At 39.0% G+C, this 137479-nt stretch overlaps 2 protein-coding genes across 2 annotated transcripts; one reads left to right on the plus strand and one right to left on the minus strand.

Moving 5' to 3' along the window:
- The first annotated feature begins 19026 nt into the window (after positions 1-19026).
- On the plus strand, positions 19027-29340 carry LOC145767274 (uncharacterized). The gene is made up of 7 exons (XM_082579065.1): positions 19027-19618; positions 20177-20257; positions 20687-21196; positions 21927-22124; positions 24519-24593; positions 25055-25165; positions 27803-29340. The coding sequence occupies exons 1-7, from the start codon at positions 19145-19147 to the stop codon at positions 28076-28078; spliced, it is 1725 nt and encodes a 574-aa protein (XP_082435191.1). The 5' UTR covers positions 19027-19144; the 3' UTR covers positions 28079-29340.
- Positions 29341-66407: 37067 nt separating this feature from the next.
- LOC145766262 (conserved oligomeric Golgi complex subunit 6-like) lies at positions 66408-115340 on the minus strand. Its single transcript, XM_082577937.1, has 14 exons — positions 115166-115340; positions 102518-102661; positions 101807-101878; positions 85824-85994; positions 82549-82631; positions 81879-82043; positions 77740-78017; positions 77053-77209; positions 75267-75390; positions 74618-74749; positions 71116-71261; positions 70954-71011; positions 70446-70622; positions 66408-69577 (listed from the first exon to the last, which is right to left on the minus strand). Exons 1-14 carry the CDS (start codon positions 115271-115273, stop codon positions 69404-69406), a joined length of 1989 nt encoding a protein of 662 aa, XP_082434063.1. The 5' UTR covers positions 115274-115340; the 3' UTR covers positions 66408-69403.
- Between the last annotated feature and the right edge of the window lie 22139 nt (positions 115341-137479).

Consider the following 137479-nt stretch of genomic DNA (forward strand, 5'->3'; position numbering starts at 1 on the left):
CTAATAATTTTGTGTGTTTGTGTAACTTAATTTTTTTAATTGTTAATTTAGCCCCAACATTTAATATCTCTACACTCGGTGGCGACAAGGACTCGACCGCCGTAGACTCGACTGAGTTTAGGCCTGATGATGTTCTTTGCGGTCGGGCAGGCCATTCTGGGGAGGGACCCAGTAACGATGAGGCTAAGTCAGTTCGAGAGGCCCGGCATCTTAGAAGGGATATTTTGACTGAAGTTGGAGAACTTTCTGTAGCCCTAGGTTCTTTGAGTGATAAACAGGAACTGTTAATTTTTAGATCTAAGTTATCTACTTTAGAAGAGGAATTACGGCATTTCCATGCTTTTTTGACTAAAATCTTTAACTCTGCAATCTTGGCAGAACTTCGTGATAGGGTAGATCCCGAATTTAACTCATTAAAAAATAACTTCGAACAAAAAGAAAGGGAGTACTCCGAAATGTTGGATGCTGACATACATCCTGAGGATAGCGCCTCAAATGTAAGCACTAGGATGTCTAAGAGTTTGTCTCGGATAGTTGCACAAATTAACCTACAGCTAAGACGAGAGGAGCTCCAGATCCAAGCTGAGGCCGAAGCAAGAGCTGCTGAGGCCATCGCGAGAGCTGAGGCCATACGAGCTGAGGCTGCCGTGAGAGCTGCTGAGGCTGTACGAGCAGAGGCCGCCGCGAGAGCTGAGGCCGAAGCGAGAGCTGCTGAAGCCGCCGCGAAAGCCGAAGCGAGAGCTGCCGAGTTCGCACTCAAAGACGCACAGTTGAGGGCTGAACAACGTAAAGAGGTAGTTTTAGCTGAATATCGATCAGAGGCGGGCTCCCGGCGTAGCTCTAAGAAGAGCTCTTCTAGGCATTCCAGAAATGAACATCAATCGCAGTTTAATTTACATAACCTTTTCCAAACGCCCGTTCAACCTGTGAGTGGACCAGGGCAATCCACACGTTTTCCAGCTGTTTCAGGAAGTCTCGGGGCCGCGGCTAAGGGTCTTCCGAATGCTGTAGAGCCAAGGTCTGCGAATTACAACCGAACTCCTCCCCCAGAGCGTGCAGGTCACGGGGCCGCCATTAGTAGTAATGCTTTGCCCTCTTCACAGTTTTCTGCGCCGCTAGTTTTTGATCGCCCAGCTACACGTAATTTGGGTGGTTGTGAGAGGCGTATCGCGTCTCCTGATTTTAACGTGTGTGAGGATCGTGATCGGGCTGTGCACGTGACTGAGCCCACTCAGCCCCTTAAGGAATATAGCTTGTCTTCTCCCGCTAAATCGAGTTCTCAACAGCAGGATTGCTTTTTTGAATACCAAAATAGTAGGACGTTTTTCGATAAGGCGGCCTTGATTGGTTACGATGGTAATAATATGCCATTTATCTTCTTTAAAAATCGTGTTACGGCCTTAATGGCAGCTTCACCCTTTAAAGGAACTCGTTTGACTTTGTTGCAAGCAGCTTGTGTTAGAACAGCTGCGCAAACGATTGCTAATTTGGTTTCTGACACCCCTGGCTTGTCAGAGGAAGACAGGATAGAAATGTCGTTAGCTCGCTTGTCCCAGCGTTTTGGGGTTCGTGGAGGTCTTTTTGCAGAACCGGAAATTAGAAAGTATCGCTATGGTAGCAAATTGACTTCGACCTCTTCCAGTGATCTGAAAGAGTTTAAAGATGAATTATCGCAGTGTTTGCTTTACGCGCAAGCTTATGGTCAGCGTGACAACTTGGAAGCACGTTTTGTTTTGGATTTGGCTAAGCGACTCCCGTTTGACGCTAAGCAGCGTTATCTTGACTTTTTAGGTGATCAGTATGGTGGCACTGATGAGCCTACTTTTCAGAGTTTGTTTGAATTTGTAGTAGGCCTACGGGAGGAAACGCGCAAGTCGACTGATTTTAGCATTATGCTAATGGGCGATTGTGGTGAGTCGCAGCAATTTAAAAAGTTTGGCAAAAGAAAATTGCCTTCATGTCCGGTTAGGCAGACGTCGATAAAACCCCATGATGATGTGATGTCAGGGAGTTCGCAGTACTCGACTGTTGTTGGCGCACTGCGCGGTGGTGAAGCCAGACGTAAAAACCTACCGGCATGCATTTGTTGTTCGTCACGTGGTCAAGTTGAATATCATTTTTTGTCTAATTGTAAAGAATTTTTGCGCTTGACACCTAAAGATCGGAGAGATGTCATTGTGAAAGCTGGCAAATGCTTGAATTGTTTGCGCCAGCATATGGTTAGGGATTGCGTTCATGCAAACAACTGTCGTAAGTGTGGGCCTAACAACGATAGGAAACACTATTTTCTTCTGCATGATTTTTATGTGACGTCACATGATTCTCTGGATTCTGTTGGGAAAGATGATGCTCGTGCCAGAGTTCCTGTGCGTAATGTTAAGATTGGAAATGTTAAAGCAGCTTTTAACCGCGTTACTGCTGCTCGTGTTTTGAATCCAATGACTGGCAAATCGAAGTTGGTGTATTGTCAGCATGATCCTGGTTCGCAGTTGACGTTTGTTTCGAGTGATTTGGTGTGTGGACTTGATCTTAAACCGTACGATAAAGCGTCGTTTAAAATGGATACTCTGGCTGGTCAGAAACCTACTTGTGCTGACCTTGTCAAACTCAACATCCAGTCGTTAGAGACAGATGAACTGTTTTGTGATATAACTTCGGTGGTTAACCCAGCTTGGGCTGACGATGTTAAAACTTTACCGCATAAACAAGATTTAAATGGTTTCCGTCATTTTCATGACGTGAATATGTTTCATTTGAATGATTGTAGTACTGTAGATGTACTGATTGGCAACGACAACGCTTATTTGATGTGTGCAAAAAAAGAGCGTGTTGGTGAAAATCGTAGTGAACCACATGCTTTGCTCACTCCTCTCGGTTGGTTGGCTTGTGGTGGTAAGTCACCCTTAGATGAAAGCGTTGCTAAAGTGTGCAGAGTGCAGACGTCTTCAGAGTCGGATGTCATCTCTGGCTTTCAGCGTAAAATTGAGTCTCGTGATATGGAAATAGCAGACCTGAATAAAGTCATTCAGGATTTGACGTTGCAAAATGAAACCTGTGAATTGTCTCGCAATGATAAGTTGGCTAGAGAACTTGTTGAACCGAATATTGAGTTGAAAGATGGTCGATTTGAGATACCTGTTCCGTTGAAGGAAGATATTGATCTACCTAACAATTTTGTGTTGGCGTCAGATAGAGTTGCTGCTTTAAGAAAAAAGGCTTTAAAACAACCTGAACTTCGTGATTTCCTTACTGACACCATGAAAGATCTTAAATCAAATAGCTGTATTGAGCGTGCTGGTGAAGCAGGAAATGTCAAGGGATTTGAATGGTATTTACCATACTTTGTTACGTCACAATTAAAAAAGCGCATTGTTTACGATGGCAAGTCTGAATTTCGAGGAACTTGTGTTAATGATGTAATGTTTTCGGGTCCTGACTTGTTAAACCCTCTGGTAGATGTCTTGGCTAGATTTCGGCTTGGTAGATTTGGTCTCATGGCTGATGTGACTAAATGCTTCTTTCAAATAAATTTTCCGAGTTGATAGGATCAGCTGAATTTCACAACGCCCTGAGACAGAGAGAGATAAACTGGGAATTTATACCTCCGTATGCTCCGGCGCAAGGTGGCGCCTGGGAGGCAATGGCTAAACAATTGAAAATTGCATTTTTTCACATTTTGGACTCTTCAATTCGTAAGCCCAAATTTATTGAACTGCTTACGTACACAGGCAGTGCCGTTCGGATCGTGAACGAACGCCCTTTGGTACCTTTGAGTGACGACCCTAGGGATTCTACTGTCATCACCCCTGCCTCACTTTTGACCCCATACTTAGACCCATACTGTGCTGTTGGGAAACCACATGATCGTGACCAATTAAGAAGGGATTATCGGTTCAATTTGTCACTTTCTCAGCAGTTTTGGAGTAAATGGATCGATTTTTACTTGCCAGGTCTTCAGGGCCGGAAAAAATGGCTAAAAATGGCCGAGAATTTGGAGCCTGGTCAACTTGTAGTGGTAGGTTCTCTCCAGGACATTGGTAAACGTGGGAAGTATCAACTTGAGAGGGTGCATGAGGTAGTTCCACAAATTAGGAAAGGGAAGCCTGTGGTTCGTAGAGCTAAAGTTGCCGTCTGCAACTATGATGAGAGTACGGGGAAAGTGAAAGTAGACTATGTGTTGAGGGATATTTCGTGCCTCGCCCCCGTAAAGAACACCTAAGTGTTAGGGTTTGAGCCTGGTTTTGTCTGCGGTGGCCGACACTTGTCTGAGCCCAGAACAGTCGGATATTATCGCAACCATTGTATATAGCGTCATTTTTTGCGTGTACCTAATACCTATGGTACCAATTTCATGTATCGTCGTGTTTATTCTTATTGTTGTTCATTCTTTGCATGCCCTTTGTATTTGCGTATTAACTTAAACGTGAGTGATTCAAACAATTTGTGTATCATGTGTTTTTATTCATTGGCTCACAATTGTCGTCAATTTTTTTTTAGTTATGCCATGTCAGACTGTCATAACTAGGGGTCGCTATGTTCCAGACGGTTGTTCGCCTGGTCAAACGTCATATAAAAACCGTTCAAGTCTACTGAATATTACGTCATGGAAATTCCTAAAACATGTGCCAAAATTGCACCATCGTTCGTAAGACTGTGTCAAACCTGTTTAAACCTGTTTCAGATGAAACCTGTTTAAACATGAAATGTTGCGTCGCGCTAACTGCTGGCGTGCCTTTGAGTTATCACAAATTTTTCTGATTCATTCTCGAAGTTGTTTGTTGGAAGTCGGTCGCACATTTAACTGGTTTATTTGGTGCTTGCTAGCTGGACAAATTCTCCGTCTTTTATCCAAGTAATCTGTATCGTAGTGACAGTTTTAGAGGTGTACGGCTTTGCACCAGTCATTTCGATAGCTACGGGCTAATTTTACAGGAATACACTTTAAGAATAGACGTTTCGAGGAGTGTTTCTTTTTCGGTCACTACATGCAGACAAACGGATCCGGGAACTTTATGTTACAATTTTCCCACGAAGAAATTATGGTTTACCGCTGTGACCAGTGTTCACGAAATTATGGCCAAGTTATCTGTCTCCGTATTGTGACATGGATTGTCGCGCAATGGTGACGTCATCATTGCGATGCACTGTCACGCTTGAGCGACAATCTCTCGTCATTCTTTCTCTATTTTTCTAACTTGTGTTTTCCAAACGTGTTGCGTCTTTCTTTTACGATGTGTGAATCTAACGGACGGACGTAATAAGAGTGTGAAGTGACTATTCCACATCACAATTGAACCTGTCTCTTCTTAACAATATACCATCAATCTTCACTCAACACATGTGGAACTTGAGTCGAAAGTTAGGAAGAAGACAGGTTGGATAGCAGCTCATACATAGCGGTTATCAAAAAGAAAGACCAGTAAGTTTAAACAGTTTTGCGACCCACTGTGGATGGTCTCGCGACCCAAATTTGGGTCGCAACCCACTATTTGCGGACCCCTGAAGTAGACCATAACGGTTTTTATATGACGTTTGATTTGGTGAAAATTGTCCGTAACATAGCGGCCCCTAGTTATGACAGTCTGACATGGCATAACTAAAAAAAAAAAGAATTTAAGGACAATTTTGAGCCAATGAATAAAAACACACGATACACAAATTGTTTGAATCACTCACGTTTAAGTTAATACGTAAATACAAAGGGCATGCAAAGAATGAACAACAATAAGAATAATACACGACGATACATGAAATTGGTATCATAGGTACACGCTAAAATGACGCTATATACAATGGTTACGATAATAACCGACTGTTCTGGGCTCGGACAAGTGTCGGCCACCGCAGACAAAACCAGGCTCAAACCCTAACACTTAGGTGTTCTTTACGGGGGCGAGGCACGAAATATCTCTCAACACGTAGTCTACTTTCACTTTCCCCGTACTCTCATCATAGTTGCAGACGGCAACTTTAGCTCTACGAACCACAGGCTTCCCGTTCCTTATTTTGTGGAACTACCTCATGCACCCTCCCAAGTTGATACTTCCCACGTTTACCAATGTCTTGGAGAGAACCTACCACTACAAGTTGACCAGGCTCCAAATTCTCGGCCATTTTTAGCCATTTTTTCCGGCCCTGAAAACCTGGCAAGTAAAAATCGATCTATTTACTCCAAAACTGCTGAGAAAGTGACAAATTGAACCGATAATTCCTTCTTAATTGGTCACGATCATGTGGTTTCCCAACAGCACAGTATGGGTCTAAGTATGGGGTCAAAAGTGAGGCAGGGGTGATGACAGTAAAATCCCTAGGGTCGTCACTCAAAGGTACCAAAGGGCGTTCGTTCACGATCCGAACGGCACTGCCTGTGTACGTAAGCAGTTCAATAAAATTGGGCTTACGTATTGAAGAGTCCAAAATGTGAAAAAATGCAATTTTCAATTGTTTTATCATTGCCTCCCAGGCGCCACCTTGCGCCGGAGCATACGGGGGTATAAATTCCCAGTTTATCTCTCTCTGTCTCAGGGCGTTGTGAAATTCAGCTGATTCTATCAACTCGGGTAACTTCTTAGATGCCGCCCGAAAGGTGCTTCCATTATCGGAATAGATAGCATTAACCTGCCCACGTAAATCTGTAAACCTAATAAATGCAAGTAAAACATCACTCAGCAACAATGACGTAACCAGCTCAACATGAATAGCGCGAGATGCCATACATGTGAACAAGAGTCCCCAAGCTTTTTTGTGACTTCTACCTTCAACACAGGTTAAAGGTCCAAGATAGTCTAAGCCGCAATCAAAAAAGGGTTTCCTATGCGCAGTTGTGCGAGACAAAGGTAAATCAGATATCAGCTGCCTTATAGGCCTCGCTTTCTCAATCGCACATACACCACAGTCATTAATATACCTCTTCACGGAAGCATTACCATCTGCGATCCAAAACTTCTGTCGCGTAGACAACAAAGTGTGCTGTACTCTACAGTGCGCATTTCGATTATGATGCGACAGTACAACAAGCCCAGTGAAGGGGTGTTTCGAAGGCAAAACGATCGGATGCTTTGCTTCCAGAGAGATCTCGGGAGAATTACTTAAGCGCCCTTCAATGCGGATTACACCAGCATCATCTACACAAGGTCTCTACTTTTTAAGTGAACACAATTCTTTCAAGCGTTCCTTCTCACGTTGCGAAGCGCCAACACTACCCCGCTTTATCACTTCCTCAAGGGCATCCGGCGATCGCTTGGTCATTAAACGCACCACATCGCCATACACGCTTTTCTGAACAAACTTCACAGCCAACTCTAAAGCACTGTTAAGATAAGATGCATCCAGTTTTGGCTTCACAAAGCTACGCTTTCTCGTTTTACAGCACAAAAATTCAACAAAAGCAACCAAATAAGCTATTCTCTTTTTCATAACATACAGAGAAGGTCTGTGATATTCGATCAATCTGTGAAGACCACCCTGTCCAACGTCAAGCGACTCCTCTTCGTCACGAAGGTATAGGCTATGGACAGGTACTGGAGTGGCGTTTTCTACAGATGGAATTTCTTCACACTGATAGAGAAGACTAGAACCATTCAACCACAACTCTCGAAATTCTTTCTTTGTAATAAGATTTGGCCGTGTGCCAACATCAGCTGGGTTCATATCGGTAGGGCAAAAACGCCAATCCTGGGCTCCAGACAACAATAAAATATGTTCAACTCGACGCGTAATAAACTTATTCAAACGTAAATCAGGGTTTTTAACCCACTACAACACAGTCCGAGAATCACACCAAAAATACTTAAGGCAGTCGGGCATCTTCAATGCCTCGTAGGCCTGCTTCACGAGTCTTGCTGTATTCAAAGCGGCAACAAGCTCTTTCCTAGCTATCGGCCAAGAAAACTGATTTTTTACAACAATGGTAGATTTACCCATAATGAAAGACACACTAGGAACTCCATTAACCAGTCTACATAAGTAAACAACAGAAGAGAAAGCTTGATTTGAAGCATCACTAAACCCATGTAATTGATATGAAACAACATCATCCGGACTACACACACCAGAGTTTGCAAAATACCATCTCGGTAACGAAAAATCCTTAAGCAGGTCCAAAGAGCGAAGCCACGACTCCCACTCTTTAACAAAGCTATCAGGGACCTCGGTGTCCCAATCAAACTTGTCTATCGCCAATTGCTGAAGTATCAGACGTGCTTTTAGAAAAAATGGCGCTCCAAAGCCTAGCGGATCAAAATTTTGTCCAAACTGACTGAGCATACTTCTGCGCGTGTGTTTAGCTAAGGGCTTTAAGGAACATGCGATACGCATCTCGTCAGACTCGGTTTGCCACACACAACCCAATGTCTTCGCTGATGGCAAAGTCATATTTTCAGTCTGAAAGTCAATGTCACGAATCAAAGGTGAAAGCATATCATTATCCAAACTTGACAAGACAATCATAGCCTCCTTGTTAGCACTCCACTTAACAAGCTTAAACCCACGGCTATCAAACAAAGCAATTGATTCATGAGTGATTTTCTGATCTTCCTCTAAGCTTTCAGCCGAAAATACAAAATAATCCATGTACATATTATTTGCAATATTGCAGAGAGTTAGTTCACCAGCACCGCTGGGATTCTGCTCGATCATTTTCTTTATGGCCAAGCAAGCGATATATGGGCTACTCTTTATTCCCCAAGGGTGTACACAAAAACGAAAGGGTACCATTCTACCATTTTCAAGGTCATCATCTTCAAACCACAATATACGAAACAAATCCCTCTGCGACTCAGGTAACTTTATTTGAAAGAAGCATTTAGTCACATCAGCCATGAGACCAAATCTACCAAGCCGAAATCTAGCCAAGACATCTACCAGAAGGATTAACAAGTCAGGACCCGAAAACATTACATCATTAACACAAGTTCCTCGAAATTCAGACTTGCCATCGTAAACAATACGCTTTTTTAATTGTGACGTCACAAAGTATGGTAAATACCATTCAAATCCCTTTAGATTTTCTGCTTCACCAGCACGCTCAATATAGCCATTAGATTTAAGATCCTTCATGGTGTCAGTAAGGAAATCACGAAGTTCAGGTTGATTTAAAACCTTCTCCCTTAAAGCAGCAGCTCTATCTGACGCCAGCACAAAATTGTTAGGTAAATCAATATCTTCCTTCAACGGTACAGGTATCTCAAATCAACCATCTTTCAACTCAATATTCGGTTCAACAAGTTCTCTAGCCAAATTATCATTGCGAGACAATTCACAGGTTTCATTTTGCAACGTCAAATCCTGAATGACTTTATTCAGGTCTGCTATTTCCATATCACGAAACTCAATTTTACGTTGAAAGCCAGAGATGACATCCGACTCTGAAGACGTCTGTACTCTGCACACGTTAGCAACGCTTTCATCTAAGGGTGACTTACCACCACAAGCCAACCAACCGAGAGGAGTGAGCAAAGCATGTGGTTCACTACGATTTTCACCAACACGCTCTTCTTTTGCCCACATCAAATAAGCGTTGTCGTTGCCAATCAGTAGCCTACATCTACAGTACTACAATCATTCAAATGAAACATATTCACGTCATGAAAATGACGAAAACCACTTAAATCCTGCTTATGTGGTAAAGTTTTAACATCGTCAGCCCAAGCTGGGTTAACCACCGAAGTTATATCACAAAACAGTTCATTCGTCTCTAACGACTGAATGTTGAGTTTAACAAGGTCAGCACAAGTAGGTTTCTGACCAGCCAGAGTATCCATTTTATACGACGCTTTGTCATACGGTTTAACGCCAAGCTCGCACACCAAATCACTCGAAACAAAGGTCAACTGCGAACCAGGATCATGCTGACAATACACCAACTTCGATTTGCCAGTCATTGGATTCAAAACACGAGCAGCAGTAACGCGGTTAAAAGCTGCTTTAACATTTCCAATCTTAACATTACGCACAGGAACTCTGACACCAGCATCATCTTTACCGACCGAATCCAGAGAATCACGTGACATCACATAAAAATCATGCAGAAGAAAATAGTGTTTCCTATCGTTGTTAGGCCCACACTTACGACAGTTGTTTGCATGAACGCAATCCCTAACCATATGCTGGCGCAAACAATTCAAGCATTTGCCAGCTTTCACAATGACATCTCTCCGATCTTTAGGTGTCAAGCGCAAAAATTCTTTACAATTAGACAAAAAATGATATTCAACTTGACCGCGTGACGAACAACAAATACATGCTGGTATGTCTCTACGTCTGGCCACACCACCGCGCAATGCGCCAACAGCAGTCGAGTACTGCGAACTCCCTGAAATCACATTGTCATGGGGTTTTACCGACGTCTGCCTAACCGTACAAGAAGGCAATTTTCCTTTGCCAAACTTTTTAAAATGTGGCGACTCACCAGAATCGCCCATTAACATAACAGCAAAATCAGTCGACTTGCGCGTTTCCTCCCGTACTACAAATTCAAACAAACTCTGAAAAGTAGGCTCATCAGTACCACCATACTGATCACCTAAAAAGTCAAGTTAACGCTGCTTAGCGTCAAACGGGAGTCGCTTAGCCAAATCCAAAACAAAACGTCCTTCCAATTTGTCACGCTGACCATAAGCTTGCGCGTAAAGCAGACACTGCGACAATTCATCTTTAAACTCTTTCAAATCACTGGAAGAGGTCGAAATCAATTTGCTACCATAGCGATACTTTCTAATTTCCGGTTCTGCGAAAAGACCTCCACGAACCCCAAAACGCTGGGACAAGCGAGCTAACGACATTTCTATCCTGTCTTCTTCTGACAAGCCAGGAGTGTCGGAAACCAAATTAGCAATCGTTTGCGCAGCTGTTCTAACACAAGCTGCTTGCAACAAAGTCAAACGAGTTCCTTTAAAGGGTGAAGCTGCCATTAAGGCCGTAACACGATTTTTAAAGAAGATAAATGGCATATTATTACCATCGTAACCAATCAAGGCCGCCTTATCGAAAAACGTCCTACTATTTTGGTATTCAAAAAAGCAATCCTGTTGTTGAGAACTCGATTTAGCGGGAGAAGACAAGCTATATCCCTTAAGGGGCTAAAGGGGCTCAGTCACATACACAGCCCGATCACGATCCTCTCAAACGTTAAAATCAGGAGACGCGTTATGCCTCTCACAACCACCCAGATTACGTGTAGCTGGGCGATCAAAAACTAGCGGCGCAGAAAACTGTGAAGGGGCAAAACATTACTTCTGATAGCGGCCCCGTGACCTGCACGCTCTGGGGGAGGAGTTCTGTTATAATTCGCAGGCCTTGGCTCTACAGCCTTCGGAAGACCCTTAGCCGCGGCCCAGAGACCCCCTGAAACAGCTTGAAAACGTGTGGATTGCACTGGTCCACTTACAGATTGAACAGGCGTCTGGAAAAGGTTGTGTAAATTGAACTGTGATTGATGTTCATTTCTGGAATGCCTAGAAGATCCCTTCTTAGAGCTACGCCGGGAGCCCACCTCTGATCGATATTCAGCTAAACTTACCTCCTTACGTTGTTCAGCCCTCAACTGTGCGTCTTTGAGTGCGAACTCAGCAGCCCTTGCTTCAGCTTTCGCGGCAGCCTCAGCTCGTATGGCCTCAGCTCTCGTGGTGGCCTCAGCAGCTCTCGCTTCGGCCTCAACTCGTATGGTCTCAGCTCTCGCAGCGGCCTCAGCAGCTCTCGCTTCGGCCTCAACTCGTATGCCCTCAGCTCTCGCTTCGGCGTCAGCTTGTATCTGGAGCTCCTCTCGTCTTAGCTGCAGGTTAATTTGTGCAACTATCCGAGACGAGCTCTCAGACATCCTAGTGCTTACATTTGAGGCGCTATCCTCAGGATGTATGTCAGCATCCAACCTATCTGAGAACTCACTTTCTTTTTGTTCGAAGTTATTTTTCAACGAGTTAAATTCGGGATCTGCCCTATCACGAAGTTCTGCCAAAATTGCAGAGTTAAAAATTTTACTCAAAAGTGCATGGAAATGCCGTTATTCCTCTTCTAAAGTAGATAAGTTAGATCGAAAAATTAACAGTTCCTGCTTATCACTCAAAGAACCTAGGGCTACAGAAAGTTCCCCAATTTGAGTCAAAATATCCCTTCTAAGATGCCAGGCCTCTCGAACTGACTTAGCCTCATCGTTACTGGTCTTCAGGGCCGGAAAAAATGGATAAAAATGGCCGAGAATTTGGAGCCTGGTCAACTTGTAGTGGTAGGTTCTCTCCAAGACATTGGTAAACGTGAGAAGTATCAACTTGGGAGGGTGCATGAGGTAGTTCCACAAATTAGGAAAGGGAAGCCTAAGGTTCGTAGAGCTAAAGTTGCCGTCTGCAACTATGATGAGAGTACGGGGAAAGTGAAAGTAGACTATGTGTTGAGGGATATTTCGTGCCTCGCCCCCGTAAAGAACACCTAAGTGTTAGGGTTTGAGCCTGGTTTTGTCTGCGGTGGCCGACACTTGTCTGAGCCCAGAACGGTCGGTTATTATCGTAACCATTGTATATAGCGTCATTTTAGCGTGTACCTATGGTACCAATTTCATGTATCGTCGTGTATTATTCTTATTGTTGTTCATTCTTTGCATGCCCTTTGTATTTACGTATTAACTTAAACGTGAGTGATTCAAACAATTTGTGTATCGTGTGTTTTTATTCATTGGCTCAAAATTGTCCTTAAATTCTTTTTTTTTTAGTTATGCCATGTATGTCAGACTGTCATAACTAGGGGCCGCTATGTTACGGACAATTTTCACCAAATCAAACGTCATATAAAAACCGTTATGGTCTACTTAACCTAGCTGGCATCTTACGTCATGGAAATTGCTAGAAAATGTCCAAATATTGCACCATCGTTCGTAACACCTGATGAAAAATTGCATCATCGACTTTCAACACCTGTTTGAATTGCGTGACAATGTCTTTCATTATTGCGTCACAGTTACTGTCTACGTGAGTTTGAGATATCGCAAATTATTCTAGTCATTCGTAAAATGGTTGCTTGAAAGTTGGAGGCATATTTAACTGTTTGCTTAGTGCTTGCCAGCTGGATAAAATTTCCGTCTTTTATCTAAGTAACCTGTTCTGTAGTGACAAGTTTTACAAATTTGAATAGACGTTAAAAAAAAAAAAAAATTAACAGTTCCTGCTTATCACTCAAAGAACCTAGGGCTACAGAAAGTTCCCCAATTTGAGTCAAAATATCCCTTCTAAGATGCCGGGCCTCTCGAACTGACTTAGCCTCATCGTTACTGGGTCCCTCCCCAGAATGGCCTGCCCGACCGTAAAGAACATCATCAAGCTTAAACTCAGTCGAGTCTACGGCGGTCGAGTCCCTGTCACCACCGAGTGTAGACATATTAAATGTTGGGGCTAAGTTTAACAATTAAAAAATTAAGTTACACAAACACACAAATTATTATTAGGCTACAGTAGTTATAAAAAACTTAACTGCAAAAACCGTAAAAATACAAAAAAGAATTTAAATGCACAATACCGTAGTTGTACGGGTATATGAAGTCCTAAAGTTCCACAAAACTTGCTTGGATTCGTTCACTTGAATCTTCAAGCACAGATCGATTGTCTTTAATCTTTTATCTTGCCAATGAATGTCAATGTAGTTTTTTCTTCAGAACGAACAAAGAAACGCCTTTAATTTTTAGCTTGAAGTTCTTTAGTACCAACTGAGAAGAAAAGTCTTTAATTTTCTTTTGCTTCTGTAGACTACCATCCACCAAAATCTTTTTTTTATTATTTCTTTGTGCTTCTAAGTTCCAACTGACAACAACGTCTTTTATTTTTTATGGTCACAGCGGTAAACCATAATGTCTTCGTGGGAAAATTGTAACATAAGATTCCCGAATCCGTTCGTCTGTATGTAATGACCGAAAAAGAAACACTCCTTTGAAACGTCTATTCAAATTTGTATTTCTGTAAAATTAGCCACCTGGCTGTCGAAAATGGAATGCAACACGGTACACCACTAAAACTTGTCACTACAGAACAGATTACTTAGATAAAAGACGGAAATTTTATCCAGTTAGCAAGCTCTAAGCAAACAGTTAAATATGCCTCCAACTTTCAAGCAACCATTTTACGAATGACTAGAATAATTTGCGATATCTCAAACTCACGTAGACAGTAACTGTGACGCAATAATGAAAGACATTGTCACGCAATTCAAACAGGTGTTACGAACGATGGTGCAATATTTGGACATTTTCTAGCAATTTCCATGACGTAAGATGCCAGCTAGGTTAAGTAGACCATAACGGTTTTTATATGACGTTTGATTTGGTGAAAATTGTCCGTAACATATACTTTAGTAGGTTTTATATGGTTATTATGTAGGACGTGGCTATACTTGTTGGGCATTTGGTCATGAGTTTTGCCAGATAAAGAATTTTATTTCGATTTGAGAAAACGTTGAAGACAAAAACTTGTGATTTCGGAAATTTGAAGTCAGGGGAAGAGAGTAGCCTAAACCAAACCTGAGAATTATTCCAGACTTGAAACTTTCCAGATTTGAAAAATTTCTCCAAATTTGAGACAAGATTTGGTTACACTGCCACAAATCAAAGCTTAGACACTAGCCTACCGGTAGGCTACTGCATATGACGTTAGACCTATATCAGTTGTAAGCAACAACGATTTTATATATTTTGTTAGGCTACATTATCAATCAACAATATTTTTTGTTGAAAAAATAAACTTGTTCGGCTCTACAGTATAACTGTATCGTTTTGTTCAAAATTTTTTCATCCCATTTTGCCATACCCGTGGGGGGAAAATGGGAAAAAAGTGCTTCTCCAATTATTTTAATATATTCATAAGCATATTTTTTTCTCTTGGTTGTTTGATATGTGTAGTAGGATGACCGACCTTCCTGAAGAAGAAAAAATGTTAGGATTAAACAAGCATCTTGCGTTTTATGACTGCTTTGGCTTAAGTATCCCATTTTGCCTGACTTTTCCCTAACTTTGGTTCGGTGGCCTTTTGTGCGATTTTAGGCTTATGACAGTGATTTTTAATCGGTATTCTGTGAAAAGTTGTCAGGTGTCCCGCAAGAACATACACTACGGTACCCTATATTAGTTTGACTGGTGTTCAAACACCGCTCGAAAATCACAAGAGATTTGCGTTTGCCTTTCTGCAGTTCCTGCCCGAATGTCAATTTTGTGCTCATTCAAACAGGCTCAAATATCATAGCCTACGGTACTGAGAAAAACTGAAAGTGAATAAATAATTGTTGTGTTATTTATTTTATTGCATCATTATAAAATTTTGTTTGGTGTTTTGTAAGATTATTTTAATGCATAAAGTGTTTCGTGGCTCAGAAAAGGTCGAGAAGCACTGAGCTAAGGCATATTTACTTCATAACTCATGCACTAAAATAAGTTCGTTTAATTGTTTAACTCGTTGATGGAGTGGCGTGTTTACTTCAGATTATTGTATAACTTTTTTTCGAATTTGAGAGGCACGTAGGCTATATAACTTTTGCCTTTTAAATCTACTGCTGAAACGTTGCTTGCCTAATGCGGCCGACTTGATAAATAAAATTGGATTTAGCTAAATAAGTTTGTAAAAAGGGGAAAAGGTTAGGCCTAGCCTACATGTTTTTTCTGATGTTTTTTTGGGAAGGTAGGCTACGTGATCAAGCGCATCCTGGATCCGGTAGCCTACTGGCCTAACACAACAGTAGCAGAGACTTAAACATAAAAGACTTGCGTCTCAATGACTTATTTGTTATTTTAATCATGTCATGGTGCTGTAAATGCCATTAATTGCTGCGGCTTTTCCAGTTTAGTGTCTTTGATTGCCATCTCGTTCCTATTGGGAAATTGGGTGGGTCAGGTCGCCATGTAGCCTATAATTGTAGTAAATAGTTTGAATTGTTTCTTTATTTCGGTTTCAGATTTGTAGTCTGTGGCAGGGCCTCTTCAGATTTCCACTGGAAGGGCAATATTATCTGTGATCGTAGTAGAAGCTGGGGGCTTTGCTTCTCAGACTCCCCAACTTTTGCTGACTTCTCTGATGTGCAGTTCTCATAAACAGTCATTTCATTGTTTCCAACTTTTTCTATGATAGTATCAATTAACGTTCGTTTGCAATCCGCGATAAAAATATTATTTGAGCTTTGCTTGCATCCATAAAATACATTGTCAGTGTGATGTGTTGGTGCTAGGGGCATAGCTAGCACAAAATTTGGAGGAAAGTGGAAAATAAGCATTACTGCACATGTCAGTGAACCCGCAAACGAGTCAACGAAGCACCTAGAGAGGATCTGGGCGTCTCCGCCAGCAATATTGGAAAAAATACCTAAAAATTGCACATTCTGAGAGTAGGCTACTTTCCTCCTAAAATTCAACAACAAAATTCTGTTAAATAATGCTGTAACAGAAAGTGGAACGCTAAAATAATTCAGAGGGGAAGGGATTCCTTTCTTACATTACCAGTTTCCTAAATTAATTTTTTTTTGTGATGTCTGTACATTTTCATGTTGTTCTAAAATTATTTAATCCGGCATTGCTACACCAGGTAATTCTATTTTTTGTTTTTTTTTCGACTTGGATCATCACGAGAAGATGAAATTCGAACTTTTGAATTATCACGCTACTTCATTGCAGAATATGCAAAGTTGTTTTTATGCTGATATTGCTACTTTTTCGTTTCATTTTTTAGAATTTTTGTCTTGTAATTTTGCTCGCGTCTCTGTTAAACAAACAAATAGCTTACTAGCCTACTGATTGACTCTGCAGAAAGCCTCAATTGGAAGTCGAAATTGTGGCAGCTAATAAGTGCGAACAAAATTAATTGATATGATTGTGATTTTGTAGGCTACGATAGTTTTTTTATTGGTCTGATTAATCATGTCTATCATATCAAAATTTGTTAACCGCAAAAAAATAATTCTGAACTAGGCTAATAGGCTGAAACAACAGAAGTGAACTGATCTCTGAGAGGAGATTGTAAAAAGTCTAAAAGATAGAGTACCGGTACTGAACTTTTTGTAAAGATTACAGCGGCTGTTACTGATAGGCCTAGGTTATAACTTAACCTAAGATAAAAAAAAAAAATACTAATAAGTGAGCGGAAAAAGTTTAGAGATGTCAAATCGTTTCAGTTGGGAGCAATTGACCCGCCACTTTCCTCTTAAAAGGGGGGATGGTGTGAATGCTTTTTTATTTGACGTGTTTTGCGACATCTGTAGAAAATTTGATTTTCAGAAAACTTCAGTAGGCCTAAGCCTAACCCTATTGAGAACAGTCGTCAAACTCTGCTGTAGTCTGGGAAATGTATCTAGTCAAGCTATTGTTCTAGGTAGACTAACCAATAGGTTAACCATGGCTGATGAAAGTTAGGAACGTACAATAAATTGAACTGGAGTGGTGAGACGTTGACCATAATGTTTTCTTTGGTAGTAATTATCTAACACTGAAAAACACCCGATGTTTACACGGTTAATCTTATTTACTTAACCAATGCGACAAACTTTTCTATAGTATATGACCGTTAAAGTGTTGGAATTTATTTGTTTGATGGTTCTTGACAGATTCAATGTTTTCTCTATTGAATCTGCTAAAACTAAATTTGTTTCTTTTAAGACGTTTTAAGTGAATGTTATGTTTGCTAATCCTGTTATTGTTGCAGTGTTACAGTTGGAAGCTTTTTTACAAAAATATCACTTGTGTGCTATTTCAACTGCTGTATATTATAGAAAAATGCCAAACAAAATCATATAGGCCTAGGCTATGCCTATGCCGCAGCAAGAGAAGCTCTGGCCCAGCATGCGTTTCTAGATTGTATCTGGAGCACATTATAAAAGACATGATGAAAATAAAATTCCTCTAATTTTATTTTATTTTTATTTTAATTTAAAAAAAATGAGTAGGATGGTTTTGTTACTACTATCGTCTACTCACATCACACTCTAATTTTTAGTCATTGTGCTACCTTACCAAATTTTAAACTGATCCGGTTTTGGTCTGAAACGTGTCATAACTAGGGCGATTTTTTTGTAACCTAAAGAATGCAAAAAAGGACTTTATTTTTGCAAAAAAGTAACCAAAAAGTAACTTTATTCAACGAAAACAAGAAAGCGAAAGAAATAGCAGCAATTCAACAAAAAACATTTAAATTAGCTTCAACTTGTGCTCAAAGTATAGTTGTACATTCAAATTATACACATATGTAATGTTTTACATTCTCTAGCAGAGTTTCTGTCAATCAAACACTTTAGCTGTTGCAGGGAAAACAAGTGGTTAAATATGTAGTTAACACAATTTGTTTCATCGAAAAAATTACTTTACGAGTTTTCGGGAATACACGAGATACAAACAAGCATGGGCTCGTGCAAACCTAAAATCTGTACCATAGTAGAAGATATATTAAGTAACTTTAGTAACAAAAAATCGCCCTAGCTAGGCATAACGTTTGCGTGTTGTCATTTTTCTTTTTTCTAGATGTTTGGTATGCTTGGCATATATATTTTTTGCTGTGATGGTCAGAAATAAAAAACAATCTCGTCGTCGTGTGAGCCTCTAGAGCCGAAGGTTTATCCTTCTACCACCCCAAATCCACGACGTTCCCGGACTACACTGGAAGGCTACGGAAAGCAGCCAGTCTTTGGTTTTTTCATTCAAGACACGCAGATCTTCGACTCCATCAGGAGGCTTGAAGATGGTAAAGCCTAAACTGATACAACAAGTTTTACTCCAAATTTGTCATGCTACGATACCCAATCGGTAGGCGCAAGCGTAACATTTTAGTTTATGCCATGACGTAACGAACAACGCAACTTCTGATTGGTTCATGGTTAGATTGGAATGGATAGTATCATCAAGCTACCCAGGTGACTAGTCTAGAAAAAAATACAAATGAGCAAAAGAAGAGTTTGTGTGAAAAAAGGGAATCGTCCTTTTGACGATCACCTCCATACAATAATGAAGCTCAGTCACATGTGTAATGTGTTCACAATCAGACAGCGTGATCATTTCACGGTCAGACAATAGTCAATAAGTCTCAGTCTTACAGAAACTTGTGGAACGTTCGATCTTTTACTTATTTCAGCTCAAAGTGGATTAGCTAGCCTAGAGGGCAGGTCAAAGTGGAGAATACCAGTGTATCAAAGGATAAATAGTATGGACATGAGGTTTACTGAAATAACGCACATGCAATTGAAAAAATCTTTAGACCAGATCCATGATCAGAACAGTGCTCGATCTATTAATGCTACGACTCCGTTACCGAATTATATGTACAATGCAGTACTTGCAGATACCAACGTCTGTTATTCCCAAAGATCAAATGAAGATGTCTGCATGACTCAGACGAACTGTTATCCTTTAAATACTACCTCTGAGAGTTCACTCAAGAACTTTCGTATTTCAAATTGTCCTTACTTTGGTCAATGTAATGGTTTGCCGCTGACAGATATTCACATACCTCTTTCGAATTCTGGATGTTTTTGTCCATCTCAACCTGCAAAATTTGGTTCTATTCTCCAAGCTAAAGAATCTATGTTGCAAGAAAAGGATTCGGTCATATCGAACTTGCGTTTGCAAGTAGCTTCTTTACAAAATCAGTCGGTAGAAGGGAATCCGTTTTTACAACAGGTAAGTTGGTGTAAAAAAATTAAATTATCATCTCATAGCGCCAACAGTTTAGTTTGTTAAGCTGCTTTTCTAGTTGTTTTGTCTTCTCGGGATGTGCACTCATTTCCAGGAAAGCTTTTAATTCAGCGCCATCTAGATTAAAGGAAAATGAGCACGTGGAAAACAGCTTCTCAATTTTCTCAAAAACCTCAAAGATAACCTTTATGTTAAAACCAAAATAACTTTTAATACATAGTCAAATGCCCGGGATAAATGGAAAGAAATGTGTATGAACACCTAAGCCTGGAACAGGCATGGCACACAAAGACGAAGAAGTTGATCAATGACAACTTTCTTAGTTTATCGTAACATTTTGTATCGTGCTAATGCTCACCTTTGTTTTAAATTCCTTCAAAGACAAGCAGGCCTATTGTCGTGTAGGGTAATAAAATGTACACAAGATAATGCTTCATCGGAAGCTTGCATCTAGTTTTCGAGTTAAGAGATTGTTGAAAGACTTTCATTTTTGCGTGAAGTTGGAATTGGCTTGTACTCAACTATTATTTTTTTTTTGTTCAGGTTGTACCGTCAAACACAAATCCCAGAAAACTTTGCCCTCCCATTCCACGTTTTTCAGAAAATCAAAACTTGGATCACAAAGTAAACAAAATTTATCTTTCTTGTCAAAAGACACCGTGATTGTTTTGGTAAAGTTATTGCTGTTACAACAAAGTGAAGTGAAACTGCAAGTTTTATCATTACGTTTTTAAAAAACATACACTCACTAAATATATCAGAACCGCTGGTGAACCGACATGAACAAGCAATTTTTATTTAAAATCTACTGAGAGCACATTTTCTTGAGTTTTACCAACCTCACTTTTCCCATAAAAATATATCCTTTTGAAAGAGCAAGTCAAGTTAGCAAAACTGTTCTTTTCAAATTGATTTAAAATGTTGAATCAACGTAAAAAAGACCAATTGTGCTAGCTTAATTGGTTTTAAATACCATGTATCTGTTTTATTTCATACAAACGATTTAGAAATTACATTGTATTTACACTATTTATGCGTAGTTCTATTGTTCAGGCACAAAAGAAGATCAACGACTTATCGCAGCTTCTTGGAGAAGCTGAAATAAAACTATCAGAAAAAGCATCCCGGTTAAAACACAGAAGAAAGGAATTCACCGAAAAAATAGATAAGTTGAAATCAAGGATAAAGAGTTTAGAACAAGAAAATTGTGATCTAAAAAAGAAACAAAAATCAACTCTGGACAAGCTTGAAGAATCTAAAAGACGTGTAGAATGTTTAGAAAGTTATTTAAGTGATTTGCCGACCATAGAAGAAACTAGTTTGCTGAAAACTGAAGCAGGCAAACTTGACGGAGAAAATGAGAGCCTTGTTGTTGAAACCGCCAGCCTGAAGAAAAAACTCGGCGAAAATGTAGAGAAGGTCAAAGAAAAGGAAAATAAAATCGAAAGACTATTACAAACTGAAAAAGAATTTCTTTCTCAAATTGCAAACCTTCGAGACGAATTGAAAAAGGCAGAAAAAAGTAAAGAACCTCTAAAGCCAAATAAAAGAATTGAATTAGAGGTGGAGCATTAATTCCATAACTGAGCCACAGTTTTAAATTTCTGTGATGATTTTCCTTTAATTTTTAAGTATTGTGATTCCGAGTTCTTGTGTTTCTATTTTAAGTCAACTTCAAGAAAACTGTAAGCCCATTAGTTTAAGAGTTACAGAGAACATAGCCTACTTAGCTCGATCAACCTAGGCTATCTGATACAATTGATCGTTTTTGAATCGATTTGTCTGGGAAAGGTTTAATCAATGTAAGAGATAATTTTACCAGCTACGTAACAATTTAACTTCTCCTACCGTCTACTTAACTTTTAAAAGTAAAGCATGTTTAACAGATGTCAACAGCGTTGACAAGGGTTTTAGCAAAAAATGTTAATTCGGACCCTGGATTATCTTAGGGTCCGGAATCTTTACATGTGCCCTTTACTGCAAGAAAACACCTCGTATGAGGTGATGTATTGATTTTAGAAGTGTCCAATTAGAGAGGTTTGGACCTTCTATTAGTACCGGCTCCTAATTACCCTTTCAGTGGTCCTAGGCGCTACGGCAATGTCTGGATGTAATCAATTTTTTCAATGGAGGACAAAAGTAGCCACTATGTTCAATTTTTTTGCTCCTTACACTTAGTGATAGCTCAAAAGGAGCACGAAAATTTCCGTACCGCCCTTTGTGTTTGCTTAAATCTCTATCACCAGATACCAGGCATTTCTTGATTTATTTGTTTTATCAACGTTTTCGGCAGGACTTGCAATATCAGGCCGGTCCTGCACAAAATGAAAGAAAACACTCGGCATTCTTGGTGTCTACGTCACAAAACTGCTTGACGCAACAACAATATAAAGAAAACATAGAAGATATGCAAAAGAAACTGCTAGACGCGGAAGCTTTAGTTGAAAGTCTTCGCCGAGATCTACTCACAAAACAACAAACTGCGAAAAAGGTAGGTTACTAAAAACGTAGTAGGCTAGTTAGCAAACGTTTTCACTAAGATTTGAACACTTGAATCTGTCATTTCATGTTTATAAAGCAAATCATGTTTATAGAGCTGTAACTTTCCAAATGGAACGGTGCCATTGCCTATAATGTTCCGGTTTACGAGTAGCTTGTTGTGTGAATGTTGTGAAGTTTGTATTCTGTCCTAAATAGTCAAGATACATAGCCTATCATAACTATTTATTTTCAGTCAAATAATTTCTTAGAATGTAGTAAACCTATTGTGTTTCACATTGTGCGATACGTTGTAGTCAATAAGGCTTTTTTATGTGATAGCTTCTATTCTCCATTCTTGTTGTATTGTTATGAATGTCAATGCTGCGCGTGCTTCAAAAGTACATTCCACACTTTTTCGATTACCTCAGAAATAATAGCCCTACAGTACATCAGCTACATGTCACGTTAATTCAATGTAGCTTGACATTATCATGAGAGGCCTACCCTGTAGGCTACAATAATCTTCCGATCGTTTTGGGTCCCTTTTTTTGTAGGTAAACGTAAACTTTTCCACAATAATATTCAATTCAATAACGATATTAAATCAGCATTCCACAGTTACTTCCTGACTTCATCTTCAGTTCATGCAAAAAAAAAGAATGCTTTTGTGACCAGGATGATGCCTTCGTGTAGGCTGAAGAGTTATCAATTTTCCAATGTTTAAAAAATTCCAGAAAACAGTGAAAAATCTCACCCAATCCTGAGAAAAATCCGACAGATGCAAAAAAAATGTTTTTGTGACCAAGCTGATGCCTTCGTGTGGGCTGGAGAGCTACTACTTTTCCAATTTTTAAAAGAATCCGGAAAACAGTGAAACATCTCACCCAATCTTGAGAAAAATCCGAGATTTTTAAAGGCGGCACAATAAATTAACTGCTTTTTTAAAAATGTCGCTTATTAGTTCAGAGACTGAATTTTAAATTTGAATAATTGATGAATAGTAGGTTACTAGTTAAGTTATTCTATTTGGCGCTCAGTATCAAGTTGGTGCGGAAGAATTAATGCTATCTTGTTTATATTCCTGCTCTGTCTCGTCTTAATCCATCATGCTCTCCAGTGGCGTAGCTAGGGAATGTTCCGCCCGGGGCGGATTCAGATTTTGCCGCCCCTTCAAGAAAAAGCATGTGAAAATGAAATTTTTTTAATTGACTTAAAGTGGAATTATTGTATGTTTTGAACCAGTAGCATAGCCAGTAATTTTGAAAGGGGGGGTTTGAAGGGTCGGCGGGCGAAGCCCGACGGCGTCCTTGCCAAAGACGACACCTAGCGGCGGGGGGTCTGAGAGCCCCCCCCAGAAAATTTTGAAAAGTTACTTTGGATTTGGTGCATTCTGAAAGCATTTTCAACAAAAATGTGGGTATAAATCCCCTAGTATAAATATTCCTGTAAAATGGTGCTGTCCGGTGGCATAGCAAAAGGATAAGATCATGTTTTCTTGGGAATTTTTTGGTAACTTAATAAAGCTAAGTCTCTATGTTTTCTTGTTGCTAATTCCTGGCTGAGATATTTGAATGTTTGGTATTGGCAAAACTCGCACTTTTAATGGAGTTTCGTATAAAATTAGGCAAACTTTGTTTTAGAGACATAGAGACTGAAAGCATCATTCTCAATATCGTGACGTCACATGCGTGCCAAAGGGGGGTTGTAACCCCCAAACCCCTCCTCCCCCTTGGCTACGCCACTGTTTTGAACGTTGCCATTCTGTTTGCTTTTATTTTCCGTGTACTTTTGCATTATCAACAAAAAAAAAACGTCCTGTCTGAAAGTGCCGTCCCCCAGACGTGCCGCCCGGGGCGGTCCGCCCCCCCTAGCTACGCCACTGATGCTCTCCAACCTTACTTCCATGCATGTCCAAGACAAAGCTATCCTTATAATTTACTGTGTATGCAGACATTTTGAAACATTTTTATGTACTTTTTCGATTTGCTTTTTACACAGCTTATATTTTAGCTAAATGATATCGATTAATTTCACTTGATTCGCATTGGTATGAATTTGTCAGTTATGGGAAGGAGAAATAGTTTTAAGCTGGTGTGGCAACCAAGCGTGACTTTTCGTAAGTCACGAGCGAGAAAGAACGTGTGTTTCTTTTTTCTTAAAGAAACCAGTTGTCTCTGGCTGATAAATAACATTGGGTGCAAAACAGTACTGTCTTTTTGTACTAGCAACACGTTGTGCGACACTCCACAAATTATATGCAATTATACACATATTAGTGTTTAGACCAGGCCCATAGTATGAGTGTCTGCGGTGCCTAAAGTGTAAACTCGATCTATTTTGCCTCCAACTTGTTCTTGTATTGCTCAATTTACGTGACCGTTTTGTTTTTATTTATAATGCGCAGATACACTTGGCTTTAAAGAACCTGTCTGCGCATAATAAGCAACTGCGTAACCAGAAACTCAAGCTACAAGATCAGGTAATGTTTTTTTCGTATTTGGCCTTAGCCTACATCTGGTGGTTGAAGTTAGATTAAATGAACGGGAAAACACGGAAGCCAATCATCGTGTCCCCCTTTATGCATGCCATTAAGTGTCTTGTCAAAGACAAAACCGCATGTTCTTGAGCGGTGTCGAACCGGCCCTCTTTTGGACGCTGAACCAAGGCTTTCACCACTCGGCTATATACTCGACAGGCTTATAGTGATTGTCAAAAACACAACTCAGCGCTTCTAATGTTAAGCGTTGTAACATTTCATCTTACTGAAGATGGGAAAACCAGGTTTGGCTTTTCGAAGATTTTACTCTTGCTGTTGCAACGCTGACATGTTAGGATAAACACATGTCGGAAAAAGTCACTCTTTATTAAATATTTTGTCGTTTTGTAATGACAATTTGTAAACTTACAAAATATTAAAGTTGTATTGCCAACCCTATGTAGGTGAAAAGCTTTGAGAAGCAACAGAAGAAAATTCAAGATATGTCTCAGGCTTGTTCTAGACTGTATCGCGAAACCAGTGGCGCTGTTAATGACGTCAAGGTGGTCACTCAGGTATTGTGACGTTTGTCAACCGTTTAAAGACTTTGGTGTTTGTTTTCACAGCTTTTGTTTGCAAAAGGCGGGAAATTGATTGATGATCAATTCCCTTCAATCAAACTATTAACCATCATGTTTGTGCCTACCTTATGGTTTGCACTTAAAGCTGTTTAAACGTAATTTCTATAAAGTACTCACACAAAAGGCTTTTTTTCTTGCAGTGCCCACTATTTTGATTCTCACGTAGCAATCAGTCTATTTTTACAAAAAAGAGACTGATTTGCTGACTGGACTCTTTTTGTTACCTACCAAGCGAAAGTTATCGTTTCTGCGTCGTTTTAACATAAAAAGTGTCTCGTAAAAACGTAAAAAGTGTCTCGACATAAACAAATGAAACTTTGGCTAATTGGGAAATTGTAGGCTTTGTGTGAAATATAGCAGTTGAATTAACAGAAAAATGAACTTTGCTTCATTTTAAAATTAGATCTTTACTGTGAGTTGAAATAACTTTTTTTGCATGTTCAGTGTGCTATACGCCTTGATGTTTAATTGATGAGTGTTTTGTCCGAGCCACAAATCCATTAAGAAACTTTGGCAAAAAAATGACTTCAGTTTTACAGGTCTCTTTCCATTTAGCCTTTATTTTTGATTGAACAATGTTATTTGTAAAAGAAAATTCAAGGTTTTGACTGGAGCACTTTGCGTACGGTACCGGTAGTGGATGCAAGCTTTTCTAGTTAACTCTTAAGATGGCACATGACCTAATGTGGCTACTTATTGCACTATAAACAGATGAAACCAAGCAACCACACGGCATTTAACATAATACATTAAACTGAACATAAACGATAAACTACAAACGTTTTCGGCCATACACATGTTAGCCCTTTTCAAGTAACGAAAAATAACTGATTTTACATCTACATTGAAATAAATAACTGATCTACACAATAAATTGAAAACGAAATGCATAAGAATGAAACGGCAAAGCAGAGGAGAAAGGCTCATCACAAGGCGGTTAATTCCGCGAGGCAAACACGCATCATAGGGGAAGGTCGGGACCCATGATCATGGTGGGAGCCATAATCCACCCCCGTTTTTTTTAATATAAAGTACTCTTATTGCATTTTTGACGTCATTATATTTTTTATGCTTGGATAACTTTCCCACAATCCATTGGTCAAAATTGTACTAAAAATGAAGGTGCAAAGAGGATTTATAGGTTTTGTGTTAAAAAAGTAAATTTTTTTGGCTGAATGTGTTTTAAAATAACTCATTTGTTATGCAAGAAATGTTCATGAAATTTTTTGTAATGGTAGGTGATGTATTTATGATGAGATTAAGCTGAAAGTTTTTTAGATAACAATGCTATTTTTTTTCAGCTGTTGTTTCATTTCTGAAGGATCGGGTAGGGAGCCTTGAGTCACCTTGTGTTAGGACCTACAAGCCATGACAAGTGCCTGTGATAGTAGATGTTAAAGTGTCATATGACATCATTTTTTTGTTTTCACACCTTTCCATTAGGATATATCGCAACTCTGACTTTTGTTTCGTTTGCAACTATTAATTATGTTATTTCACATGAAAATTCTGACAACTCATCCCAAGGAATCATTTGAAAATTCTCCATCGCTTATTTCAAAATTTAAAGCTCGGAAGCTGGCTTGAAGATTGATCTCACACATTTCACACACACATTCACACACACATTTCACACACACATTCACACACACACAGTATGTTTCGAAGCATACAAGTATGTTTCGTGCAATTGTATTTTTGATATGGCGAAGTGATTTCTTTGCTAAGATACTACATTTTTTGGCTTATCGCAATTGTGGCTTATCGCTCCCCACATGTGGGGTGCAATAAGCCGCTTGGCGCGTGTTTATGTTTTTGAGCGTAAATTAAACATTCGCCGAAATAATAACTTGTGCTTTTGCTGTAGAGTAGGTAGCAATACAAGGCATTGCAAAACCAATTTTTAGAAAAAAATATTGAGAAACGTAGAAGATATGCAATTATGCATCAAAAAGAAAAAAGTGGCTCGCAGGTCCCGACCTTCCCCTATGATGAATTAAGAAAAGACGTTAAGCAAATAAGAAGCACCTGCGGCAAACAACTGCGTGTTGAGGCTAGGATTGCATGATTTCATTAGCAAAGCCTCGTGGATTTTAGTGTCAAATTCGGTGAAACATTTACGCAAAACTCTAAAAGATTTCAAGGATTGTTTGTTGTTTGAACATGATTGGCAATCGAATATCTGGTCTTTGGCACTTCTCGTTCAAATTAGTTAAATCTAAGTGCTCCCTCACTCTCGTGGCCAAATGCCGCGTGAACATACCAATGAAGGACAGTTCGCGTGGTGCGAACAAGTGAACTTGTAGCCTACACAACATTTGAACACAAGCAGGAGGGAGTCCCAGATTTAAGCTGAAAATAATAACCCACTTAAAATGTTTTATACACGGATGTTTTAAAAATTGTTTAATGTTTTAAACAAATGTTTAATTAAATGTTTTAAAAATTGTATTACTTATTGCACTGTCGAAGACGTTTTGATAATGCAATGCTGAGATTTCTTGAGAGATGTAACAAACCTATTTCCATCGTTTTGATTTTCAGTCATTAAGACATCACCAATTTGTTTAGGTTTTGATTCAAACTGCGAAAGGATCAGACCCGGACGTGTCCACACTTCTTGGCCTAAAGAGTGATGTCATTGGTGGAGAAGATCACTCGTTTGACCAAACCGAAAACAGCATCACCGAAAGTGGGCGTGGCCAAACCGAAAACGAAATTTCAACAGAATTCTCAAATGAACGCTTAATCGAAGTTCGCAGATTACGCAATGAAGTTGACGAATTACGGACGATGCTGTCTAACCAGTATGCTGAAAGTATAGGAAATAATTGCATTACGCATTAACTACTACATTTTATAACACTTTCTTCTTATTTGATATTTTTTGGATTATCGCAGTTTCGTTTACAATCTCTGTATTCATTACATTGGTGTTAAATTTTTTTTTATAAAGTTACTGTAAAGTTAATTTTTCAGTTCAAAAAAATTTTCAAATTTATCTGGGAAATAATTCTTTCTGAAATCTGAAGCACGCTTGTGCGTCTGCCCTGACAGCTTGGTAACAAGTTCTTGAACTATTGGGAGAAATAATACTTTTTTTGCACTTTTGCATCCATTTAAAATCGCATTCTTTATCAAGCAAGTTACTTCTTTCATCAACATCGTGCAAGAGTTCTTACGTTTAGCTTTATTGTTTGTTGTGTATTGTATGACCTATTTATTCGTTTTAGATACCGTAATGCAGTCTTCACAAAAATATGGTCCTTGCGTTTAAAATTATTTTTATTTGTGATTCTTGATTCTTTCAAAAATTATACCGGCCTTAAATGCTTTTTGGTCGTATTTTAAGGAGCGATCACTAAACATAGTCGATTTAGATGGGCGGGGGTGATTCAAGATCATGCTCACACGGCCCTACACACAAATTGTAGCGTTGTCAAGGAATCATTTTGGACCTGGGCAGGAGTTGAAAAACACCTCGTATTCTTTAGATATACTGTATTAAGTTTTTTTTGAAAGCGTCTAAATTTGGGCCCCGAGAATTTCATTAATACCAGGCCCAAATTTTCCTCTCAACGGCTCTACACACAAAATGTACCTCACAAACAGGTTGCGTAAACCACTTTTTTAATACTATCTAATGACAACTTGAATGGAATGATCTTTCATGAATATCTACAGCATGTGACTTCATTCATAATATTTGCGTTACGATAAATCTTGATAACCTTCTGAAATGAGCCAATAAATTTGATTCTGTTGATACTTTTAGAATTTGAGAAGGTAATTCTAGCGATTCTGGAAGAAAATGATATTCTAGAGTCCATACAGAATTTTTATTGATTTTTCTTTGTTAATTATTATATCTATTGACGTAAAATTTACGTAAAAATGAAATCTTGTTAGCTTGTTTTGTTAAATCAATTTTTTTTCAATTTTGATTTAGAAAATCAACAAAGTGTTGAAATCGTCTCATTGTGTGCGTTTGATTAAAATTACTCTTCAACATCCCAGTGTGCCTTAAAATAAATTCTTAAATTTATCACTTTGTTAATCCTTTGTTTGGCTTTCGTTGTTATGCACAATGCCTCGACTTAGTTTGTTTATCGCCCATTACAATTGATGGATTAGGAAACCTGTTTAACTTGCCAGTCCAGTTTGTTTTCAGAAATGTATTGAAAGAGAAATGACATCCACAAACCTGTTGACAAATGACGGGATCCACCTGTTTCATTTGCGGCCAATTTGTTTTACCCTTGTCGGTATTTAGACTCGTCAATCGTCACGAAGAAATGAATACCAGTCATCGCATTGTTAGAAGGGGGCGGCCAATTAGGACCTTAACACAACTTACTGTTACTGCTGCCACCAAACAAAAGACCACCGGATACCAGTTCCTATACAAGAGTATTTGTGGTTAGATAAATACTTCTCTTTTCATGATACATATCAAGACTTTGTGGAATGGCTGGCGCAAGTTTTTGTGACATTTTGAAATACCAAATTAAGATCGAAAACACGAAGTATTAGTTTTAATTTATGTAAGCTTTGCTAACTTTTGTGCTGTTTACATGTAATTAACGTTAGGTTATACTGACTTGAAATGGTGAATAGGTCAAACTATTTTTGTCCGATAAGAAATTGTTTCGAATTCTTTCGCTTGCTACAACCAGTTAAGATTCCACGCAGTCCGTAAACAAAAACTCGATCGTAAAATTTCTAAATTTAATTAACACAATTCCGCTGCCAGAAATCTACTATTATTAAACAATAGACCTCGTCGTCGAGTACAAACCTTTTTATTGTTATATGAAACACGAGCCTCAACAAAGGTGTCCAGGAAAAGGTCTTGTTGAGTATTTACACAAAGAAACAAGTGTCCTTCCTTCTTTTGTAATACAATGAAAAGGTTTAACTATAAACATTGCTGAGGTTGTATCTGACAACCTATCTTTTGTTAAAGATCAGAGCCAAAACATTGTCTTGTACTTATTTGGAACCGCTGCAGTTTCAGTGTTAGACGAAATCCTAACGTTGATTTTTGTTGCTTACTGCTCCAATGCAATCAACTCTAGCCTGGTAAAGATTACAGGAATGGCCCGAATAAGAAAATCAATAGCGTCTGATTTAAGGTATGAAAACAATAGTTATTCTTTGATGTTAGGGCTACCATATGTCCTCTTTTAGGAGGATTTGTCCTCTTTTTTCATAAAAAATGAATTGTCCTCCGAGGACACTTGAAAATGCTCAAATGTCCTCTTTTTTGCATTGCTATTATTTTCAACAGGGTTTTATTTTTATGTGACGTTTGACGAAAGCTAAATAAGGCTAAGCAACGATACCAAAAAGGAAAATACAAACGAATTTATTTTCACCCGAGTCAGTTTAATCATAAACAGCTAAAAATCGATTTCGATCAGCTAGTACCTAGATCATCTTCACTTAAGCCTATTCAAATAGAAAAAAGGAAGTATGAAAAGTATGTCTTCTGTGAGGTGTGGCAGAAGTAGGCTCTCCTTGTTTAAGAAAAGTGTTTATTGTCGTTGAGGTTGACAATGCATTGCTTGCTGTGGATATGATGGTTACATTTATTTCTGTGGCAAACGAAGACAGTGCTACTCGATGACCATGTCAGATGTATTTTTATTGTTCGACTCTTGTGTTACCTATTAGGGTGAATAGACCACAATTTCATTTTCCGAGTTCACATCCTTTGATTGGATGCTTATTCTATCTTACACAAAAGAATAGGAAAACACTTTTCAGCGGTGTGTGGAAGTATCTGTCAAAGAAAAATGTTGGCATTGATGATGCTAAACTGTTCGATCTACACCAAAGTTAGTGCAAAGGTGTCTTAAACCTGATAGCTAGCTTGCATTAGATTTTTTAAATGATGGCACATTAGAAAATGGACAGAATAGTTCAAACCTTGTAGAACTATACATTTTTTTAATGAATTGTTAAAAATCGAGCAATTCTTCGTCTGCAACAGACTATGGCTCAAAATGCAAATCACATGTTTTCTGTGGGGAAAATCAAATGAACAGCAAAATGTTTATCGGTTGAATCTGACAAATAAATATGTTATGTTTTTTAGTTGTCACTTTTGCTACATAAGCCTATAGTCACTTCGGCTGCATAGCCGAGTGGTGAGAGCGCTGGAACGGCAATCGAAAGGGCGCCGGTTCGACACCGCTCATGAGCATGCAGCTGTGTCTTTGGCAGGACACTTAAAGGCATGCTTGAAGGTGGACACGAAGATTGGCTTCCTTGCCTTCCCGTCCATTTAATCTAAATCTTCAACCACCAGGTGTAAGCCTGGATACGACAACATCTAAAAAGATGTAAAAATTGTTTAAAAGTAAAAATCCACTGCATTTTACTTGCTTACTAAACATGTCCTCTTTTTGAATGATGAAAATATGGTAGGCGTATTTGATGTACTGTAGACATGCTATGATTGCGTTTCAGAAACATTCTCACAATTTGAAAACTGCCGTAAACTTTTACATTTTTACAGAAAACAGAACGATTCCTTTCCGAGTTGAAATCTTGTTTTGTCGACTCCCACTGTGATGCGGAGTAAATCAATATAAATTTTCGTTCAATTTACGCACTAACTCAAGGGTTCTTAAACTTTTTTTTAACGCAAACCCTTAAAAAGATTTGGTTTGCGTGGACCCCCTTAGTGGCCTAGTCCGAGAAACTTTTTTGATCAACATGATTAGGACATAACGCAATAAAATTAAAATGAATTGGTAACAAAATTTATGTTTTATTAAATTTAAGAAATAGCAAATGCAGATTGTTTTTCAATATCTTCGATTTAATTTCATTAATGTGAAGGATGCTGCTGTTTGTCTTCAACAAGAACATGAAATTGTGGCTTCATCTTTGATGGGGCAACACGCATGTCATCCTTTGCATCCAACCGGTTCCGACTCTTTGTTTTGATAGTTACCAAGAATGATCCTGACTCACATAAATATGTAGTCGCAAAAGGGATTATAGCAGCCATTGCTCTCTTTACCAGAAGAGGATATGCTTGCGTCAACAAACTCCAAAATCGCCAATACTTTTCGAATTGAAGGACATTCTCAATGATTTCACTGCCTTTAGTTCAATGAACGCTTTTGCAAGGTCCTCATCACTGATAGATTCCAGTTCAAGGAGGAAAGGGTAACATATCCATGCTGTATTTTTAATATCTTCTGCGGCTAAGCAGTAACCTCTGAAATAGTTATGAATTGCTTCCAAATGTCTGCAGATGTCTGTGTGCAGAGAAGGTGGTAGAGTACGTCTAGCTTAACTGCAACTGATCAAATTTTGCAATGTTCAAAAAGCGGCAAACATAACAATGTGGAACGGGACGCAATAATCGTACGTAACAAAAAACAGTACAATACCATAACATTGTCTGGAAATGCCTAACTAGAAATCATCAGCGTTGTTTGAAGTTAATCTCTTTTCTTTTGAAAAATTTATTCCATTTTAAAAATTATACTCTAATATTTTCATTGGGCCTTCATGGACCCCCTAAAACCAGTCTGCTTACCCTTGAGGGTCCATGGACCCCAGTTTAAGAACCGCTGCACTAACTTATTCTGTGCGTCCACTTCTTGTTTTCCCATTTTTGATATCCTCGTTTAAGCATGTCCCCTCCATCTTTTTTAAGAATTTTCCTTTCTTTTTCCCACCCTCTGTTCTTACCGGCGTACCAAATTATTTTCTTGAAACCTATCTTTTGGATGGAACACAGGTTATTTTTGGGTTTTTACGTTCCCCATCTTTTTTCCAATGTCTTCGTTTCTGATTTTTTATTTATTTTGGAAAACAATTATGCCATCTCTATTTCTGCTACTTAATTTTGCTCTTATATTGGAGTAACAGATTCGTTTTAGTTTGGCAAAAAAGAGTTGGTTGGTCATTATGATATTATTTTTTTCTTTTAGCTGATTTATTATTTATTTGGATTTTATTTCAGACACAAATAGAATTGGTCCATAGGATACAAACACACAAAGAAAACGAAATACAACACCACACAGAGAACGAGTAGCAGCTATCGGTACTACACATGTATCGGACATTGTTTTGTATCGGACATTAACGTCATCATCATCATCATCGGCCATGCCTGAATAAGGCGTCGGCTACCGTGAGTCTCCACAACGATCGATTGTCCATACTTCTAATTAGGTTTTCAAAATTTTGGTTTGTCCATGTTGAAAGATTTTTGAAGATTTCCAAACGTGGACGTCCCCGGTGCCTCTGACCAGGAAATCGCCCCATCATTGCCGAGTGTTCAATTCCGCGTTTGCGGTAGACATGCCCGATAAATGTCATTTGCCTTTTCTTGATAGTTGTGATGAGGACGCCAGGGGTGCACCCAGAGCGTCTCCACACTTTTTCGTTAGTGATTTTATCCATCCAGTTAATTCCATTAACGTACTCTACTAAAATGCTCTAATCTTTTGTTTACGCCACACGCAATCCAGCAGGATATTTAAATGTATTTGGGCACGATTGTATACCCCGAGTTAGGAAAATTCGGGCATGCTGAAATTCTTGGACCATTGACATACTGTACAACAAAAAAGTCATAGTGTACGCTTGTAAGAAGTCAAAGAAATGAATGTGCAATAGTATTTGCTGCTGACAATGTTGAATGCAAAGAAAGCGATGACGCAAAGATAAAATGACAAATGACGGAGATGAAAGTGATAAGTTGTCCAATGCCCATAATTGAAAATGACAAAACTGTGCAAAGTTTGCATGTCAGAAAACAAACAGAAACCACAAGTTACAAGAAAGTAACGATGCAAAATAAATTCAACCACTCCACAAAGTATGCCCTCCAGAATAAAGTCCGTTTTTAAAGTCGGACCGCTAAGTGGGGATAAAGAAATAAAACGTTTAATATTTCAGGTAGTTTTACCACTGGGTTACTTTCATACGTCCTGTTCTGAATGCCATCGACTTAATTTTTATTCAAATAGAATTGTTCTATTTTTAAATGGGTTAGTTGTATTATGCCAACCATTCCAAACAACAAGCCGATTAAATTTAAACCAAGCCAACCACAGTTACCTACCATTGCTTGATTAGAAAAAGAAAACCGATACCCGGTGAAAGATTTAAAGGGGCACTTGGTCACGTGTCTTCAAAATCGAGAAAATAAATATTTTCCATTTTTCATTGTTACTTTTTCAGCTTTGTAAATGTTGTAAGCATTGCTAATGCTGTTAATTCCAATTGTTTTACATAACTTACTTGTAGTGAATTTATACCACCGGCACAGGCCAAGTTACTGTGTTTTGTAGTATTGCATTATATTTATAGCAATTGCAGCATGATCACATCACCTAATTCTAATGTATGCTCACTGGTTCGCAGAAAACGCAAAAAACGATGCATTTTTACATTATAATGATGTTTGTACCTAGATCTGTTAACATAATTATTTTTTTTGCAGCATTTCCTTCTAACATTTCTCAGTTGATGATGTCATTCTATGTGATTTGGTACTTTACCACGTCATCACTAATGATATCACAAGGAATACGAATATGCTAATAAATAATGAGGAACATTATTTTCTATTAACGTTCACATTTTGATGAAATTTTTCTTCTGATCAATTTGATTCTGAAGCCACAAAGGCACAATGTGTTTTATTGTTTCTATAAAACACTTTTGTTGCTAATTTTTATAAACTAAAAACACGGTAGGCTACTGTATATTATTCTGGTGTAAAACAGCCATGCTATCAAATAAGGACTTGCAACTTGCAAGTGATATTCTGTATTTAATACAATATTTTTTCAATCCGATAGGATTGACTTCTTTTGGGAATTAGATGATATAATGACTAAACACAGTTATTGTAACACAGCTAAACACATTTATTTCTGAAGGGCATTACTATACCATGCTTTTAAACTTGATGCCTGGTGTACAGTTTTATTATATTTTTGTACAGTAGAATTCGCCTACAGTGTAGTAAATTTGGCTATAGTGACACTTCGCCTATAGTGACACCTGTTGCAAAGTCCCGTTTGCACACGCAACAGTTGAGTAGAATTCGGCTATAGTGACACTTCGGTTATGGTGACACTTTTTCCGCGGTCCCTTCAGGTGTCACTATAGGCGAATTCTACTGTACTTTGCTACATTATTTGCTCCAGAACAATTTTTTCTTGATTGCGCAACTCAACTGCCGGTGATCCTTAATGAGATAATGCTGAGCGTGACGAAATTGAAATTAGACAGAGTGAAACCCAACTTCGTTTATTTGGTGTAATTATCCTCGCAGCTCACGATAAGAACTCGCTTTGGAGAATCGTTTGTATTCAAAATACACAAAAAGCCAACGAAAAATGTATTCTGTGAAAGCAACCAATCCAGAGTTCGAATTTTTTGATAATGTAGGTAAGAGAATTGGTACCAAAAAAACTACAAAACATTACACAAAGGAACAAGTAACGATTGCCCCGAATGCCCAAAAAGAAAAAAAATATGTTAAAGAATGTTTCTCAACATTCTTAGAGCTCCATGACTCTATTTTTATGATAAAATGCAGCCCTAAATTCTGTTTTTGTTTTTTTCTAATCTAGCCTACATAAAGAAGCACATAGACTTGTTTCAAAAAAATTTCATTAAAATGCTTTTCCTGCGTGATTGTGTACGTGACGGTTGAATTTGCAAACTGCATCACCAGCTTTGAATGTGTGATTGAATATTTGATAAAGCCAATCAAGCGTCATCGACAACTTTCCTCGCTTTGTGCTACAGTTTTGTTGTAAAGAATTTGACTTTTTGACTTGCAAAAGCTATCGCTTCAAAAGTTTTTAGGCCAAATTCTTTGCGATTTTAGAAAATCTGTTACGAATAGCCTACCTTTGCGACTCTTTGAAAACACCTTTGGAACCCTCAAATTAAGAAAGTTGTCTGTAAAGCTATATCCTCAAAGTGCTTCAGTTGATGACGAAAGTCATTTTTGAACTGTGTACTAAAACTAAAGGTTTTAGTTAAAACAAAAATGTCATAAGAACAAAAAGCCGCAGAAACAGTCATAATACAGAAAAAAATGCTGCCGAAAAAGGTTAATGAAAAAAGCATACACTAACGGCATTTGTCTGATAATAATGAGGCTTAGTATAATCAAAACTGACATTTTCCTTGGAATTTTTTTCTGTGGTATTATTTGTTGTAACCGAAAGTGCATGCCCTAAATAAATCGATAAACCTATGCAAAGTCATCCTTTAAGAAACCGTTCATACAGTACAAAGTGCTTTGAACATATTTATTGTTTAAGTGTGAATGCCTTCAAACGATTTGTAAAAAGTACAATTTTTCTCTAGTGCTAGGCCTATTTGGACTTTTTAACGTCTGATTGCTTTGTTTGTTATATTTTTGCACAATTTTGAAAATTGGAGTTTTGATGTTTCGAAATTTTGGGAAATTTGAAGATTAGGATTTTAATGGACAATTCTACAACCACCCAGACAGAAAATCTGTTTTTGCAGACGTTGAGTCCATGTATTATAAATGACGGGTTTTGCTATCTTGACAGCATATTGCCGGTCGCTTAGCTGAGTGGTGAGAGCTCTTGCACGGCACGCAAAACGGCATCGACCATTCAAGAGCATTCGGCTGTGTCTTTAGAATAGCATTTGAAGGCATGCCTGAAGGTGGACACAAAGATTGGCTCCCTTGCCCTCCTGTCCGTTTCATCTAAATCATCAACCGCTAGCGTAAGCCTGGATACAACACGACTGAACTAACATATTCAGTAATTAGGGATCAAATAAATTAACTTGGGGATAGTTTGTTTACCAAAAACAAAGTTTTTTGAACTAACAGACTTCAGCCAGGATATGAAGGTCGTAGGCTAATTTACAGGAGTGAGGAATCTAAATATGTAACTGAGATTCTATGGTTTGCCTTAAATATTGATACATGGGAACACAGTTTGATTTGTAACATTATGTAGAGTTTTGTTGTTTTTTTTTTGGGGAGGGGGGTTAAATCTTTATCCTCGGACTGACAAATCCTTTGATAGGTTATTCCTGGTAGTTTTGCATACTTGTAAACTGCAGAGGCTTTTGACACAAGGCCGGTTATCAAGATTGGCAGAGTGAAGTTTTTCGATTGTTGAAATGTTTTTCGAGAATCTATTTCATCCACTAGGTGCCGTTGAATGGAGAGCAGTCCTGAAAACATTATTAGGAACAAGATTTTTGGAATACAATTGACAACTGATGGATGTGATGCTGGCCTTAATTAACCATATAGTACAAAACTTTTTCGCAATCTGTGGGCCAGTGCTTCCCACACACTACAGTATCTTTGCTTTGTGGTATGTTATCTCGGTTATCTCGTGGTATTGACTTCAACCAGCGCTCTCTTTCTCCACTATCCTTGGGACTGGGTAAGCGATAAGCCTACATTGCAATTTGTTCATTTCCGCATTACCAAATTTGGCTCACCTGGGAAAAACTTTGGACACTCCTGAACCACAACATTGTAGATGTTTATTAATATTATCTTGAACATCAGAAACAACATAAATAGAACATAAAAAAGATAATGGCAAGGAAATGACGATGATATAATGTACCATTAATACAGTAACTTGTTGATGTACTCAATGAAAGATTGTACCTTGCATAGTTCAGATGTAAAATAAAACTTACTGTTGGCAAATAAGGGAATACGATGAAGTATATCAAACTCTTGGGAAAGAATACTTTTCCTTGCAAGATTTACAACTTTTTGATTTTTTTTTTGCATTGTAGTCTAAATAACTATGACAAAACCATGACGACGTAATTCAAAATTACATCGGCCTCCAGCTTTGTTGTAGGTTCGCTCGTTGGCAAGGCCTGTAGGCTATAGCCTATCTACCTCATATACAGCAGCCTACATTGCTACGAAATGAAGTTAGGGCGATAATATAAAGACCTAAAATGTTTTTAAGCCATTTAACTTTGTGAATAAATAACCAATTGTATAATTAAGTCTATTGTAAAAGCTATTGATTCTTTAATTGTTTTCAAGAATAACCAAATAAGCAAGCATATCAAATAAGGAAGATGTAAAATGCAAATGAATTATTTCAGAAAGCAATTATTTTCTGGTGAACACTGGTAAACACACATTCATTCATTACACAGACAAATATAAAATAGAAAGTATACAGCTTCAATAGAATCCAATGCAATAAATAGATAAATATGAACAACAAAACATAACACTGGAACAACAACACAAAATGATGAGCACTTGGGACTTTTCTTGTGAGTACGTTACTACACAAATACGTTACAAAGTAGGCCAGATGCATCAAAAATGGATTGACTAATGAAATGTTTTCACACCTAACACTGATCCATCGGCTTGAAATGTTTATGGCTTAAGACCAGCATAAATTGATGCAGGTTAAAAAAGGGCGCGCAAACAGAACTCTAAGAATAAATAGTTTAATGAAAAAAAAATTGAAAGGTTCAGGCATTAAATGCCAAAAAAACGCCAGGAACTAAGTTGTTTGTTCTTTATTTGCATTTTTTAGGTGACTGCTGGCACAAACTGCAGGAAGAACGCTTCCAGTTTCTTCAACAACATTGCTTATACTGATTTTCATCGACAACGTTTGAGGGCTTAATGACACTTTGTTGGATAATCCATTTGTCGAAGAATCAGTTTTGGTACGTGTAGGCGTGTTAACATCTTTCGCTTGTTTTGTTGAATTATTTTCTTGTGCTTCATTAAATGTGAAAAAAAGCTTGGGCCTATTTTTAGGGGTGGAAATCTTTTGTGGTAAACCCTTTTCTGCAGATTTGTGACAGCACACCAGCTCCACAGCATCAACAACGAACTTCCTTCCTGCCACTTGAAACTCTTTTTGAAAGACATTGTACGCTATAACATTAAGGAATCTCCCACAAATGAAGACATAAGTTGATACAAAAAATGCCATCACGACTGCATTACTTAAACAAATTTCTTGCGGCAATGTTGATACAATTACTGTGACCACAAATACCGGTAAAACAGTGATAGTAAACAGAGAGAGAACGAATGCCACTGTACGGATCAGTTCCCGATCAGGCTTGTACAAAACGCGTTCAGATCTGGCGCTTTTTCGACGAAGCTCTCGGCTCTGTTTCAGCATTTTTTGTCCTTGAATTGACGTGAGAATAGTCAGAACCCAAGTGACGACAAAGGGAACTCCCCAAACAAAAACTGAATACAAAATTGCGTGCCAGTATCTGCAAAAGTATGAAGTTTCCTGTTAAATTCTGTATATTTTTATAAGCAGTTTTTTTGTTATTTGTTCTATAATCTTTACTTGAAAAAACGCGACCTAGCCTACATTGATATTTATCAGACATAGATAAAAAAAAGAAAAAGAAAAATGCGACTTTGCTTAAATCAAAAGGTTAAATCCTGTTGGTCTACTTTTAAAAATGTGGGAAAAAATTTGAAGCATGTAAAGTGAGATTGATTAATTTTTGCAAAAAGTAAGGTTTTAAAGCGAAAAAGTGGTGGCACACTTAAGCGATGAATTTATTTCTGCGGAACATTTGCCAACGCTGTAGCATAATATTTTTCTAGAAGTTGGCCTATATCAAATTTGATGTATACCGTACTCACTTTTGGGCTGTAGGTGCTGTTTTTGGGACGTCCTGCAAATGATAACAATAGTTAATATACATTAACTTTACGATTACTGTAGCCTGACCTACTTCTTTTTTATACAACATGGCCCTGTTTACAAAAAAGTGCATTCTTTGCATCAATAATAAAGGCTATCTATGTATGTCATGTTTTCTACATTAAAACAAATAATCTCCTATGCAATATGCACACTATAAAAGACATCTTACTTGATTTGGTAAGATGATGGGAACATACATAAAGGTGTAGTATGATAGTCCATAGACAACAAGATTATCAGCTAGAATAGGTATTGAGGCCACCGCAATGGAAAACATCCAGACAAATACAATACTGATTAAGGCAATTTTATCATTCATGATTTCTTCTTTGCGGTACTTCAAAGGCCACATAACCGACATGAAGCTGTTCACTGACAGCAGCAGCAAACTGCAAAAAAATTAACAAGGTAAATTTTAGGCTACAAAGTTTGTCACATGGTCAAACAGCAAGTAATATTGACTAGGAGATCTAGGAGGCACTTTTGGACCCGCCCAGGATGATTTTTGGAGCCCAAAACCTTTCCAGAGGGTCAAGAATGTTGAAGAAAACGTTTCATATACTTTTACTGTGGTACATATTTAGCAGTGTCTTGTTTCGTGGGTCCGGGAATGTCATTGGTATCGCGCCTAAATTACATTTTCAATAACTGCAAACAGACGGTAGCTGCATACGTATAGTATGTTATAGGCATGGCGACGATTATATGATATGGTTTGGTTCTTCGACCATATAGCTATGACTGACTTCACCAAGAACCTAATCAGGTGGGCTAGCTAGACTCCTTCTTCTGATCAGGCTTCTCGAAGATATCAGCCGTGATTGATTGAAAAAATGAATACAGTAAAAATAAATGCAAATTGATACTTGCAAGATCAGCTAAGTTTTAAATTTACCAGAAAGCGCTCTACTTTAAATGGCACTTTTAAGATAGCAGGGATGTTGATAAAAAGGGTTGAGAGGGGGTGGTAGGCTCAGCTGGTAGTCAAATAGGTCTTGCAAGAAATAAGAAAGAGCTAGCCTCGAGAAAGTACACGTTTGAGTGAAACCGTTTATGCAACTTTCCAGGCAATTTTGTCTTGCAATAGATTGAGTTTCCCTTTTCTAAAAAAAATTGTCTTGGTTTGACATAAAAATCGCGACTTTTTTCAATTTGCAATCTCCTGCCAGTCAAAGCTTCAAAAGCAACGTTTTGTCTATGCGCTGAAAAATGTAATAAATGATTTTCACGTTGCCATAAGCACACTGTTGACTGAATGGCGCAGATTTTAACATTAAACACTGGTTTTTCCAAAGAGAAAAAAATACCCGCTGCCTTCCATCGTAACTTCAGCTCATGAAAAGGAAACTTAAGTTCAGAGGAATGTTTGAAAATAGTTTTTGATTAAACTGTAATAAAATTCTGTACAAGGTAGATTTCGAAATATTTTTACTTCGAATGTTCATGGGCCCAATTGAGTGTAGAAGAACAAGATGAAAAGCTATACCCTCTTATTGTGAGAGATTCTTGTCTATTTCACGTTTATTTTGTTTTGTGTCACTGGTTTCCATTTTAAGTTGACAATAATAGCAAAAGGAAACCAAAAAGCGAAGTTTTAGGTCGAAATGTTGTTTAAATTTTTGCTATTTTGCAAACACAAGGTGGCTATAAGCACCCACCCAATTTATCCGCAAAATTAACTGATCTTTGTTATAAAATAGTATCGCTACTATGTTTTATTGGTCAGTAAGCTAAGAGATTTGCAGACGTTACTCCGAAACTAAGAAAAAGAGTGAAGTCTCAAAGGTATTCCATTTAGCTTAGGGTCAAAACAAAACTAACAATTTGCTTGCCAAGCAATTTGTTAATAGAACTGTCTAAAAGTCCACTGAAGCGTATAATTAGTAGATGGTTAAAAATGTAAACAAAAGACTTATCATTGAGTCATTTCAAAGAAAGCCATTTCACAAAAATATTGCCGACGTGCAGTTGGCACTTAATGGTACTAAATATTGACCACAGAAAATGTAATCTTCAAATTTTACAGAAAGGCAAATTTTTGAAGAGAAAAAGAATACTGCGCTGCGTTGAATTAACAACCAAAGAAGAAAAATGCCCTGCACAATAATGTCTGATTTACGGATTAAGATTTTTGATTGCACCAAGAGACTTGCACTTCTACTTTCCATGTCTACTCATTGCCCAGCCTCTATTAAGCAATTGGCAGTAAGAAGATATTACAGTACTTATAGGCATCAATGCAAAGCTGAGAATGCAGTTGGCTGAGGAAAAACACAGTTACTATTCATCTAAAACCAGGCTGTTTCACTCTCATTGGGATCATCAAAGGTTCTCATTTAGGCTAATTTTTTTGTAAGCGAATATTTAATTTTTTCAGGTGGAACAACTCAACAACGGAGCGTGATGTTTTCGCTTCCAACATGAAGAAACTCTTGCAATTGACTTAATTATTTTGACTGATGCTGAGAAAATGATAAAACTTTTGAGTTTAGTAGCTTGTGAAAACTGGCATAGTCATCATCCTTTAATTGGTATGTCGTGACAAAGACACTTAATACTGTTTACCAATTTCAGCTTTGAAGGTAAAAAGGAAAAGGCACATTCCTATTGCTTTTAAAATTAGTCGCCGAAAATGCGATGCCTAAAATAAATGACTTATAGTTTCATTGATGTACGAATCGAAAGATCAACGGTATTTTTTATATATATCTGAATTGATGGGAGAATAGACAAACTCTGTAGGGATTGATCATTGCTCATGCCCTTGAATACTTGAATAGAATAGTAAACAGTGGGCTGATCAAAACAAAATTTTACAAAAAAATGAAAACAAACATGAAAACGAAGCTTTGCACGATACAAAAAACAAATAAATAAATCAAGGCAATAAATCATGACATGGAAAAAAATAAATAAGTTACAACAATGCACTATAAAAGATATTATTACATTTCAAGCAATATTTAAGAAGGTAGTCAAACCTATGGCAACCTGCAAAAAAGCTGTCGGCACTATTCTGCTGTAAGAATGTATCCAGACAGGAAATCAAGAGTTTTGCATTGATTCAACTTCTGCAGACGTTGAATCAATGTAGAAAACAGTTGATTTACTGTCTGGATAGGAGAAACATTTATAACAAAGATGGAAATGTGAAAGATGAGACAAGTGATAGGAAATAAGAAGTTTGTAAAAAGAACATTTCAAAGCAAGAAACTAATCAATCCATCCTTTAAGCAGAAAAGATGCTGCTCCAATTTTTGTTTCAACATCTGAAAATTACTCTAATCTGACTGTTCTAATTTATTCTGCCTTTTTTTATTTATTGCTTTGCATCTTTTGCCCAATTACTTTGTTGTACTATCTCAAAGTTATGTCATAAGCTACTAATGCGTCACCGTCACCAGATTTTAAGTAATAAAGTTAAAAACCTGATGTTATCCAACCTCTATACTGGCTTTGCGGTGCCACAGAAAATGATAATGCAAAGATTTTCCGATTTCACATCTGACCTAACAATTGAATACTAGTGTTTCTCGGCAGTCGAGTGTAGCAAGAATTGATAGCGATAGACACGTGTTTCGTCCATGAGGCTGGGCTCATCAGTATCGCACCACGTTGAGAACTATGTGGCAAGAATTAGTGGTGCGATACTGATGAGCCCAGCCTCATGGGCGAAACACGTGTCTATTTCTGTCAATTCTTGCTACACTCGACTGCCGAGAAACACATGTTTTCAGGAAAAGCCTTGATGGCTAGTGTGGAGGCTACACCGGTATGGTTAGCGAAACACAATGCTCGCTGTTCTATAGTGAGTAGTCAGGTAGTGGTGACGCCAGGAAGGTCGCTCCTTCTCAGCTGAATACACATTGGTTAAAACCTGGTTGCTTTTATTTACATAACATCGATTTTGTTTGCAAGGTCCGTTGCAATAGTGACGTAAAACAGTTTATTTTTATTGTGTATTTATATGACGTACTGTTACGCAGTTCAATATCCGCAGTAATTTACGTACGACGTAAAAATTCGTGTTGAAACGATTGGGAAAGTAATAGGGAGCAAACTTGGGTGAGAATACAACAAGAATTGTTTTCACATCTTTGTAGGATATAACACAACACTGCGTATACACAAACTTCGCTTTACAAAAAAAATCATTAATCAAAATGTTCTGGATTCAAGCCTACCTGTACAAAGCTGCGATTGAAGATAAAATTCCCATTACTCCAAAGAAAATAGCGGCACCAGTGTTAGTGTCCTGATATTCTGTGACTTTAGAAATATTTTGCTCGGTGTAAATATTATTGCTGTGCCCAGATCTGTTCAAGGTGTTGTGTACAATGGATGGCAGCACGAAAATGCCCGAGATCAAATCTGTGATAAAACGCTGTCATTATTAGTCATAAAGCAAGTTGTTATATCCATTACCATAGTGAGGGGCTTTTGTGACATGCAAATGCAAATAGGGATTACTGATTAAGATCAACAAATGCTATCGAACAGTATTAAAACTTAGCACTTTAAATACCAGACAAGCTGTAAGTAGCCTATTTCAATATTGTAAAACATTGAGGATGTTATGATTTGAATTTTGTTTCTCGCTTGTTGATTTGACTCTATACTCATTTTGAGCTTTCGTGTCTTTTTGCACATAGCCTAAATTTATAGCATACCTAACTTTTCAGACTTCAGTAGCAACATCAAATTGATATTTTATGTTACTTGAAATGAATATTTAGTGTATTATAATGTTTCATTCTTTAGCTTTGTAACTTAACAAGTGCTGACTTTGTTAGCTAAAATTATTAGGAAATATGTATCAAGAGCTAGGAAATGAAAAATACCAAGATTCTAAAGTACCGGAACACCCGAAAGAGAAAAAACGGAAAAATTGCTGGTATTGTTTCGTGCAAACCCTAGTTACCTATTTGCTACTTTTATAATCGTTTCATTGACTTTTCTGTAACTAGTAGACAATTAAAATGTATTACATTCAAATAATTAGGCAACACAAAAGCTTTTTGAAACTAAATGCGAGGTATTGTTATTATTCTGTTTGATTGTAATTACAGTAGCCTGGCGTAGTGGCGTACGTGCAAATAAAAGACATCAAAAACCAGTTTGATTCGGATTTCGACTACGTGGATGTGTGTCGTCATGAAAGCATTCATAAAACTCTTGTGACATTTAATGCCGAGTGAACATGCAGCAGCCTTCATGATTTGAGTCTATTTACTTGATGTGTTTTATTGCTACGCGACAAACGTGTATGACGATGATTGTTCTCAATCTACACTGTCTGTCAAGTTGTTAGCTTTGGCCTAATAGTTACAGTGTCCGCTTCTGCATCGGTACACGCAGGTTTGCTACCCTGCATGATCATGCTTTTTAAAAGTGGTGATGAATATTATTCCCGTTTGGCACTCAGCAAAAGAATGAATTCAAGATAATAAAGCACTCGGCTGCGTCTCTGCACGGCGGCACCGACATTGCCTGCTTATATAGCACCGAAGGCAGCCCATATCTACGATGATAGGCTACAGCATTATATTAAAACACATTATAATTATTACTTCGCGCAACTTGAAATCACAACAATTGTGCTTGCAAGTCTGCAATGCTACGTGTTTGTGCAACAAGGAAAAATGGATCTTATCACTTCTATGAGCATTAAACTAAAAAATGTAATTAACATGCAAAATTAAATCACCTGCTAAGGCTAAAGATAGCTTGAAGTATCCATGTGGTTTTCGAAGTGACTTTGTTCTCAATGTGATGATTATAATAAGAAAATTGCTGCATATAATCACCAGTGAAAGAATAGAACCCATAGCAGCAGCAAAAATAATCAGAGGTTGCGCGCAGGTGTAAGTGTACGAAGATTCGGATAAGTACCAAATGGAACAAGATGGATAAACTCCACATTCCGTATAGTTTATATTGCTTGCAGGAGATAGGGTATGTGGAAACGGGGTATGAAAACCTGAAAAAATGGTTTAGTGATTCAATGTTTGATTTTCTTCTTTCTGTAAAAGACAGTGGTTATCACATAATGAGCCAAAGCCCGAATTTGAACTGCAAAACCAGATTTGGAGTGGGTCTCAAAAGCAGGGATGGAGGAACCATGTGGGCCTCGTGGGTCTTGGCCCACCTACTTTATTTTCTGGGTGGGCCTGGTCCACCCACTTTTAAAGACCAAATTTTTTGAAAAGGTAGCGGAAATCAGAAAGGAAGTTCCAAAAAAAGGTCTTCACTCATTTGATACACAGTAGTTTGATTATCTTTGATAGCTCAATGATGAAATTCAATTTTCAAACTTTTCTGTTGAGTCCATTATTGATGTGCAGCACGTGTGGGTGTGGCTGCGTGTGACTGGTGGAGCAATCTATCAATCAATATAATTATTCTCTATGCTCTCTATGATCAGAACAGTCATATCATTAGCCTATATATGCACGTGCTGTATCGTGTATAATGCTGCATATTATTACTCCCACGTGGTAGTATAACTGTGTGTGTATTGTTGCCTTTTTATTTGTGTGTACATCGCCACATTTTGTGCAGCGCTATAGAGCAATTCAACAATTTTGTAAATTTTTTTGACCAAATCCGGCCCAAAAATGGAAAATTTTGCCTGTTGGCACGAAAGGCAATTATGAAAATGCAATGTGTAAACCAGGGGTCGGCAACCTTTTTGTAACAGCGGGCCAAAGCCAAACTTTACATGGTCTTTGCGGGCTATAGCCTATTAATACCAGCTTTGATACATTCAGAGGGATGATTTCAAGGCATTGACGTAGCCTAATGCCTTCAGAATATCGGCTAGTAATATCCTTGACGGCAATCAGCTGAACAAATTCTTAAACATCAAAATCTTTGTTTACTGCTCGCACAAATACTGCCAGCTCAACTGTAGGCTTATTTGTCGTGTCTGTGCTCTCATCTATTGCCATTGCGAAGAACTGTAGATATACAATAACTTTTTGCTAGATGTTACGTTCTCCGATATCTCTTCTTTTCGTCCAGTTACGGTTCTTGTTGAAAGACTTGGCCAGATTGTTTTTTTTTTGGCCGCTCAGCTTCTTATCAACGAAGCTGATGTACAAGACATCTCTGCGGCTGCTTGGGCGGACCATAAATAGAGTTCTGAATGGAAGTCAACCGCCACCAGACTTCATTCGTTCATCCCCGACGCCGACACACGCCCCATCGGTCTAACACTACCAAGACAGGCATGGGTGCGCCTCAACCGTCTCCGCACGGGCGTCGGGCTTTTCCGCTCAACCATGCACCAATGGGGAATGGCCTCTTCCTCCTCCTGTGTATGTGGTGCCGAGGAACAGACCGCAGACCACATCATCAATGACTGCTCCATCTTCAAGCCACCTAACGGAGTGGAAGGTCTGCGTGTCATAGATGATGAAACCAAAGACTGGCTGCTCTCTAGTAGCCTTCCAGTGTAATCCGGGAACATCGTAAATCTGGGGTGGTAAAAAGATAGACCCTCGGCCCCAGACGCTCACACGACGACGACGAGTTTGTTTTTTTCTCTGGACATATGTTTTCAATAACATCCATCTTACACCTTTTCCCAAATTCTCCATCACTATACAATTTCTTGTCTTTTGCTATTGATTGTGCTACCTTGTAGCTAGCAAAGAATTTTCTGATTCATTGGTTTTCCTTTCCTTTGTAACAGAGAAATTTTCTTTTTTGAAGCTATTTTTGAGTAGATTAACTTTGCCGTTCCTTGTTTGACGCAGCAACTTGGAAAAAATAATATGTTTTGTATCATAATGGCGCTTTATGTTGAGTTCTTTGTTTATACAAACAGAAACGCTGCAAATCAAAAACGTGGGCGTACTAAAATGATTAATGAAAAGTAGGCTACTTGTTCTTCCATTCGATTATACTGTAATAAACCACTGGCCTGACCACATATTATTATAATTTGTAAAGGAGCGGCGGTCCGGATGATTTTTCTTGGTGGGCCGTAGGTTTGCCGACTCCTGGTGTAAAGGATTTCAAATATTAGGAAGGATGTCAAAATATTAAATATTGTAATTAAATATTTCATATATTGCAAAGGATTTCAAAATCCAACTTCTATTAGGCTTCGCCCCCAAGAAGTTGGATTGACTTTGACTGCTGTGCCTCTGGACCCACTTACTTTTAAAATGGTTCCCCCATCCCTGCTCAAAAAACATTTTAGGAAAAAATGATGAATTTTGGCCCGGGTAAATAGTTTGAGAAACATTGATGAATAATAACTTATAGCAAACGATTAAAAAAAATTGGCAAACTTTTGAAATTAGAAAACTAAGCAGGCTCAAAACAGAACAAAAAAGGTGTTTGCAAATAAAACTAGTTTGTTGACTGCCTTTGACTAACCTTCGGTTGTATTCTTCGTAGTATTCTGCTTTGTGACATTTTCGTTTGCAGTTCGGGTAGGCTTCGGTTTTTGAGGTGAATTCACTGCAAAGACGTCTAAATGTATTTGAATACGACTTTGCAAGTTTGTTCTCTGTAAAAAAAAGGTGGTCACAAGTTGGTTTAGTTTGGAAAATTTGTTGCTTAGACAAAAATGAAGTCACATCTTTCGGCATTGTGCAATGCAGTTCTAAAGCTACTCGAATTTTTTTTTGTAAGTTTGTAAAAACTAAGTCCTGACTGTGACACAATTCTTCGCAGAACAAATAACTGCAAAAGATATCAAAACTAGGGTTGTTCGAAGAAAAAATATTCCTATCGCTTCAACGCAAAATTTGTTCTTTAGGTTTTATTTGGAAATAAGATTCTTGTGGAAGAGTTTCTTGTTATTTTGTCAATAGGCTAAATGAGAGCAATTTGATTTCGTTGTATACACAAAACAAATGGGTAACACGCGGGCATCTCAGAAAGTAGAAAAAGCATTAAACATAAAGTTGGTAACATTCGCCATGTTTCTCAAAGCATTACCAATCCGCTCTATGAGGTTTAGACTGTTCGCAACAAAACGTTTTAAAAAATCTTTTAAACGACACGAATTTTCATTTCAGTTCAAAATTCATTTGCCTTGCATTTGTTTTAAATGATTTTTCTTGTAAATAATTGCGTTTTGTTTCGACCAATAAAATGTTAAGTAGGCCAAGTCATCGTGGTGGTTAGATTTATTTTTAATCACTATATTTAATATCTTCACAAGACAGTCCTTTGGACAGGCCAGGAACCAAAGTTTTTGCTGCGTCATCCAGAGTCCGACAGTCCTACTACTCAGCCATTCAGCCGATATATTTATTTATTTATTATTTATTTGCATCAGACAATGCTGTCCATATCCAAAACTGGGAAATAGTACAAACTGCATAAAGATCACAAAGAATCATTTTTGATGTCGTCAGTACAGCTCACTGAACATCTACTGTGACAAATTCAAATGCAATGAGCGTTGGAAGAATTGAAAGTATTCAAAAGAATAAAAACAATCGTATGTCATCAGATCTGACATAAAGCGATTTGGGGAGAGAATGCAACGGTTGATAAGTTAATGTTGCAAAAATTAATAATATTAAGCTAACATTGCCACGATTTTCTCGGATAAAAAGTCAACCGATGATGGTTATTCATGATAATATATTTGCTAATATCTGTCATAATAACGAGTTTAAAATAATTTTGATTTAAAAAAAGTGATGGAGATCACAATACCAACAGTGTTAGCCGCTTATCGCCAAACATGTACTGTACGTCGCTTATATGCTCTCACCAGTGTCAACAATGATTAGGATATCTTTATCAGAATATTTAGTTACATTGAGGACTGCTTTAACTTCATGTGATTTGTGTTTTGCTAAATTTAATAATTTGAATATCATAAATTAAACAAGGTTTTCTTTTTTGTTCTCCTTCGACCATATTTTCCTTCATCAACATCCTTAACAAGCGAATAATTGCAACATATATTTCACGCAATGCAAAGAAATTTTTTTTCACACGATTTGACACCTGTCAGAAGATACTTCATTTTCTTGATATTTCATGCAAGTATTTATTGTAATGTTTTCTTACCGCAAAGCCAGGAATACCAAGCTCAGCACCCAATCTCACAAGACATGACCGATCTTGAGCACAAGCATCAGTAACCGTGACGTTATAACTCTCCAACTGGATCAAGATAAACATGTGCTCTAAATACTTGTCTGAATATGTCCCTGTAGAATTACTCCTGGTAATTTCATCAGATTGTTGGGAAAAGTTAAATCCTATCTTTAAGCTCAACAGAATCAATAAAAAAAGGCATTTGCTTTTTAACATTTTGTTTTTAGTCTCATATGCGAGGTAGCGCCTGAATAAAAAGACATGTTAAAATGTAAGGTTTAGTTGTAACTTAGGCCGAAATAGAACGCAAGTAGCCTACAATTGAAATAGGTATCTCGCGGAATTCTTGCTGGTGTTGTTAAACTGGACAGCAACAGCAGTAAAATCCTACACTTCAGAAGCAAATTTAGCAATTTAAAGGAAGATTTTGTTGCAAATGAGTTTCGACTGTTATTTATCAAAGCTATGGAAAGTAATCACGTTTTCATCTTGATTAGACTACACACAATTATACACGGACACAATTATTACACATACGGTAGCCTCCTCTAGTGTAGTTTGCAGTTCGCCATGATTTACACAAATACATTACCGTACATCAAATATAATTGTTCCTCTAACACCTCTACAGCCTGTTTCACCCCAAAAGGAGGATCATCAGAAGGTCCTTATTCAAATAGAATATATACGGCCATTCCAGTGTAACTACTGCACTGATGAGACCGGGAGGTCCAAACGGTGTGCACTGTGTGCAGTTATGGATGCTCTTGGCTTATGCCGATTGAGCACTTTACTGGAGGCACCTTGCTATGCATTGCGCAAAGCCCGATCAACTCGATGCAACCTCCAAAGTTTCATCCCACTATTCTATATTTTTCCTGGTAACGTAGCCTAGTCATATCTACGCTTCGATCACTAGTCCCCCCGACCCATCTGGGCGAACCTGCCTCAACGTCTGGCCAGTGCACATCCGTGCTCGTTGGTTCAACGTCAACACTTTTCCTGTAAGTAAAGCATACAATATATTCCTACATACCTTCTTTTTTTACACCAATTAATTGAGACTTTGCTCCAGATTTTTATATAATTTTCGTCTCCCACGAGTATTCAAATCGTCCTTGTAGCTAAGCTTCTCTTCCTCGTGGGAGACTCCAAAGTTTATCCGCTCTGCCTACGGGCAGACCAGGTATAGGAGTCAAACGTACCTGTGTTACGGTCACGTGATGGAGACGTGGGCGCTGCCTGGCTTAATAAAACTTCTGTCGCCCGGCCCGTCGTGAGCTGACCTTTTTGCGTTTGCAGAAAGCTAAGCCCGTCTCCCTGGCCCGTTCCGCCATTCTAACTTTTGCGGACGAGTCGCACAAAATTTTCGATCCACACTTTCCTTCCACAGGTACCTAGACTCCCCAGCCTGGCCCCCGCGACCTAAGCTGGTGGACTTCCCTTCCGGGTGCATCGCCACCCCATAATCACGCCGCTCCCCGCCTCCACGGGGCGTGGCAGGCCGGTTCTTTAAAGTCTCTGACCTGGCTATGTTTATTGTGTTCTTCTCGCCGTGTCAATTATTTTGTACTCGTGCGTCGTTGATCACAATAAAACAGTTCATCATCAATTTCGATCCACACTCTCCCTCCACAGGTACCTCGACTCCCCACCCTGGCCCCCGCGACCTAAGCTGATGGACTTACCCCTCCGGGTGCATCGTCAAGCCGCTCCCCGTCGCCGCGGGGTATGGCAGGCCGGTTTTGAAAAGTCTTCGACCTGTTTGTGCTCTCTCGCCGTGTCAATCCTTTGCACCCGTGCGCTGTTGATGCGAATAAAACAGTTTAACACCGGTGTGCACTGTCTGCAGTTACATTACATACATATACATTGCATGACTATGTCCTACGACTTTCTTATGAGACAGCCTGATCTGTCACATTTTGTAGTTTGATAGGGAAAAAATTATCAATTTCTCATATCCTGTTGCCTTTCCCAGACGCCATTGACGAGAAAATTAAAGCGATTTTACGAACTTATATCATCAGTCTGCAAACTGTGACAAACCGGGCTTTGCATCTTGATTGGTCAATCGCAAAATACAGAGTGACAAGTTTTGATAAAGATGTATATTCCATGTACGTCTGTAAACGTTTAACGTCAATCCCTTTGACCCTTACATCGGCGAAAAAGAAAAGTTGAAACGAAGAAGAATAAGAAGAACGCTGAAAAATGAGGGATAGAGGTTATTATATCATAAGCTGCTTTAAGAAAATGACTGTGTTTTGTGATGCATTATTGCATTAATGGTACGCAGAAGATGGATTTAAAGATTAGTTTTTTTATTTTTGCGCTCTCTAAGATTTTCATCACTTGGCTCCAACTCGACAAAATGGTGTATGGAAGAGCACAACACAAAGGTAACTTTCCATGCAACAAGTTTTAAAAGAAGCATGCTTTTATTAAATGCAATGAATCTACAGGCAAGATTGTCTTCATTTCTCTTGGATAACTAACTTGACTACAAATTTTCGAAACGAGAAGTCGGCCTAAAAAATTACTTTAAATGAAAAAATAACATCGCGTCTATCAATCAATATAATTCATTTCAAAGTTTTGGAAGATGAAGTTTAAGATAATTACAACTATGCGGTATGCACCAAGCAGTTTACGAAAGAAAGTTTATCCTTCGGTTTCTCTTGTAGATTAGCTTAAAGCCATGACCGATGAATTACCTTTCAAGGCTGTTTTGCTACACAAGCATACTACATCGTTCATTGTATGCAGTGGGATAAACTTCAAACCGCGCGCTTGAAATCCCCCAGGGTATAAATATTTCTCAGAAACTCAGCGATGGCGGGGCGTATGCTGATGATAAACATATTTGTGTTTAGACTTAATCTTTCGAAGTTTCTATTTTTCTTGTTAGATATTACAACATTTATTCTCACGAACATAAACAAATAACTTTGTGATATTCTACCAAAAAAGAGATTTTTAAGATTCCAATTTTATTAACACCGGCTGAAATCCATACAAGCATCTCAGCGTTTTGGAAATTTATCCTCCAATAAGCAAATTCTAAGTAGCCTCAGGGATCTTCAACTTTCATTGTTAGTCAACTTGTTTCTTATTTAATTAACTTTATATTTTGCGATTCATGTAGACTACATAGGGAAAAAATAAAAATATAGAGCAATATCAGTGATAATATAAAATAGGTGTGATGACATCTAAGCAATACCTCATCAAAAGGACAAAGTCCGGAATATGGAAACCAAACAGTGAATAAACATTTGAATCTTTCGAAACCAGAATGAAAAACTTTATTAATGGTTTATTGAACCACCACCAGTTTAACCTCCATTCAGATTTAGCCTTCAGATTGACCAATAGACCAAAATGTTTAATCATTCTGCTCAGCATCACATCACTCATCTTCATCATTACATTTAACATCAAGAATTCAGAAAATACAAAAACCAGAGTAGGTTGAAACAGGACTTAATTTATAAAAGCATAATTAAAAAACTGTGACTGCAAATAGCTGCTATCAAACCTATATATTTTAGCAAACTCTTTGAGTTGAAGCGATTTTTTATCTCTCAAACAAAATATTTTTCTATTGCTACATTTTTCATTATCAACATCAATATTTTGCACATGCAAGAATCGTTTTTAGAGACTTTTATAAAACAATTTTTATCATTCTGGCTCGCTTCTATTTTGAAATTGTGCAACAAACGTTACAAACGACAACAATTTTACAAAGCAATATTGAGCAAAACATTGCAGGCTTACAAGAACTTCCTCACACAAAGTGAAACACAGCCAGTAGCGTCTATAGTGGTTCGCTAACTTCTTTGCACTGTGCATGCACAATTAAAATTCCAGATTTTATTACGGTACACTCATTTAATACTTGCTACGCCTATGACAAATACTTTTTGAAAACCAGTTTTTCATAAAATTTTCAGTAAAAACTGCTACGTGTATTCAACAAACTTAATGCAGAAGTCACTTTGAATCATGCTTATTTTAGTTTAGAGAAGGGCCTGCCAAGAGCATTAGGCCTACCGACTTTTACTGCACAATGTCACGCTATGCCTGATTTTGTACAAAAATGCTGTTACACTGCTATCAGCTTTGCCATAATACGGCAACAAACAATAATAGGCTACTAGCATTTAGTAAAATTTACTTTTAACATTTAATGTTCTTCTGAACACAAGTGAGATTTTCTATCGTTTCACTAAAGCTGCAACGTCTGCAGTAAAACTTTTGCAATAACTTTGCAACACACTTGTGACGCTTTCGCGGCAGAAAATTTTGGACACACTGGTCTAAGCTATTTTTTGTGAAGTCACATATCCCAAGTTTTCCATTTGTTTTGTTTTCAACTGAAGTTTCTGACAAAGTCAAATAGTTCTTTAGGAGAATGAATAGAAAAGGTCACTTTAACTTTAAAGGCATAGGCCTACTCAATGAAATTTTCAAACGGGAATTAAGCATTAAAATGCGTAAACTGAACATTCAAGAATAGATTTCAAAAAAAATTACGAATAAAATTTGTTTTCAATGGCGCTGGCAAGGTGGGTTTCGTAAAACGGTTAGTGGGTTTCATAAAACCTTTTTCTATTCAAGTGAGCGGACTGCACAAAGATTAGTCTAACGCTAATTTTTTTACTACACATAGATTTGGAATGAAAAACAGCCTTCCACTTTTGATGACTTCGACTTTGTCTGACCTTGATAAACTTTCTCCGCTGTGATCGAAGAATTGATCATATTAATCGAAACTGATTCAACTCTCAGTATGAGTAACGTAGGCTACTCGAGAACAACTAGCTTTCTACTTAGCAGAAGTTAATTCATTGATTTGAGTCAGAAAACTACATATTCAATCATTTTGATCCTGCTATTTAACTATAATACAAGTCAAACGTATTTTGCTTTTCAGTAGCTAAAATGAGAACTGCTGACTTTGGCAAAAAGTACAGGAATGGATCCAAAACCCATACTGAAATTCTGTGTTTAAATGGATCAAACTAGTTAAAACAACATTGAAATTCGATTGCAAATTTTGCCAACAACAGCACACACTGATTGTTATAAATTGCTTCGGTTGTTTTAAACTGATTATACTCTATAAAGAACTTTTTCAGTCTTTAAATCTACGATTTCCAGGTGTAAATAAAATCTGTTTTGTAATATTCAACACATTTAAAAAAATTACGTTTTAGTTTGTCAGAGCAAGAAATTTAATCAGCCTACAGTTACAAATTAGAAAACACATGTTGCATTTGCTTCAAATTTGAGTGCATGAACTCGAATACGTTCAGTTTGTTTCCAATGCCAAACATATAACAGAAGTTCAAAAAAAGAAAGAAGCGACAAAACGAGAACGTTATAACGTACTTAACACCAATATAGTATAATAAGTTTAAAATTTGGTACTGTCGCAACACCTTTAGAACAAATTAAATACATAGAAGAAAAAAAATATACATATATAAAATTATCTATCCTACACCCGGTCATTCCACACTTTTCGCTGACACTGACATATCGAGTCTGATGGGAAGCATCATCATTAATTTTATTGCTCAATATTATCCACTTGTCTTCTTGTATCGTTAGTTTACCTTTAAGCATCCCTGTCATGCTTACTCGTCAAACGCTCAGCCCAGGTGACATAAGCCTAATCTCATAAAGAAGTTTCTGGTGTTTAAAACTGGGCTTTGTTGTCAAAAAGGGTTTTTTAAATTTACGCTACCTAAGATATTCTCGCGTCCTTTTTAAGAACTTTTTCACGCTGTAACAACTTTGTTGTACGCGTAGTGCTCCATGTCGTCTGATACTGGTCGGGTCTCCAGACTTTCACTTTCAAAATATCTAAAAAAGCAGAATTAACCTAATAACTCATAATTAGGAAACACAATCATAAGACCTGTAAAACATAATAGTTGCTTCGAAGCAATCTCTTAAGTGAGGTTTGTCAGTTCTAGAGTCGCGTGAGCGCTGTTCAGCCGAAGGCTATACTTGCCCAGCGGAAAACATTTTTTTGAGTCAAACTCAGATGAAGTTGAAAACATGGCTTGTTTGTTGTTGTGTTTACACTATCACGGATCACGAACAGTATGTCTTGATGTGATAAGTCTGTGGATAAATTATGGAATATTATGGATAAGTCTTGTCATGAATGGTCACCAGATGAGAGCATATACTCAAGCTTTAACTGTATGCTTTTATCATGTCTTAGTTTCCTCAAGAAAATATTTAGGCAGTGGATAAAGAATTGCACAAGTCACAAAAAGCAGCATATGAACAAAATTTCAGTTTTGCAAAGATGCAACAATTCACATATTTAACGATAGCCTTCCAGTTACTGTTTATGATCGTGTGCTAAGCTTAATCCATTTTTACAAAATAGGGAACTTTTACAAGACGATATTCTTTGCCCATTAAGCCGCGCAAAGGTTTTAACTCAAAATCAAAACGAAAAAAATGCAACTTTATATGTAAATTTTACACACGTCTTTAACTATTGTGCATTGTTAAAAGGAAGACTGCGATCAAATACTGTTGCAATTTGTTAGTGAGGTCAAGCGACTCAGATCAACATTGTTTACAGCCTAATAAAGTGCCATCAGTAGACAAATTTTTGAGGTGGACGTGTGGCGGTCAAAGGTCAAACTTGAAACGAAATTTGGATTTTCGAAAAACTCCAGTTAGAAAAGCACTTTTATTGTTTGTGTTAGGGTACTTTAATGACTTATGGAGTTAACTGTAGATTTTGTCTGAACAAAAATCTTGGAAAAGGTTTGTTTGGTACAGCGTCTAATAAACAATATTGTGTTTTGTGTCATTACACTTTGGGAGGGAATTTCCGCAGCAAATAGCATGCCATCTAGGTATAGGCCAATAAGATTAAAAATAGAAAAATGGCCACAAACTGAATCCAACAGTGCGGTTTTTCGATTTGAGCAAAGCTACCGATTCCGATCAAATGTAAATACAAAGTGCAAAATAAAAAACGATATGTGATAGATTGTTCATAAGTACGATTTGAATAATATAAGCTGTTGCCCTCATGCAATGCACTATATGTTATGGGTGTTATGTCAGAGCTGCAATCAAAGCCCAAGCAACTCTATTGCAGTCGTCTCTATAGCGTAGCGGAGGAGTTCTTTATTTCAAATTTTTCTGAAAGTGTGAGCAATAAATTCAGTTCCATACTCATTTTAAACTTTTTCAGGTTTCAGTAAAGTGGTTATCAACATTTTTACAATCACAGATCTGTTTAAAAGGGATTATTTTTAAGCCTATACGTACCACTTAATTTGTAACAGTAATCCTGAGCTAATGTTTTCTGAAATTACTTTTTTAAATTTTAGGAAGTAAATTTAGTGCAGCTCTGAAAACGCATGGTTAAAAGAGGTGATTTTCTTACAATTTTATAAAATTCTGACTGTCTTCCGCAAAAAAGCAAAACCTTCCTTTCCATATAGTGTATTATTTTGCAGAAATACGGTGGTGCTCCGTTTGTAGTGTGGAGCCACAAGGCCATGGTTTTCCTACTTTAAAGGTCAATCCTATCCTGCATTCACGAATCTTATTAAATATTTTCACTCATCCTCAAGGAGCCCATGGACGTCGAGTTAAAAACCGCTGATCTAGCATGAAGCATTGAATCCATTAGACTTCCACAACCAACTTCTCCAACTCCAAAGTAGAAAATCTATCAATGCACAATAACGAAACTGCAAAGATAGATTTTATTTGGAGATTTATCACCGGAGAAGGTAGATTACCAAGTTTGAAAAAAAAACGGATCTCAAGAAGTGAAAGAGGAAAGAAGACAAAGAGCGCCGACGTCATCCGTACATTCCTCTCTCATCCGACCACCAATGCTCAACATAAAATGACCTTTAATTGATGAAAATGTAATTGATTCCTTAATTAATGTCATTGACATCAACACAATGACAATGGTCCTTCAGAAGGAAAGATAACCTCCCCGATCTGGGTCAAAATGTTGCCGTTCTGTGGAGGCTTGCGAACATCAAGGAATTTGTTCGGCAAACAAGGTTATGGAACTTCCATACTTAATTTGACTGCAGATGAGCTGCCAGACCAAGATAAATCCAACCCCGCCATCACGCCAATGTTCGTTGAACCATAATGATAATAATGATGACAGTTTGAGTATGATGCAAGCCAATAGCATTCTACACCTTTTTTTGAAAACGACACAACGCTTTGAAAGTCCTTGGATTTACAGTATTGTTCGTAACTTTACAATAATTAAGAAGTTGCATTTTCAAAAAAAAACGCTTTGTGATTACTTGTTGATTGGCTGGATTAATTTACTATTTACTTTTATTCTAAGTAGCCTACTTTGATTGATTGCATGCATTTCCTGAGACCAAGAAAGACTTATTCGTGGGATACTTCTGGAATTTTAGGATACTTATCACGATTTCACACGTGATGTGAATTCGACCTATTCACTTTCCAAACATCTGGTTCAAACTGATTTTGTGTTTATCCGAATACAGTATTGTGCCAGCCACTTGCTAGCAATGTCAAGTGTTCATGATCTTAATGCTAATGAGGTTAATGCCCGACTAAACTCAAAATACCAATGTTTTCTAAGAACCGATGTCGGTAAAGACCACGGATAAGTTTTTGCGCCGCTGGAATAAGCTTATAAAGTGACGTAGCTAGAAAAAAAAATTTAGAGGGGCAAAAGTAAATGTTGGGAGGAGGCAAACCTTTTAATGGTTGAAATAAAGGGTTTATTTAAAACTATAACTGCTGAGTGCAGCCAAAGATGTAAAAAACGTCATTCATCATGTAACCTAATACAACGTCATAAAAACGTTATAATAGCATTTAAAACCCATTTTTCTGGGGTACAAAATAATTTTTTTTGGGATAATTGCTTTCCTAAACCCTCCCACCATGGCTACGTTCCTGGGCTTATGTGGCTCACATTTCCAGCATTGTGCAACGGGCGGTAGGCTATCGTGTTATTCATCTTGTTCTGTCACTGTACTAGCAAAAACTTGTGGGTTAGATTTAGCGATCCATGAATTCTTTATACAACATGATTATTGATTATATCTTTGATGAAAAGTTCCTGATCACCGTTTTGCTTATTGCAAAAACAACGCAGCAAAATTACAAACTTTTCTTCAATGTGTTGTTGAATTCCTCTCATCAGATTATTGTCATCAGGGTAGACTGGTAGGCTAGAGAACAAAAAAAAAACCATATAGGCTATAGAAATATGCATGCCACAACTTTGAGGAATGTTCCAGAAATATCCATTTTTTTATGCTGGATTTTTACGTGAAGAGATGCCTTATTGAAAATAACCAACGTAGGCTACACAGTAGCGTTAACAAGGGTAGCCTATCCATGGGAGTACTTTTGGATCTAGAATCGTTTTAGGGTACGGAATTTTATCAGGGGCCTCAGAACAAAGAAAACACCACATTTTCTTTGGGATTTTATTTTTTTCTTTAGAGGTTTCATGTTTTAGGGGACCGGTCGTCCGATCTGTGCCGGGCCCAAATTGTTCTCTCAACGGTCCTGTAGCCTACGTAAACAACGGTTTTTGGAACTTTGACACACTCATAAGTGGCTGAAGTTAAAAATATCAGTTCGTTTTACGCTTTTAAAAGGTAGTATATCTCATTCACAGAAAAAAGCTTAGTGTATACTACACACAAAGCGAAACTGACAACGAGCTAAAAGGTAAACCACTTAAAAGGAAAGGTAAGCCATTCTCCCATGAAAAGCCAAATGGATGAACCAGCTTTTTGGTAATTTTTCAAGTTGCAAGGGTCAAAGTTGTTCCAAAAATGTAGCCAGGGACCACTTCTAAGTTTCGTTTTTTCATGTGACACAAACTACAAGTTCCGTCACTGCATCCACTACTTTGAATAGTGAATAGTAATGTTCCAGTTGTTCCACAGTCGTGGTTGGCAGGAACAGAACGTTTATTTGGAAAAGCAAAGCTAGTTTTAATGTTAATTTATGGACAGGTTTGTCCAATTTGTTTTGCCCATTTTTTTAGTCCAATTTGTTATCAACCTGAAGCCTGAAATGTACCCAAACCCGAATATTAATTTCAAAATCTATTTAACAAGCTTTTTAATATTTAGTTTCGAAACTTCAAATATTAATTCCAAGTATAGGCTAACATACATTTTTTTTAAACTTCACCAAAAAGTTAGATTAACAATGACAATCAGCGATACGACATTCATTCTACTGGGAATAGTGAGTTCATTGATCATCAAGTTTATTTCCCAGCCGACGACTTCTACGGTATTTTACAGTAGGCCTATAGGCTACTTTTCAGGCAAACTTGAAGAATCTCTGTTACCGACTCGAAGGGAACTTTTCGATGATTGCACCCAAAACCAAACAACCTTGGCCTCCAACCTGTGCGTCGCTTAAGTTTTTTGTGGAGTCGTCATCACTCACCGTATGCTTACCGTGTTAGTAAGTTATAATATGTGTGCATAGCCGCAATTTTTCTCTGCATCAGAAAACAAAATGGGGTCGCATACAAAAGCTGATTTCATTTTCTTTTAAATTGGGTCGCTTCTTAAAAAGGTTTGGGACTACTGGCCTACTGGACTACTGACTAGGTTTATAAAGTAAAGGTAAAAAATCCATCATTTTTCATGAAATTTGTTACAAATAAAAAGTAAAAGTAATAAATTATAAATAAAGTAAACAATATCACACCAAATCAATTATATATCTGACAAGTAAATTATAGTTGGCCTTTTTAGTGTATCAAATAGCGTTGGCAGGGGGGGTCCCAAGGGATGCTTTTGGACCCCGGCACCGAACAGGTTCAAGGGCACGAAACCTTTCCAGGGCCCGGGAAAGTTTATGAAAATGTAGTCGCCTAAACATTTTTGTTATGGCACATTTGTTTAGCGGTGTCTTGTTTTAGGGGCCAGCGAGTGTCACTGGTACCAGCCCAATGTAGCATCTCAATGGGCCTGAGTCTATTTAGTTAAAAATTAAAGCTGTTTCATTGAAATTAATAGAAATAGTAATTATTAGAAAACGTTGATATTTTCTGTTGTGGTTAAAATTGTGCAAATGCACTGCTAAGAGAACAAATGTTTGTTTTCGGAAAAAACCTTACAGTTTCATATGTCCTTTTGTTTGGACGACAAATTTACCAATAAAGTAGTTTATCTTTTCTGATGTAATAGTTATTATTCTGATAGGGCATAAACATTTTTTTACACAACAGCTAGTGCGAGAAAAACTAAGCTAAACTTTTGTAAACAAGCTTTTTAGTTTCGATAATCACGATTTCTGTAAACAATCATAAATGCAAATGTCAGGTAAATGATTCTTGGTCTGAAGTTCTGACATAATCTCGACAAAAGAATTGAATGGAACGACATTTTGAGTTCAAGAAGATTTCTACCTTCATCGTCAGTTTTAAACAACCTCTCTGTGAACTGACATAGTGTAAACGAAAGTTTTTTTGACTGTAAATAACCTCCTTATTCATTCGATTGTAATTTTTTGTAAATAGTTAGTCATGTTTCAACTCTATTTTCTTTGTTTTCACCTTCATCATGTCCTGACATTTTGTTGAGTAAAGACGTTTTTGTATGTTGTCAGGTATTTGTGAAAGCAAAAGAAAATCGATTCGACAAATTTTGGGCCGATGACAAAGAATAGGTTTTGAATTCTCATTACAGCCTCGAGAACTTTCATTAATGTTGTATAAGAAAGTACAGTAGAGAAACCAGGGCCGGCCGTTGAGAGAATATTTTGGACCCAGTACCAATGAGAGTCCCGCTATCCCCAAAACAAGACACTCCTAAAGCAAAAATGAGACTCCAAGCAACATGCTCGTTATTTTTGTTCCCGGCCCTCTGAAAACATTTCGGGCTTTTAAAATTATTTCGGGACTAGTCCTGAAAGTAGGTATCGCCTGGACCCTATATTCAACGCCACTGAGTGTAACCATGAACTCACCAAGGAGGTTTTGAATTCACGATGTTATTTCAATTTTTTTTTCGTAGCCTAGGCCTACAATACTTTTCTCGTACTTTACGTGTATTTTTTGACACAGTTGGTGATGTGTGTTCTGATAGACAAATGTATTGTGTGTTTTTTACTTAGAGCGATAGCAGCAACTTCGTTCGATTGGGTTGAAGGACTAGTTCTAACTGGTTTTCAGTGATTAGTGGCCTATGGTTTCAACGTAAAAAGTATTCTATCGCTTTTGTGGCTACATGAGTGGTTGAAAATCAAATTGGTAAACCATGGTTTAAGAATTTAAGAAAAATTGTTTTAAAGTTAAACCATAAAATCTCAAATCAAAGAACAATATTTACGTTCAATAAGAAATATAGGCTACGTTTTATAGCAAGATTCAATGTCAACCAGAACATTTCATTTTGCGATACCAATTGTTATGAACTTTGACAGTTTAATTTTCATCATTTCATCCTTGGAGGATTAAAAAGTGTGCACATTTGTAGCAGAAAATGTAGCCAATTTTCTGCTGGAAGATTACTCACAACATGAATTCAATAACAAGGATTTGTTCAAACATCACATTTTTAGTGAAGGAGGTTTATCAAAAGAAGCATAAACGTAGCGACATCATAGGCTACACATAGACCACAAAGTTTGGATAATTTAAAGCTCACTATTAAATGCTTCTTCTCTCCTGTTGTCGCAATATGTCAGGGAACCGTCGGTTAGCCACTGCCTGGGTGTCATCGTCAATGGAGAATAGGCCTTCCATACCATAAGGAGGTCTGTACAGCGGGCAATCCTTGATTATGTGGGCTGCCGTCTGCATTTCACCATACTCACATGCAGCACTCTGCCAAGCCCCGACGCAACATATCTGCACCATATCGAGTAACACTAGTGATCAAACGGTTACGCCTTGATGAGGCAAGATTTAACGGGTTCTATAACGTCAAGAAATATATAGCCTACCCATTGAGTAAATCATTCCTTTTCTACAATGATTCAACGTCTGCAGACATAAAAATGTAATGCAAAAAGGATTGGTTTGCAGCCTCAGTAAAAACTCCATATATTGTAACAAGGTGTTTTGATCCAACAACAGGATCACTTTGATAATAGACCCAGTTTACGCAAACCGTCCGAATTCCAGCAGTGCCTTCTCGTTGATCCGCCCCGATAGCTTAGTCGGTAAGCGCGTGACTTCTGGAACGAAGAAGCTTCAAGATCAAGCGGCGCTGGTTCGACTCTCGGGGTGTTTTTATTTTTTATTTTTTATTTTTTTTTGGGGTGTGCGCTGGGTGTACAGCGCACACCGGGGTGTACACTCTCGGGGTGTGCGCTTGAGCAACGCACGTTAAGGACTACTCTCCATTCAGCGGCATCTAATGGATGGAATAATAATCGGAAACTTCACTCGGTCAATCTCGGTGACCGGGCCTGCGTCGGTGATTCAAAGCCTCTACAACAGGGGTCACCAATTGGCCGCCCGCGAGCCGCATGTGGCCCGCTACGCAGTTATGTGCAGCCCGCGGAAGGTATCAGCGTACAAGTATAACCAAAAATACTTTTGTTGAGGAGTTAAAGAACATGAAGGCAAAAAATACTTTCCGGGAAGCATATTTTTGCTTTGCACACGATTCCACCAACCGACCAATCAGATTGTAATTCTAGTTGAGGTCCCTTGAAGTTATTCCAATGCGATGTCCAGCCACACTGTCCCAGTGGTTGATTCAAACGTCTGTTTTCGAGTTTCGAAATTGTCTGTGAGCATAGAGTTGCTTATTTTAAGTTTGTAAATGTCATGTAAACACTAGTGTGCGTTTCACCGTTATTGTGTTTCACAAGCAGTGTTCCCTTTACGCAAGTTTTTGGTGGCAAAGGTCGGTGTGCCAACTCAATTTATAATAAATTGGCAAAATATTATTTAAAGACTTTTTTCTGGTTGTAGTATGAAAATATTTAGCTTAGTACTGCAAAATGTTGTTAATCAACAATTCTTGCCATGCTGATAAGCATCGCAAGTGACATTTGTCTAATATAATCAAAGAAAGACGGTTTTATAGACTCTCACAAAAAGGATGAAAAACCAACTCATTGCTTTTTCAGAGGGAAGACTGTTCATGAATTACGATAGAAACGTTTTTTTCGTTGATTTCCACAAGCGGTTGTTTCATGGTGCCTGGTTTCTTTTTTCCTGTTATTGGAGCCTATTTTTCGCTGATAGCCTATGTTTGCAGATCACTATTGTTGCCTATATTGCGATGTGTCAAACATTTCCTTGTTTATTGAAACTGTTAATTGCAAGATATCTTTTGTGAAGCGAAGTCGCAACACCAGTGCTGTATTCGTAAAAAAAGCACAGGGTAGGCTATACTGTCAGATTTGCCAAAATGATAAATAATACACAACTTGCAAAATACTAATCTTTATTTTACCCTAACATGAATTATCAACATCAAAATTGAACAAGAGGTACCAAATTGTTTATTTTTCTATGAATATATTCCAAACAGCCTGCCGAGAGAAATCTAAGTTACATTTTTATCGTTTTTACAAATTTAGGATCTAGTATCCTTACCTGATCAGTGGCTTAGCAGCCAGGATCTTACCTATTTTTTAGCGGTAGGGCCTAAATTGAGCCTCAAGTGGTTCATTGCAATAAATAAACATCAAACAGCTCACATTATCAATGAGCAAAGATACTCCTAAACCTGGGATAATATTGTTCATTATACTGAAACCAACTTCACATGCTGCTGTCGAACAAGATAAAGTTGAAATAGCTGTCAAAAAAGACTTCAAATTATTGGGCACAATTTCAACTTTTTCACTAAAGTCTCTCAATCCTATGATTGACTGTATTTCATCAATGTTAAAGCGTTTACAAATCCGCTTCTCCATGACTCAAATTTTCTTCTATCATTTTTTCAGGTTGCAAGTTAGCAATATCAACCAGTAGCTGACCACTGTCAGTGTCGGCATTAGTGCAAAGTCTCATTTGCATTCTGCTAACAATGCTCTGAATGAATTGATTCGCGTTAATTGGCATCATTTTATAATTCTGTATCAGAGGAATATTTCTGAACATATTAAACTATACAGAAAATATCATATTAAACTATCCTTCGCTGCTAAAGCCAACTGTGTTTTTTCTCCCGAATTTTCCTTGAAACTTTCAATAATTCGTATTGTCGTTTTTATTAAAAGTTCGGCTCTAGGTAAGCTAAAGTTGTAGTTGTAGCCCACTTCGAGACTGAAGTTCAATGGATAACAAGGATAAACATCATACATTAGGAATCAGTAAGAATAGCATATAGGCACTCTTATTGGAAAACCAGAAGGTATACTATTAGTTGCTCAAAAAGCAGAGAATATACTGCGTATACCCTCGAATACAGCACTGGACAACACCACTCTTGCTTGGCGATGAATATTCTGATCAAACCGCTCGCCTCGCTATAAGTGTGCAAAACAAGTGGTCTCGTTTATTAGGCATTGTTAAAAAAGTCAAAAGTGTTGTAAAAGGAGCTTGGTCTGGCAGTAGCGTTGTTCGATTAATTTTGGTGCTGCGGTATTCTAACATAAATATTAACAACATGTAACGCTGAATACTGGGTACAAAATGCGTTATCTAGCAGAAGAGCCAACCTACCTAACATTTTATTAGTGCGGCCCGCCACAGGTCTCCTTAGTGCCAAAGTGGCCCGCATGCAATAAAGGTTGGTGACCCCTGCTCTACAAGAATGCGAAACTGCCAGAATTAAGTTCTGCAAGAAGCTTTCCGAGTCCGAGAATAAAGATTCAATCAATCGTTATGAAATCAACTCGGCAGCAGTGGCCGAGTGGTTAGCGCGTTGGGCTCGCAGTCGAGAGCCTGCATGTTCGACTCCAGCCACCCGCACTTGCTGTTGTTTCTCTGGGCAAGAAACTTTACGATAATTGCCTCTACCCAGTGATCGATTTCGAGTAATGGGTAGTACCAAATTTAAGTCATAAGTAGAGTAGACAACCGGCAACAGACATTGCCGTCGGCTGCAGCGTGGGTCAGGTGTACGTCGGAAGGCGTACACCGATGCACAGCGCTCAAGTCCGCTTCCCCGCAATGCAGGATAAAGATATGAAAAACAAACAAACTAGGATTTCGATATGTGAGTGGAGCCATAATACCGAACCCGGCATATGTAACATCGGCCTATGGATCCGCTCTGTAAAATCTTCCCAACTGCAAAGCCGTGATGATCGGCAATGATCTCGTCCTAAGAACCTTTCCATTATCAATATTGAACAATCTCTTTCCGTCTTAATCTCAAACAGTGTTTCTTGTAGATGGTTAGCCTACATGACGAGTCTTACACTTTCAATATTGTAATAACCGTGTTTTTTTTCACCTAAGAACAAAGATATAGCAGCAAATTTTAACATGAAGGAAAAAAAACAACTTCATATTGATTTTAGCATTGCGGCACAACATATTTCCAATAACACTGGTCAACACAACTTTTCTTGCATGGAGTTTTTCTATGGATTTAGGGTAATTTTGGGGTGCTGAATCCGAATCTGACCTCAGATTTATCCCATCACATAGGGTTTGTGAGATATGATAACAGCAAATTGTTACTTTTGTCAAAAGTGGAAGATTCGACGTTGCGTTTATTGCACATACACATTGTGCTATATCCAGAAATCCAGGCCATGTAGTACAAAAGTAGCTGAAATCCACCCACCAACTATAATTTTGATACCAATTTGTTTTCTAAGCAACATTATTAACCATGCAGTAGTAACAAGCTAAAAGGGAGGCTAAAAGTATAACTGACCCCCACCCCCGTCAATGTTTTGCATGAAAGCACAAAGATTTAAACAGGCCTATGGCAACGCTTGTTCAGTAACCTTATTTAAGCTGTTTTGGCCTGTTTAACACTAACCTTTCGTTGTAGCACTGCATATGTTGGTGGTAAACGCAACGCCAAATCTTCCACTTTTGACAAAAGTAGCAATTTGCTGTTATCATATCTCACAAACCTGACGTGATAAGATAAATCTGAGGTCAGATTCGGATTCAGCACCCCAAAGTTACCCTAAATCAGTTTTCAAAGCCCATGCAAGAAAAAAAAATTTTTTTTTTAACCAGTGATAACCGTCGAGCAAGGTGAACAAAAAAGTCCACGAACAACGTGAGTCTACTGCGGCGCGTTTCAAGACACATTATGATCACAGAATCGAAGGAAGGGTGAAACATAATTGTAAGTAAGCTACTATTCCTTCGAATTAATTCGAATAAATTAATATTAATTTTGAGTTTTTATGAGATTGCGTAGGTTCAGCCATTAGTGAATATATGCCATTCAGCCAGCCATTATTCAGCCATTAGTGAATATACCACCAGCTTAACAGGAACAATTCATGCAACATTGGCGACTTCGAAGGAACGCCAGAACAGTGGTAGGCTACCGGTATTGCGTTGTGCAGTTTGGCGAAATACCTCGTAATTGGTGGAGACAAAGAAAAGCGATTAAACGGCTCTAATGCTCTATATAATATTGAAGTAGGCTTAATATTGGGATTAGGCTTACAGATGTTTCGTCACCTCACACAATCCGTTCCTCACTTGGAGCAATGTTTTAAATCGACCAAGAATTATTATGCTACAGTTGTGTTCAAACACAAGGGAAACCAGTGCAGCTGGATGCATTTACGATTATCTTCCACTACATCACTTCGGAAGCGACAACGTTACACTGAGAACAATACCATGTCAAAAGAGCGATCATAAAACTTGCTTTCCCAAGTATACAACTTACAAACAACAATCAATTCAGATATGGCCTACTATGTGCTACAGCCGAGTATGAGCTTGCTCAAGAAGTTACAATTACATTATCGGCCATGATCCCAGAAGTCAACATTTACGTTGTCGCCCAGTTTTCCAAAGACTTTTTTCACAGGGTCATCAATAATAATTAACGTTACAAGAGATCCAATTCAAAAACTGGCAAAAGAGGCAAAAGTGGACGATGGAACCATGTTCACAGCTCTCAAGGATTGAAAGATGGGCCCATTCAAACACACGAAGAAACAGTTGCTAAATGCCAATACCATTGAGAAACGTCTCTCCAGAGCCAGAATTCTGCTCTCACGCATTGAAGGAGGAGGCATGCTGCCAAATCTTGTGTTCAGTGATGAAAAAAAATTTGATGTCCAGCATCATTTTAACAGTCAGAATGATCATGTTTGATCAAGAGATGGTGACGTTGAACCCCGGGTAGTCATTCGGAGACAAGGGGTGGCATCAGTGATGGTGTGGGCCGCAGTCAACGAATCAGGAAGGAGTCCATTGACTTTTGTGAACCAAGGAGTGAAATTAAACCAAAAAAACTACCGAAATGATATTCTTGAGGGTTCATTGTTGCCTTGCCAGGCAAAGAAACACTTCAAAAAACGTAATTGGTCATTTCAACAAGATTCAGCCATGTGCCGTTCTTTATTTCCATAAAAGAATGGCCTCCTCCATCCCCAGACCGGAACCCTCAAGACTTTGGCATCTGGTCTTACCTGGAGAGCAAGGTTTCGACTAAACACCACCAAAGTTTGGAAGCGCTGAAGACTAATCTGAAAAAAGAATGGACCACAATACTTCAAAGAGTATTCGTGACTCTTACAGGTCCTTTTCGAAGCGTCTCCGATATGATATCGACGCAAATGGCGGACACATTGAGTAAAACTTGTTTTTCATAACTATTTATTTATTTGACAATAATATTATACGGTTTACTCAAAAATTGTCTACCATTTGTTTAACACAGTTGTTTGAAGTTGTAATGTTAATTATTGATGACCCTGCAATTTTCTGTTACGCTGCTTAGACTCCGAAAGTACCCTGATTACTAATTAGTACTCTGCTTAATGCTGATGTTTATCTAAGACCGAAATATTATGATGTTACATGTAAATTGTTGTACAAAGAAGATTGGGAAGTACTTATATAGGATAGATATCATATAGGATAGTGTCATAGCCCAAGCCATGTACTCTTGCACAATCTATGCTTATATTAGTAGTCTTTCTCCTGTGAGTGTATTTTTTTTCCATGTAACTCCATATAGATGTGTAACATATATGCATATCTGAAGCAAATAAATAAAAAAGTAACATTTTACAGCTTGAAAATAGTGGGGTAGAACTGGGGGAATAAACGGTCAAGATAAGTCTGGGTGTTCGTATGGGCCAAATTTCTTCTCTCAACCGTGTATAACTGTATATGAACCTTCATACAACTGTTCCATAAAAATTCAGAAAACGCAAAAGCATCAAAAACAAATCCTTCTGCTCCATATTGCACTTTAATAGATAATTAGCACAACAACAGACGGATCTGCTCCGGGCTTTTGGTGTTGAATGTCATAGGATCGTAACCGTTTGACAACTTATTGAAAGCGTCGTACACGGTGGTGTAAGCAACTGTCACCAACTCGTGGGACCTTGCGGTGGCTACTTCTTTCAAAGTAGCACTCGCCAGCATCGACACCTGCAAGGCATTGAGATTGTTAAAATTGTGATCGTTACCAGTTTAACCTTATATTAACCAGACAAATTTATATTTGCACAAAAAATATTTCCTGTGAGAACATTTTTACTTTAGGTGCAATAAACAATTTCCGCCGGTTAATTCTTTCAGGGGTGTGCTTAACCCCCCATGTCGATTTGTGGCATTTTGTTTCATTGAGTAATAAGGGAAAAGCAATGTTGGTAAAAAGTCACAAAAAATTTACCGAAAAAACACTGTAGCAGATTTGTTACAGTGGCCAATATTACAGCTAAAGATATTGGAGTCGTTGTAAAGTGAACACTTCGGAAATGAAAGCGACAAAGAAATTTTTGTCGGTTTATAAAATATTTTTTCTGACGTAGGCGACTCATCTGTTTTTGTTAACCGATAATTATCAACATAATCTCCAACATAAAGACAAGTACAGTAGGCTATGCAGATTGCAGATGACGAACCAGTCTGATTTTAAGAAAACTGATGTTTTGAGGTCAGCTTTCCGGTTCGAAACTTTAAATTCAATTTGTTTTTAATCCACTGTCTTTTTAGCGTTGACCAGCGTGTTTGAAACGTGTAAAAAAACATTACTGTAAGGAGCAACATTAAAAAGTGTTGCCAACCAACAAAAGCACTGAAAAGTAAATCTATGAGTGCATAACACGTTAATCCTTAGGGACAGAATAAAAGCAAAACAGTTTCTGCTTGTGCCAAATCAGGAAATCAAACAAAACAAAACTGCTCCAGATAAGAAAATCAATCGTTTTACATTACATTACTAGATTCGTTTCGACGTTGAATCAATGTAAAAATTATTGATTTTACTCTTCGGGTCACATTTGTGCTAACGAACCTGTGGAAGTATCAGCTCATCGGTGGCAAGAACGACAGAGTCGAACCGTTGGAAAGCTGTCATCATCGATTGTCTGTCTAAACCAGGTACCCTGGCTAGTGGCAGGTCGCTGCCCTCTTCTTTCAGTATGGCTTTGTACACAGAGGCGATGCCACCTTTGCTCAGTATCTCGGTGGCCTGGAAAACAGAGAGCAACTTGTGGAAAAAATACTTTACGAATTTCTATCACTGAAGAAATTTTGTCGGCTGCATTCCTGAGTGGTGAGAGCCCTTAAAGCATGTCTGAAGGTGGACACAAAGATTGGCTTCCTTGCCTTCCCGTCCATTTAATCTAAATCTTCAACCACCGAACGTAACAAAATTGGAAATACCAGTCAGTCAGATTATATTTACTGCAGAAGTCCGTGACTTGTGGGTAGAAAAGCAGGATATGCGCTTTTTGTGATGAAACTAAGACGTTCATCCAGCATAAGAATGTGATTCTATGAATTGTTAAAGTAAAGCTGACCTGTTCATTGACCAGAGTGTCAAGGTGGGCGTCTATTTGAGCAGACAGCATCTCAATTCTAAAAAAATATTTCGCGTTAGGAAAGAGAGTTTTTCAAGAAAAAATGGTCAAAGGAACAGCACACAGCTCATGCATAAATTGCAACAACGGGAAGAATCAAACCTTTTATCCGTGAATTCGTACAGTGATAGCATCAACTTGATGGCGTGTATGCAGTTAATGACGTAAGTTGCCATGTCGGCAGGTTGGAGTTGACTGGCAGACATGGCGCACATTTGTAGCAGAGGGTCAAGTACACATGCCATTATCTGGAAATAATCATACAAGTTGTTTCAACAAAATACTTCAAACGATCAAAAATGTTTGCCCAGTTGCAGTTGTTCGGAAGATTGGGACTGAGTGCGGAAATATATCTTGGTTGTGCAATTTTATAATAAAAGAGAATTTCAGTATGACTCTGATTGAATGAGCTAAGAACACAACAGAGTTATTTGGCGACGAGGATGGAATTCGAACCCATGCGTAAATAGCACATAAACCTAACCCTTCGCTGACGGCTAACCGGTTAGCACGCTGGGCGTTGTTTTTGAGTCAATTTAGTTATACTATAGAGCAGGGGTCACCAACTGGCGGCCCGCGGGCCGCATGCGGCCCGCTACGCTGTTTTGTGCGGCCCGCAGAAGGTATTAGCGCACAAGTATAACCAAAAATACTTTTCTTGAGGAGTTAAAGAGCATGAAGGCAAAAAATACTTTCCGGGAAGCATATTTTCGCTTTGCATAACTTACGATTCCACCAACCTGCCAATCAGATTTTACAGTAGTTCTAGGTAGGAGTCGTTTAAAGTTATTCCAATGCAATGTCCAGCCACACTGTCCCAGTGGTTGATTAAAACGTCTGTTTTCGAATTTCGAAAATGTTTGTGAGCAAAGGGTTGCTTATTTTAAGTTTGTAAATGTCCTGTAAACACTTAGTGTGGGTTTCATCGTTATTGGGTCTCACGAGCAGTGTTCCTTTATGCAAGTTTTTGTTGGCAAAATAGGTCGGTGTGCCAACTCAATTTATAATAAATTGGAAAAATGTTATATATAAATTTAAAGACTTTTTCTGGTTGTAGTATGAAAATATTTAGCTTAGTACTGCAAAATGTTGTTAATCAACAATTCTTGCCATGCTGATAAGCACCGCAAGTGACATTTGACTAATCATCAAGGAAAGACGGTTTTATACACTCTCACAAAAAAGGATGAAAAACCAACTCATTGCTTTTTTATAGGGAACACTGTTCATGAGTTACGATAGAAACGTTTTTTCGGTGATTTCCACAAGCGTTTGTTTCATGGTGCCTGATTTCTTTTTCCCTGTTATTGGAGACTATTTTTTGCTGATATGTTTGCAGGTCACTATTGTTGCCTGTATTGCGATGTGTCAAACATTTCCTTGTTTACTGAAACTGTTAATGGCAAGATATCTTTTGTGAAGCGAAGTGACAACACCACTCTTGCTTGGCGATGAATATTCTGATGAAACCGCTCGCCTCGTTATAGCCTACGTGCGCAAAACAAGTGGCCTCGTTTATTAGGCAATGTTAAAGAAGTCAAAAGTGTTGAGGAGCTTGGCCTGGCAGTAGCGTTGTTCGACTAATTTTGTTGCTATGGTATTCTAAGATTTAAGAACATGTAACGCTGGATACTGGGTACGAAATGCGTTCTTTTCTAGCATAAGAGTCAACCTACCTAAAATTTTATTAGTGCACCCGCCACAGCTCTCCTAAGTACCAAAGTGGCCCGCATGCAAAAAAGGTTGGTGACCCCTGCTATAGAGTATCGCAAAACAAGGCATCACCAAAATGCTGACGCCTTGAGCCGTCTTCCGTCCAACGATGACACAATTTTTGATGGGGAGGAAAGTGCAGATGATGTTGATATTGTCTGCGCAATTGTTACGTTGGATTCGCAGGTTAGTCATTCCGATTCTTCTACTTTGCGCAAGGAAACTTCCAAGGATCCAGTCTTGTCTAAAATTATTCGCTTTACACAAGAAGGATGGCCTGCGAAATCAAATTCTAACGATCCAATCGAACAGTTTAGAAGAGTTGCTGATTCTCTAACAACATGTTATGGTTGTTTATTATAGGGTTCTAGAGTAGTTATTCCTTTTAAACTCCGCAATGATATTCTTTCTCTTTTACACGAAGGTCATTTCGGCATGCAGCGAATGAAACAGCTGGCCAGGACAGCAGTCTACTGGCCCAATATCGATGCGGACATTGTCGACCTCTGCCGAACATGTACTACATGTGGTAAGCATCAAGCTGCACCAAGCAAGGCTCCTATCCACCCATGGATAGCTCCAGAGAAGCCTTGGAGCCGAGTTCATGTCGATCACGCTATTATTTTTTTAGGTTCTAATTGGCTTATTGTTACCGATGCTTATAGTAAGTATCCTTCTATTCACCCAACTTCTTCCGTATCGACGTCTGCTACTATTGATCTTTTAGAGCAGGGTTTTGCCCATTTTGGATACCCCCACTCCATTGTCTCAGACAATGCGACTACGTTTTCTTAAGAAGACTTCAATAATTATTGTAAAGCTAGGGGTATAGTCCACATCACTGGAGCACCATACCATCCAGCTACGAATGGTGCTGCCGAGCGTTTGGTGCGCACTTTCAAGCAGGCGTTGAGAAAATCGTCGTTACCGCCTAAAAGTGCCACCACTCAATTCTTGATGCAGTTTCGCCGTACGCCTAATGCCAGTGGTTACTCTCCCAGAGAGTTATTAAACCACCGACAGCTACGTACTAAATTAGATATTTTACTTACTTCCTTCCTCAGCTCAGATCACGAAACCATCGACGAGTCCTTCGCCTCGGAAACAAAACCGGAAAACAATTAACTTCGATGTTGGTGATCCTTGTTATGCTTTATACTTTGGTTCCAGGCAAAGCCGAAGCTCTCGGTGGGTTCCTGCCGTCGCGGTGAAGCGACACGGAGTCATAGTTTGCAGGTTCGAGCGGACCCTCGAGGTCCAATATGGAGACGCCACATCGACCAGCTACGTCCGCGTTACATCTCACCGGAAGACGGGGACCCAGGAGAGACTACTTTCACGTCGTCATCGACAAATGACGAGGTTCCCAATTCATCGACAGCTGACGAGGTTCCTGATCCATCGACGCCGATTGCGACCGAGGATCCATCGACGCCGATTGCGACTGAGGATTCATCGACGCCGATTGCGACCGAGGATTCATCGACACCGATAGCGACCGACGATCCATCATCGTCATCGCATCAAGAACAAACATTAAGGCGATCAAAGAGAAGACGCCAACCACCTCTTCGTTATGGGTGGTCATAAATTTTATTGGGGAGGTGTTATGTATTTTAGTTTATTTGCATTGAAACGATGTACTTTGTTTTCGTATCCCCCAGGTCTTCTTTTTTGCTTTGTATTCATCCGCATGTTTTTGTTAATTGGCACTTCTCGTTTTGGGCTTACTTTGCAGGTTTCACACTATATCTTGGTTGTGCAATTTTATAATAAAAGAGAATTCCAGTATGACTCTGATTGAATGAGCTAAGAACACAACAGTTTGAAAATAGAATTTCTATTCTGATAAAATCTTCACACAGCATTTTAGGTATTTGCTCATAGATACCTGAACTAAGTCTTCATGACGTTCCTTGGTTGGCAATATGGAAGCATCGTGACAGTCAAACATACTCCTGAGCAGCTGTAGTGTGTCGTTTAAGGTGCGGGGTGGGGATAAATCCCCAGGGGGGAGCTCAACCTAAAGAGACACATCCTTGTTTACCATTGAATGAATATACCTTGAAAGAATGAGAATATTCTAAACACGGTACTCAAAAATGCTATAACAAAGCCTAATGACAACAGTTTCGACACCTTTAAACCACTGACACAGGACAGATTGTTGGCATTGCTCTGATGCAAATAGTGTGTCGTGTAAGCTTGAAAAGCCCCGAATTTGTTTGGTGGCGATACCCGGTGGATAGGAGTATGGAACTTCTATATAACGTGTTTCAGTATTGTAGAATATTTGTGAACAATTGCTTGCAAAGCTCCGATGAACAATTAGATGAGGAAGATCGTTGTGATGTGTTTGGCCGTTTTCATTATTTGAATTCACGTTTTAATATTGTTAACGTTACCCACGTGACATCTGCTAAGCCAATCTCAAAATAAGCATTGATAAAGTATTATATGCTTTGTTAAAAACAACACTGTAGATTGGGATAAAACTTATAAGTTTGAGGAGCAAACTCCTTCAAAACATCACCGTTTACCTTGTCCATTAGTTTACTTGAAAGATACTGGAGACTGTTGAAAAAGAGCTTGCGGCATAGAATATGCATGTCGCTGATGATTTCCAGCAAGGGAGAGGTAGTGTCATCTCCGCCAGAAATGTCTCTGTAAATTTCGAAATCAAATCAACAAACGAAATCGAATCGTGTCTTCATATTTAATAATCAGGCTTGTCCATGGGACATTTTTTTCTGTCCCATCCCATAGCAATTCATGCCTGTCCCGTCCCATCCCATGGGATTCCCATCAAAATACAATTCAATAAATGTTGTTAATTTTCAGTCAGATTTCGTCATTGGCGATGTCACCGAGCACCAGGGATCTTTCGGTTGGGTAGTCGGTAATCTAATCCTATTTCAGCTGGTCAGGTTTAAACTTTAAACTGGTATTCGTTGTATTGCATTTCAAAAGCTTTAGCCTAACTGGTATTGAATGTTTAACAAGACATATAAAATTAATACATTGGATTCATGATGTCTTTCAAACCTCATTTTTTGCAAAACAGCTCAAACAATTATCAGCTAAGTAAAGCTCAGATTGCAAGAAAAGCTATAAAACCTATGGCAAATTTGCAAAATTTTCCTGGGGGAGCATGCCCCCATACCCCCTTACATTGGCTATAACCCTCCCTACATTGCATGCCTACGAAAATCAACCAGGATACGCCACTGCTTATGTCTACAACCTCCAAAACCTCGAACTGTCTGTCAGACTGCAGCACCTTACACCAGGCCACATGGCTTTCGGACTTGAGTGTTGTATGATTGTGAAGTAAACTATGAAAGCAATTCAAGCATAACATATCGTATTAATTTTTAAGTTTTGCAAGAAGAATTTCTGACAATCTGTCTAAAATATTTTTCAATAAAAATGCCTAGCTACTGTCCCATGGGAAATGCAATTCGTGCTGTCCCATCCCATCCCATTCCATTCCATGGGACATTTCCCATGGGATTCCCGTGGGAATCCCATTCCCATGGACAAGCCTGTTAATAATAGTTGATCTAAGGCGTTGATTCAAAGAAAACTTCCAATCAGCATATTTCGCAATATTTCGGCGATTAGTGTAGCGCTATTTTTTTATTAAAATTTGGAGCAAGATCACACGCAGACTCTTTTGAACAATCCTTGTACCTTCATTGAACTTAAAAAATATCAAATTGGATGGACTACTGATAAAGTTATTGGGAATTCGAAATGAAATTGTCGGATTGCCAAATTCAAAGCGAACAACTAACACCAAGCTAAGGTTTGCCACCAACCTGTTTTTAAGCGTAGTGTGAAAACAAGCAAGGTTGCCGTCCCATACTCACTTAATGGAAGTCGAAAAATGAAAAGATAAGGTTCTCATTATACTAAACCTTCGGCACTAATGGGAGTAGGGTGGCCAGTTCCCTTCTCTCGGCCGCACTTCCTTCAGAAACTTCATCCAGCCAACTTATTACACCTCAAATAGAGGTGAGCGGTGTTTATTAACCAACATCTTCAGCGGTAAGTCAAACCAGGATCGCATTATTGGAATGCCACCATCTTATCAGCTGCGTCACCCACCGTACAGCTAGCACCAACTAACATGAATAAAAATTCGCTTGAGCAACGAACACCGGAAGATTTAAGTTCAGACTGGTTAATGCCATATCAGGTCCAAACTGGTTAAGACTGGATTTTGGTTTGGCTGTCTGAACTCTTCAGAGCCTTAGACCATAGCCGCAGACTTCACTGAAGCCAAATGAGTTTCGCAAATTTAAACCAAGTTACAAAACTAACCTGATGGTATCGTGGTAGAACTTGAGTAAGGTTGTCAACTTGAAAAGAACAAAAGTTCCAGGGTCGGAAACCAAGACCTGCTCCACACGAAGCTTCAATGGCTGGCTGACACTTTCCAAGATTCGGGCGAGTGTGTCACGTGACACGTCTTCCGTTGCTAAGTAACAACGTAGGGTCAAATATTAGGCTTTCGCGATGCAAAGAAGAATCAAAGTTGAAGCACTCGTTATTATCATGTGGTGCGTTTACTCATTTCATTCTAATTGTTGTTATCAGCCTGTCGGGGTTAAAAACAAGTACTAACCTATAATGTGTGATCTGTCAACATACCAATGAAAGGAGAAAGGTGGCAAAGCTTTGCAAAATTTAAATCGTGCAGAAAAAGTGGTTCGGGTAGTAAAGCATATATTTGTGCATAGCATGGAAACGAAGTGAAATTACAACAAACTAACAATCAACCAAAACCAAACGACCAATTAACCGCCAAGCTTTTTCAAGTCAGTATATATAATATACATATTTTCTTCGTTAGCTTCTTTGGACAAAGGTCTAACTGCTTACCACCTCAAACTGACAATGTTTTCTAGACTACAGTGAAAGGGGACAGCATAGCAGCTCCTTGGTTGACTTTTATTACCTAAGCAAAAACAATAATGCTAACGCCAACTAGAAAATCCAGTGACTTACATATTTCACAATCGGACAGTAATTGTGAGAGACATTCTTTCTCAGAAGCAGCCGCTTGGTGGAGCCATGCGAGCATGTCGCCTATATAGCGTTGAGGGTCATGGGCGTGAAGCTCAATGGGGCGAGGGCCACTTCGTACTTTTCCGAGCTCGCCAGGCCCATCACCCGTGGGGGTAGTAGGGGGTGTTCCTGCTATTGGCCTACCCCTGGTCAGCGCATCTATGAAACCACGCACGACCGCCCCTCGTCTTGCAGTGATATATTCGTCCATGGTGTAGCTGAAAACCGAAACAGGAATTCATTTTTTACAACTACAATGTTGTTGTATCGAATTTAAACGCTTGAAAGCATTGCAAAAATATTCTAATATATATAATGTCAAAATTAGAAACCTCTCTCCAATTAAACTCTCGATATAATGGACAATGGTACTGAAGGCCATGCCAAAGCCATTGCTAGTGTAGCCTACTTTATGTTGAGTGTTGATACGACACATTCCTCAGGAATGCAAGAAAACGAAGACACATGTACTCTTGACTTGCAAAAGGGATTCAACATTTAACGATCGAAAGTGATGGGTAACTGACATACCTCGGCAGTAATATGTAATGCAAACGCAATTGGATGCTAATAATCGCCGAGTAAGGTTCAGAGGAAATGGCGGCAATGAAACTGACGCTGTCATCAGAATAGAGGAGGTGGAGAAAATAATTGGAACAAGTGCAAATTCCATTCAGCGTCATAAGCTTAGCCACTGTTCCGTTGTTTCAAGATTATTGGTTAAGTGAGTCAGGTCTTATGGGGTGCCACGGACATCCGCAACGATAAAGTAAAGTTCATCAGAGCGGAAACACTTTTAAGAACTAGCTTAGAGACAACGAGCATCATGTGTGAGAGCACTGATGTATTTCACAACTCCACAGAGTTGAATTATAATCGGCAACAACATACAAACTGAAGTGGCTGAAAAACCTATAAAGGCTTTTAAAACAAGTCTGTTGAAAATTTCTTTAGTGTTGAAAGCCTGTGGGCTGCATAATTTCATACAAAAACACAGATAAACTGTAGCAAAAGCTAAAGGAAAACCAAATCGACGTGGTGCAGATTTTCTTTAGGATTAAAACGTGTTGAATTTTTCAATCAAATGCCTGTTAAATTTCGTGTATGAATTATAAAATATAGCGTGATCAAACCAAGCGTAGACCAATATTTATTGAAATAACAGTACATCCAAACAGGAAAAAATTTACAATATATATAAAGAAAAATAAAAAGAAAAGTATAAATAAACAAAATGTACTCTTATTTTTCAGTATATCCTCTCTTTGCCTTCACCAAACGCCTTAGCCTGTTGTGCACTTGGCTGCATGAAGCACGTATGGATGGTGTCTGATATTTTTTTCCCAACAAGTGTGCAATGTTGCCATCAGAGCTACAACGCATGAATGATTTGAAGAACAGGCTTTACTCTCCAAGATACTCCATATTGCGAAGTCCATTGGGTTTAAATCAGGAGAGGATGAAGGCCATAATTCCTTTGGCCAAAACTATGGAGAGACAGCCGCCCCGACCTTTTCAGAATTTGCCTACCTTTTCTTTGGTGGTGAGGTTTTACCTGTATAAGATTCATGTAAAGTTTAAAAAAAATGGTCAAGGTTTAGAGGTGGCCCGTGGCCACTAAAGTTTTCGGGGGGTGAGCGATGCATTTTTAGAGGTGTTTTTGCTATATCTCGGCTCCTAGACATGATAGAAGGTCGTGCTATAGCTCAATCGATGCAGAATAAGCAAATTTGTATTAGACTTGTGAAGAAACTATTTGCCTAAAATGTGTAGTTTTTTAGTTATTTGAGAAAAAACAGTTTTTTGTAAAAATTTTGTGAAAAATTGTTACATATGAATAATTAAATGTTTTATCATTTTCACTTTTTTTCTTCTTAGGAACACCTGGAGAAGCAGGCTACAGAAGCTGTAACTCTTCAAAGTTTAAACCCAAGTTTCCTCATGTTTTGCTTTGTTAAAAGCATCGAAACTGAACACTAACATTGTGTTTACGGTAATGTTTAGGCAATTTTTATGGTGGTGAGTGCTAATTTATATTACATGCTATGTCAAAGTTTAAAGATCCAAGGTGTATTTGCTTGACATAATTCCTGGTGAAGAAGATAAAGTCATTACTGGTTCACGACTCCCTACTTGTCGTCAGGTCCTGCTGTGCTTTCTTGCTCATCATTCCACTACAAGAAATGGGGAGATTTAGCGAATTGCAAGTTGAGGTTGAAGTGAAATGTAGCAATTTTAGTAGTGTAAAATGTGTTTATATTCTCACAGGTTTAAGGAGAACTTTGAGTCAATTAGTCATAAATGTTGCCATGCAGACCTAGACATCCCTGCACAAGTGCACAGTGCACATCCCTCATATCTGCTGGCATAGGTGCACTACACCTATGCCAGCAGATATGAGGATCAAGAAGGAGATGATTGTGAAGATCTGCTATGAAGCCCTAGCACAAGGATTTGTGAGGGGTGATTACAAGGAGCTAGTCAAACTAGTGCTTTTGTATCTTGGTGAGAGAGCTGAGAATTTTGGAGGTTTTCTACGTCCGGGTGCTTGTCACAAAGCCAGATGGATGGCCAAGATTTTATACTGCATCAAGATCGTTCTTCTGACTAAAGTTATTACTAGAGATCTTCCTGCAGGTTTTATATGTTCAAAGCAACAGCTAAAGAAAATCCAAAAATTTGTTCACCTTGTTGTACATTCCTATATGCCATGGTGGCTAACCGCTTCTGTGTCAACTTCTGCTCCTTGCAACGACCTAGAACTTGAGGACATTACTAGAGATCTTCTTGCAGGTTTTATATGTTCAAAGCAACAGCTAAAGAAAATCCAAAAATTTGTTCAGCTTTTTGTCTATTCCTATGTGCCATGGTGGCTAACCGCTTCTGTGTCAACTTCTGCTCCTTGCAAAGACCTAGAACTTATCAACAACCTCCTTGAGTATGAAGAAATCGAAAGCAGTATGGCCAAATCAGCTCTTAAAGCTCTAAAGGGGCACACGTGGTATCTTAGTGAAGAACTTATACCCCTTGCCCATTTCGATAGCAGTGTGTCTGACAGGACAAAGCAAAAAATTGTTCAAAAGCTGATAAGCTTCGAATATACTGGACATTCTTTGAAAAGAGAAGGAAGTGATTTTGGCAAACCCTCCTTTCCTACAAAACCAACAGATGAATTGAGCTCTTTTGTTGGAGAAGATTCTTGGAGCTTCTTCAGAATCTTGAGGATTGACCCGACCTTTTTAAGTGTTGGTGTTGTCGATTGGTACCAGAACGGCAGCTACTGTGAAGCAAAGAAACGGGTTTTAAATGTTTGTGTTGTTAATGCTGCAGCAGTAAGGGGTCTCAAGCTGTGCCAAGACTTTATTGACACTTCTAAGACAGAAGTTTCATTTCAAAATATTCTTCAAGTAGTTGAGAACAGCAGAAATTCAATGCCCAATCAGCGTAAACAAAACTTACATCCATCTCGGTGTTGGTTTCTTACATTGTGATTTTTATTATCGCTGTTCCTCGCTCTCAAATGTATTTTGTGATTTCCTTTAACATTAAGTAAACATGTGAATTCATCATTTCACTGATTTTCCATAATTAATGTGGACTACTACTACTAACCCAAGAAGAAAATGTGCTAAGAACATTTTTGTCACGATTCTCACGAATATGCAAAAAACGTTTTTTTTCTCAAATAACTCATGCAGCCAAGTAAGTACACAACAGACTAAGGCGTTTGGTGAAGGCGAAGGGAGGATATATGGGAGAATATATTGAAAAATAAGAGTACATTTTGTTTATTTATACTTTTCTTTGTATTTTTCTTTGTATTTTTCTTTATATGTGTAAATTTTTTCCTGTTTGGATGTACTGTTAAGGTTTGGATGTACTGTTAATGTACTGTTAAGTTTTCCTGTTTGGATGTACTGTACTTGTCTACACAAGGTTTGAACCCTCTGTATAAAAGCTAGTAGCAAGCATAGCATCCATCTAGCAAAAGTTGCCTTGTTTTACGATGTTCCCAACAATGGCAACTTTTGCTGGCTGAGTCGTACCACTGCAATGCATGGAATACATTAAAAACGTACGAGAATAGAACAGGTCTGTTTTGCAATGCTTTCAGGGCTTGTTGTTGCAAGGGGAGAATATCAAGGGCGTCAGAAGTCATCGCCCGACATTGTGACTGACTCCATCTGTACAACCTCTCATATGCTGACTCTTGCTGTAATGCCATCTGCTCCATGATTTCCAACCTTCAAAATTAAGTAAAGAGTAATAGGTTTTTTTTGCAGTTTACGTCTTATTGACATATAAATAAGCATTACGGGCAAACGTCTATATATATTTATATAACTAAGTTGACATTGACAATATTCAAATATGAGCTATTTTATATCGTTACATATTTGTCATACTTTTCTTTTTAAAACTACCCAGTTAGCAATCGAGATTTTTCTTGCATTGATTCTGCTGTAGATGTTGAAACAATAGTAACATTTTTTTTCTGTGCCCATCTCCACAACATGCAGTACACACTACATAGCGATCACGCATGCAACACAACAGACAATTTGAAGCAGAGAAGGAACATAGTCAGCTGCTTATAGTAGTTTGGATGCCGAGTGTCTTGCCGAAACACAGCCGAGTGCTCTGAAGCGGTGTCGAACCGACGTCTTTTGAGCGTCGCGCAGACGTTCTCACAACTCGGCCACGCCACCAAAAATGACTGACTTGCTGACTGGGAAATGCTTAACGTACCCCGCAGTTTGTTGGTTAGTTCGCAGCAAGACCTTGACGTCAGAATGGATTCTTTGCACTTTGTCCAAGACTTTGAAGAAACCCTGACAAAGAAAAGTTTGAAGTGGGGTTCTTTACAGGTATTTAATATCCGGGACTGGTGCAACAGAGCAAAATGCGCTGTTGTGGAAAAATATAAAGGTATTACAATTATGCTGCACAGTGTACACAACAACTAGAAATAATTCAATTGGTAGTTCATTTCGGTCCAATAGTGGTTTGGTTTAAAATGATTTCGTGTCAGTAGATACACACGAATTCTATTGAGTTCAATGTTACGGTATTAAAAATAAGAGTGGGGTATCACTTTAACACTTATCAAATGAAATAGAAGACTAAACAAGATCGAGCATAAAAGCCGATACAACCAGTTTACAACTTTACATACCTTACTGTAATTTTCTTCTTCAATATTATTGCTTACGCTTTAACCAACTACGCCAATGAAATTTATTGATTACATTCTCAAATTAATTAAAAATACTTTCGCAAATATTAAGCTCTTAACACTTTTCTCCTTAAAAGTCCATCTAACAAAGGAATGTTATTTGGTTAGATGCTATGGACGGTTGGACGGAATATAAAAAAAGTTATTTTATCTTTAAGAGGGTTAAAACGATAAGCCATTGTGTATCATGTTTATCTTCAGCAAGCAAACCAGACAGTAAAATCCCTTATTTTTACATTGATTCAACGTTATGAGTGCATTTGTAAATAGGTCATTGGGCAACAAATTGAATCTACTTCAGTTGAATTAGCTTAACCCCTGTTGTCTATCAATGGCATTACTTTATAGTTTATGGAACACATCGGGAGTCACAGATATTTAGCACAGTATTAGCAGTGATGATGATGGCGTAAGAGCGATCTTTCCAGGCTAGATTGGAGGGCAGGAAATCTTCAGCCACTCAGCAGTCTCGTCGTCCAGGATTCTCAGACCATGCGCACCGTGTGGAGGCCGGTGGGTTAGGCAGTGGTGGATGACATGGTCTGCGGTCTGTTCCGTGGCACCACACTCGCATTCTGATGAAGGAGCCAGGCCCCACTTGTGCATGTCCGAACAAAAGTGGCCGACGCCAGTTCGCAGGCAGTTAAGCCTGACCCACGCAAGCCTTGCGAGGGACATCCCTGGTGGACGGGGATCGGCGTCGGGTATGAAGTCACGGAGCGTGGAGGTGTGATTTTGCAACTCCGTGTTCCACATGTGGTTCGTCCAGTGTGCCGCACTTAAACCAAGTTCTTCTGCGTTCTTAAGGAATTGTTGTGCGGCAGGCACAAAGGGGCGTCTTGATTTCAGCCGCTGCTTTATAGGTGGTGGTCTCTTGAATGTTGCATGGAGGAGATGGTCCGGGTCCAAAGTGCGACGAGCAAGAAAAATCGTGGCTCCTTTACGACGTAGCTCAGCAGGTTGGATGCCTGCTAGGATGGGTAGGCAGTTGGAGTGGGACGCAGGCATCCAGTCACAGTACGCAGTGCGTCGTTGATGGCGGTATCAATCTGGTGGGTGTGAGAACTACGACACCAGACCGGCGCGCAGTACTCAGCGGTGGAATGAACAAGGGCTAGGGTAGCTGTACGAAGAGTTTTAGCACCAGCTCCCCAGCCGGAACCCGCCAATCGCCTCAAAAGTGCGACGCGTGTAGATAGTTTTTTGCGCAGTGACTTCAAGTGCCGGCGGTACGTGAGTGACCTGTCCAGGGTTATGCCGAGGTATGTAGGTTCGGCACAGTAGGGCAGGCGTTCCCCATCAATCTTGATGTTTATCTCACGCTGTGCCTCCCGGTTGTTAAGGTGGAAGGCCGCCGACACTGTCTTTGACTTGCTGAGCTGTAGCTTCCATTTCTGGAGGTATGCTGATAGTGTTTGCATGTCTTGGCTGAGGTTCCTCTCCACTGACTGCCAGTTTCCTGCTGAGTGCAGGAGTGCCAGGTCGTCTGCGTAAGCATATTTCCTGGAGATGGTAGGGGGCAAGTCGTAGGTGTATATGTTGAACAGGAGAGGAGCCAAGACTGAGCCTTGTGGGACGCCGTTTTTAAGTCGGCGTAGTCTGCTTCGACGACCGCTACCGGTTGTGAGGGTAAAACTGCGGTTTTGCACAAGTTCCATCATCATCATATGGACCATGTGTCTGTCAGGGAGCAGACGGAAGAATTAGCAGTGTTGTACGTTGACACCGTCAATTTGACGGCGTCAACTTTTTGTTGACGCTGAGGCTAGCGCCGTCAGTTTATTTTTTAGTTGACAGAAGTGATAGCGCTGTCAACTATTTTGCCGATTTTAAGCGTCACACGCAATGCGTCATTTTTTGTTTTCATGGAAAATTTCGTTTCACAATGTATTCTGGCCAGCGTGACATTCGAATTACTGGTTTTCGCGTTGGTTGGAATGGCTCCCTGGAATACAAGCGAAAGAAGTTCGTCAAATGGTGGTCACTCATATCGTGAGCAGTATCGAAAACGAAGGATCAGAGAGAGAAAGCAAAAAATCAATGAAGGTCATCGCAGAGGTTGAAGATACTTTATTTCAAGAGCTCTATGCCCCTGAAAAAAACGATGTTGGTGCAGTGGAACTCGCTAAAAGATTTATATGTGCTAAACCATCACAGCACGCTTAGATTAGAACAGTTATACCTTTCAGAGTAAACGTTTTCAAGGCTTGTTTTTGAAATACAACACACCAATACCATCCAGCGCGGCGCAGCTGTGGAACGCATGTTTTCACTTGGAAAGGACATTATGCGTCCCAAACGCAGCAGATTGTCAGACAAACGTTTTAAAATGCTTGTGTTTCTACAAGGAAATAACTAATAGGTTAAGCAGCTACTTACAACACAGTCTCAAAACATAATACCTGCTTTTTATTTATAGCTATTGTTAGCCTAAACTTGGTTGAAATACTTCCGTTTTATGAGACAGTGGCTAAAATAGCGCTAGAAATTAGCGCTGACGACGTCAATTTCTTTAAGACCTTACGCAGTAGTTAACGCCGTGAAGTTTTTAGGCAATTCGTGCTGACACTGTCAATTTATTTTATTGACGCGTACAACACCGAGTATTAGCAATGGTAGTTGACATTTGTTATTAAGTTTGGTATCAATGATTTACGAGCAAAACTTTGTTTCAGAGTTGGGCTAGTCTGGTTGATTAAAATTAAACTTTGTTAATTAAACTAAACAACTGTGCGAGCGCAATGACCTGGTGTGCACTGTGCAGTGCCTAGAAACTTCTTCAACTTACAGGATGCAATTGGCCATCTCTGACACCTCGAAATATTTTTGCTTCTTCTGGTTTCAGCTGGAACTTTTCCAGAAAAGCATCGGTGATCTCAGCGTGCAGCTGCAGCTTCTGACCTTCGGACTGGAGTTCACTAGTCTTGGTGATGAGCTCTTGTGTTTGTTCTTTTGTCGTCTTTAGAAAGATGAATGATTCTTTAACAATGAGTAATTTGGATGAATGTTCATTTGAAACAAACTACACTGCTATCATTTATTTACAGTACTGAGTGAGGCGTATCCAGTACTGAGTGCGTTAAACCTAAAGTTGAACCATATTAAATAGCTGCAATCGTTAACCGAAACCCTGTGACATGGTGTGATACAAACAGAAACGAAGTTTTCTTTTTGGCAAAATATTGCCAAGACTTTTGTAAAACCTGCAGTTTATATATCAAATAACGTATAATCCAGAAATTGATTGCAGCAGTTGCAAATAAAAGTGCTCAATGTTTAAAAGACAGAGCTAATGTAAATCATTATTTGTTCAACTACAAAAAGTTTGCGCTACCATTGGTTTCATGTACTGCGAGGTACAATCATCAGGCGCATACTGAAAAACACATAAGCAGAAAATTAAAAGCTATACGTCAAAGGCAATTTGTTTATCAAGCAAAATTTAGAAATGTTTTGAAGATGTTACTAAGGAAAAGCGGACAATCATTCATTGTGATGTCTGAATAACAAGTTAAATATAATTTTTTGAAAAAGGAAAGGGAGTAAAAAAAGAAAACTAATAGTCAGGTTCACTATGTCAATATAAAGAATTTCGTTCAAAATTTTAGGGAGATTAGCAAACCTATACATTTTCGGAAAGCTTAGACCATGAGGAATCTGAAAAACGTTGATTACATTTGCAGAGATGTCCGCATGGCCGCCATTTTGAATTTTCAAAATGGCCGCCGCAAAATATATATTTTGCTCTATCTCGGCTGCTAATAAACTTAGAAACTTCATCAAACATGCTAATCCTATGTTTTAAGGGTCAAGGAATCCATTAGAAGCATACCCAGATACTGAGCGTTAACCACTTTGCAATTATCCGCCATATTGGTTTTCAAAATGGCCGCCAAAATTATATTTCGTTATAGCCTATTACTACTTATTAGTTGAGACATAAAATTCATTCAACATGCTAGTGCTAAGTTATGTTGAATAAGGAATTCATTAGAAGCAAGCCTGAACACCATTGTCATATTTTGAAGAGAAAAGAAAAACAATTCAAGTTTCTAACAGCTGTAATACTGTATATATTTACAATATCTGTATAGTCTGATAGCGAGGATCATTTTCAACATACCACTACCAATGTACAGTACATCACTACACCCATGCAAACACGACCAAACTGAACAGCTGTTATTTCACATTTCGTCATCACTGTCCTTAGTCTCATTTCCAGCATTACAGTCAATGTCATTTAGCAGTCTATCCCACACAGACACAAGTCGGTGCAGGTCAAGTTGTTCCTTCGACACGAACATCTCTGGGTTGAGCAGTTGGTTTTGCATTGGCATCGGACTAGATGAATGATGGCTTGTGGTGCAGGTAGAATCTTTGTTGTGATAAGTGAAATCCCACTTTCATCCAGATGGTAGCCATGCCGAAGTGGATCAAGGTGCTGTTGCCACATGAGAGTGGCTTGGCACCAGACACGACTCTGAACTCGCACGCGTTCAACATGCTCCTCTAATGCACCAATTGTTGGGGGCAAGTTTTGATTCTCCGCCAAGTTCTTGCAAAACAGGTGCCATCTCAGTTCTGGAATGTTGTTTATGTGGACACCCTTCGGGCAGTAGATCGTGCACACAAAGCTGGCCAGCATTTCTTTCACATTCTGAGAGAGTGTGCCGTCCTCAGGTAACTGCATTAGTGCACTGATTGTTTCCATTCCTGCTTTCAAGTACTTTTGGAACCACTTGGTTTTACCCACTCCTGAGAATCTACCAACATTATCAGCTCCACTGAAAGCATGGAATACGGGTAATGCTTTCGCCTTCTCTTGTCCTAGAGCTCTACATATTGGTGCGATCGCCAGTGTACCTGATAGCATGGAAATGGACGAGTTTTTGCAGAGTTGGTCGTAGTTTGCTACAGCAAGGACTAGAACGTCTGTGTCCGGACTGAAGAAGACTAACTGCGCACCAGGACTCCGCTGTGATGCTGATGCTGCGAGGCAGATCATCAAGGTGCCAGCTTCTTCGTGATTGTTCACTTCAAACGTGATGTTCCGATTGCTTCTGGTGTGGCCTGACGCTGAAGTTATCACCAGCTTTGGAGAATGCTTATTATATCCGATTACTTCTTCAGCAAGGTACTGTGTCAAATCTGCTTTCGTTTGGTCATGGGACAGGAACCTACTCAGTGGTATGTGCTTGATCCTGGTGTCATCCATGATTTGGTATTGGACGGGATCTTTGTCTTTTTGTCGTCTTGCTCTAGTTTTCTGTTTCAAAGAGTCAGACTTGTACGTATCGAACACCAGGATGGCAATTTTCTTATTCATGTGCAATGCCGATGATAACAGTTCTGTATCAGCAGTGCCAACTCTCTGTCTACCCGATGCTGGTTCATGCGCATCTTGCTCTGTTCCATCAGTTTCAACCAGATTCTGCAGGCAATGGATGAGCTTTGATTTATCAGTGCATGGTAGAACTGATCCATCTGGAGCGAATAGTGCTCTCGGTGTGAGGGTGAACTCATAGTTTCCGATAGCGTTCTTCTGGTCAATGTCCCGGCTTGATCTGGATAGGACCATGAAGCGCCCGTACAGATCTTTTGTTTCTTTAAGATCGACCAACTGGTCACGAACCTTGACTGTTTGCTTCTTGTTTCTTGACATGTACATGGGGTTGTTCTGCTTCTTAACTGGTGCCCATAAGCTGACATCACCATTAATGCGTTCTGCAACATACTCTTCGTATAGCTGTTGTCCCTGCTCATCGACGGTCAGGATCTGTTTGACATTTTCTTGTGGAACACATGCGTGTGTGATGAAGTTATACAACCCATCACCTTCAACTGCGAATGGATTTCCGTGACTCAGTATGGTAGCTTTTATCTTGTCAACAGCTTCATGCTCTTTCCTGACGATGGCTGGTTGTACTTCAGGGTGACTTTTTGTTTTGGAAGAAGTGACTCCAAACTGCTCTTTGAACTCTTCTGAGAGGCACGACATCTCTGGTGCAGCCAGGAAAAACCGTTGTCGGGCATTCGTGTTGTTAGAAATGCCAGTTAGTCCAGAGTGGACTTTCATCATCTTGTTCAACTGCTCACATGCATGATCTGCACCAATAGACACAAATGGGACCTCACTCTTGGTAACAGATACATTGCCTTCTTGAAGTTCGCGCCAAGTCTCTGCTCTTCAGGTCATGCATATCTGCAATATACCGTGGCCAAAGGCGCTTGTACTTTATCCGATCCAGGGCAAAGAACAACTTATTCAGTTCCTCACCAGCTTGCAAATGGAGATTGAGATCTGCATTCCGGGATGCCTCGACAAAAAATAAGATTGTTTCCACACGATGAACATAGTTCATCATTGACTTAAACATCGCATTGGAGCATAGGCGCCTAACTATTTTTTTGGCCGTGGGGGCGAAAGCGTGTTTCATCAGCAGCAACGTAAATTCAGCGAAATGTCACGCAGATGGATGACGTAATTATGTCGTCACACTAGGATTGCTTTTATTGCCACACTCGGAGTTATCGCTACGTTCGACCTACCGTTAATTATTATAAACAAAGCTCGACCAAAACACATGCTATGCGTCTGCGTTGGCTAGCGGTTGATGGACTGCGACTCTGCTAAGCACAACATAAAGTTTAGCAACGAACTAGATTTAATTAAAGTAACGAACGAACCAGATTTAACGAACTAGATTTATTAGCATGAAACAAGAGACGAAAAGGTTTACTAAAAGGTATTGTCTGTAAATGGAATGAAAATACTAACTTGATCATACGCTTGAAAATATACCTGTTGAAAGCAAAATCATTCATGTTTACATCAATTCAACAGCACGTCACCTTTGAATAAATTTAAAAGTTGCTGACATCCGTAAACAGCCCTTGAAAAATAGTTACGGAGAGAAGTTTGATTAAATTTTCGACTTGACATTGCTCCCTTTTCACTACAATATCGGAACTTATGGCTTACCTGCTTTCAAGTTTCAATTCGCTGTAATACGCCCATTTTCGTGTTGCAGATGAAACAAAAGATGCGCATATTCCCCGACTTTGATCGGGTTTCTATGGCAACGGTCGTGTGTGCGCCATGCAGTTCGCGCGAGTCCGTTGTTGTGTTGATTATGCCACGTGTGCGCAATGCGGTTTGTACCAGCCCTTGTTACGTTGGTTAGTGGTTACCTCGGGCCGAGACTTCAAGTTCATTTTCACAGCAAGCGATTCACTGCCGCGACAATTCTCTGCAGAGGTTTCGACTTTCGAAAGCGACATCGAGTCTGTTTGCAAGCGCATTAAGCTAAACGCACGCTGCGTCAATGTAGCAAATTATGTTGTAAATGTTTTTGGGTGCATTCAACATCTGATGACATTGAATCGACGCAAAATGGTAGATTTTTGCTATGTCTTAGGCAGCAAAATCATTGCTGCCTAAGACGCAGACGTCTGCGTCTCCGTCTGCAGACGTTAAATCAATGTAAAAATGACAGATTTTTTTGTCTGGGGTGGGATTGTAGCATCGCTACTCGTTCTAGTGATTATTTATCGCGAAGCTGTTGCGGTTCGCATTTAAAAATGTTTTCCTGCTGCCGATCGCTAGTTCATCCATGTTTTATGTATCAATGCAGCATAAAAAGTTGCTCCCACGCAGAAATATGCGTGGGGGCCTGGCCCCCACGGCTTAGGCGCCTATGCATTGGAGGACTTCTCCGTTTCCCATGCTTTCAATTGCTGCATCACATCTTCATTCATGAGAGTTCGTTCCAGATGGTCATGAGAAATCGATATTGATTCAGGACTAATGTTTCTTTTATCATATGACGATGTACATGCTTCCTGGATCTCATCTGCTGGTTTTGAGCAGATAATCTTCAGCTGTGGCTTCTCTGTGAAAAACTGATCCAAGGCCAGTTCATACAAAGCTATGTAAGTGTGGATGTGTGCACGAAGAGTTCTCTTGTAGTGCGCACACTTGAGAATTTGTCTTGTGGTCGCAGATCCGTACACATCGGCTTCGATCCAGGCATCATCAATCCCAGAGTTCTCTATGGAAGTTCCGAGAGCTCTTAGTGCAGCCATCACAGCATGCAGCTCACCCAGTCTGGGAACAATTTCTCTTTTCAGGTTGACTCGTGCGTCTAGCAACTGCACTGCTTTTTCGTAGAGGGCCATGTCGAAGGTTATCACAGTTGGGTATCCCTGACCAATGACTAACGTCTTCAGCTGGGATGCTTGTAAAATCACAGTCAGCATAGTAGGCCACTCGTGAGCAACTTCTGGTAGCAGGGGCAGTGCACCAACTTGGGTGAGTGGTTGGCAACATGAGATGAGTGACTTGTATCCTGCCCATCCGGGGATCTTGCTCTGTTCATCATTTTCTCTTGCTCTGGACAAAGTAGATGCTATGACCCACTCCAACTGGGTTAGTTGATATGACTGTGCAACACCTGTTGTGTTGGCCTCAAACCTCCGCGCTCTGTTGTCAGGTTCTGGTTTTGGCTTGACACATGGCTTAATGGGCACATGATATGGAAGGATTGATAAGTTCTTAGCTGAAGTAAGTTCGAGCTTTGGTGCGACAAGTTCTCCTGGAACATTTGCTTTCTGATACACTGCAGTCAGGCCTCGAAATTCGTTTTTGTTGACGGCGGACAAACGTGTCCGGTCTGAGCAGCTATCTCGGCGGACAAATTAAGTCTTACGGCGGACACACCAGTTTTAACGTCGATCGTCATACTTAATCCCTTTATCTTGATAAGTCTTCGCCATTTGAGAACCATAGCTACGGTTTAGGCTTTTTTAAATTTCAGCGAAGTCACTCTGAAAGGCTTTCATCAGACCAACGACGTGCGCTTGACGCCGTGTAGCTACTAAATATGATGATGATGATTGTTAAAAATTTAAATTCTATGGACTTTTTGTGTCTGATGCAAATAAATAATAAAAAAATAATCCGCCGCATAACTGATTAACTTCCACCGAACGAGGTCGTGTGGCTTCTTGCGTCACAATGCTCTGGGCACGAGTCGGAAAACTTCTACACTAACGCGTAACGCTACTATTTTCTGATGTGCAAAGTTTCACTAGGCTTTTTTTCTTTAGGTTTATTTTTGCGTGTCATGTGAACGAAAGTGACGAAAAGAATAAACAAAACATTAGAAAAAGCACAATTATTTTTCCCCTCTCCGTGATGCGGTCGCCTCTCCAAAATAGTATCAGTATTCCACGAGACCACGGCAGGCTCGGAGTTATAATCAGCGCAGTCAAGGCCATTCAAACATATGCGCATTGCGCATGATTAGAGCTTCAATAACATCGATCTTCAAAGACGTGCGCCAATCTCCACGAGATCACTGCTTGTCGTTAAGATACGTGATACCGAGATCTATTCCGTGTCTTTTCTCCAGACCGGCTAGTTGAGGGAAAAGCGTAAATGCGAGCTCTTCTTTAGCGATAAAATATGCGATTTCAAACAACCTCTTAATTTTGATTTTTTTTGTTGTCACTCATATTGTCGATGGCCTTGATGACCGGAAATTGATGGCTTGGGGTAAACGATGTGTTGTGATCTTTGACAGAGCTAATCCTTACATTCGTTGTTCCTTTAATATATGCGTCTATCACCACTAAAATTCCTAGTAGTAGGTTCATCGCCCTCATTCTCACTTTCAGAAATTTCCCTGGGGCTCTTCTTTCTTACTGTAATACCAAAACTTAAGTTTTGCGGCATCTTGCTGTAGTAGCCTATACTCTTATAATCTAACTTTGTAACCAACCTTGCATTATCAATATTACTAGGAGATCAAAGCCAGACATTGTGACATAAGACTTGAACTAAGTTGCGCGTGATTAGTGTAGAAGTACCGGTACTCCCATCAATTCTTAGCTAAGAATTCACCTCTGTTACGCTGATTCAATGTCACCTCTGTTACGCTGATTCGTTGAAGCAACGTAAAATTCGAAAGTTTTTCTGCTTGAATGGAAGGTAAGAGATACAGCATTAACTTTTTCTAGATGCGCGCTTGGAATGCGATAATTTCGCATTCCCAGCGCAAATTATATTCTTGCAACAGTTGTTCGTGCTATGCAATGAATGACGATTTGTATCGCCAGTTTCTGCGATATTTCTCGGCGGACAAATATGACCGATCTAGAGGGTACTTCCCGCGGACATCACATGCTGTGACGGCGGACATGTCCGCCGTGTCCGCCGTGAATTTCGAGGCCTGACTGCAGTGATTGTTCCATGTGTGGTGCCTTTCCCGTCGATTGTGTCCTCCGCAAAGTCTGTGTTGTCAACAGCAAAGAAGAGAAACTGTCCTTTCTTAAGGAAAGGTGGTACATACAGCCCATTGAACTTCCTGGTGTTCTCCACAACAGCATTGGCAAGTGAGGTTTCCAAAAGCAGGATTCGGTTGTACGATACACAATAGTTTTGTGCATGGAGGAGATTTACCAGGTTCTTGTTTTGGGTGTCATGATGAACACTCAATGTCAACCCCAGTACTTGCGGATTTTCACGAACCTCAAGTGTCCGGAAGACACACGTTGAGTGTTTGGGTTGATGCTGTACTTGGCGTCTGGTCTTGAAAGCATGCATTATATTCTGGATTATCGTTAGTGCTGACATGTCCACTGTTCTACCTCTCATCTCTGTCAGAAGCTCCTCTTCAGGTCCCACTAAAATCCAACGTATGAGGCTGTACAACTCAGATGGAACATCTTCTCTGATGCTTGACACTGTCACTGTGTCTGTCACGTCTTTCTCAGCATTGAAGTTAGTAATGGCGCTTCGTATTTGTTTGGCTGTCTTGTACAACATCTTGGTTTTGTCCATTTCACTGTAACTTTGCATCATAGACGTGTGAACCATCTCTTCCTCACAAGCGTCAGGGTTGTATAGAACGGATGGCTTTCTTCTATCTTTCTGTCTCACTGATTTGACATTTGGCAACTCTGAAAGAATCTTATCCTTCAGCCACTGGCGTGTCAATTTCGGTTTGTGTTTCTCTGCCTCTTCTTTGCCTCCAAGGATGGAAATGTAAGTGTTCTCAATGTCATCCATGGGAAGGTAAACTTTCTTTCCTGTCTGGATCCCAACAAGATTGATCAATTCGATCAAGCACGCCATCTGCATTGGTAACTCATTGTTGGTAGACTTCTCTTTGTCTCTGGCTTCATCTCTGAGGACATGAAACACATGCCGAGTCCAGCAGGGTTTGTGGTATCTCACATCTATCGCATGGGCATCACTTGGAGATATCGCATTACTCAACCTTGTCATTAGGACCGGATCCTGAGTAATTTCCACAGCTTGCCTGAGTGTTTTCCCAGAATTCTCTGTTCGGACTTTGTAGAGAGATTGTCCATCATCCACCTGACAGAAGAAGCACCGGTCTTTTGACAGAGGGTCTGTTGCAGATCTAGTGAATGGCACTGCTGTAGCTGATGTGCTTGCATTCATTTCTGTGCTTGTTCGTTTATGTCCTCGTTTTTTGGATGCATATTTTCCTGTTGACATGGCATGTTGCAATCGATCCCTGGCTCGTTGTATGGATACCTGATTGGTTGCAGTGAGGTAACAACTTCGATGCCACGTTGCTTTTGCTTCGAACAGGGTTTCTTTAGAGAATCCCTGGAGACTTCTTTGGAGAGCAACATATTCTCCATCTTGTAGGCTTGATCTTTCCAGAAGACTTTCAAGCAATTTCTCATAGGAATCAATTTTCGGATTTCGCACAACTGTCTCATGCTTTGACTCTCGACACAGAATACACTGATTCCAGTCTATAGTTTTATTTGTCTTGGTGACGGGCAACTTGAAACCTGTGGAGTTTTCACTCATGTTATGTTTGTACTGAAGAGACAGAAGAAATACAACATCAATATACCACCTCCAGCAAGATAATATCAAATGAATTCGCAATCAAAAGGATATGCATACACTTCGGAAACTGTACAAGTAGGCTACAGTAATCACCGAAAAAATGTTAAGGGACTGGTTAGCCGTGTAGGCCTACTTGTGCTTCCTGTATGTAACGTACAAACAGGCACACACAGTAACGTGGGTCAGATGCATCAATTTTGTACCCTGTAGTCTCCAGAACGCATTTTTGCAGTTTTGGTATTTCTTAAGGTTTCAGTCTACTTTTTTAGGCTTTAAGTTACAGTTTAGATATGTGCCCCCCCTATGTAATGCTAATTTTCAATGGAAATTGTTAACTTCTTAGCAAAAATTTTGGATTTATCACAAAATTGCCCACTTTTTTTGGATTTTTCACGTTTTTACTTCTGTAATTCCCTTGTGATTTTTCACAGGCAAATACTGCAGTGCTAAACTGACTTTTATTTAACACTGTGCAGCTTTAGCTACATTTTAATGTTGAAATGACACTGGCTTTACAATTTTGGCCTTGTATTTTTCTCAATTTTACGAATCTGCAATTTTGGCTCCACTATGTTGTAGTCTCCAGAACGACCCATGGTACTACTCTACCAATGCCTACTCTGTGCTCCTGTTTGGGTGTAAAATGATGCAAATTTATATATAAACAAACCTACAAAACAAGAAAACAGATTTACTAAAAAGTGTGATAATAGTTCACTCTTCTATGGAAGCTATTTAGCCTGGCTCCAAAATTGTGTAGTCTCCAGAACAAACTTTAACAAAAAATGTATGCTTCCCTGTTTAAAATGGCAAACATTCTTCCAGTATGTGATGGACTAGTATGCTCACTTAGCAGGATTTCATAGAGAGGACTCGGAATAAATAAAAGATTAGGAATTTCTTTCTTATTAAATTTGTCTGTAGTCTCCAGAACACTGTAGTCTCCAGAACTTTTTTTTTCTTTTTTTTTGTAAAACCAGTAAGCACTCCTTTATACAGTTATTTTTACATGTAATGTTACTATAAAAGTTGCTCATAAGAAATGATACCTGTTGAAGCATTCTGTAACCTATTTTTGATCTTAGAGAACATAGATACAGTTAAAGTTGTTAAATTTTAATTTAGCTGTGATTGTGAGGTGCTTTTTACGCATATTTGATTGGCAATGGCTCCATATGAAAAAAGTATTGCTATTACTATTGCTAGCATATGATTTATTACTACCTTGAGGTCAAACAATACATGACTTTGGCTGAAGTATCAGAATATGTAGGTACATTATCGCACAACTGCAGTAAACCTGCTAGAAACTGATAAAATAGGTATACTCACACTGATATTTAATTTTCAGTATAAAAACATGATATTTTTTGGGGGCAGTCTTTTGATTTAGTTGGTAGAGAAGTATCTCAAGACTTTTAAATCAAAATTTTATGGCACCAAGCATTCTGAATTTTTTCTCCGTTCTGGAGACTACAGGTACAAAATTGATGCATCTGACCCACGTACGAATTAGGCCTAATGTGGAATTACAGATGACGAATTATAATGTATTCTTATTTTCTTACCGGCTATTTTGTGGCTCACGGAAACAGCACAGGGAGAAACCCAACAATGAATTCTACCGTTGTAGATCGAAACTGAATACTTATATATATAAACTGTAAAATAGTAGGTTATTTAATTCACATAGATGAGCCCATAGTTGATCCAAGCATCGGGGGAATGAGAAGATGAGGTTTTCATTACACTAAGCCATCGGCACTAAATCCACATAGCCATCTTTAAAGGTTGCAATATGATATTAAGTTTACCTGTGAGGATTAGGCCACATAGGCCGACGACAGATGAATTTGCTGAACAGACTTTAACAATACAGTACGTTAACGCAGTAACACTATGATTCACTATGGTACTACCTGATTCAACTAAACAACTGCAGCACCGTCAATAGCTCGAATTAACTATCAGTCGCTAACTAGTTGCTGTAAACGCTAAACTGATCTTTACATGCACTGGACAAAACTCAATGAACAAAGAAACGTAGTAACGAACTCAAATGCAATTATGACGTAACGATCACACCTCGAGGTAACACAGCAGGGGTTGCCACTAAGGGAATTCGAATTTAGCTGGTGACACATAGAAAAGAAGGCGGACAAATACGACGTAACACTGTAACATATAAGTAGTAATGAAACGAAATATAATTTCGGCGGCCATTTTGAAAACCAATATGGCGGATAATTGCAAAGTGGTTTACGCTAGGTATCTAGGTATGCTTCTAGAAAATTCCTTGACCCTTAAAACATAGAATTAGCATGTTTAATGAAAATTCTAAGTTTACTAGGAGCCGAGGTAGAGCAAGATATATATTTTGCGGCGGCCATTTTGAAAATTAAAAATGGCGGCCATGTGGACATCTCTGCAAATGTAATCAACATTTTTCAGATTCCTCATGGTCTAAGCTTTCCGAAAATGTATAGGTTTGCTAATCTCCCAAAATTTTGAACGAAAATACATAATGAACCTGACTATAAAGGCAATGGTTAAAAAAAATATGCGATATGGTAAATAAATTAAAGCGAATGCAAAAAGCAATAGGCCTGTTCGATAGGAAGCAGCAATTGAGCGTAGGCTAATTGTGAAGGTGGAAAAAATGCAATAAACATGAAAAGTGCGTCACAAGCAATACTAACGATAATTTTTTAATTTAAATTTGTTGCAATGTCTACATTTTGATATTATTTCATCTCTCTTGTTGATACAAATTGATTGATCAGCAGTTGCAATTAAAACTTTTTCAGTAAGGCACAAATCACATCTTCTCGATCCGCAGCGGTATGGTTTCGAATGGGCAATAATTTCCCAGTTGATTCTATAGTCTTGATTATTACATTTCAATGACCAAATTAATTTGGAAAGTTCAGTTTCATTTTTGTATTTTATATTATTGAAAGACTTTGTGTGGTTACGGAATCTAGTTTTAAATTCTAGATTCCGTAACCACACAAAGTCTTTCAATAATATAAAATACAAAAATGAAACTGAACTTTCCAAATTAATTTGGTCATTGAAATGTAATAATCAAGACTATAGAATCAACTGGGAAATTATTGCCCATTCGAAACCATACCGCTGCGGATCGAGAAGATGTGATTTGTGCCTTACTGAAAAAGTTTTAATTGCAACTGCTGATCAATCAATTTGTATCAACAAGAGAGATGAAATCATATCAAAATGTAGACATCGCAACAAATTTAAATTAAAAAATTATCGTTAGTATTGCTTGTGACGCACTTTTCATGTTTATTGCATTTTTTCCATCTTCACAATTAGCCTATGCTCAATTGCTGCTTCCTATCGAACAAGCCTATTGCTTTTTGCATTCGCTTTAATTTATTTACCATATCGCATATATTTTTTTAACCATTGCCTTTAGTTTTCTTTTTTTACTCCCTTTCCTTTTTCAAAAAATTATATTTAATTTGTTATTCAGACATCACAATGAATGATTGTCCGCTTTTCCTTAGTAACATCTTCAAAACATTTCTAAATTTTGCTTGATAAACAAATTGCCTTTGACGTATAGCTTTTAATTTTCTGCTTATGTGTTTTTCAGTATGCGCCTGATGATTGTACCTCGCAGTACATGAAACCAATGGTAGCGCAAACTTTTTGTAGTTGAACAAATAATGATTCAAATAACGTATATATATATATATTATAAAAACTAAAGTTAACTCTTCAAGCCAGTCACTAATGATACACTTAACTGTACAAAATAACAAAATACATATAGGTGGTAGCACGGCCTACTAGAACACGGCCAAATATGTTGCTATTTGAGGAAATTTCTAAGAGTCTGAATTGTTACAGTCATAGCTTTGACAAACCTGTCATCTTCCCATTTCCAAAAGTAAGTAAAATGAGCAATATTTGCATCTAGACATATTTTTGGCTTGTTTTACTGGAGATTAGATATGTATGTTAAGCACAACTTATGCAATAATAATGCAAAGTATGTAAAAATTTTCCAGTTCTGCATCCTGGAGGTAGACTCATCATACAGTCGTTAGGTTTTTTGTATAGCAGGATCTTTTGCCAATAGCCACATTTTACTTGCGAAATTAAACTTGGTGAAAAACAAAACGAACTAAAATTTAAATTGGCACATCAAATGAACCGCTTACAACATAGAATTCACAAAAAATCCTTGATATTTTAAATGGAACATGCAATTGCACCAAAAGCGATACACCAAACGATACTACCTCCAGGATGCAGTTGGAAAATCTTACATATTTTACATTGTTATTGCATAAGTTGTGCTTAACATAAAAACCTAATCTCCAGTTAAACAAGCCTAACATATGTCCAGGTACAAATATTGCTTATTTTACTTACTTTTGGAAATGGGAAGATGACAGGTTAATCATAGCTATGATTGTAACAATTCAGACTCTTAGAAATTTCCTCAAATAGCAACATATTTGGCCGTGTTCTAGTAGGCCGTGGTGGTAGTTTGTGGGTAGAATATTAATCAAATGAAGGTAACATGCTTAAGAAAACAAAACAGCCTAGTTCGATTGATTGAGTTTTTATCATTGGAACAAAAAGGCCAGTTTTGATGCTAGTGGATACTTGTATCATTGACACAAACCAGGTCAATGGACCGAAGTTAGTAAACACAAAGTTAAACTAATGTTAGTGAATATATATTCCTTCATTTGCAGATCTTATCACAACAGAGAAGCACAGTTGATTTGGGTGTAGGTGTTTCAGGTATATATATGTCAATTTGGGGGTCCACGTCTTTTAGGCGCTGACAGTTAGGCGCTGGTCTAATAGGCGCGCACACTGTGGCGTCTGGATATTTAGGTGCGGAGCACTGTGGCGCCCGTTCATTTAGGTGCTATTCCTAGTAAAGTCTGTAGATTGTATCAGCTTGGCAGGTAGGGGCGTAGGGCAATGCTTTTCACACAAACTATTATATTGAACAGGAAAATATATTGTTTTGTTAATGCGTGTGCGTTGTTGGTCATGGCTTCAGTGAGTGAAGTTGCTTAAACCGGCAATGCTTTTTCACACAAAATGTTATATTACACAGAAAAATATATGGGTGAAGCTGCTTGAACCAGCAATGCTTTTCACACAAAATGTTATATTGAACAGAAATATATGTTATGGCTTCCGTGAGTGAAGCTGCTTAAACCGGCAATGATTTTCACATAAAATGTTATATTGAACAGAAAAATATGTTGTTTTTTTAATGCGCCTGTTCAGCATTTATTTGTTGTTAGTCTAGGTTTGCGCCGGCGAAAGCTTTATCAATAAATTATTCAAGTTTCCAAACATGTATGAGTTCACTTTTAGTTAGGTCAAATAATAACTAAACATCAGTAAAAAATGTACCGTAGGCTGTACTCAAGCGGGCGGTAGGCTTGAGTGAAGAGTAACTTAGTTTTCCGTCAAAACCCGGACTAGGTTTAATAACGAGCGAAGTCTCACCATTATGCTTGCAACTTGTAGCCAAGGTGTAGCCTATATGCCCTGTAGAAATGTATTCATGTGAACAGTAGTAGAGCGTCTTACGCGTTCTCGTCACATGGCCAATCCATCCCGAACAGAAGTAATTTATATTTAATCTAAATTACCAGACATTTTTCACACAAAACTGTTGTATTTACGCGGTAAAAACATGTCATGTGATCGACGTAGACGCACAATCTTGACATCAAATGAAAGCATACATCTTCAGCTATCCGAAGATGCAAAGCTTTGCAATAAAATTTAAAACATTCTATGTACAACTAGCAACTCCAAACGGTATTTTTTCTAATTTCTAAAAAAATTAAAAATTGGCAGAAAAGTGTACTTCATGAGAATTTTTACTACCCAAGCATGATACAATAATATGAAAACATATGTAGTTTAATCGAATGCCAAAACAATTCTGCACATGAGAAAAAATTTACTTCGTTTCTGCGCGCAATGCTTTAGGAGGTACAGCAGAATGATTGGAGAAATTTGGAAAATTTTACGCAAAAAGTATACGTGATTTAGCCTACAGTCTTTTTGATCGAGAAATTCCAAAGTAAGGGGTTGCCTAGCCAGTTTTGACTGCCAATTCCAATGAGTGAAAGAAAAAAAATCCACTGTGTCCCCATCTTTAAGAAGTCCTCATCTGATAACTGCACCGCCAAAATATTTTTTTTTAATTAGCCAAAAAAAAAAGGACAGGCAAAGACTATGGATCTACCATCATTTACATTATTTTTTTGCTTGAAATAGGCTACCTTTTAACCTTGGACGTAGGGATACTTCCTTGGTCATCATGGCAAAATTCCAAGACGTGAGTATACGTCCGTGGTCGCGAAAGAGTTAACTAAAAATGAACTCAATAATGTTCGGAAGCTTCAATAATTTATTGATAAAGCTTTCACCAACGCAAACCTGGACTAACAACAAATAAAACAATAATAAATCAATAAAACAACAATATATTTTTCTGTTCAATGTAACATTTTGTGTGAAAAGCATTGCCGGTTTTAGCAGCTTCACTCACTGAAGCCATGATATAATTTTCTGGCAAGCTACCAAGCTGATACAATCTACAGACTTTACTAGGAATAGCACCTAAATGACCGGGCGCCACAGTGCTCCGCACCTAAATATCCAGACGCCACAGTGTGCGCGCCTATTAGACCAGCGCCTAACTGTCAGCGCCTAAAAGACTTGCTCCCTCAATTTGGGTGCTTGGGTGGTGATGATTCTTGGGTGTGCAAATAAGGCAAGATGACCATTTGTCAAAAAATGACTTGCAAAAAACAGATCAATTTAGTCAAATCAAAACCAACAAAATGTTAACTCACTGCAAGTCGATCAGTCATGTCTTTACAGCAATGTGACATTGCTTGCACGTCATTGTGTATGCTCTCAAGGTCCTGCAGAAGGTTGAAGAAGCTAAATAATAACTATCATACTCTGCACTATTAAAATTCAGTAAGTAAATGCCTGTATGTTTAAGGTGTGATATCAAAGAATGGGATTTTTACAACTAAAATGAAAAGGTTAATTTGTTTAAGCTGAACTTTCACTTTCATCTAGAGTAGACAAAGATTAACTAGTACCGCAAAGGTTACTAAAAATAACAATGTTAGTACTACTTAGAAACTATTTTCTGGGCTGGTATAGTAAAAATGTTTACATAGTATGATACAAAAAATTCAGTTTTTGAACTTCGAATAACAATTGACCAATATTGAAAATTTGAATTTGTTTGAAGTGAAACACTCACAAGCAACTCAAATACATCAAGCAAATACACATCTCAATAAAATAGGCTATAATAATTACGATTTTAATAAATCAGCATCTACTGATATTATGACAAGTTGCTAGTGATCCTGGCTTGTGCACTGGCATGCCTGACAAGTTACAAAATTTCAATCTGAATTATGCAAATAATAGATTACATAAAGGTTTATAAACAGACCTAGTTCACGTCAAACTAATGTAAACTTACAGTTAAGTCTTGGAGTTAACCAACTCAAACAAGCCATAGATCGCTAAGAAATAGATACCTTTGTTACATGGCTAAATGCATCAACAAATTGTTGATTTATCAACAGACTCCTTCTTTCAATTTCTCCCCGAAGATTTCGCCTAGTCCGGATGTTATTTTCAGTGAAGAATGTTGAGACAGCTCTCAAAGCTTCAAGCATCTCCTACAAACATTTTGGTTGTTGATTCAAGACGAATCTTAGACAAAAAGTTTAAAAAATAGCCAAAGACACTATAGCTAAATTTTACCTGTACCATAGTTTAAAAATGGGCTTATTTTACGTTATTTTTCTTTGTTAAAATGTCCATGATGAAACAGACAGCACTGCATTACAACTAGTTACAATCGACCTCTATAGTCCGAATGTGTTGCAATTTGCAAAACCAAAACTGAATTTTTTTTAGAACAAATATGATGTATATAATTTGTTAAGTTACCAACTATTGATGAAAAAAGTTGGAGGGAGACTAATACATTTGCAGCAGAGTATCTTTTTTATATTATACTAATTTGAAATATAATTGCGGTGAGTGACAGCACACCTTATGTTCAAAAATAGTAAGTTTAACCAGGTGCACAAGACTCTGTCACGGCCAACCTGTCACAGGGACATTTCACTGCAGGGTACATCTCACCCTTAGACTGCTCATCACAAATTCGACCATATTCTTGCATTGAGCAGCTACTTTAAAATGCAACCATGAAGGTGGACAGAAAAGTTGGCTTCCTTGCATTCCTGCCCACTTAATATAAATCTTCGACCTGAGATTTATCAATCATCAGAACATTTAGTGATTTGCTGCGATGATTCTAAGGCAGGGGTCACCAACCTTTTTTGCATGCGGGCCACTTTGGCACTTAGGAGAGCTGTGGCGGGCCGCACTAATAAAATTTTAGGTAGGTTGACTCTTATGCTAGAAAAGAACGCATTTCGTACCCAGTATCCAGCGTTACATGTTTTTAAATCTTAGAATACCGCAGCAACAAAATTAGTCGAACAACGCTAGTGACAGGCCAAGCTCCTTTAACAACACTTTTGACTTCTTTAACATTGCCTAATAAACGAGGCCACTTGTTTTGCTCAGGTATAGCGAGGCGAGCGGTTTCATCAGAATATTCATTGCCAAGCAAAGGCCAAAGAGTGGTGTTGTCACTTCGCTTCACAAAAGATATCTTGCCATTAACAGTTTCAGCAAACAAGGAAATGTTTGACACATGACATCTCAATACAAGCAACAATAGTGACCTGCAAACATATCAGCAAAAAATAGGCTCCAATAACACGATACACGACAACTGGGCGAGACAAAGTAGGCGTCTAGGCGATACCCACTTGAGCGAGACAAGGTGGGCGACGAGACAAGTGGGCGACGGACCACGGAATGGCCCAATTCGGTGAGTCCGATTCGGTGAGTTCCCTATTCGGTGAGAGCCTTTTTCGGTGAGAGCCCTATTCGGTGAGTTTTTTTTAAATTATTGCGCGCCGTAGCCTAATTATCATTGCCGTTATAGGGTTAGGGGTTAGGGGATAGGGGTTAGGGGCAGGGATATCTAGAGAAGGGGTTATGAAGGCTCGCAGCAATTGCTTTATTCTCATGACACTACCAGGGCGGTTGTTTGTAGTGCTTTAAACATGTGGTTCTTTTTAAAATTGTAGAAAGTTTTGTAGTGCAGCTGGTACAATGAGCTACAGGAGACAGTTAGCAAATGTTACTTACAGTATATTTAAAGAATAGTTTACAAAGACAGTTGTAAAGTTACCAGTAAGCTGTTTTTTATAACAAAGCCTTTGCAGGAGGCTGGATGTAAAGCAAGTATATGGGTAGTTGAATTAACAAGCAACCACGAACATGCTGTGAATATCCAGGCCTGATGCTAATAGCGCAATGCAAGTTATCATAACAAGATTTATTAAACTGCTATCGGTGCCAATTGTCACTTTATGATAAACACAGATTATTTACGATAAACAATAGCCCTTCTATTGTCAGACGTAATAAAAGCCTTCGTATCCCCTTCTTTAGATATCCCTGGTTAGGGGTTTGGGGATTTGGGTTTTTTTGGGGTTTGGGGGGTAGGGGTTTGGGGGTTGGGGTTTGCGGTTTTTGGGGTTTGGAGGTTTGGGGGGTTGGGGTTTTTTGGGAGTTTTGGGTTTTTTTGGGAGTTTTGGGGGTTTTTGGGGGTTTGGGTTTTTGGGGGGTTTGGGTTTTTGGGGTTGGGGTTTTTGGGTTAGGGGGTTTGGGGTTTTAATTAGGCTACGGGGTTTTAATTATAGTTTTGGGGTTTTAATTATAGTACCCGATAATTTTCAAAAAAAAATTCAAAAAAATCACCAAATAGGGCTCTCACCGAATCGGACTCACGCGAATCGGACTCACCAAATAGTAGCAGACCCGATGGACCAAGTGGGCGACGAGCCAAGTGGGCGACGGCCAAAGTGGGCGACGGTAGCGAAAGTTTAGCCGTTCGGAAAAAATATGACTTTTAATTTTTACTTTAAAATACAATGATTAATATGTGGAAGGGAGGCAATGAGAGTTCTCACGCTGAGTTTCACGAAGCATTGGAAGCAACATTTTCATTAGTTTTTGTAGTCTGGTAATAGCACTTGCTGTTTGATGTTAATTTGCATTGTGACATCATCTTGACACATTATTTTGCAATTTGCGGCGTCAGGGTTTATCGTAAAGCTTAAGAGAAACCTCTCAGAAAAGAGACAAACGAATTGTCTCCCTTCCACAAATTGATCATTGTATTTTAAAGTAAAAATTGAAAGTCATATTTTTTCCGAACGGCTAAACTTTCGCTATCGTCGCCCACTTTGGCCTTTGCCCACTTGGCTCGTCACCCACTTGGCTCGTCGCTCACTTGGTCCGTCGCCCACTTGTCTCGTCACCCACCTGGTCTCGCCCAAGTGGGTATCGCTCACTTTGTCTCGCCCAGTTGTCGTGTACCGCCAATAACAAGAAGAAATCAGGCACCATCATAGGCGTCATTTCAGGGGTGCAAAGGGTGCTTGAGCACCCCAAAATGAAAATCTGAGGTAACAACATAAATGCGAGAGCACCCCTGGGCTAGGGTGGATAAAAAAAAACGAATTTTTAGGTTCAGCTTAGTGCATCTGCCAAAAGATGCAGTTCGGGCTATCTTTTACGTTGGTACTTGAAAAAACATTTTTTGACCCCGTTTGACCCCTATCCAAGAGCTCTCTAGTGACCGCAGAGGCAAAATTCCTTAAATTGACTATAATTTTTTTTCTAGTGGGTGCAGGCTAGTGGTTTTGGTGTCTATCCCCACTAAATCAAGTCTTGGGAAGTCATTTCTGCAGTCTAAAATCATCTATGGGCTAGCAAAATGACATCAGAGCCTTTATTCAGCAAAAATGCTTGAAAAAGTTGGAAATTTATTGTTTTTTTTAAAAAAGGGCAAAGAAAAACAAATTCATAATGCTTCTAAAGGTATTGCTGTTAATATACTGAAGCAAACAATTACCATATGAAGTTAATTGCAAAAATGTTGCCTTTAATTTGTGCATCCAATTATCCATAGCATTACAGTAATGGACACAAAATGCATGACAACAGGTTCAGGCGAAATCAGTATGTTAGTGTTTTGTTGAGGAGCTTATGTCAAATCCTGCAGACATATCATTCTTAAAAGGAATGATGACAGACAGGACAGCCACAATAGCCGGATTTGACTCTATTTTATTCGCACGAGTCAGAAGGAAAGAAAGTAGGATTCTTAGTGCAGAAAAACGACAAAAACACTCTAAAAAAAGAAACGCAAAAACTGCTTCTACTGTAGCTCTTAAGATAAGGAACTTCTCTGGTCAGGTTGTTTACATCACTTTGGTGAAATCGTTGTGTCATGTATCTTTGAAGATTTGAAGCTAGAGGTTTTAAAATAACCAGAAATGAGCATCTTCATAAGACTCCGCAATAACTGGGGTTCTATTCCACAGTGGCTAACTGCTAAGTACACTGGATATCAACAGCTTTCCAGTAACAACACACGATCTCATTCAGAACCTTAAAGATGACGTTGTTCAACTTGCACAAAGCAAATACAAGTTCATTTGAGGCGACTATAAATAACTTATGAACTTGTGCAATGTGCATTGCTTATATCAGTCCTGGTCTACAAAATGTGAAATTCTACCGTTCTGGGGCCACACACAAGGCCAGATGGATGGCCAAATTGATTCATTCCTATTAATTGGTGCTACTGGAAAATCAAATAGCTAAGTTACCTAAGGGAACTATCACATCAGGTTCACAAGTGGCTAAACTGAAAGATCTCATGAATTTTATTTCCCTCGTCTACTGTATATATTGGTTTCGGTGTAGTGTTGCTGTAGATGCTCCTTGGAACCGTTTGACTATGTACAAGAACATTCTCAGATATGGAGCAGTGCATAAGTTGACATCAGATGCTGCTGAACGTAGCTTCAAACGTCAATTTTGGTATCTCTCTGCTGAGACGGTACCACTGGACTGGCACTGTTCAGCTCTGAAGTTCAGGAAGAGGTAAACAACAGATGGCTGATGAACTTATACATGTAAAACCTACAGATCCTGTTTTTACACCAGCAGATCGGTTTGGCACTGGCCAGCTACGGACCACGTTTTCCATCAGAAATCAATCTGGAATCAAAACTGACAGATTTTATCACAAAGGACTCTCGGTTCTTTTTCTCTGTTTTAGAGATAACTGTTTTAAGTTACAGCATCTTTTTGTGAAAAAGGTTGTTTTGATGTAAAACAAATATTTTGAACAGTCTGTTCAAAATACTAACTTACAGGCTGAAGGCACTTAAAAGTAAACACTGGATGAGATATATTAGAAATATCATCTAAAATTAGGGATGGGCAAAATAGAATACCGAATATAGAATAACCGGTTGTGAAGCCTAACCGGTTTCAAAATGCGGGTCTGCTACTATTCGGTGAGTCCGATTCGGTGAGTTCCTAACCTCTAACCCTAACCCTAAAACGGCAATGGCAATTAGGCTACGGTACCCGATAATTTAAAAAAAAAAATTGAAAAAATCCCCCGTTAGGGGATCGGACTCACCGAATCGGACTTACCGAAACGGGCCATTCCGTCAAAATGCATGTAAAATCGGATAATTGAAACCGCTTTAACGATCGACTTCGTACTACTCCGTCTGGTCGCTACTAGTGTTGGGTGATATATGGAATTTTCGATACGATATCTTTTCAATATCAATATTTATTTCACTTTCGTTCGATATTTTAACTATCACAGCCCTAACTCGTAACTGCAAACCCCTACAAAAACGTTGCCGATGCCAAACGGCAAAAGTGGAAACTGCCTCGGCAATTGCTGTGAACCTTTGTTACAAAAAAATTTGTACCAAAACCTGTAAAACGAGAAGCGAAAAATATATATACTAGAGTAGTCTATCACGACCGCACTGTTTGATTTGTTGTGATGTAATAATACCAAAACTAGCGTTAAAGCGAGCAACGCGATACGCACGCTATTAGTATTACTGTAATTCACGTTAAATAACTCATAGAGAAAAAGTAAGCTAATTTTGATTCAACGGTTGATTCAACGTTCGAGTCAGCACAAATCGATTGAATTTTCCTGGCGAGTTATATTGCTTAACAACAATGCCCAATAAGAAATTTGCATTTATTTTACATTATTTCGACATGTAGCGACGTTGAATTATCATAAAATTACGTTAATTGCTCAACCAGGTACCGGTAACAAATTAATTGCTCCCTTCGAGAAGATTGCCTAGATTTACGTATGCACAATATAATTTCGGCACAATTGGCGCACTGCGAGCAACACAAAGCCTGTTTGATAAAGAACTAGATGTCAGAATCGAAATCATCAGATGCTGTATCAGAGGAACAAGGTTGTCGTGTCATCACTGGAATCAGACACATCAAGAGGCTCATCGCTTGGCTGTAAATCTACACTGTCTTCGCTGTTCGCAATGAAGCGTCCACGTTTTGCGGCTTTCGTGCTTTGATACCCATCCACACGCCTCTTTCGCAGAGCTCCATCAGGGTGTTGACTAAGGAACAAATTTATGGCTGTGGCATAACGACTGGGAGGAATGTCTAACCCTAACCTTACAAGCGCTCATGTGGACTCGGCACTCTCATTGCCGACGCTAATGCGCTATTCATGCATCTGCGTCGGCATTCACCTTGGCAATTGCCTACACTAACTTCGAAGACTGAGAAACTCATTTCTTAATTAGAACAAAAATATTGAAATATTGAGTATTTTTTTCAAATATTGTATCGTTTCGTTTATTTCAATATCGCCCAACACTAGTTGCAACGAATTTGCTGCAGCAAAAGTAGAATTGTTTATCGATTTAGTGGAATGCGGCATAGGAAAAACGCGAGTTTTGTTGTTCTTGTTTGCATTAAAGAGATCTTTCTTGTCAAACTCTTTGCAGTCCTCACAGTCTTGCGGAAGTACGTACGGGTAGTTGGCTTTGTCGTAGCTTTTACTGGGTCTGCTGCTATTCGGTGAGTCCGATTCGGTGAGTCTGATTCGGTGAGTTCCTAACCTCTAACCTTAACCCCAAACTCCTAACCATAAAACGGCAATGATAATTAGGCTACGGTACCCGATAATTTAAAAAAAAAATTGAAAAAATCCCCCGTTAAGGGATCAGACTCACCGAAACGGGCCTTTCCGGCTTTTACTATGCCAGTAGGCTATCAGTGACATGGACGACTTGTTGAGCTGTGGGATTAACCACTTCCGCTCGGCTACAGCCGACAGTTTTTTCCGTGCCAATTCGTTGGACGTCAACAACTCCCGACAGATTTTTCTTGGTTTGACGGCGGTAGTCGGTTTTTGCCGTCCTTTGCTAGCAGTTGAGGGGAATCACCTAATGGTTCTGTTATCTTGAGGCAATGATTCAGCTGTGATAAATCAGTGTTATAGCGGAATTTTGTTTGTGAGAAATTTGCCTGTGACGTAAGCTTTCTGAGCTACTGTAGCCTACTGTTTCAGCAGATTTGCTGTTCACATGAGCGACTTGAAGGTATTCCAGTGGTTTGCTTAGCTGTAGAGGTGGCAACGCGAATCTTTTGTTGTAAACCGAAGTATTTTTCCACAGGGGCAAGTTTAGTGTGATGGAGGGCCCGGGGCACTTTTAGATCGGGGGGGCACCCCTTGCAAAAATTACTAAAAACTATCTCTACGTCTACAGTAGCATTAATCCAGCACTGCACTGCACTACACAGCATTTTGCAGATCCTTCAAAGGCTGAAAGAAAAAAATATTCCACAAAATCACATTTTTTCACGTCTGGGGGCCTTTGAAAAGAGGAGCCTGGGGCACCTGCACCTGGATGGTGGAACCGATTGTTTGTTCAAGATAAGACCCCTGCTTGATGAATTTATCCACAATTTTCAGGAAGTCTATTGTCCACAGAAGCACATCTCTGTGGATGAATCTATGCTGAAATTTCACGGTAGGCTAAAGTTCAAGCAATACAATCTTTCCAAGAGGGCACGGTTTGGACTAAAGCTGTACCGACTCTATGAATCAAGTGGGAGTACGTGTGGATACACCTGGAATTTCAAACAATACAGTGGCCAGGATCGAGACAGTGCTGTACCAGCAAGTACAAAAGTGGTCATAAATTTATGCCATGATTTACTTGGAAAAGGTTATTAACTTTTTATCGATAACTGGTACAGCAGTCCACAGTTATTTTGCACATTGCTGCAAAACAAAACCCACACAGTTGGTACAGTTAGGCTGAACCGGAAGCACATGCCAAGCAATCTTTCGGGAAAAAAATTAAAAAGAGGAGAGCACTTGTTCAAGACAGCAAATGGTGTGATGGCAATGGTGCGGACAGGTGCGGATTTAGGGGGGGCAGAGGGTGCAGGTCCCCCGGGCCCCCTTTTTGAAAGGGCCCTTCGACGTGGAAAAAATGTAATTTTGTGTTATTTTTGTTTTCCTTTCAGCCTTTGAAGTTTCTGCAAAATGCTGTGCAGTGCCAGATTAATGCTACTGCAGAGGTAGAGGTGGTTTTTCGCGCCGTTGGTGCAAAGAAAATTTTTGTACGGGGCCCCCCGATATAAAAGTGCCCGGGCCCCCCATCAGCTAAATCCAGCCCTGGGTGTAGAAGGACGTAAAGATGCTCTACATGGCATTCATCAGAACTATGTCCAACAGGTAAAACCAACCTCAATGGAAATCCCATCATAAAACCCACTTGTGTGATTTCATACAATCAAGGGATGGGGGAGTTGATCGTTCAGATCAGCTTTCAGCAACCTGCCGCTCTATAAGAAAGCACACAAGGTGGTACATCATCATCATCATCATCATAATCCATCGTCGGTTTGTTCCCCACTAGTGGGGGTAGCCGATTGTTTCCGCGCAGCAATTGTCTTAATCCCTTTTCTCCATTTCATCCTGTCCCTTGCATCTTCCTCCTTCAGTCCGACTTATTTAAACTCATCCTTCACTTGTTGTTTCCACGTTCTTCTTGGACGACCGCGTTTCCTCTTCCCTATCCACCTTTAGATCTAGTGCCTTTCTAAGAAAATTTCCTTCCTCCCTCCTTATCACATGTCCATACCATCTTACTCCATTTGCCCTTTGCCAGTTGGTCTATGGTCTCTCTCATCTCTAGCATATCCAACAATTCTTCAGTCCTTTTTTCCCTTCTCATTTTCACCCCACACATTGCTCTCACCATTGAACTTTCCGTACAAAAAGTTGTTTTTTATATAGTGGACATAGCATTGGTGAATTCATTTCTGCTATTTAAAATGCTCCATCAAGAGCACGGACGATTGACTTTGCCAAACTTCAAAGTCATACTAGCCCTTGAGATGTTGGAATCAGCAGAAATTCCAGAGTACCTGAACCCTGGCCGAAAAAGATCTTTTCCCACCCCTGACCGTCTCAGAGCTGAAGATGGACATTTTTGGCTTTTATTTTTCCAAGTGTTCGTTTATTTCGATGTAAAATCAAATGTCAATCACTGACAATGTTTGCCTTCTTCTTCGTTTGAACCTTGTTCTTCGCCACTTCAAGGGTCGAGGGGCTCTGCCTTTTACCACCCTTGGGCAGTGGCGGCGACGCGGTCTAGATGTTTGGGCAGGTGTCGAGCAGCCATTGAATTGATTCGTCATCCAATTCACGCAGACCACGCACACCATTTGGCGCATGGTAGATGGCGCAGTTACAGATGGTGTGGTCTACGGTTTGTTCCTCCATGCCACACTCACAGATCGCGGATGGAGCCATCCCCCATTTGTGCATGTTGAAGCGAAATAGTCCGACGCCAGTACGCAGGCGGTTGAGCCGCACCCAGGCCTTCCTTGGCAAATGCATTCCGGTTGGATGGTGGCTGGTATCGGAGATGAAACTTTGGAGTCTTGAGGAGTTCTTCTTCCACTCCGAGCTCCATTGGTGGTCCGCCCACGTAGCCGCACTGATGGATTGGTCTTCAGCACTTTTCATCAGGAGTTGTGCGGCACGTATTATACAAATGGGTGTCTCGATTTCAGTCGCAGAGGTTTCTCGTTCACAGACTCGTAGAGACTTGAGTAGAGCAAGTGGTTGGGGTTCGTAGCGCGACGAGAGAGAGACAGGATGGCTTCTTCACGACGAAGCTCAGCTGGTTGGATGCCTGCAAGGACAGGGAGATTTTCCGATGGTGTAGGTCGCAGGCATCCTGTCACGATACGCAAGGCGTTGTTTATGGCAGTGTCGATTTGATGGCAGTGGGCACTGCGGCTCCAGACAGGTGCACAGTATTCTGCTGGAGCGTGAACTAGCGCGATGGTGGCAATGCGCAGGGTATCAACTCCGGCTCCCCAGCCAGAGCCGGCCAGACGCCTTAGCAAAGCTGTGCGTGTTGAGATCTTTTTGCGTAGTGACTCCAAATGTTGACGGTAAGTGAGCGACCTGTCCAGGACTACCCCTAGATATTTAGGGTTTGGGCAGAAGGGCAGGGTTTTTCCATTGGTGCTGATCTTGAGCTCGCGCTTTGCTTCCCGGTTGTTTAAGTGGAAGGCTGTCGTCACTGTTTTGGTTTCGCTGAGCTTTAGTCTCCATCTCTGGAGGTATGCCGAAAGTGTCGACATGTCCTGGTTTAGAGTCCCTTCTAATGTTTGCCATTGATTCGACAAGTGTAGAATGGCCAGATCATCGGCATAGGCGTACTTTGCGGATACCGTGATTGGTAAGTCGTGGGTGTAGATGTTAAACAGAAGGGGGGCCAGGACAGATCCCTGAAGGACGCCATTCTTAAGGCGTCGTAACCTGCTTGGTTTACCACTTCCGGTGGTGAGAGTAAAGCTTCTGTTGTAAACGAGCTCCATGATCATGCGGACCATGTGCCTGTCCGGGAGCAGGCGGAGCAGTTTGCAGGTGAGGCCTTGGTGCCATACAGTGTCGTATGCAGCTGTGAGGTCAAGAAACACAGCACCAGCCTTCTTCTTTGCCTCAAAGCAGTCTTCGATGTCTTGAGTCAAGAGAGTGACTTGGTCCACAGTAGATCTTCCACGTCGAAAACCAGCTTGCTCCCGGGGCAAGAGTGGGTCTATAATTGGTTCGACTCGAGTGTAGATAAGACGTTCGAAGATTTTAAAAGAGATGCAGAGAAGAGATATAGGTCGATAGCTCTTCGGATCCTCTTGTGGCTTATGAGGCTTAGGGATCGCGACTACTTTGGCTCGTCTCCAAATTTTGGGGATCTTGAGTTGGCATAAGCAGGAAGACAGGAATTTTCGCAGCCAAGACATCATGGCGGTGCCAGCATGGAGTACAAGTTCGGGGCAGATGTTATCGGGACCAGGGGCCTTACGGGTCTTAGTAGATTGTAGGGCAGCGGTGAACTCATCTGACGTAAACTCATCAGAGATGCTTTCCTCGTCTGGTGTTGGGATTTTCCAGAGATCAGACGTTTCCCTCTTTACAAGTTTGGAGAACTTGCGATCGCCTATTTTGTAGGTCCCATTTTTCACCAGTTCTGATGCGATGTTATTGGCAGTAACGGGGCATTGGCGGGAAGGGCGTGCTGAACGACCCGTAAGGTTGTTGACAGTACTCCATGCTATCCGGCTAGAGTGTGTAAAGTCGATAGTGTTGACGGTGTTTTTCCATTGCTCTAGCCTCCGTGAGTCTAGCCGATCGAGCAGTTTTGTTGCGGCTGAGGTAGAGGCAGCACCTGGTGAGGCATGAACGTAAGAGCGGTATAAATTTTCGCACTCTGAATCCCAGCACGGCGTGTAGTTCTTTCGGCGGCCGCGAGGGATAGCTTGTTTAGCTGCGGATTTGATAGCACGGCAGAAGTCTTGGTAGGCCTCATCCACGTTGGCGGTAGAAGGTGATGGTAGTTCCGCCACATTTTGATTGGTTATGACTTATGATACTGTAGCGATTCCAGTTAGCCTTTCTAAAGTTCCATCGCTTCACTGGGGCACTTGGGATGGGAGAGACAAGCTTAGGGGGAGTGATGAGCGAAGGTCGGTGTTGGGAACGTGGGAACTTCTCTAGCTTTGCCTTTATACAAGACAACACTGCTGTTTTTATTTTTGAAAGTGTTTGTTTATTTCGATGTAAAATTAAATGTCAATCACTGAAAATGTTTGCTTTTATACAAGACACCACTGCTGCATTCATTTTACAAAGTTTTTTTTTTATTTTAATGCAAAATTAAATGTCAATCACTGAAAAGTTTTGCTTTTATACAAGACACTACTTTTTGTACAAGACAGTCAAAATGCAGAAACGCAAAAAAAAGAAGAAAAAAATGCCGTTTACCGCGTCACGATCACGGCGCGCAAATGCCGATGGGAAGTGGTTAAAGATGCTACACGCAGTAGTGAAGATGAATCAGCAAATTTGGCTTTCTCACCTTCAGAAATAAATACCTATCTCACATTGTTAAAAGCATCCACTACATCTGTTGAAAACGCCCTGTTTGGTGGAAAGCAAACAAAAACCAAATTTCTTGTTTATATCAGTTAGTTTCAAAATATGTTTGTGTACCGCCACCAAGTTGAGATCCCGTTTGACTGGTGAACATTTAGAAAGCCTAAATTTGTTATACTGTATCTTACAATAAGCAATTTTTGCAATCTTCATTGTTTTTGTAAAATCATTAAAATGTGTTGATGGTAAAAACTGTTAATTATTCTAGAATAGATATCTGTATTCTATATTCGGTTTCAGTATTCTAGAATATTCTAGAATAGCTAATTATTCTATTTTGCCCAATGCCCATCCGTATCTAAAATCAACAAAAAGCTTATTTAAAAAATGATTGACATCACGAATGACATAAACATGATGCAAAGAAGGTGAATGAAACAATATCGATTCTATAGCCCTGAATGTGTATGCTGCGGAACGGCTGCACAGCTAAAAATCTTTGGAAACTATTGCCATAACTTATGCATACAGATGGTCTTAACAATCCAATCATTTATTTCTCTAATTGTAAGCTAATTCCTTTCAATATACTTATGCCGCTGTGATTTTGCAATTCTCCGAAAAGGGCTTTCTTCGAAAAAGGCTGTCTCCGAATAGGGAATTCTCCGAATTGGATTGTCCGAATAGTAGCAGACTCACACAGTCACACACCCTCACCATTAACTTGAATGTGGTAACATGCATTACACTACCATACCTTATCATTGTCTAATCTGGTTTCTAAAATCTTCTTCAATTTTCTAGAAAGAGGATGATTTCTTTGGTTCAGGGAAGGCAAAGATGAAGTAGAGTCTGATTCTTCCATAGTCAAAACCTCTTCTTCACTGGCACATTAAAAATCAAACAATCAAAGCTGCATACACATCCTAATAGAGCAAACTAAATACAGTATATCATCAGTAAGGTGAGTGTTTGTCACTTTTTTTATAGCTCTTCAAACAGCATCCAAAGTGAACAAGATTTATACAAAAACTTCGGAATTATTTCTAAACACTATACAAAAAAGCACACTTTATGCAACTTTTCTTGAAAGTTAACGGAATTGTTTTGAAAACTTGTCACTATTATTTTTTTTGTGCATTAAAATTGAAATCACCCTTGTTGCAAGTGTTCATACGTCATATATTGGAATTGACTAAAAATATAGGATGAAGTAGCTGTTTTGCGTCTTGGCCACTTTTTCTTTGCTTTACTAGTTTCTAACAACAACCGAAACCCTCACCTAGCCCTGAATATGGGGTTGAAAAATAGTGAAGTAAAGGGAAAGTGGTAAAGTCTTGAATTTTTTTATGTGCAATAAAAAGGGCGATTTTTTCAGACCCTAACAAACTAATAATTTTAAGTGACTTTAATTTTGCAAAAAAGCAACCAAAAAGTAACTTTATTCAACAAAAACAAGAAAGCGAAAACAATGGCAGCAATTCAACATAAAAAAGCGTCTAAACTAGTCTCAATTTGTACTCAAATCATAATTAGGATGCAACCTAGTTCATAGTTGAACAGTTCATACCCTCAGTTCGTACCCTGAAAAGATCGAGACAAAAAATTAAAAAAAGCCGAAGTCGCTGATTGCAGTTTCCGCAAACATTTTAAAATTTTCCCTCTGAAAAGATCGAGAGAAAAAATAGCACAAAGCCGAAGTCACTGATCGCAGTTTCCACAAACAAAAACTCTCTGGATCATTACCAAAATTTTTTAAATGTTTGCCGAAACTCCGATCTCAACCCTAACCCTGTTAAAATGTTTGCGGAAACTGCAATCAGCGACTTCGGCAAACTCTTAGGATCATTACCAGAAATTTAAAAAAGTTTGCGGGAAACTTTTTGCGTGATCAGCGACTACGGCTTTAATTTATTTTTTTTCTATCAATCTTTTCAGTTTGTTTATTTGCGGAAACTCCGAACAGCAACTTCAGCTTTTTTGAATTTTTTCTTTCAATCTTTTCAGGGTACAAACTGAGGGTACGAACTGTTGAGGGTACGAACTAGGTTGCACCCCCCCCCCTCATAATTACACATATATATATATGTAATGCTTTACATTCTCTGGCAGGAAGTTTCTGTCAATCAAACACTTTAGCTGTTGCATGGAAAACAAGTGGTTAAATATACAGTAGTTAACAAAATTTGTTTGATCGGAAAAAATTACTTCACGTTTATGAGTTTTTGGGAATAGGCTACGTGCGACATGAACATTGAACAAGCATGGGCTCCTGCAAACGTAAAACTCGTACCATAGTAAAAGATATATACATTAAAAGTCATGACATTACATACAATGTAAATTCATCTCTTCAGTAGCATGGAAAGATAAATAAATAGGAGAGTTAGGCAAAAAAGTATGCAAAAATAAATGGAACTGGTATACAAATATATATACAATTTTAAAATGTTTGCGGAAACTGTGATCAGCGACTTCAGCTTTTTTTTAATTGTTTCTCTCGATCTTTTCAGGGTACGAACTGTTCAGGGTACGAACTAGGTTGCATCCGTGTTTGGTGTAGTCCTGTCTAATGTGTATATAATTTAAACTTTTGGGTTTTGCCATCTTTTCCTTTTGTTAATGTCAAATTTTTATGCGTACTTTGACGTTCTGCACATGTTTGCGTCAGTAGCAAAAAATAAAATTGAACTCCAAAATGCATTTATTAATTATGTCACTATAAGCCCTAGGTTTCGTGGCCAATTTGTAATCGGGAGTTTCTTGGCATTCTTTTTGGAATGCTTCAATTTGTTAATGGCTGCTCAGAGTTTACTCAAGAGATATTTAAAAAACGAACCAATCCAGGAATGAAAACTTAATATGCCTAATGATTATTCATATCATGCTTGTCTGAAGTTTTGTGGTGGCAGACGAGCATTGCGAAGGCAGTGGAATTAAAAGGAATTTGGCATGTTCATGAAAATTTTACTTAAATGCTGCGGAGTCGGCCGGTATCAGTTCTGAATCAATAGAGGAAAAAAATTAAGGACACATAGGTTTCAAGAAAAGACCAAAGTTTCATTAAATCTAAGTAAAATGAACAGTTTAAATTTTAAGTATTGTGGAAAGGAGACAAAGGACTTGATTCTCAGAAAACTGCTTCATTTTGGTCAATGTTAGCATATTTTGTGGCTCAAAACGCTATAGACACTAGGCTTCCAGCGGTTTTCAAACTGGGCGTCGCGGTGCCCTGCAATATATTTGCCTTGCAAATTACACCAATATTTTTGCAGGGGCTCAGCGTGAATGTGTGAACTCATGTGTTAATTTACATTTTTAGTCATTCACAAGAAAGTGAAGCTAAGTCGACCTATCATCACATCACAAGGTTAACTTTTCAAAAAGCAAGTAATTGACAATCACACGCGCCTGTACCCCTACATATGCTTTGTGAAGAATAAAGTTTTCTGGGGTCAATAAACACACAACATGTACATATCAGTCTGATGCAATTGTGCTTTGTTTGTCAAATTACCGGTAAGCCTGGTGATTGAAGATATAGATTAGGTGGACGGGAAGGCAATCTTCGTGGCCACCTTGAGGCATGCCTTCAAGTGTCCTGCCAAAAACACAACCTCATGCTCTTGAGCGGTGCCGAACCGTGTCCTAAGGGCACTGCCCTTTGAAGTGTTGTTCTTGTTCCAGCTCCAGGGCTCTCACCCCTAGAGTTGCCAACCTTTGAAATAGTTTCCAGCCCAAAATGATCACTGAACGGTCTGAATCAGCTCAATTTCCAATATGCATCAAACTTTCAAAATATTTTTGACAGACTCAATTCAATTATACATACTGATGTCTAACATATCTAGATCTTATAATGTTACGCTGAATTTAGCATGTACCTGTAAAAAAAGAACAATCAATGTGTAAAAATTGAGATAAGTACATTGCAACTAAAATAACTACATCGCTTATTTACCATCACGAAAACAGCATAAACCTGACCCAAACTGCACAAAATCAATGCTACATAGTTGGCAAGCTAAGATCTTGCTCTCCTTCGCTCTGATTGGCTGAACGTTGCTAGGCGATGGATCGGTCTAAAAACAGTGCCAGTGTGCAAAAGCCAATAAGTCTTGTCTAGGACTTAACTTTTTGCATAAAGAATCTTACAATTAATTAATTGGTTGGTTTTGAATCCTTATCCTCGGACTGACAAAACCTTGATAGGTTATACCTGGTAGTTTTGCATACCGGTACTTGTAGAGGTTCTTGACACAGGGCCGGTTACCTAGATTGACAGAGTGAAGTTTACGATTGTTGAAGAGTTATTGCGGAGGAATTATTCCATCCATTAAGTGGCCCTCACCGCTGAATGGAGAGCAGTCCTTAGAATGCGTTGCTCAAGCGCACACACCGAGAGTCGAACAAGCGCTGCTTGATCTTGAAGCTTCTTCGCTCACGAAGTCACGCGTTAACCAACTGAGCTATAGGAGCGGACAACTGAGCTATCGGGACGGACTAATCATGGTGCATCATTCACAATCAGCCGATAAACGTAGTATCAGCACATAAGCAAACCCTCAGAACTCAGCAGACAAGCAAGACTCAAAGCAGCCGGCAATAGATCAGCAAAGATTACGAACAAGCATTACGGACAAGATTACGGATTACGGACAAACAGTTTTAAAAATGCAACTCAACAATAAACATAGTTCATTACAACAAAGTAGCAAATCTTTTCAAAATTACACTAAATCTATGATGGTGTAGAAGATTGTTTTTTCTATACCAAGCCGTTTCAAATTACACCATTTTTTTCAAAGTTGGTGTCGTAAAACACCATCTGACAACGCTGCAGCCAACAATTCCGATTCTGACGAACTTCTCCAAAGAAATATTTTTCAAAGTTGCCAGTTCCACTGTTTTTTTGCAAAATTAAGCAAGTTATATTTCCGAGTCATGGAAAGATCGCTGGTTATATGAAATGCGTTTGAAAAAGCAAGGTCACGGTTTAGCACAATGGCGGGATTGGCGGCAGCAACAAAAGCAACTTGAATTAATCATTTTTTTATTTTGCAACAAAAATGATACAGCAAAGGACATTAAAATGTGAAGATGCCGGAGATTGAACCCGCTCTTGCACATGCAAAGTGCATGTATGCTTTATGTAGCGTCCTGCGGTCTTACGTGTTTTCTATAGCCTACCGTATCTTGTTACCGTCATGAAACCTGTTTAGAACATTGTGTCGCTCAGACAAGTGAGGCGCTCCTGGGAATTCTTCAAGCTTCAAATATTTGTTCAATTTTGTGCATTTCTTCAAGTATTTGTGCTTTCGGACTTTAAGACGTGATTAGACATTTGTGTGTTTTTTTTTAGGCAATTTAACACTTATGTATACGTAGTTTTACGTCCCTTTAACGTCGTACCTCACATGTTGAATGCCACAGCGTTTTTTTGTATATCGATTGCGAGTGCGGCTCTGGGCATTTCTAGCAACTTTGAAAACCTTTAACATACGCGTCGAGCCCATACATACAGATGGACACGCAGTGGCCAACATGTGGCCAAACAGTTGGTACAACAGTTGGCCAACAGTGGGCCAACAGGGTTAGTTACTTGGCTGTTGGCCCACTGTTGGTCAACCGTTGTACCAACTGTTTGGCCTCATGTTGGTCACTGCGTGTCCAGTCCAGGTGCTATTATTTAGAAGTCCATGATACAGATGTACCAGCTCCTCTGGTGCTGGTAGATCTGAGATCGATTCCAGGTCGGGTCAAACCGAAGACTTTAAATAGGGGTAGGCTGTACATATTATGGTTAAAAAAGTTATCATTCTGGATCATTTTGGTGACACCCCTACTTTGAAGTATCTTGTCTCCTGAGCATTTTAAGCCATAATTCAATAAATTTGGAGAAAAACTAAGGCAGTGCCGGCAAAAACGGTGTCCGGAATGCATAAAATCGAAAATGACACTTTTAACGTTAATAATGCATTTAATACAGTATATAATGTCGCCATAAGCCAGCAATTGGCTTTACTGTTTACAGTGGTGACATTCAAGATGGTCATTGTTTACAGCAGTGGTTCTCAGAGGGGCGGAATCAGCCCCTGGAGGGGGGGCATTTTGATTTTGCAGGGGGGGTATGATTACCTCGGCTTAAGGGTAAACGATTTCGTCAAAGAGCTCGTATCTTCGTGGTAGCATTTCCTACCTCATGCCTGGTGGAAAAGGGATTCAGCTGTGTTGTTCTGCTACATACCAAACAGCGAAACCCACTTGACATACCCATAAGAGGTGATCTTCGAATGTTTCTCACTGGCTTTACACCGGATGTGACGAAATTGGTACTTTGTCACTGAGCCCAGGATTCATACTGACTACCAGTAGGCCTATAGGGCTCGCAAATATATATTTGCCTTTTATCAAATATAGTTACTACTTACTAGTCTCTAAAACCCTTACAGCCTGTTTCACCCTAAAAGGGTAAAAACAGAAATATAATTATATATTATATTTGAATAAGGACCTTCTGATGATCCCCTTTTAGGGTAAAACAGGCTGTAAGGGTTTTAGAGACTGGTAACTAGCCTATTATTTGATGTAATTATATCGCTCTGCTTGGCTTTTTGCTTTGCATTGAGCACTTTTTGTAGTATTAATAGTATTTATTGTTTTATATTTCCTTTCGTAATTAACCGTTTTTGTTGGGGGTAGTAAAATTTTGCCAGTTTATGAAGGGGGCGTTGGGCCAAAAAAAGGTTGAGAAACACTGGTTTACAGTCTTGCAAACTCGAGGAGAGTATTAGAGCCGCACTTTCGCCGGCACTCACGCTTACTCCGCCAGATTCCAACTAGACTTATGCAAAAGTGATATTTTTTACTTAAATGAACAAATATAGACTCTCGCCAACATCTTCGTTCCTGGATTGTTGTAGATCAGTATCTCCCAGTTCTTGATTAATTATCGTTGTCATATGTAAAATGCAATGCAATCAATATGTCTTATTCTAATGGAATTTCTAGAAGGTCACTCACGGAGTCAAACTGTTTAGTTAGAATCAAGGTCGGGTTCAGTTTCGCCTTGTTCTTCCGTGTTAATCGGATTTACTTTGAACAAATTTGGCCCAGTCACTCATCCAGTCACTCGGATTCCTGTGGCAGTAAATATTTTGTTGGAGCAGCTTGCTGATCTTTTGGCCAATGATCGACATGGAGAATATTAGCATTGCTGAATATTGAATGAGGAATATTGAATAATAGCCAAGGCAGTGTGCAGGTCCGGTAATATTTGTACAAGCTCTGTTTGAGTGGTGTTTTCAACCATATTTAAAATTGAAAGTGTGAAACGGTAAGAAAACCATGCAAGCACTTTCAATCCCAACACAACAAAGTCACTCTGCAAATATATGCGGAAAGCTGGCACCAATTGATTATTCGACTTTGTGCTTTCGAGCAATGACTTATATTCCGGAATGTGATACAAGATTGTTGCTGCTCTGCATCCAAGCTTCCTAAATCTCCTCTCCTTGAATTGGCTATGCTTCTTCGATTTTCCAGATTCAACAACCTTGTCAAACAATTCGAATTGTGATGACTTATGACCATCATTCACTGCCAGTTTAGATAGAGCTTCCAAAGCAGCAAATACAACACTCTTGCTGGCGGAATGGCCCGATTCGGTGAGTCCGATTCGGTGAGAGCCTTTTTCGGTGAGAGCCCTATTCGGTGAGTTTTATTTTTTTAAATTATTGCGCGCCGTAGCCTAATTATCATTGCCGTTATAGGGTTAGGGATTAGGGGATAGAGGTTAGGGGGTTTTTGGGGTTGGGGTGGCAGGGCTCAAAATTTGTACTTTTTTCCGGCGGTCAAGCATGTCCTACCGGACTGGCCCTTTCAGCGGACATTTAATATCTCAACCGGACATATTTTTTGCATGTAGATTTTGCACAAAATCACACTACAGTATTGTATGTGTAGTCGTGTTTGTAGAAGATTTTCTACAACAGAATAACTCTGCAATGGTTGATGGCTTAATTAACCGACCCTGAAGTATACAGGAGCAGATTGCTTGCAAATAAATCAGTGCGTTAATGACAGTCGTGTAATGACGCAATAAACACAATTGAAAACAACAATCCAAATCCAAAACTTAAAGTCCGAAAAAGTAAAGTTTAAAAGATGTGGGTCTAATTGCATTTTGCAATTAGGGGTCTTATTGCTCCCGGGAAAATTCTGACAAATATAATCTTGCTGTGGTAACTTTTTGGCCCAATAGCCTTTTTTATCAAGCAACACACTTTGTAGGCCAATGTAATTATAGCTGCAAGGTGCTCTTGCACAAGACGCCCTGTTGGTCAACTGGACAAAATGATGACGTCAAAACACGTCACACACATTGGAATACACTATTATGAAAGAGGAAGTGCGGGGTGGAAATGCAATGAAACACACCAGAAGGAAATTGTCTCCCATTTATTGATTACAAAAGCAATGCATTACAAAAGCAACTACGATCACTTATTCCGTGGTTTTCGCGTTATAGAATCGTTGTGCCAAGCGATTAATGCCGGCGCGAGGTCGTAAATCTCCAGCTCAGGACCGTCCAGACAAATGCGCATTAGTGACTCAATAGTGTTAGCCCTCAATAGTGTTAGTGTTAACTAACTAACACAATAGTGTTAGTCTAACACCCTCCCTTCTGTGCAGAAATTCTATTTCTATCAGTATCAGCGTGAATAAGGTCGCCACATTCGCCTGAGCACGTACGGAATCCAGCTGAGACTTGCTTTTCTGTGACGTTTTTTTTTAACAAACGATCAATGTAACGCAATAATCCTCATTGTTAAAATTAGAATACATATCCTGCCGAAAAGTTCAGACAACTTTATTTCAAGGCAACATTGCAAGGCGTTGAAATGATGTAAAAATGGCTACTTTTGCCATCAGCTCGTTAACCACGCCACTCTAATGTGATCTTTAAAGCAATTGCCTGTACTATTATTGTTTCAGCTCCGTATTTGTTCGCGTTAAACAAACAATTGTAATAATTCAAATTTAAAATATATTTTTGCTGCATTAGCTCTATTTTTGTCAAGAATTTTGCGGCAGTCATTTATGACCGACCAATGAGTCGGCTTCGGCAGACATTCGAGGTCATTCCGGAGGTCATGTCCGCCATGACCGCCGGAATTTCGAGGCCTGGGGTGGGTTTTTGGGGTTTGGGGATTTTTGGGGTTGGGGGTTTTTGGGGTTAGGGGTTTGCGGTTGGGGGTTTTTGGGGTTGGGGTTTGGGGGTTTGGGGGTTTTTGGGGTTGGGGGCTTTTGGGGTTGGGGGTTTTTGGGGTTGGGGTTTTGGGGATTTGGGGTTGGGGGTTTTTGGGGTTGGGGGTTTTGGGGGACTTGGGGGTTTGGGTTAGGGGTTTTAATTAGGCTACGGTACCCGATAATTTTCAAACAAAAATTCAAAAAAAAAACACAAAAACCCCCAACCCCAAAAACCCCCTAACCCCTATCCCCTATCCCCTATAACGGCAATGATAATTAGGCTACGGCGCGCAATAATTAAAAAAAAAACTCACCGAATAGGGCTCTCACCGAAAAAGGCTCTCACCGAATCGGACTCACCGAATAGTAGCAGACCCCTTGCTGGAGGGGAGAAATGATTTTAATGCGGGTATCTGAGCAATAAAATCTTCCGCATGTGGAGTTTTTGCTCGTATTCCAACATTACATTTAAATTACCACGATCGAAGACTTTGCAAGTATGACTGACGCAAACCAAATGCAAAGGTATATGATTTGACCCTAGCGTAGCTGCAATGGATTCCTCGATGCCAAGATTTTTGCTGACATAATCTGTCTTTATTGAAGTACCGAAACTTTTTCCCATAGATCAATTGGTGAAACATTTCTATTGCTTGCCAAACACAATCGATGTAACTGCTCCACAATTAATCTTGTGATATTTTTTCTGGTTTCCACCGCAAAAGATAGAGGTCTTAATCGAAATGGTTTACCACCACTGAACTTCATTATTATGGATGTCCGTTCTCCTGTAATTCTTCTTCCTGTGGTACTATCATAATATACCCAACATTGCAAGGGCACAATTTTTCTTGCTTTGAACCGCTTGTAAATGTTTTATACCATCAATGACTCGTAGAGAAGGCAACACATGCTTGTAGGATTCATAGTCCGTTGATAGACGAGATGTTTTTGACATAGTTTCATCTGTTGGAGCGAGGCACATATCCTGGAACATCATTGACCTTGAGGTAATATGTATGGTTGTAAAAAGTCATTGAGATGGTTTTGAAAGCTTGCCGTGATTGCTTAAATGTGATGCCCGCTTTGCTACATGTGGTTGCAAGTACCGATTTAATATCTGAAGTGAAATTGCAAAATTTGCGTATGGGTGTGTACTTTTCTCAAGACTGCATTTGGCTTTTTGGCCTGAAATCTGGGATTTTTCATAGTGTGCAATCCGAAACACTGTTTTTGCCGGCACTGCCTGAAAAATAACTCAAATGACCCAGTTGAGGTCTTAAAACAATCAGCTGAGCATACTGAATAACTTGAAGGTGTCACCAATTGACTTTGAGATACCCCATATGTATAGCTTACCCCTACTTTAAAAACGGTACCGATTGTGTTCTATCCTGCATAGCGCAGTGAGAATGAGTCGGGTAATAATGTGATAACATCGTAAACCTGATACAAATTAAAAATGAGCCCTGTCGCTAAAAGACCTTAGCTGTTGTAGAGTAGGGTGGGCTGAAAAACACTTATTTTTGAATTTCAAAAAAAAGGTGTTCTAAAAAGCTGCCAAATCGACCTAGAAATCATTTCCCAAAATTTTGGGGGGTGGTCCCCTCAATGGGCCGTGCCACCCAGCCCAAAAGGTCAAATAAAGGTCAAATCGCCATATCTCGAAAACTACTTGGGCTGGAAGGGTCAAACAAAGCTCAAATGAAGCAGAAACACAAAGTTTCTATCTGTCCTAAAAGATGTTTTTATCGTAGTTGCACTACAAATTATGTTATTTCAAAAAAACGCTTTTTATGCTAAACTTGAGGGGCAAAATCACACAAACTGTAAATTATTAAGTATATCAGTACTGCGAGATTAATTCCTGTGCTGATTCAGAGCAGAGCAGAAATACGAAATAATGAGGTCAGTACTCTCACTTCTTGAAGCAGATAATGGCAGGCACTATCAAGCCACTGTCTTGGAAGAACATTATGTAGTTGTTGGTGAACCAGGCTTGGTTTAGTTAACACATTTCTCACCTGAAAATGGAAAAGCAAAAACTATTGCAAATTGTGTACATGAAGCTATGGAAGGCACTGCATTGAAAACAAAACTTGCAATGGCAGGAACGGATGGGACTCCTGCAATGGCTGGACCCCATTCTGGATACATAAAATGCCTGGAAGTACTTCTTAACCCTTTGAGGACCATTAATTTTCCCCCAAAAAATATTTATGTAGAATTTGTTTGTTTACTCTTCAAATGTCATATAAACAACACCTACACAAAAAAAAATTAAAAAAGGATGTCTATCCTAAAATTAAGCATAGATATCCAATGCTACGTTAGGGTATCAGCAATGGCAAATTTTTATAGTTAACTGGGGGGTAATCGGCCTAATTTCATGGGACACATATGTCCCAGCGGTCCTCAAGAGACCTTTGCAGTGGTCGGTGTGCCTTTTACATGCAAATGAACTCCATCCGTGCCATGTCTTTACAACTCTCGATGGCATTACCAATAGTCCAGATAGTTTTACTGGGCCTATTGGAAAAGCCATTGACTCTTGTGTTTCTGATTGGCCTGTGGTCACTTTTTCTTCTATTCTCAACCAAACTTTTTCTTTTTTGCCTAACAATGTTATTTATAATCCCAGTGCAGATCAAAATTACGCTTACAATGTTTGTTTGGCAGTGATGGTTGGATCTGTTGACATAGACTTGAAGCTGATCGAGGTTGGTCCAATTATGCACTCAAGGTGGCTAACTCTGGCTTGTCGCATCCTACGTTTTTATACTGCAACAGAAAATCCCTCAACCAATTAGGTGTTGCTAGCAAAATTTTGCATGCTGATATATTTGCCATCATGGTTTGAAATAAAGCAAAATCACAAAATTACACATGGATCAGAAAACTTCTATAATATGCTACAAAGGATCATAAAATTTCCAAACAAACAAATTGCCGATATTCCCTTTGAAGTTGTGGAAAGAAATGGCTTTTATGCACATCCTGAACAAGTTATTTTGGGGATGCTTGGACACGTGGATGAAAGTATCCACAGGCAAGCTTTAAACAAAGTGTTGTCCATGCGTGGAAGGATCCCTGAATTCAAATTAGGCAACCACAACTTTGAAGGATGGTTTCTGGAACTAGAAGATCAAGACAGGCAGAGCCAGAGGGCAACAAGTTCAGTTCGTAAGTTTTTAATTCCGAAAATCAATGTGAAAGCAAAGGCATTTCACAAAATGGTGAACCTGGATTTTCCTGGCCTGCAAGAACCTCCTCTAACAAGACACCTCAATGATAGTGAAATTGAACAGATCAGGCAAAGTCCATTGCAACTTGAACATCCTTGCCATAACCAAACTGTGGAAAGACATGTCAAACTTGTATCTGAAGCATCCAGTTCAGTTGCAACATTTGAAAGAAGGGATGGGATGATACGACAAAGAATCTGTTCACGAAAACTGATGAAAATGTTTGACAAAAAAACAATTCACCATGTAAATTAACAACAGATTGAATAATATTTATCTATTATATATAATAGATGTGTGATGCAGGATTGAAATGTGCTGATGCAAGGTGCAGTTAAATGTGGTTCATACAACATACATAGGCCTATGAGTTGGGATGCATGCAATTAAGTAGTCAATGTGTCCCATAAATTATTGACAGCTATCATAAATGAACCTTCCAATTTCAGAGAAAAACGGAAATGTATATTATGCTATGTTTTCTTGCTAATTTATGTCCAATTTGCTCACTGGTTGTAGAAAGTATATATAGTTGATATAGTTGTTCCCCATTACTCATAATTTGATGATAGCATTGATTATGGATCAATAATCATGTCAAATCAGTCGACTTTGCAAGTATGTAACTGAAAAGGCAATGCTAGATTAATTGTATATTTGATGACTTTGTACTTGTAACACATCAGAGGAGAAAATAACTGCTTTAAATTCTATGTTGTTTTCGCATGCTTTGCAAAATATTATATATATTACATCAAGTAAAACCATTGAATGTTATTATATATACAAAAACTGAACTATTAACTCTACAAAAGGAGTGCTCAACTGCTCAATACCAAACACATGGCCAAGCAGAGTAATATAATCAAATACAATTACTAGTACCGGTACCAAAAACCGTAACAGCCAGTTTCACCCTGTGATGGGATATTCATATAGTTCTTGAATAAGAACCTTCTGAATCCCATCATAGGATGAAACAGGCTCTTAAGGTCTTTTGGATACAATTACTAGTGATTTAATTTGAATGTTATATACATGTTTTTGCTACATTTCAGACCGAATGCGTCACCAAAGTGAAAATTTCTACAATTTTTCCAAGACTTAAACCACTCGGTTTAGTAAAATATGTGTTTTTTCTAAATATCTCAATTTGTAGTGGAACTATACTAAAAAGTTCTCTTGGAATAAATAGAAACTTTATGTTTCTGCTTTTTTTGAGCTTGGTTTGACCCTTCCAGCCCAAGTAGTTTTCGAGATATGGCGATTTGACCCTTAGTTGACCTTTGGGGCCTGGTGGCACGGCCGATTGAGGGGGCCACCCCCCAAAATTTTGGGAAATGATTTCTAGGTCGATTTGGCAGCTTTTTAGAACACCTTTTTTTTGAAATTCAAAAATAAGTGTTTTTCAGCCCACCCTATTGTAGAGCGACAATAAATAAAACCATAACATTATTATTATTACATACAGATGTAGGCTAGACAGAAGGAGAGAAACAGAACGATTAGTTGTGGTGGCGAGTTTAATGATTTGAATTGCGTTCTATTCTTGGAAAGGTGGTTGCATCCCTTTAAGTTTATGTGATGGTCTGGATTCATTTCTACAATAAATTTATACGTATATATAATCAACAAGTAGGCTATAGACAGTGTTCTCGGTTCATTCCCGCCGCACTGCCGCGCTCGGAATATCGCTGTAGGATACTTATTCACAGCTAGATATGGGCGGATAGTAAAAATCTATGCGACGTCTGCTACACTCTGTAACTGAGCTACCGGTACATCCCCACTTTCAACGAGAATGGAATTCGAACCCACGCGTGCCGAGCACAATGGATTAGCAGTCTATCGCCTTAACCACTCGGTCACCTTGTCTGCCAAGTATATTGGGAAATGCAAAACCATTAGGCTATTATTTTCTGCTAATAGAAATTAATGGCTAGGTATGATATGTTACGGTACACTCTTTGCGATCTGAGTTTTATACATAGCCATGATCTGCGTTTCTGGAACTATGGCCATGTGAGCATCATCTTGCTCCCTCCTGAAATCCACTATAGTGCACCCTAACTATGTTTAGTGATGGAGCTAAAAAATAGGACAGGAGAGCGTTAGATCAGGACCGAAAACTCTCATATGATTGCAAAAAGTTTACACACATTTTAGCAAAAAGTAAACAGCTTTTATTTAAAAAAAATTAATAGCCCACCTGGTTGATATCACGACAAGCAACAATGCAGCACCCGATCTAAAAAAAAAGGTTAGGAAGGACCAAAGTTTTAAGAAAGCAAAATTTATAAAATAGATGGACAGTGCAAAACTTAAAGTCCGAAAAAGTAAAGTTTAAAAGATGTGGGTCTAATTGCGTTTTGCAATTAGGGGTCTTATTGCTCCCGGGAAAATTCTGACAAATATAATCTTGCTGTGGTAACTTTTTGGCCCAATAGCCTTTTTTATCAAGCAACACACTTTGTAGGCCAATGTAATTATAGCTGCAAGGTGCTCTTGCACAAGACGCCCTGTTGGTCCAGTGTTGCCAGATTTTTTTTTTAAAAAGAGCCCAAAAATGCGCCAAAGCAACTTAAAAGTAGCCCAATTTGCCGTCGCGACGTCGATGGTTGAGCAACGAAGGCGCAGGCTTTCTAGGGGGGTTTTTGGTCATGCCCCCAAGAGTCATGGACAAAGCAACATCTTGGTCCATCATGCTGATTGTGTAGATACAAAATACATACATTAATACAACATACAATAAGTACAATGTTCAATATTGAATCAAGCATAGTTCAATAGAAAAAAACTTAGACGAGCCAATGCTATACAGACTTCATACAAATTCCTATTTTCAAATTCAAGATACAAATGGTTCCATAGTAGATGCTAATGCATAGCATAAGCCCGTCAACTCAGATGAACTACCAAGAACCAACACCCAACAAAATTCTATCATCAACTGCTGAAGCTTCATTTTCATATATAGAGCTGTCATGCTTCCGCATTGATGACCGGGGATGAAACAGCATTTTTCCAATTGTTGCAGCAAAGTTCTGATCCTCACAATCGCTGACAAAAGTTGAAGACCGATACGATTTCGCAGTTTGGTTTTGATTGCAGAAACTCTCGAAAAGGCTCGCTCAACTACCGTAATGCATTGCTGATTGGTATATAGGCTACATTGTTAGTGCCAATTGAACAACTTCTCTAAATTTATACTCCCCTGCAGCATTTCTAAACTCGTACACCTTGGTACAAAAAATACAAGAATCTATCATTGTTTTTTAATCATATAAGGAAGACGAGTTTACATTCAGTAAGTTTTTCCACTGACATTCAATTTTTCCCACTTTAATTTATAGCTTAGACACCAATAGAAGCTTCAAAAATTATGGTACGGTACTAAACCAAGATCATAACTACCCTATAATTTCCGATATTCGATACAAGTGCAATTTCGCTTTCGCCACTCAGTCCTTCCATTCTCCCGGATGAAAATGAATACAGCATTGCTGTAACAACAGTCAAAGCTGCTAATGGTCAGCAGTAAAATCAATCCTCATGCCGAAACAAAAAAATAACGTCATTTTTTCCGTAATAAACCGAAACTTTACCAACATTTTCAAAGGCTGTTCGGATTCTACCAATTATTCAGTTCTGCCAACTCAAAATTCACTGTCAAACAACTTAAAATTCTGCCAAATTTAAGCGCCGTCTCGCGCCAAATCAGAGACTGAAAGTAGCCCAAAAAAGCGCAAGTCGCAAACCAACATTTTTTGGCGCCAAGCCCAACTAAAAGTAGCCCAATTGCAGATAAATCGCCCAATCTGACAACACTGTGTTGGTCAACTGGACAAAATGATGACGTCATAAAACGTCACACACATTGGAATATACTATTATGAAAGAGGAAGTGCGGGGTGGAAATGCAATGAAACACACCAGAAGGAAATTGTCTCCCATTTATTGATTTGTTGTTCAATTTAAACAAATATGCGATCGGTGAAAAGCGCAAGCATAGATCTAACCAAAAAAGTTAATACCAAGTCCCACTATGCTACTAGCTCCATCTGGTGGCCACCTAAACTTGACCAAATTCAAACCATAACGAAAACATCATTTTAAACGATAAACAATCTAAATCAAATCCAATTAAAAGAACATAGGCCTATTACTGTTTATTGAAAGGCTAACTTTCATTTTTATATCTTATTGAATATGCGCGCAATCGTTGTTCGAAGACAGCCCCCCAACGAAGCTTTTGCCCAATGCATTTCAATGGCGAATCGATCGTCTTTCAGTTCACGCCCTGCGTGTTCACGATAATTAATTGTCTCCCATTTATTCATTTTTTGCTCAATTTCAACAGATTTGCTATCGTTGAAAAGCACAAGCATATATCTAACCAACCAAGTTAATACCAAGTCCCAAACTATTACTAGCTCCATCTAGTGGCCACCTAAACTTGGCCAAATTCAAACCATTATCAAAAGTTTATTTGCAATGATAAAAACATTTAACAACAACCAATTAAAAGAACATAGGCCTATTACTGTTTATTGAAGGGCTAACTTTCATTTTTATATCTTATTTAATATGCGAGCAATCGTTGTTCGAAGACAGCCCCCCAACGAAGCTTTTGCCCAATGCATTTCAATGGCGAATCGATCGTCTTTCAGTTCACGCCCTGCGTGATCACGATAATTAATTGTCTCCCATTTATTCATTTCTTGCTCAATTTCAACAGATTTGCTACCGTTAAAAAGCACAAGCATAGATCTAACCAACTAAGTTAATATCAAGTCCCAAAATATTACTAGCTCCATCTAGTGGTCAACTAAACTTGACCAAATTCAAACCATTATCAAAAGTTTATTTGCAATGATAAAAACATTTAACGACAACCAATTAGAAGAACATGTTACTGTTTATTGCAGAGCTAAATTTCATTTTTATACCTTATTTAATATATGAGCAATCGTTGTTCGAAGACAGCCCCCCAACGAAGCTTTTGCCCAATGCATTTCAATGGCGAATCGATCGTCTTTCAGTTCACGCCCTGCGTGTTCACGATAATTAATTGTCTCCCATTTATTCATTTCTTGCTCAATTTCAACAGATTTGCTATCGTTGAAAAGCACAAGCATAGATCTAACCCATGTTACCTCAACCAAGCATTTGCACTGGTAGTGCTTAAAAACACTCCACTTTCGTGCATTTCGTCATACGGTACGTAATATTACTAAAATTGGGAAAAGCCATGATCGCGCCGTCAAACAAGTAACACAAGTGAATAATTAGAGTCTCGAACTTTAGTATTTAAAGTTTCAAAATTTTTTTGTAGGTTGTGATGTCATATTAGGAAGAAAGCTGCATGATGTCTTTGAAGTGACATGAAAAGAAAAACTGTTGATATCAACAGAGAGATTAATCAAGCTATTTACCTTGTTCGATCTTTAACAACGATCATGCTGCTAAAAGCGAAACTCAATCTATTGCAAGTTTCTTTACCATCAAAATGTGTTTTTAAAATTAGATATTCTCTCAATTTTCCCACCCAAAAAAGCAAACCTACAGTAGACAGCAAAAAAGTAAAACCTGGACAGAACTGTAAGTGGAGAAGCTGACTGATTTTAATGATTCTGCCCCAGATCAATCGTGAGGAAATTGTCAGTGTCGAGACAGTGGCGTAGCCAGCCCAAATTATTGAAAGGATCAGACATTTTGACTTTAAGCCATTGAAATGCATTGGGCAAAAGCTTCGTTGGGGGGCTGTCTTGAACAACGATTGCTCATATATTAAATAAAATACAAAAATGAAGGTCAACTGGACAAAATGATGACGTCATAAAACGTCACACACATTCGAATATACTATTATGAAAGAGGAAGTGCGGGGTGGAAATGCAATGAAACATACCAGAAGAAAATTGTCTCCCATTTATTGATTTGTTGTTCAATTTAAACAAATATGCGATCGGTGAAAAGCGCAAGCATAGATCTAACCAAAAAAGTTAATACCAAGTCCCACTATGCTACTAGCTCCATCTGGTGGCCACCTAAACTTGACCAAATTCAAACCATAACGAAAACATCATTTTAAACGATAAACAATCTAAATCAAATCCAATTAAAAGAACATAGGCCTATTACTGTTTATTGAAGGGCTAACTTTCATTTTTATATCTTATTGAATATGCGCGCAATCGTTGTTCGAAGACAGCCCCCCAACGAAGCTTTTGCCCAATGCATTTCAATGGCGAATCGATCGTCTTTCAGTTCACGCCCTGCTTGTTCACGATAATTAATTGTCCCCCATTTATTCATTTTTTGCTCAACTTCAACAGATTTGCTATCGTTGAAAAGCACAAGCATATATCTAACCAACCAAGTTAATATCAAGTCCCAAAATACTACTAGCTCCATCTAGTGGCCACCTAAACTTGGCCAAATTCAAACCATTATCAAAAGTTTATTTGCAATGATAAAATCATTAAACAACAACCAATTGCAAGAACATAGGCCTATTACTGTTTATTGAAGGGCTAACTTTCATTTTTATATCTTATTTAATATGCGAGCAATCGTTGTTCGAAGACAGCCTCCCAACGAAGCTTTTGCCCAATGCATTTCAATGGCGAATCGATCGTCTTTCAGTTCACGCCCTGCTTGTTCACGATAATTAATTGTCTCCCATTTATTCATTTCTTGCTCAATTTCAACAGATTTGCTATCGTTGAAAAGCACAAGCATATATCTAACCAACTAAGTTAATATCAAGTCCCAAAAAACTACTAGCTCCATCTAGTGGCCACCTAAACTTGACCAAATTCAAACCATTATCAAAAATTTATTTGCAATGATAAAAACATTTAACGACAACCAATTGCAAGAACATATTACTGTTTATTGAAGGGCTAACTTTCATTTTTATATCTTATTTAATATGCGAGCAATCGTTGTTCGAAGACAGCCCCCCAACGAAGCTTTTGCCCAATGCATTTCAATGGCGAATCGATCGTCTTTCAGTTCACGCCCTGCGTGATCACGATAATTAATTGTCTCCCATTTATTCATTTCTTGCTCAATTTCAACAGATTTGCTACCGTTGAAAAGCACAAGCATAGATCTAACCAACTAAGTTAATATCAAGTCCCAAAAAAAATACTAGCTCCATCTAGTGGCAACCTAAACTTGACCAAATGCAAACCATCACCAAAACTTCATTTTAAATGATAAACAATCTAAATCAAATCCGATTAAAAAAACATGTCACTGTTTATTGAAGGGCTAACCTTCATTTTTATATTTTGTTTAATATAGGCCTATGAGCAATCGTTGTTCGAAGACAGCCCCCCAAATTGAGCAAGAAATGAATAAATGGGAGACAATTAATTATCGTGAACACGCAGGGCGTGAACTGAAAGACGATCGATTCGCCATTGAAATGCATTGGGCAAAAGCTTCGTTGGGGGGCTGTCTTCGAACAACGATTGCTCGCATATCAAAAAAGATATAAAAATGAAAGTTAACCTTTCAATAAACAGTAATATGTTCTTTTAATTGGTTGTCGTTAAATGTTTTTATCATTGCAAATAAACTTTTGATAATGGTTTGAATTTGGTCAAGTTTAGGTGGCCACTAGATGGAGCTAGTAGCATTTTGGGACTTGATATCAACTTAATTGGTTAGATCTATACTTGTGCTTTTTAACGATAGCAAATCTGTTGAAATTGAGCAAGAAATGAATAAATGGGAGACAATTAATTATCGTGAACACGCAGGGCGTGAACTGAAAGACGATCGATTCGTCATTGAAATGCATTGGGCAAAAGCTTCGTTGGGGGGCTGTCTTCGAACAACGATTGCTCATATATTAAATAAGATATAAAAATGAAAGTTAGCCCTTCAATAAACAGTAACATGTTCTTTTAATTGGATTTAATTAAGATTGTTTATCATTTAAAATGAAGTTTTGGTGATGGTTTGCATTTGGTCAAGTTTAGGTGGCCACTAGATGGAGCTAGTAGTTTTTTGGGACTTGCTATTAACTTAGTTCGTTAGATCTATGCTTATGCTTTTCAACGATAGCAAATCTGTTGAAATTGAGCAAGAAATGAATAAATGGGAGACAATTAATTATCGTGATCACGCAGGGCGTGAACTGAAAGACGATCGATTCGCCATTGAAATGCATTGGGCAAAAGCTTCGTTGGGGGCTGTCTTCGAACAACGATTGCTCGCATATTAAATAAGATATAAAAATGAAAGTTAGCCCTTCAATAAACAGTAATATGTTCTTTTAATTGGTTGTCGTTAAATGTTTTTATCATTGCAAATAAACTTTTGATAATAGTTTGAATTTGGTCAAGTTTAGGTGGCCACTAGATGGAGCTAGTAGTATTTTGGGACTTGATATTAAATTGATTGGTTAGATATATGCTTGTGCTTTTCAACGATAGCAAATCTGTTGAAATTGAGCAAGAAATGAATAAATGGGAGACAATTAATTATCGTGAACACGCAGGGCGTGAACTGAAAGACGATCGATTCGCCATTGAAATGCATTGGGCAAAAGCTTCGTTGGGGGGCTGTCTTCGAACAACGATTGCGCGCATATTCAATAAGATATAAAAATGAAAGTTAGCACTTCAATAAACAGTAACATGTTCTTTTAATTGGTTTTGATTTAGATTGTTTATCATTTAAAATGATGTTTTCGTTATGGTTTGAATTTGGTCAAGTTTAGGTGGCCACCAGATGGAGCTAGTAGCATAGTGGGACTTGGTATTAACTTTTTTGGTTAGATATATGCTTGCGCTTTTCACCGATCGCATATTTGCTTAAATTGAACAACAAATCAATAAATAGGAGACAATTTCCTTCTGGTGTGTTCATTGCACTTCCACCCCGCACTTCCTCTTTCATAATAGTATATTCGAATGTGTGTGACGTTTTATGACGTCATCATTTTGTCCATTGACCAACAGGGCGTCTTGTGCAAGAGCACCACTTCAATCAATTAATCAATCAATCAATATTTTATTTGTCAGTAACAGGAACATAGGTAGATGTTTGAAATATGCAATTAATGTACACAATGCAAAGTTACACAAGTTCCCATACCGACTGGGAGACAACGAAACGACCATACGGTCTACAAGTCAATTGCCACCCTACGGAAATAAAACTTATCATTATACAACAAATAATAGGCTACTATTAATGGGCTACTATTAATGGGCTACTACAAAAAGTCCTCAATGCCAAACAAACAGCCAAGTAAAGCGAATTAGCCTACCTCAAACATAGTTAATTAGCCTACTCTTTAACACCTCTACAGCCTGTTTCACCCTAAAAGGAAGATCATAAGAAGGACCTTCTGTAGGAAACTCTTCTTTTGAAAAATCCTATAGATAAGAAGATCTATTGACAATGACAAAGCTATAGCTTATCCAATTGCAGCAACAATAAAATTAAAAGTTCTAATTAAAACTGTTCGGCCACACCAAAAGATCAAAATTAGGAACCAGCATAGTCTGCACAGAAGGTAAAGTCGAAGAATATCCGCCCCGATAGCTCAATTGGTTAGCGCGTCACTTCTGGAACGAAGAAGCTTCAAGATCAAGCGGCGCTGGTTCGACTCTCGGGGTGTGCGCTTGAGCAACGCACGTTAAGGACTGTTCTCCATTCAGCGGCATCTAAAGGATGGAATAGTTCCCCGACAAAAAGACTTCAACAATCGGAAACTTCACTCTGTCAATCTCGGTGACCGGGCCTGCGTCAGTGATTCAAAGCCTCTACAAGTATGTGAAACTGCCAGGATTAAGCTCTGCAAGAAGCTTTCCCAGTCCGAGGATAAAAATTCAATCAATCAATCAATCAAAAAAGAAAACGCGGCAACCAAAACGATGGTTAGACAACATTCAGGCCTGGACCGGTCTCAAATTGGTAACACCTGGGTGAATTAGATCAAAATGGGTGAGTCACTTTTGGAAACAATTAGGTCTATAACCCATGCTGATGCCCAATCTGTTGCAAGCGAAGACGGCGACTGATGATGATGTTCCGTTTCACCATTTCCAGGCATTGTCTATGATTTCCAGGCATTGTCGATCATTATCAGTGGTTGACAGGTTTGTTAGTCATTATAGAACATTTTCAGGCATTGTCGAACATTTTCAGGGGTTGTCGAGCATTTTCAGGGGTTGTCAGGCATTGTAGAGTAGCTACTTTCAGGCATTGTTGATAATTTCCAGGCATTGTCTAGGATTTCCAGGCATTGTCAATCAATATCAGTGGTTGACAAGTTTGTTAGTCATTATGGAACATTTTCAGGCATTGTCGAACATTTTCAGGGGTTGTCGAGCATTTTCAGGGGTTGTCAGACATTGTAGAGTAGCTAGTTTCAGGCATTGTTGGGAATTTCAAGGCATTGTCTAAGATTTCCAGGCATTGTCGATCATTATCAGTGGTTGACAGGCTTATTAGGCATTGTCGGAAATTTTCAAACATTGTCGAACATTTTCAGGGGTTGTCGAGCACTTTCAGGGGTTCTCAGGGGGTACTTCTAAATACCGGTA

This window comes from Aplidium turbinatum, chromosome 3 (genome assembly GCF_918807975.1).
Source record: "Aplidium turbinatum chromosome 3, kaAplTurb1.1, whole genome shotgun sequence".
In the NCBI taxonomy this organism is placed as follows: Eukaryota; Metazoa; Chordata; class Ascidiacea; order Aplousobranchia; family Polyclinidae; genus Aplidium; species Aplidium turbinatum.

Excerpts from the sequence above, each read along its gene's own strand:
- LOC145767274 (XM_082579065.1), top strand. The coding sequence starts at position 19,145 with ATGGACATGAGGTTTACTGAAATAACGCACATGCAATTGAAAAAATCT. Across the intron at positions 22,125-24,518 it reads AACAACAAACTGCGAAAAAG|ATACACTTGGCTTTAAAGAA; the intron begins GTAGGTTACTAA and ends TATAATGCGCAG. Across the intron at positions 24,594-25,054 it reads AACTCAAGCTACAAGATCAG|GTGAAAAGCTTTGAGAAGCA; the intron begins GTAATGTTTTTT and ends AACCCTATGTAG.
- LOC145766262 (XM_082577937.1), bottom strand. The coding sequence starts at position 115,273 with ATGGAAGAATCAGACTCTACTTCATCTTTGCCTTCCCTGAACCAAAGA. Across the intron at positions 101,879-102,517 it reads CATTTAGCCATGTAACAAAG|GACCTTGAGAGCATACACAA; the intron begins GTATCTATTTCT and ends AACCTTCTGCAG. Across the intron at positions 71,262-74,617 it reads GTCATGAAGACTTAGTTCAG|ATAATGGCATGTGTACTTGA; the intron begins GTATCTATGAGC and ends GATTATTTCCAG.